At 42.9% G+C, this 132690-nt stretch overlaps 2 protein-coding genes and 2 long non-coding RNA genes across 5 annotated transcripts; 2 read left to right on the plus strand and 2 right to left on the minus strand.

Annotated features, from left to right (window-relative positions):
- Positions 1–32376: 32376 nt before the first annotated feature.
- Positions 32377–54335, minus strand: COQ2 (coenzyme Q2, polyprenyltransferase). Its single transcript, XM_088836438.1, has 7 exons — positions 54038–54335; positions 45227–45393; positions 40897–41018; positions 39181–39266; positions 37526–37659; positions 33798–33986; positions 32377–32937 (listed from the first exon to the last, which is right to left on the minus strand). The coding sequence occupies exons 1-7, from the start codon at positions 54288–54290 to the stop codon at positions 32773–32775; spliced, it is 1116 nt and encodes a 371-aa protein (XP_088692564.1). The 5' UTR covers positions 54291–54335; the 3' UTR covers positions 32377–32772.
- Positions 54336–60707: 6372 nt separating this feature from the next.
- Positions 60708–121542, minus strand: HPSE (heparanase). 2 transcript variants are annotated; one of them, XM_088836440.1, is made up of 13 exons: positions 121256–121542; positions 97693–97838; positions 94778–94903; positions 84615–84788; positions 81875–82043; positions 81372–81419; positions 80799–80892; positions 80253–80359; positions 76240–76354; positions 71423–71541; positions 69900–70046; positions 64594–64766; positions 60708–61071 (listed from the first exon to the last, which is right to left on the minus strand). In XM_088836440.1, exons 1-12 carry the CDS (start codon positions 121486–121488, stop codon positions 64607–64609), a joined length of 1638 nt encoding a protein of 545 aa, XP_088692566.1. In that variant the 5' UTR covers positions 121489–121542; the 3' UTR covers positions 60708–61071; positions 64594–64606. The 2 variants fall into 2 exon arrangements, with proteins under 2 accessions (XP_088692566.1, XP_088692565.1); XM_088836439.1 differs by lacking the exon at positions 60708–61071 and having other exon boundaries at positions 61108–64766.
- LOC148777897 (uncharacterized) lies at positions 64655–69888 on the plus strand. Its single transcript, XR_016037471.1, has 3 exons — positions 64655–64790; positions 65020–65118; positions 68856–69888. It is a non-coding gene; the product is annotated as an uncharacterized LOC148777897 (long non-coding RNA).
- LOC148777898 (uncharacterized) lies at positions 107847–114976 on the plus strand. The gene is made up of 2 exons (XR_016037470.1): positions 107847–108923; positions 114500–114976. It is a non-coding gene; the product is annotated as an uncharacterized LOC148777898 (long non-coding RNA).
- Positions 121543–132690: the final 11148 nt, after the last annotated feature.

A 132690-nucleotide genomic window follows, 5' to 3' on the forward strand; every position in this document is an offset into this window, starting at 1 on the left:
AATAAGAATTGTTAGGAACATGAAAGTTACAGGGTACTAATTCTTTCAAAATAAAAATTTCTTCCTAATAAAAATTTTTTCTAATAAAAGTTTAAATTTGAAATAATTTGGAAGAAAATGTAATCATAGATCAGAGCTACTATTAGCCAGATAATACTTTTGTGAAAATTAGAGAGAGGTCCTTTCTTCTACGGAGGGGTATGTCCCTAAGCAGGACTCAGCTTGGCACAGGAAGCAGAGCACAGGCTAAATTCAGACCCTATCCATCCAGCAGCTGGTTGCTTTCAGGAAATGAACATCCTGCCCAATAGTACAGGAGATGAGAGAGATGCTATTTCGGTGCAGAGTTTTATTAACTGCCTGACTTGGGCAAACACATCAGTCCTTAAAAGCTTGGATGTCTCATATAACACGTGAACAGGTTATTGCTGATCTGTAAGGTCCTTTTTATCTAAGAATGCCATGCTCCAGGGGCCACCAATTGTTTTCAAGTGAGAGTTTTCTCAGAAAGTAGAGGAAGGAAGTACCAAATGCTCACCACAAGAAGGCACTGGGCAGAGAAGTGGAAGTGATATGAATTCATGGGAAGAGAATGATCAAGTTATCTAGAGTTCATGATAGTCAGGGAGAGTTGGATGTGGTCAGATACATACTCTAGACTTTGGTAAGGCAGATCTAAAGTTTTTTTTGATAAATGGTAGGTCTTCCTGGATAGAGACTCCCAAAAGGAAGATGACAAACGTTTGGGAGAAGTACTTTGACATCCAATTCTAAATCTTGCAAACATGGATGATCTTGGATAGGAAGAAAAGGGAGAGTTATCTAAAGAGACAAACTTGGCAGCCTAGTAAATTCTCTATAAAAATCTGAGTTTAATTCAGATATCAAAGGACATGCACAAAAGATGGAAGAGGATTAAATTTCAAGTGTGGCCTTTTTGAAAGCCAATTTTCAGGAAGCTCAATCTTCAGAATGATATGATACTTGTGAAAATTTTCAAAGGCAATAGAAAGGAATTAAAAATCGAATTTATTGAGATACTATATACAAAAAAATCATATTATTTAATTGGACAGCTTGATGAACTTCAACAAATGTACACACCTGTCAAGATACAGAAGATTTTCAACAACCTCAGAAGTATCCTTGTGCCCTATTGCAGTCAGTCATCCCCAGCCCTGCCCTCGGTGTCTATGGATCTGATTTCTATGGATCTGATTTCTATTACAGATTCATTTTGCTGATTCTAGAATTTAATATACATAGAAGCAAACAGTCTGAAATGGTATAGGTCATCTTATTTGCAAAGCAGAAATAAAGACATAGATATAATGAACAAATACATGGATACCAAGGAGGAAAGGCGGGTGGAAGGAATTGGGAGACTGGGACTGACACATATACACTATTCATACTGAGATAAAATAGATAACTAATGAGAACGTACTGTATAGCACAGGGAATTCTACTTAATGCACTGGCGTGTTTGGAATGGAAGGAAGTCCAAAAGGGAGAGGATGTATGTATATGTATGTGTGATTCATTTTGTTGTACAGTAGAAACTAACAGTATTGTGAAGCAACTATACTCCAATAAAAAATTAATTAAAAAAAAACCAGTCTGCATGCATCCCTGTGTTTTCCTAGAATAATGTAAAAGAACTACGAGCAAAGAAAGAGTAGAGTTTGCCCCTTGAACTGAAGGATCCTGAGTAAATCAATAATGAGTGAATGTGGAATTCCTCTGGGATAGGCTAGAATGCTCTGCAATGAATGTCGACTTTTGGAACCATGTGGGCAAAGCCCATAGCCCTTAAAACTGGTGATCAATGTGTTCAACCTCATAACACATCATCAGTCTTTGGTCTCTGCTCCATAAACTTCATGATAAAGGGGAGGGAGGGAGAAGTAAGAGATTATTTATTAAAAAACAGGGTGGAACTACTAAAGCTGGCATTGGAGGGTTGGTTTGAGAGCTTTGGCTATAGACATCATAGAAGGGAGATGGCTGCCTAAGATTCACCAGACTTCAAGATCTGACTTGTTCTGTTTTCCTTATTTGTCTACACTACTTGACCAAATCAACTTCAATTGAATGTGGACATTATTTTGCTATGTGTTCTAAGAAGTTGGAAAGAAATCTTGTATTATGTCCCCTGCTCTGAGAGCAAGGACACTTAGAGTTGAGAAAACCAAGGTATAATCAGCCCTGGTGATGTTGGCTGAGGTGGCAAAGGACCTTGGACTTCGCTTAATAGACTTCAGAGATTGTCGATGTGAGATTCAGCAAAAATAACTGCTACTGTCCTGTGTGGTGGAGCAGGGACCCTCACTTTGACAGATGGCTCTGATCTCAGGACCACAGGCCTCATAAAGGATTTGCTATCAAAAAAGTCAAAATATCTTCAAGTACAAGATTCAGGATTTTCCAAATATTCTACCCAAGACATTAGCATATCACATGAGAGGACTCTCCTTGAAGGAGAAAAATAAACAGACACCAAGCAGGAATTCATAAAAGTGTCACCGCTGTTTTCTTAAGTGTTTTGAGTCTATTTTGAGATCAGGAGACATGATTTTCTTATCTCACTGTCCCCTCTGATTTGAAGCGAGTGGTTAATGTATCAATGAGGACACGATGAACCATCGTGAGTGATGTGAATATCCTGCCATCATAGGAACCCAGACCTACCTCTAGACTAAGCATTGCAAAGAGACTATAAGAGAATAATAATTAAGTCGCTCGCTCAGTCGTGTCCGACTCTTTGCAACCCCACAGACTGTAGCCCACCAGGCTCCTCCATCCATGGGATTCTCCAGGCAAGAATACTGGAGCGGGTTGCCATTTCCTTCTCCAGGGGATCTTCCCAACCCAGGGATCGAACCCAGGTCTCCCTCATTGCAGGCAGACGCTTTAACCTCTGAGCCACCAGGGAAGCCCTGAATAATAATTGGGGATCAGGACTTTCTAAGGTGTCCTTTGGTAGAAAGAATTTCTCCTCCAATAAGTACTTATATGAGTGTAAGTGTGCTTAGCATGGATGAAACTATTTTTCTGTCACTTCAATTCTTTAGCATTCAAGTCTTTCTTAGAAACAAGGTGGGGATTTTACTATCTCACTGAGGACTATCTTATTTTATGATACCACCAAGGTTTACCCCAAAGATTAGTTTGTCTGTTAATTTTGCCATTAAGACCTCTACATCAGGGGCTTCCCTGGTAGTCCAGTGATTAAGAATCTACCTCCCAACACAGGGGATGCAGATTCAACTCCTGGTTAGGGAACTCCACATGCTGGGCAAACTAAAAGCCTTTGGGCCACAACTAGAGAGCCCGTTTTCTGCAACAAAGAGCAACACCACCCCCACCAGCCCCCCAAAGACCTCTGTCTCATCTCCTTTCTTTCCAGTAAATTCCAGTAAAATGTGGAATTTTTATACAATTTGCCATCTCCCAAGCATACAAATATTTAAGAAAAGAAGCTTCCTCTTAACTCTCCTCAGAAAAAAAAAAGAAGAAGAAAATCTGGATGATGAGGCACAGTGACGGGTAAGGCATGAAATATAAATATAACTGCGTTGTCCCCAGGGAGTTTATATAACTAGAATAGTAATGCACATCGAAATAATTTATCAGGTTAAGAACTGATATACTAACCAACAGAAATAGAATATTACTCACTTCCTTTCAAATTTATAAGTACTGAACATTTTAACCAATCCCTAGATTCTATTTACCACTTGTAGGAAAGCACTGCCAATCTTACAGGAATTTATCCTAATACCAATCTTAAGTACTGGATAAAGTTGATTTGGTCATGATCAGAAGAGATTGGGATCAAGCATTTATTAAGTAAATTAGTACCTACATTACTGGAAATGACATGAATGGAAGGGTCCAATGAGATGAAGGGGCTACTGGGGCTTCCATGAAGGTCCAGTGGCTAAGACTCGGTGCTCCCAATGCAGGAGGGCCAGGTTCGATCACTGGTCGGGGAACTAGATCCCACATGCTGCGGCTAAGAGTTTGCATGCTGCAACTAGGAGATCCTGCTTGCCAAAACTAAGACGTAACAGGCAGAAAAATCAATAAATATTAAGGAAATATTTATTTTTTAAAACGAAGGGACTATTTTTAAAATGTATATGCACTTGACACAAACTGAGATTAACATATGTAACCTACGTCTCTTCCATCTTTATCCTCCCTCCACTCCCATCTTGGAGTGGGTAATCATCTAAAATCAAGCTATTTGCATACAATTGTGGGGGAGAATGTAACACTAACAGAGGCAATTCTTTTTCCTCTCGTTTTAGAAGCACAAACTCTGAAGAAGCACGATGAGATAAATCTAAAGCAAACTACTAAATCTTAGAAAATAATAGACTTTTGTCTCAGGTAGCTTGAGACAGTTGAAACAAATTATCTTATTTTTAGAGTCTACCCTTGAAATGTGTACCAAAATGTTTAAATTCATAAGAAGATCTGTTTCAAAAGAGATATATTTACAAAAACATCATTATTGACTTATTTTTAGCATATGATATTTAGCACTTTCCTAGAACTTCATATCTGTTTTCGTTTTCCTTGAGTGTTAAAGGCATTCCACAACTATTTTTTTGTAAATATTTATTTATTTGTCTGTGCTGGGACTTAGTTTCGGCACACAGGATCTTTAGTTGCAGCTTGTGGGATCTATTTCCCTGACGAGGGGTCAAACTCTGACTCCCTGCATTGGAAGCACGGAGTCTTAGCTGTTGAACCACCAGGGAAGTCCTTCCACAACTATTAAACAGTCAACTAGTTTAAGTTTAATGAATACCTGATTCAAGTTAAATATTCACTAAAATAAAAGCAATTGTAATGCTTGGTATCTGCAGAGCATATGCAGGAACTATCTCCAGACAGAGGAATGAATTAGAGAAATATTCACCAAGATATCCAGCAGACAAACTCAACGAGGTAATTTAAAACCAGCTCTCAGGAGCTGGATTCAGAGGCAAGTACCCAGGTCGGGGTGTCTTATTGTAAATGAAAATTGCAGTCTCAGAATGAAATGATTGCTGGATTCCCACCTCCCATGCTTGACTCATTTCTTTAGCTGTTACTCAGAATGAGGAAGCCAGATAAGCAAAAGGGATGAAATGTATGTAGTTTGCCAGGAGTTGGTAAACTGGGACAATGCAGGGGACAGTCTTAGTTTCAAAAGCCTCTAAACATTCTGTTTCGAGTCCATCATTGTCGTTAAGGTGAATTACTTACCTCTAGACCAAATTTCACTTTCACTTTTCACTTTCACACATTGGAGAAGGAAATGGCAACCCACTCCAGTGTTCTTGCCTGGAGAATCCCAGGGACGGGGGACCCTGGTGGGCTTCTGTCTATGGGGTCACACAGAGTCGGACACGACTAAAGTGACGCAGCAGCAGCAGCAGACCAAATTTGTATACAAAGCAGTCTGCTGTGGAACATGCTGGACAAAATGTAAGTTCAATAAGAAATTCTTTGGAGAAGAGTGGCAAATTCATTCAAAAGAAATACTTTGACTTTGCTGTTACCTGAAATTATCACATTGTTTGTATAACAAATGATATTTGTGTTATCACGATGTTTGTGTTAACACAAACAATGTTATCACAACATTGTTTTAGTTTGCATTGGGGTATAATTTTTTATTGGGGTTATGCGTGTGTGCTCAAATGTGCCCGACTCTTTGTGACCTCATGGACTGTAGTTTGTGAGGCTTCTCTGTCTATGGAATTTTCCAGGCAAGAATACTGGAGTAGGTTGCCATTTCCATCTCCAGGGATGGGGATTATACACCAATGCAAAATAAAAGTGAAAGTAAGGGAAAGTTGCTCCGTTGTGTCCGACTCTTTGCCACCCCATGGGTTGCAGTGGGTAGCCTTTCCCTTCTCCAGGGGATCTCCCCAACCCAGAGCAGTGGAGCGGTGGATGGGCAGCGCTGGGGCGGCCGTGAGGAATTACCCCACACCCAAGGGCAAAGGAGAAGCCCCGGCAAGAAGGTAGGAGGGGCGAATTCGCATTTAGAATCAAACCCCATTCCCGACAGAGATGCTCCGAGGGCTCAAACATACCTTGTGCACACCAGGACCCAGGGACCCCACAGAGACTGAGACAGAACTGTGTTTGAGCGTCTCCTGCAGAAGTACAGTCATCAGTGGACTGCCGCAGGGGTGGGGGCTCCGGGTGTGGGTATGGAGGAGGTTGCCGTTAATCCCACCATAGAGCTTCCAGAACTTACACAGGACTGGGGAAACAGACTCTTGGCAGGCACAAACAGAACCTTGTGCACACCAGGACCCAGGAGAAAGGAGCAGTGAGCCCACAAGAGACTGACCCAGGCTTGCCCATGAGTGTCCAGGAGTCTCCAGCAGAGGCGTGGGTTGGCGGTGGCCTGCTGCAGGGCTGGGGGCAGTGAGTGCAGCAGGGCATGCGTGGGATCTTGTGAAGGAGGCCGCCATTATCTTCATCACCGCCACCATAGTTTGGCCCAGGTAAATACCAGGAAGGGAACACAGCTCTACCCATCAACAGAAAATTGGATTAAGATTTACTGAGCGTGGCCCCACCCATCAGAACAAGACCCAGTTCCCCCCCCAGTCAGTCTCTCCTGTCAGGAAGCTTCCATAAGCCTCTTATTCTTCTCCATCAGACTGAAAACAACAATCACAGAAAACTAACCAATCTCATCACATGGACCACAGCCCTGTCTAACTCAGTGAAACTATGATCCACGCCCTGTAAGGCCACCCAAGACAGATGGGTCATGGTGGAGAGTTCTGACAGAATGTGGTCCACCGGAGAAGGGAATGGCAAACCACTTCAGTATTCTTGCCTTGAGAAGCCCATGAACAGTATGAAAAGACAAAAAGATAGGATACTGAAAGAGGAACTTCCCAGGTCGGTAGGTGCCCAGTATGCTGCTGGAGATCAGTGGAGAAATAACTCCAGAGAGAATTAAGGGACAGAGCCAAAGTAATGACAACACCCAGTTGTGGAGGTGACTGGTGATAGAAGCAAAGTCCGATGCTGTAAAGAACAAACTGCATAGGAACCTGGAATGTTAGGTAAATGAATCAAGGCAAATTGAAAGTGGTCAAACAGGACATGGCAAGAGGCAACATTGACATTTTAGGAATCAGCAAACTAAAATGGACTGGAATGGGTGAATTTAACTCAGATGACCATTATATCTACTACTGTGGACAGGAATCCCTTAGAAGAAATGGAGTAGCCATCATGGTCAACAAAAGAGTCTGAAATGCAGTACTTGGATGCAATCTCAAAAATGTCAGAATGATCTCTGTTTGTTTCCAAGGCAAACCATTCAATATCACAGTAATACAAGTCTATTCGCTGACTGGTAATGCTGAAGAAGCTAAAGTTGAACGGTTCTATGAAGACCTACAAGATCTTTTAGAACTAACACTGAAAAAAGATGTCCTTTTCATTATAGGGGACTGCAATGCAAAAGTAGGAAGTCAAGAAACACCTGGACTAACAGGCAAATTTGGCCTTGGAGCACGGAATGAAGCAGGGCAAAGGCTAATAGAGTTTTGCCAAGAGAACGCACTGGCCATAGCAAACACCCTCTTCCAACAACACAAGAGAAGACTCTACACATGGACATCACCAGATGGTCAACACCAAAATCAGATTGATTATATTCTTTGCAGCCAAAGATGGAGAAGCTCTAATCAGTCAGCAAAAACAAGACCTGGAGCTGACTGTGGCTCAGATCATGAACTCCTCCTTATTGCCAAATTCAGACTTAAATTGAAGAAAGTGGGGAAAACCAATAGATCATTCAGGTATGTCCTTAATCAAATCCCTTATGATTATACAGTGGAAGTGAGAAATAGATTTAAGGAATTAGAACTGATAGAATGCCTGATGAACTATGGACAGAGGTTCGTGACATTGTACAGGAGACAGGGATCAAGATCATCTCCAAGAAAAAGAAATGCAAAAAAGCAAAATGGCTGTCTGAGGAGGACTTACAAATAGCTGTGAAAAGAAAAGAAGCAAAAAGCAAAGGAGAAATGGAAAGATATACCAATTTGAACGCAGAGTTCCAAAGAATAGCAAGGAGAGATAAGAAAGCCTTCCTCAGTGATCAATGCAAAGAAATAGAGGAAAACAATAGAATGGGAAAGACTAGAGATCTCTTCAAGAAAATTAGAGATACCAAGGGAATATTTCATGCAAAGATGGGCTCAATAAAGGACAGAAATTGTATGGACCTAACAGAAGGAGAAGATATTAAGAAGAGGTGACAAGAACACACAGAACTATACAAAAAAGAACTTCATGACCCAGATAATCACAATGGTGTGATCACTCACCTAGAGCCAGACATCCTGGAATGTGAAGTCAAGTGGGCCTTAAGAAGTATCACTACAAACAAAGCTAGTGGAGGTGATGGAATTCCAGTTGAGCTATTTCAAATCCTGAAAGATGATGCTGTGAAAGTGCTGCACTGAATATGCCAGCAAATTTGGAAAACTCAGCAGTGGCCACAGGACTGGAAAAGGTCAGTTTTCATTCCAGTCCCAAAGAGAGGCAATGTCAAAGAATGCTCAAACTACCGCACAACTGCACTCATCTCACACACTAGTAATGCTCAATATTCTCCAAGCCAGGCTTCAACAGTACATGAACCATGAACTTCCAGATGTTCAAGCTGGTTTTATAAAAGGCAGAGGAACCAGAGATCAAATTGCCAACATCCGCTGGATCATCGAGAAAGCAAAAGAGTTCCAGAAAAACATCTATTTCTGGTTTATTGACTATGCCAAAGCCTTTGACTGTGTGGATCACAATAAACTGTGGAAAATTCTGAAAGAGATGGGAATACCAGTTCACCTGATCTACCTCTTGAGAAACCTGTATGCAGGTCAGGAAGCAACAGTTAGAACTGGACGTGGAACAACAGACTGGTTCCAAATAGGAAAAGGAGTACGTCAAGGCTGTATATTGTCACCTTGCTTATTTAACTTATATGCAGAGTACATCATGAGGAACGCTGGGCTGAATGAAGCACAAGCTGGAATCAAGATTGCCGGGAGAAATATCAATAACCTCAGATATGCAGATGACACCACCCTTATGGCAGAAAGTAAAGAGGAACTAAAGAGCCTCTTGATGAAAGTGAAAGAGGAGAGTGAAAAAGTTGGCTTAAAGCTCAACATTCAGAAAACTAAGATCATGGCATCTAGTCCCACCACTTCATGGCAAATAGATGGGGAAACAGTGGAAACAGTGGCTGACTTTACTTTTCTGGGCTCCAAAATCACTGCAGATGGTGATTGCAGCCATGAATTTAAGAGATACTTACTCCTTGGAAGAAAATTTATGACCAACCTAGATAGCATATTAAAAAGCAGAGACATTACTTTGCCAACAAAGATCTGTCTAGTCAAGGCTACGTTTTTTCCAGTGGTCATGTATGGATGTGAGAGTTGGACTATAAAGAAAGCTGATCGCTGAAGAATTGATGCTTTTGGACTGTGGTGTTGGGGAAGACTCTTGAGAGTCCCTTGGACTACAAGGAGATCCAACCAGTCCATCCTAAAGGAAATCAGTCCCGGATATTCATTGGAAGGACTGATGCTAAAGCTGAAACTCCAATACTTTGGCCATCTGATATGTAGAACTGACTCATTGGAAAAGACCCTGATGCTGGGAAAGATTGAAGGCGGGAGGAGAAGGGGATGACAGAGGATGAGATGGTTGGATGGCATCACTGACTCAATGGACAGGAATTTGAGTAAAGTCTCGGAGTTGTTGACGGACAGGGATGCCTGTGTGCTGCAGTCCATGGAGTCACAAAGAGTCAGACACGACTGAGTGACTGAACTGAACAAAATAAAAAGTTTAAAAAATCAAGAAATATGTTAAAAAAAGACTTCAAAAAACTACTGAGGATGATGGGTAAGACCCAAGACCAGACTTGAGCAACAGAAGATGGCTGTAAAATTATTACCCATCAGTGAGGAGAAGTTATATTACTCCTGAGAGGGAGAAAGGAGAAAGGGGCGGGGGAGAAATAGCAGGAAGAGAAAAAGAGGCAAGCAAGATGGCGCAAGGCAGGCCAGTCCTGCCCAGAATATTTGTGGATTGGGGCAGGGATGCGGTGTGTCCCGACCGGCTTAGGAAAGCCAGTTGTGCAACTCCGGCTGCGTCATCGTGTTGTTAGCTCAAAATAACCCATGGTGAAAGTGTAAAAGTGTTAGTGGTGTCTGACTCTTTGCAACCCCATGGACCCCAGAGGACCCCACCAGGCTCCTCTGTCCATGGAATTCTTCAGGCCATAATACCCATGGTAGAAGTGAGCATTTATTCCAAGGACACTGTGAGCACTGCACACCAGAGTCACCAAGCCACGCCTCCTCCGAGAGCCTATTTCACAGCACACATCTGAGTGTGGGGCAAGTGTGCAGCCATACCCTCAGGGACATTGTGGCTTTGGTTACAGACCATCACAGTAAAGCAAACACGGCCATAAAGTGAGTCACATGAATTTTTTAGTTGCCTGGTGCATATAAAAGATACGTTTACACTATACTATAGTCTGTTAAGTGTCCAATAACACTGCATCTAAAAAAAGTACTTACCTCAATTCAAAAATACTTCATTGCTTAAAAATGCTAACTATGCTGACAACCCACAAGCCTTCAACTGTTTAAAAAAAAATGTAATATCTGTGAAGTGCTATGGAGTGAGGCACAATAAAATGAGGTATTCCTGTAAAGAGATGCCAACCTAACATGTCTAAGTATTTAAAAGCTATAAATCAAGGCAACAAACTATTATATAAAATATGTTTGACAAGTATACATTTACAACGACCTGAAAGTATAGATTCAAATTTAACTTTCTGTTGGGGTTCACAGCTGAATAAAAAAACAGCTGGCTCCCTGACTGCCCCTCCCTGGCCTAAAATCAGTTCCTTTTCTAGTTCTACCCATCGCTTCGTCCCACACTGCGAAGTCCACAAAGCATGTTCCCCTTTGGCATCCATGAGGACTCTGGGCATGTATTTTAGCTAGCTGTCTGCCCTTGGGAGGACTGAATCAGGAAACAAGCTGCATAAGTCCTGAAGGGCTAGTTCAGGGCTGTTGGGGCAGGTAATTGTAATTCTGGGTTCTCAGGAGCCCTGAATATGGTACAGAAGGGAGTGGCTCTGGGCCCAGGTGAGTATGTCTTCTGGGTCCAACAGGTTCCTTGTCCTGTAGGGAGGGTGTTGTCAGAAGAGGTCAGAGTAAGGTTCCCTAAAGCACTGAGCCCAGCCCAGGAGATCTTCCTATAGGTCTAAGGATTATATTATACTGGGCATTGCACAATGACTCTCTTTATGGATCCTCCAAATTCTAAGTACATTCTAGAAGAATTATAAAATGTCTGGGTTACTAGATTTCCTCTACCCCCCGAAGCAGTGCTGAGTCCTTGGTTGACAGAGAATGAAACAGAGGCCATACATCTGGACATGATGGGCATGAGGGCTGGAATGGCCAGCTGACATTTGGCTTCTGAGTACTGAGTTGAAAAAATAGTTTCCTCTACCTGTGCTTCCGTTTCTGCTCCCTCAGGGTCTTTAGTCCACCAACCATCTTCTCCTCCACATCTTCCACCCTAATTCTCTGATGACTTTCCCATCAGTACTTCAGTTCAGTTCAGTTCAGTCCAGTTGCTCAGTCGTGTCCGACTCTCCGCGACCCCATGAATCACAGCACGCCAGGCCTCCCTGTCCATCACCAACTCCCGGAGTTCACCCAAACTCATGTCCACAGAGACATTTGCTTAAATTCCTTTGGTGTGAACTAACTACAAAATAACAACTTCTTTAGATAGAAAGTGAAAGTCACTCAGTTGTGTACAGCTCTTTACAACCCCCTAGACTATACAATCCACGAAATTCTCCAGGCCAGATGGGTAGCCTTTTCCTTCTCCAGAGCATCTTCCCAACCCAGGGATTGAACCCAGCTCTCCCACATTGCAGGTGGGTTCTTAACCAGCTAAGCCACCAGGGAAGCCCTCTTTAGATTGATCCTCCTCTATTAACTCTTTTCTTTTTTTTTAATTAAAAAAAAATCTTTTGACTGCATTGGATCTTTGAGTGGACTTTCTCTAGTTGTGGCAACTGGGAGCTTCTCTTTGTTGAGAGGTGCAAGCTTCTTGTTGCAGTGGCTTCTCTCGTTGAATAGCACAGGCTCTAGGTGAGTGGGCCTCAGTACTTGTGGCTTGCGAGCTCTGGAGCACAGGCTCAGTAGTTGGCGCATGGGCTTAGTTGCTCCGTGGCATGTGGAATCTTTCCAGACCAGGGATCGGACTTGTATTCCCTGCATTGGTAGACAGAATCTTATCCATTGTGCCACCAGGGAAGTTCCTCTATTAACTCTTGTCCTATTTCTTTCCTCAAACTCAGAGCCAAAATTTTGAAAAGTTACTGCTCTTTCTTTTTTTAAATTCTCACCTTAAATCCACTGCAGCCAGGCTCATGCTGTCACCACATCATCCATATTCAGACTTTGCTTTGCTTACCTGCTCTCTGGCATCTGAAACTATTACCTCCTCTCTCACTCCTGATGGGTTCTCCTCTCTGGCTTCCAGGAAATCAATGTTCTGGTTAATCTCTAAATACGCCACCTCCTTGCCATTTCCACTGCAGACACCTCTTCCTCCAGCCATCAAATGCCTGCTCTCTACAAGAGACTAATCCTTCTGATCTTCTCACTTCATGCCCTCCCCTAAGGTCATCTCCATATGTGGATGATTCTCAAACCTTTATCCCCAAACCAGATCTCTCTGTCTTCTGATTTCTAGGCCTAAAATATTTCACTCTGGATCCACCTGAAAATCTTGGTCACTTTCAACATATCCCAAACTGAACTCATCCTTTTTTCCCCTTCATTTAGAAAACGTTGTCGTGTCCTTCAGAAACTTGAGTTAGTCTTGGTTGTTTCCTCTCTCTCACAGAGCTCAGAATGGGCGTGTTGCAAATTGACTTAAGTCCAACTGGCTGTTAACAACTGCTAGATTCTTACTGGGAGATGTTGGAGCCCTCCAACAGTTAAAGGTAGGTGAGGACTTCACGGGGCTTCCCAGGTGGCGCGACTGGTAAAGAACCTGCCTCCCAGTGCAGGAGATGTGAGAGATTCTGGTTCAATCCCTGGGTTGGGAAGATTCCCTGGAGGAGGGCATGGCAATCCTCTCCAGTATACTTGCCTGGAGAAGCTCATGGACAGGGGAGCCTGGTATGGTCCATAGGGTCTCAAAGAGTCAGATATGACTGAGGTGATTTAGCACGCATGCATGCACCCTGTTACTGTAAGCTCAGCTCAATCCATTGGGCACTGTATTAGTTGAGGTAAGGCAGAGTTGATGCAGCAAACAGATCCAAAAGCAGTCCAGTAGTTTAAAGCAAGAGCCTGAAAGGAACATTTCAAGTCAGCTGGTGGCTTCTATTTTACACAGTTATCCAGGGACTCAGATTCCTTCTAACATGATTTTCCACAATCTCCAGGGCTTCATTGCCTGCATGGTCAAGGTTGTAGTTACCCAAATGGCAAGAAGGGAAAGAGAACATGGAGGAGGCATACTCATGGTCTTAAGGCTTAAGCTCAGAAATCTAGGTACACACTCTCTTACATTCCATCAGATAAAACATAGCCATGTGACCATACCTTTCCATCAGGTGGGCTGGAAGTATGGTGTAGCCATGTACCTAAGAATTGATTTTTTTTTTCATGGATGACCAGTGGTTCCCTTGCCTGTATAATGTGCTAAGTCACTTTAGTTGTGTTCAACTCTTAGAGACCCTATGGACAACAGCCCACCAGGTTCCTCTGTCCGTGGGATTTTCCAAGCAAGAATACAGGAGTGGGTTGCCATGCCCTCCTCCAGGGGATCTTCCTGACCCCAGGATGCAGGCAGGTTCTTTACCACTAGTGCCCCCTGGGAAGCCCTTTACCACCCCTGGCATATCGCCAAATATCTTACATGAAACGGTTAATCAAGACAAGTGCAATAATATTCTAGAGGCAAGTTCAGCTCCTCATAGTCAGAACAGGACGCAGAATCTTCAGGTCTAGACCAGAACCAGAGCCAAGGGGGCTACTCTGAAAGATATAATCTGCTGGGCTCATAAACTCTGGTACATATAAGGGCAGAATTGCCTCTGCAGTATTGACTGTTAATATATACAACTTAAACACTGCTCACTTTTCCAGTTAAAATTATTTCGATGGCTTCTTAAGCTTATTAACAATTAGCATATTCAGATAGAAATAGTTGAATTGCCTGTAATAAGCCCTCTGGATTGCGGGGACCTGATAAAGGCATTTCAAATATATTCTGGAGAGTAAATACCCAAGGAGGGGTTTTTACATGCCTAATTATATGTCTAGAGTAAAACAAACAAACACATGTACATCACATTGTCCATGCTCTTGATACATATTGCAAGCATTATACACACAATATGTAAGATTAGATGTCAGAATAGAGGTGGTAATTATCAGGTAGGGTTCAATCTGTCCAGTTATCGACATACAAATATTCCCAAAGAGATTTTGTAATTCAGGATCTTATGAAGGAAAACAAAAGGATTTAAGAATGACTGAATCCATTCTGCACATCAGAACCTCATGTCAATTTCCAGTTCCCCCTTTCCAAGAAACTGACCATAACATCTAACCTCTGTGGCCAGGGGAATGTTTCTGGGATTGCCAGCATTCCCTTTTTTGGGGTTTCATATTGCTCTCATCTCACACCATTTGGGGATGTTTGCTTAGGTCTGTATGTTTCTAGGTTTCTAGGTCTTTATGATATATGAAAATGGTTCTTCTTTTTTGCTTCAGTCCTGGCACAAAATACAGGATCACTGACACAGTCCTGATCAGTTCCTTTGCATGCGACTGTGTTACTGCCTGTGAAAGGAAAATATGACTGATGGTTAAAGCAAGGACTCTGGACTGATCATGGGGGGCTGAATCTCGGCACCACTATTAACCATCTGTGACCTTATGCTCATTACTCAGCCTCCCTCTTCCTCTGTTTCCTTCCTATGAAATGAGCTATAGGTATAAAGGACTCAGAACATCATCTGGATGCAGTTAGTACCAGACAGGTATTGGTTATTATCACTAGTTTCTCCCAACACACCCGCAGATTGTGAGCCTTTGAATCTTTTCCACGTTATTATTATTATTTATTTTAAGAAGGAAACCAGTAACAAAAGCTTTTTTACATTTAAAAAATTTTATTTTTGGAGTGTAATTGCTTTACAAGGTTGTGTTGGCCTCTGCTGTACCGCACAAGCGCATCAGCTATGTGTATACATATACTCCTTCTCGCTGAGTCTCCCTCCCACCCTCTAGGTTATGTCAGAACCCTGAGCTGAGCTCCCCATGCTGTACAGCAGCTTCCCGCTAGCTGTCCGTTTTATAAATGGTAGTGTGTATGTCAATGCTGTGTTCCCAGTTTGTCCCACCCTCTCCTTCCCCCACTGTGTCCACGTGTCCATGCTCTACATCTGCGTCTCTATTCCTGCCATGCACATGGGTTCATCAGTACCACTTTTCTAGATTCCATATACATGTGTTAATAATACACAATATTTGTTTTTCTCTTTCTGACTTACTGCACTCTGTATGATAGACCCTAGGTCCCTCCATGTCACTACAAATGACCCAATTTCATTCTTTTTTATGGATGAGTAATATTCTATTGTATTATATATATTATAGATATAAACCACATCTTCTGTATCTGTTGATGGGCATTTAGGTTGCTTCCATGTCCTGACTATTGTAAATCGTGCTGCAGTGTAAATTGGGGTACATGTGTCTTTTAATTTTTATTGGCATATAGTTGATTTACAATATTGTGTTAGCCATGGGTATCTTTTTAAATAACTTTGTTTTTTTATTTTTGGCTGCGCTGGGTCCTCATTGCTGTGCGGGCTTTTCTTTGGTGTCAGCAAGCAAAGGCTACTCCTTAGTTGTGTACAGGTCTCTCATTGCAGTGGTTTCCCTTGTCGTGGAGCTCAGGCTCTAGGGCTCTTGGACTTCAGTGGTTGTAGCACGTGGGCTCAGCAGTTGCGGCTCCTGGGCTCTAGAGCACAGGCTCAACAGTTGTGGCACAAGGGCTTAGTTTCTCTGAGGTATATGGGATCGTCCCGGAACAGGGATTGAACCCTTGTCTTCTGCATTGGCAGGCAGATTCTTTACCACTGAGTCACCAGAGAAGTCCACATGTGTCTTTTTAAATTATGGTTTTCTCAGGGTATTTACCTGGGGTTTCCTGGTGGCTCTCAGACAGTAAAGAATCTGCCTGTAATGCAGGAGATCTGGGTTTGATCCCTGGGTTGGGAAGATCCCCTGGAGAAGGGAAAGGCTATCCACTCCAGTATTCTTGCCTGGAGAATTCCAGACAGAGAAGCCTGGTGGGCTATGGTCCATGGGGTCACAAAGAGTTGGATACGACTAAGCACAGCATGGTAGTTCTATTTTTAGTTTTAACAAATTTATTTTAGGGCTTCCCTGGTAGCTCAGTGGGTAAAGAATCTGCCTGCAATGCAGGAAACCTTGGTTTGATTCCTGGGTCAGGAAGATCTTGGTTTGATTCCTGGGTCAGAAAGATCCCCTGGAGGAGGGTTAGGCTACCCACTCCAGTGTTCTTGTGCTTCCCTTATCATTTTTAACATGTCACTCCGACTATCTACCCATCAAAGAATTGCAGGACCAGGTTCAGGCAGCTGTTGGGATTGTTTTGAAATTTAAGATGCTTGAGATTGTGATTCCGGCATAGAAAACAAATTACTTTTTTTTTCTTGCCATTTATCAGCTGTCTGCCTTTTAGATATTTAACTGATTATCAGCCTTTAAAAAAAAAGAGAATTAAAATAATTTTTTTGAAAGGGAAAAAAGTCAGTAGGCAGCTGTTGAAAGAAAGTCTAAAAGAGAGTTTTCAGATCACCCGGGCATTGAATTTACGTACATACTATTTGTTCCTCTCATTTTTGTTGTTTAGTCCCTAAGCCATGTCTGACTCTTTGTGACCTCATGGACTGTAGACCGCCAGGCCCTTCTGTCCATGGGATTTCCCAGGCAAGAATACTGGAGTGAGTTGCCAATTCCTCCTCCAGGGGATCTTCCCGACCCAGGGATCGAGGCTGAGGTTCCTCTCACTAGCTTAACATCAGTAAGCTAATGTTAAGATACTGATGTTAATATCTTTACTGATGTTAAGATATTCTGCAAATTCTGAGGTCGTTATTTTTAAGTCAGTTGTCTACGACAGATTTTGTAATTTTGAGCTTCACATTAACTATTTGTCCACTGAGTTTCTAGTAAATATTTTACCATCTTCTGACTGGAATCAATACTAATGGCCAAAAGATACATAAAATTTTTTGTTGTTTGTTGTTGTTTAGTCGCTAAGTCATGTCCAACTCTTTGCAACCCCATGGACTGTAGCCCACTGCAGGCTCTTCTGTCCATAGAATTCTCCAGGCAAGAATACTGGAGGAGATTGCCCTTTTCTTCTCCAGGGAATCTTCTTGACCCAGGGATTGAACCTGCTGTATTCTGCTTTGGTAGGCAGATTCCTTACCACTGAGCCACTAGGAAAGCCCATGTAAAATTTAGAGGATAGTTTATTTTAAAAAGTTCCACATAGACTAACACACTTGATTATATCATAAAGTGGAGCCAAAACTGAGTAAGCTCAGTTCATTGCTTACCCATTGCTCAGGTAAGAGCAATTCATCTTTCTGTTTTCCTGTACTCCTAGGCAATACAGCTGCTAGAACATAGCTGGGTTACTGGGATTGGGGATTCTGGTTTGCCTGGGATTTCCACAGTTGCAGCATGGAAAGTCCCACGTCACAGGAAATACCTCAGTTCTGGTCAAGCCAGGATGTTTGCTCACCCTAGCTGGGGGGTAAGGAAGTTTTCTATGCCAGCCTAGAAAGCCCTGAGTACTAGCAGAGCAGCACCTCGAACACACAGGTGCCAAGTACTATCCTCCATCTAGAAGCTCCTAGGAGCCTCTCCTCCCAGAGAAGCAGCAGCCCCAATCACTCTCCGACAGCTGTAGGTCTGCCGCTCAGCATCTGGAATGCTGTATGCAATCCACAACACCCACAGCTCGGTGAGCTTCAGTTGGACTCACACGTCATTCAGACCAAGGCTGACTGTCTCATTACCTTGTGTCCCATATGGAGATAAAAGATAATGGCTAAGAGTAGGAGCTGGGGCTTCCCTGGTGGTCCAGTGGTTAAGCATCCACTGGCCAACCTAGGGGACATGGGTTCGATCCCTAGTCCTGGAAGATGCCGCGAGCCATGGGACATCCAAGCCCTCGAGCTGCAACGACTGAAACCCGCGTGCCTAGAGCCCAAGCTCTGCAACAAGAGAAGCATGAGAAGCCCATGCACTGCAATGAAAAGAAAAGCCCGAGGGTGCATACCGTTAGCTGCAACTGGAGAAAAGCCGGTGCAGCAACAAAGACCCAGTGCAGCCATAAATAAATAAATCTTAAAAAAAAATAGAGAGAGAGAGAGAGTAGGAGTGGAATTCAAGTCCCTGTTCTGCTCCTTACTGGGCGTGGTGGCCCAGATTTTCTTTCCCTGTGAGGCTCTGGTTAGAATGTATCATAAGGGAGATTCTTCCTTCAAAGACATTCAAAGACATAAATTTACTTAGGTCGAGAAACCCAAAGTGAAAGGCAATGACTTGCCAAGTTTTGGGCGACCAGTCCTAGAGTTTTCCCTGTGTTAGAAATCAAACCATATGGCAGACTGTCCATTCTTTTCCATCAGTTAACCACTGCCAAAGATCTCTGTGAGCCAAAGCATTCTGACTTCTGAGACATCACTGCCACCTTTTCCCGTGGGTATGCCCACACATCTTGCTTTTGATGGTTAAATGCTGTCACTTGGCCTCTGCTACCCTGGGGTGCCCTCAGCCCCATTCAAATCAACGGGGTCCCCTTGATGGTGACACCCTCTTCAGTCACACCTAGCCTATGAAAGAGAGCAAGGTCAGAGACTGTCAAGGATGTAGGTGCCTTAGTGAAGGACTGATCTTCTGGGCCTTTTCCTGGAACAGAGCTGGGAGGTGGATGTGACGATCACACATGATAAATTAGGTCCAACATCCCTGTCTCCTTAAGCTTTTGCAGCCCCTCCTCCACATTATGCCAGGAAAGCATTCTGGTAAGCGTACTCGGGTCAATACATCTGGCCTGAAAAGTGAAAGTGTTAGTTGCTCAGTCCTGTTCTACCCTTTGAGACCCCATGGACTGTAGCCCACCAGGCTCCTTTGTCTGTGGAATTCTCCAGGCAAGAATACTGGAGTGGGTTGCCATGCCCTCCTCCAGGAGATCTTCCTGACCTAGGAATCAAACCCGGGTCTCCTGCACTGCAGGCAGATTCTTTACTGTCTGAGCCACCAGGGAAGCCCATTTGGCCTGACCTAGGCTTCCGTCTATGGGGTCACACAGAGTCGGACATGACTGAAGTGACTTAGCAGCAGCAGGTACTCTTGCCTGGAAAATCCCATGGACGGAGGAGCCTGGTAGCCTGCAGTCCATGGAGTCACTAAGAGTTGGATACGACTGAGTGACTTCACTGTCACTTTTCACTTTCATGCATTGGAGAAGGAAATGGCAACCCACTCCAGTGTTCTTGCCTGGAGAATCCCAGGGACGGCGGAACCTGGTGGCTGCCGTCTATGGGGTTGCACAGAATCGGATGTGACTGAAGCCACTTAGCAGCAGCAGCAACATGGTTGTATCACATTATTCTGGTTTTAACATCTCTAAAATAAATTCCCACATGTGTTTCTCAGGTTTCTGATGAGCTATATTAGAAAATGTGGCAGTTCTATTGGCATGGAAACTATTTCTTCCTGGGTCATAATGTGTACCTGTCCTGTGGGAACATGTTGAGGTTCAACCTGACTTATGCCTCTAGTCACAAAACTGGGCTGCTGGGTCTTGAGAATGAAAGATCCCTTTCAAGACATCTTGAGTGGCCTCAGGTGGGTTTCTCACAGGTATTTAAGCAAGGGAAGGCTCGTTTGGTTGACTTAGTTTGCAAGCTGCTGTTATAGGAAAGAGAGGCTCAGAAACTAAGCTCCATCATTGTGATAATTCAGCAACTCAAACAGTTAAATTTTATGTTTATTTCTCAGTAGTGCCAGCATAAGCTTCTTTTAGGGCTGTCATGGAAGAGTTCTAGTTCTCCAAATGTGACTTTTTGGTTGAAGTTGTTATTTGGCTGTGCTGGGTCTTAGGTGTCACACACAGAATCTTCGATCTTCACTGGAGTACAAAGGATTTTTTAGTTGCAGCATTCAAACTCTTAGTTGTGGCATGTTCCCTGACCAGGGAGTGTACGTGAGCCCCCTGTGCATTGGAAGCCCAGAATCTTAGCCACTGGACCAGGGAAGTTCCTCTCCAAGTGTGGCTTGAGCTCAGAGTTAAAAGATTTGAGTTGGTCGTTTTCTTTCTGTACTCAAGTGGACTCAGAAATAATTGATCTTGCACCACATTTCTTATCGTCATCACTGACTGCTATAGCAGGTGCATCAACCACTTGGGATGCTAAGACATTTGTTACGGTTTGCACTTTAATACCATCAACCACAGGTGAGAGTTATAGTGTGTTACCTCAGCATGCCAGGAATTATTAGTTTCCTATACCCCACTGGCCTGCAATGCAGGAGACCCCAGTTCAATTCCTGGGTTGGGAAGATCTGCTGGAGAAGGGAAAGGCTACCCACTCCAGTGTTCCTGGGCTTCCCTGGTGGCTCAGCTGGTAAAGAATCTGCCTGCAATGAAGGAGATCTGGGTTCAATCCCTGGGTTGGGAAGATCTGCTGGCCAAGGGAAAGGCTGCCCACGCCAGTATTCCGGCCTGGAGAATTCCATGGACTGTATAGTCCATGGGGTCACAAAGAGTTGGACATGACTGAGCGACTTTCACCCCACTGGCAAAGAGCTCAACACTGTGCTCCAATGCCAGGACATCACCAAATTCCCAAATCCCATCTCTGCAGGCCTGCCTCTTAGGGCAGCTTCCAGCACTGATTCTGTATCAGACTGTAGCAGTGAGTGTCCTTGCGTAATATGAAAGTGAAAGATCAAGAGTTACTAACTGAAACAGAATAACTCTAAGAGGCAACGAGAACTCTGCAGAGTACCCTGGGTCTGAGGAAAGCACCTGAGGAAGAAGCAGACTTGGAACGGTCCCTGTTCTCAAGCTGGGACTCAAACCTGTGGAACCCTCACCCTAACCCTAGAGGAGTGTTGCGGCGCATGGGATGGCCTTCAGTATAAACATCAGACAAGCAGAAAATACTCTTCTGGGCAAGAGGAGGGCTGGCCAGGGAGTCATGGTCAGCAGGACTGTCAAGAGGAAACACCTCTGGGATACAAACAGGCAAGGCTGGCAAAGACTCTGGCGTCCAGGAGGACAGAGGCTGGCATGTGGGTCTGTGCGGGGATTTAGGGCACAAGAACCCATTTTCCAGCAGGTAGTTATGAGGCCTGATGTCAGGAGGGCTGCTGCTTAGCTGTGTTGGGACAGAGAGCTTACCTTTATGTGCTGCTGCTAAGTCACTTCAGTCGTGTCCGACTCTGTGTGACCCCATAGACAGCACCCCACCAGGCTCCCCCGTCCTGGGGATTCTCCAGGCAAGTTCTTACTTTTATGTGCACAGCTTGTGTATTCGTTTACTAGAACTGCCATAACTGGGTACCACAGACTGGGTGGCTTCAACAACAGATATGTATTTCCTCATAGAAAATGTGTATATCCCGATCGCATGCTACTGACAGCCAGATGTATTGAAAGCAAGAAGCAAGTAGAAACACACCTGAATCAGGAAAGCGAGCCCCTTCCTCCTGCAATGTCCCTCCAGCACCCTCTACTGGCAAAGCTTAGTATCAGGCTGACTGCCAAGGAGAAATGCTTCCAGGGTCCAGCTCCATTATCATCGAGCAGATAATGCGGGTTGAGTTTAGAGCTGAGAGGCAATAACTTGATAACTAGCATGCCAGTTCTTCATTTCTGTGAGATTTCTGATGTTCTCTCAACAAACTGTCTGCTGAGATTGACCTGTTTGCAACTAAGAACTGACACCCTTGTGTTTTTTACTTTTTGATAGTACTTGGGCATGATTGTATCTTCAAGTTATCATTTTGGGATAAATAGACCAAATTTCCCCTAGTATATTATTATTTTGATAAGTGTAAATTAAAATGATCTGAATTCATAACGGGGCATGATTATGGACTATGGAAACAAGAACAGAAGTCCAGCAATCTGGTTGCTCCTTGTACCTGCTTGATTCATCCAGTTTCAAGGTCGATACTGTCCTCTCTTCCTGGAGCAATCATCCCGCAGCTATTACACAGTTCCTCCACCACATCATTTAATCCTCTGTTCAACTACTACTTGGACTCTCCTCCCAGGCATTCTATCAAAAACAGCCTCCTTTACCCTTAACCCTCTTTCCCTTTACCATGTTTTATTTTTCTTTACAACTTAACCACTATGCCAAATTATATTATTTTAAATAGTATATTTATTTATTTACCTATGCATTCATTTGTTATTAAAATGCAAATTCTAGCGAGGGAGGGAGTCATCTTGTTAATTGACAGTGCATAGCATATAGTAGGTATTTGAGAAATATTAATTAAATGAATGACTCCAGGTGTTAGCAAACAGGTGGTTCTTCTGGAACATAAATCCATATGCAGACAGATAGAATTTTAGCTTCTAGCTTAATTAGCATAACAACAATGTGATTGCATTTTGATTGTTTTCACCTCAACTTGATAAAAATGATGCTCGTTTACTTTTTGTGTGTGTGGTATAACTAACAAGTAAAATCCACCTTTGTGTGTGTGCACATTTTTATGAGTTTTGACAAATGTATACAATGGTGTAAAATCTTTGCAATCAAGATATAGACGAGGGACTCTTCCCTGGTGACCCAGTGGTTAAGACTTCACCTTCTGATTCAGGGAGTGCAGGTTCAATCCCTGGTCAGAGAGCTAAGATCCCACATGCCTTGTGGCCAAAAAACCAAAACATAAAACAGAAGCAATATTGTAAAAAATTCAATAAAGACTTAAGAAAATGGTCCACATCAACAAAAACTTTAAAAAACGATATGGAACAGTTGCAGCATCCCTCCAAACTCCCTCATGCCTTTTTATGCTCAACCTCTCCCCTGACCTCCAGTTTCCAGCAACCACTGATCTGTTTCCTATCCCCACAGCTTCACCTTTATCAGAACATCATATAAGTGGAATCCTTACAGTACACTGCTTTTGGAGTCTGTTTTCTCTCACTGGAAAGTGAAAGTGTTAAGTCTCTCAGTCTGTCTGACTCTTTTGTGACCCCATGGACTATAGCCCACCAGGCTCCTCTGCCCATGGAATTTTCTAGGCAAGAATACTGGCGTGGGTTTTCCAGGGGATTTTCCCAACCCAGGGATCGAACCTGGGTCTCCCACGCTGCAGGCAGATGCTTTACCATCTGAGCCATTGGAAGCCCTTCTCTTACTTGGGATAATGCATTTGAGAGCCAAGCCTAGATCAGTAATTACTTTTTATTGCTGAGTAGTGTTCCATCATGAATACGTGCCACAGATGGTTTACCTTTTGCCAGTTGAAGGACATTTAGGTTTTTTCCCCCAGTTTGGAGTGATTATAAATTGAGCTACTGTAAACATTCATGTGCAGGGTTCTGTGTGAACCTTTTCCCTTTTCTCTTGGGTAAATATCTATGAATGGGAATACTGAGTCAAGTGGTAAAAGCAGAGTTAACTAGGAGAAACTGCCAAAATGTCTTCCAAAATGACAGCGCCATTTGCATGTCCATTGGCATGTGGCCACCATGAGTTATACCGCAGCATGGCACTAGGGATAAATAAGAAACTTGACCTTCCTGTTCCTTGAATTGGCTTGGTTTTTCTCTACTTCCAGGCTTTGCACTTGCTGTTCCTTTTTCCTAGAGCACATTCACACCTGTTGCTGTACTTCATGCACGTCTGACTTTGGAGGAGGGTCTACCTACACATACAATATCCGCCAGCCAGAAACAAACTGAAGACGCTCAGAAACACGAATGTAGGAATGGGGACAAATTATGAAACTCTATGCCTTTTTCTTACAATCTTCTGCATATTGTGAGATCATAATAATTTTCAACTAGTGGTTAATTAATCTGTGCTGAAAACTTTGTTTTCAGGAATTCCCGGGCAGTCCAGGGGTTAAGACTGTTCTTTCACTGCCAAGGACCTGGGTTCCATCCCTGGTCAGGGAACTAAGTTCCCACAAGCCATGTGGCCAAAAAAAAAAACCTTTCCTATTTTCAAGTGAATTTATTTAAAATATTCATTGAGAATTCATTATGTTATGTCAGAGACATAAACTCATTCTTGATGCTAAAGTGTTATAGTCGCCCTTGTCTCTCTTCAAGGAAATAACACAAATGGAAAGGAATTAGTGTTTATGAGGCATTCCTGAAACAATACTTGAACTTGGATCCCAGTAATTTTCACTGATACAGTGCAAGTATTTCTATTGCCTAAGCATAAAGGAAGTAAGAGTCATGACCATGTATTTTTGGTACAATGCTGTTTCCTAAGGAAAAATTAAATGATACTTTTAATTCTCTATTTCATTATTTTAAAATGTTATATACAATTTTTAAAGGTTACTTACCATTTACAGTTATATAACCAATATTTTGTAATAACCAACAGTAACTTTAATTTTTACAAGAAGATTCCTAGAGTTTTGAACTCTAAGTAAACAAACAGAAATCCAATTAGCATTAGCATAATTACTTTCCATTTCCTTACATTGAACTTGTACTTTATTAGTGGGTAGGATATGTCCTTTAAATTTTGTCCATAATTTCAACAAGTTCTCTATTTTCTGTTCCCCATTCTCCCAACCCTGAAAAATTGAAACCATTTAAGAAACTCAGGCTTAGGAACTGAATGTGAAAATCATTCTCTTAGAATAGAACTTTAAAATCAGCTATCTATTAACTGAGTAGTTCCTCTTTGATCATTTCAAGAAAGAGGGAGTTTGGGAGGAAAAGGAAAGCTGAAGATACCTGCAAACAATCACGATATTTAATAAACATGTTCCATGCTATAAAAAGCTTTACATACATGATTCATTCAACAAATATTTATTGAGGGCTTGCTCTGTGTTAAACACCCTTCCAGGCACTGGATATAAGTACTGGTAAAAAAAAAAAGCAGTGGCCACAGGACTGGAAAAGGTCAGTCTTCATTCCAATCCCAAAGAAAGGCAATGCCAAAGAATGCTCAAACTACCGCACAATTGCACTCATCTCACATGCTAGTAAAGTCATGCTCAAAATTCTCCAAGCCAGGCTTCAGCAATATGTGAACCGTGAACTCCCAGATGTTCAAGCAGGTTTTAGAAAAGGCAGAGGAACCAGAGATCAAATTGCCAACATCTGCTGGATCATGGAGAAAGCAAGAGAGTTCCAGAAAAACATCTATTTCTGCTTCATTGACTATGCCAAAGCCTTTGACTGTGTGGATCACAATAAACTGTGGAACATTCTGAAAGAGATGGGAATACCAGACCACCTGACCTGCCTCTTGAGAAACTTGTATGCAGGTCAGGAAGCAACAGTCAGAACTGGACATGGAACAACAGAGTGGTTCCAAATAGGAAAAGGAGTATGTCAAGGCTGTATATTGTCACCCTGCTTATTTAACTTATATGCAGAGTACATCATGAGGAACGCTGGGCTGGAAGAAGCACAAGCCGGAATCAAGATTGCTGGGGGAAATATCAATAACCTCAGATATGTAGATGATACCACCCTTATGGCAGAAAGTGAAGAGGAACTAAAAAGCCTCTTGATGAAAGTGAAAGAGGAGAGTGAAAAGGTTGGCTTGAAGCTCAACATTCAGAAAACGAAGATCCTGGCATCTGGTCCCATCACTTCATGGGAAATAGATGGGGAAACAGTGGAAACAGTGTCAGACTTTATTTTTTTGGGCTCCAAAATCACTGCGGATGCTGACTGCGGCCAGGAAATTAAAAGACGCTTGCTCCTTGGAAGGAAAGTTATGACCAGCCTAGATAGCATATTAAAAAGCAGAGACATTACTTTGCCAACCAAGGTCCGTCTAGTCAAGGCAATGGTTTTTCCCATGGTCATGTATGGATGTGAGAGTTGGACTGTGAAGAAAGCTGATCGCCAAAGAATGGATGCTTTTGAACTGTGGTGCTGGAGAAGACTCTTGAGAGTCCCTTGGCCTGCAAGGAGATCCAACCAGTCCATTCTAAAGGAGATCCACCCTGGGTGTTCATTGGAAGGACTGATGCTAAAGCTGAAACTCCAATACTTTGGCCACCTCATGCGACGAGTTGACTCACTGGAAAAGAGTCTGATGCTGGGAGGGATTGGGGGTGGGAGGAGACGGGGACAACAGAGAATGAGATGGCTGGATGGCATCACTGACTCGATGGACATGAATCTGAGTGAACTCCGGGAGTTGGTGATGGACAGGGAGGCCTGGCGTGCTGTGATTCATGGGGTTGCAAAGAGTCGGATATGACTGAGCAACTGAACTGAACTGGTAAAACAGGAAACATCCTTGCCCTCATGAAATTTAAATTCCAGATGAGGACAGACAATAAGTAAAATCAAGTTATGTATGGGGTTTCCCAGGTGGCTTAGCTATCAGGAATCCACTTGCAGAGGCAAGAGACACAGGTTCGATCCCTGGGTTGGGAAGATCCCCTGGAGAAGGGAATGACAACCCACTCCAGTATTCTTGCCTGGAGAATCCCATGGACAGAGAAGCCTGGTGGGTTACAGTCCATGGGGTCACAAAGTGTTGGACATGACTGAGTGACCAACATTTTTAGGTGGCTCAATGATAAAGAATCCACCTGCCAAGTCTGGAGATCCCTGGTCCAGGAAGACCCCCTGGAGAAGGAAATGGCAACTCACTCCAGTATTCTTGCCTGGGAAATCCCATGGATAATGGAATCTTGTGGGCTCCAGTCCATGGGGTTGCAAAATAGTCAGCCATGACTTAACAACAATAGCAACAACAACAGCAAATCAAATTACATTGTGTTTTACTATGGAGAAAAATAAAGCAAGAAAAGAGAAAAGGAAGTTTGTCTATTTTGAGTGAGTGTGTACTTTGAGAAAGGGAAGACAAAGATGGACGTTTCACCAAGACGGTGATATTCGGGCAAAGCCTGAAGGAGGTGAGGGAGCAGCATTGATCGAACCCCAGGGGAAGAATTCCAGGAACTGCAAGGAGGCCTGCAGAGCTGGAGCAGGGGAGCAGGGAGACTGGAAAGAGTCAGGAGGAAACAGGCAGCCTTATCACACAGCACTGGAAGGCCATGCTTAGGACATTGGCTTTACATTGAGATAACTCGGGCGCCCCTGCAAAGTTCTAAGAGGCACAACACGGGCTAGCTTGTGTTGTCACAGGATCACCGGTGAGAACAGAACGAGAGGGGGCAAGAGGAAAGGAGAGAGGCCAGTTAGGATGTACCAGTATATTCAGGGTATTTCACATGACACTTGTAGTATATAAGTATGTAGTTCAGAAAAAGATGGACCAGGGTGGTCGAAGTGGAGGTAAGGAAAGCTGGCCTTCTGCACCAATTTTGAAGGTGCAGCCCAGAGGCTCTTGTGATGTCTTGGATGTGGAATACGAGAGAGGAACCATGGGCAATCCCAGGGTTTGGCCAGAACAGCTGGAAGAGTGGATGCCATTACTGAGGCGGTACAGAGGGTGGGAGGTTTGAGAGGGAAGATGGACAGCTCAGTTTTGAACATGCTGAGTCGGAGAAACCTATTTGGAATTCAAGGAGTAGCGTCAAGTAAGCAGTTTAACAGTCAATTCTGTTCAAGTTCAAAGGGAAAGTTTAGGCTGCAGGTACACATTTAGGAATAATCAGTATACAGATGACATTTAAAGTCACGAGACCAGATGAGATTGTTTTCTTGTGCAATCCTTACATCAACACCATGAGGTAGGTAGTATTTTATTCATTTTAGATGTAAAGAATCGGAAGCTGGAAAGATTTAGTTCGCTCTTAGACAGTTAGTAACCATGTGGACTTAAATGTTCATTCTTATCTCAGTTTTCATCTGGCAATAAATTGATCTGTTGTTGCTTAGTCGCTAAGTCATATCCAACTCTTTTGGAACCCCATGGACTGTAGCCCACCAGGCTCCTCTGTCCCTGGGATTCTCCAGGCAAGAACACTGGAGTGGGTTGCCAATTGCCTTCTCTGGGTGATCTTCCTGACCCAGGGATTGAACCCACATCTCCTGCATTGGCAGGCGGATTCCTTAACGCTGAGCTACCAGGGAAGCCCTAGGGGTAAATTACTGTAGGTAAATTATTTCTTTAGGCCTAGTTTCCTTTCCTGCAGAATTAGAGGAGGAACAGTTTTCCGACTGGATGGTGTGAGCATCCCAAATCTCCCCAGCAGTCCAGCAGGGACGCCACCGACTGAAAACAGGAGGCTCAGAGGAAGGACTCAGGCACCTTCACAGGTCACAGGGTCAAGTCTCCGTTTTAATCTGTAGTTTATACATTGGGACTTTATGTAAGCTTCTATTTGCAGAATGCCTTTCTGTTGCCTATTTAACAAAAGTCAGATTCACTGGACTCGGTGGTCTCTACGGACACTGCTGCTGCTAAGTCGCTTCAGTTGTGTCCAGCTCCTTGCGATTCTATGGACTGTAGCCTGCCAGGCTCCTCTGTCCATGAGATTCTCCAAAGAATGCTGGAGTGAATTGCCCTGCCCTCCTCCAGGGAATTTTCCTGACCCAGGGATCGAATGTGTGTTTCTTATGTCTCCTGCATCGGCAGGCGGGTTCTTTACAATTAGCACCACCTGGGAAGCCCTTCTACCTCCCCTACCTATTCCAATAGGTCCATTTATTCATCCAACAAGCAATTAGTGGGTGCTCCTGCTGTTCTAGGCACTGTGCACTGCTTTTATGATTCTAGCTCAAGGTCGAGAAGGGAAGGAAAGCTAGGAAGTTTTCTCCCATTTTCTGATTAAAATGTCAATAGATGAGGTGGACTAACTGAATATCTATGTTTCTACTGGCTGGTTTATCCATCTACCCATTATCAATCTTCTATTTATCATCATCTCTCTCAACAAATTCAAGAAAAAGTATCCAGACAAATAGAAAGACAATACTGTTGGTGGGACTGAACTTTGAAAGTGTTGACATACTGGTTTGCTTCAGTGTTTTTCTTTTTCCAAAGGGAATGAGGGGAGAAAGGAACCAACATTCTTTGAGTTTTTATCATGTGCCAGGAAATTTATCAGTTTTGCCTCACATCCACCAAGTGAAGTTAGATTTTTTCCCCTGTGTTTAGAAGATAAGGAAACTAAAGCTCTGAGTTTATGCAATTTTTACAGAGCAAATCCTTTCGTATGGATGATCCCATATAGTGTGTTCTATATATCAGAAATATGTTAGCAACTAGTGCAATATAATGTGTTTCTAGTACCCACTTTTAAAAAACAGGTAAAATTAATTGTAATAAATTTGACTCTATTAAAAATGTGATTTCAGCTTGAAATCAGTAAATTGCTAATGAGATATTTTGCACCTTTTATACTAAGTCTTTGGAATCTGGTGTGTATTTAACACTTACAGGACATCTCAATTAAGACAAGCCAAGTGCTTGATCATCTCATGTGGCCTGTGGCTACATTGGGCAGTACAGCATATACAGCAGAGCCACCAGTTAAGCCTAGAAATAACATCTTGCTGTGTTGTTCAGTCGCTCAGTTGTCTCCAACTCTTTGCAACCCAATGGAGTGCAGCACACCAGGCTTCCCTGTCCTTCACCATCTCCTGGAGCTTGCTCAAACTCATGTCCATTGAGTTGGTGATGCCATAGGAAGAACTAAAGTTTACATTCATTTATTAGTTTAAAACATGAAATTGAGGACCAGAGCCTGTTTAATGTTATTATAAAGCCATATTATAATAACCTATTTACCCATGACATATCTATTTTTCTTTAGTCTTAATTATATTTATATATGTTTACATATTTTAATCATGTGTACACGAAAATCTGGGCTTCCCAGATGGCTTAGTTGGTAAAGAATCTGCTTGCAGTGCAGGAGACCTGGGTTCAATTCCTGGATCAGGAAGATCCCCTGAAGAAGGAAATGGCAACCCACCCTAGTATTTGTGCCTGGAGAATTCCAAGGACAGAAGAGCCTGGCAGGCTACAGTTCATGGGATTGCAAAAGTCAGATATGACTAAACAACATGAAAATCTGTATTTTTATTATGGTGCCTCACACTGAATTTTTTAATGCGTTGTTGAACACCATTCATAATTTCTAACAGTGGCAGTTAACCCTGGTTCTGGCATGTATTCAAATGTTAGCTCACTGATGTATGATAAAACACAAATATTCACTGAATGCCTACAGTGCGCTGTACTGGGGCTACTTTAGTGGATAAGACAAAGTTATCAATGGAATCTGCTTTCAGACAGATGATTCTGAAATCTACAAGATTATTTTTAGCTCCGTTTGAGAAACTGAACCACAGGAAGATCAGGTAACTGGTGTGCGTTAAAGGAGAGACTCAAACCCAGGTGAGCTGTCAGCTGGACTTGCATTCTCAGCCACTGCTCCACTGGTACCAGGAGTTCAGAGGTCAACAGAGCTCAAATAATTGTTCTATTAGTTTACGTGTTGAAGCTGCATCAAATTTAGTGACTTAAAACAACACCAATTTATGATCTTACAGTTCTGGAGGTCAGTCTCACGGCGCTCAAGTCAAGGTGCCGGCAGGGTTGGGACCCTCAGGGGCTCGAGGGGATATGCTGTTCTTGTCCTTCTTGGCCTCTAAAGGTCACCCACACTTCTTGGCTTGTGAACCTGCTATTGCGTCACTCTAACCTCTTGCTTCTGTCATCACACCTTCTACTACTGACTTGACCTTCTTGCCTCCTTCTTGGAAAGACCACTGTGATTACCCTGCAGCCGCCTGGATAAGCTGGGATAATCTCCCTGCCTCAAGATCCTCCTCAATTATATCTGCAAAGCCCCCTTACCATATAAGGTGATATATTTTCTGTCTCTGGCATTAGGACATGGACATCTTTGGAGGGTTGTGTTCCGCTTACTACTGTTATAGGCACCATATGGGTTAAAACTTGTGCTTTGAGAAAAAAAAGTCACGCCTGCGGTGGAAAAGGGGGTGCTTTCTAGTAACTGCATTTGTAAAGTATCTTTTCCGTACACTTCAGTAACTACAGCTTGGTATTAAGTTTTCTTGGGCCGCCGTAACAAAAGGGTGGTTAAAAACCACATTCACTTTCTCATGTTCTGGAGGCCAGAAGTCTGAGGTCAAGGTGTTGAAGGGCTGGTTTCTGAAGCCTCCTGCTTGGCTTGCAGACGACCATCTTCTCCCCGTGCGTTCAGTCATCTCTCTGTGTTCGTGTCTCTGTGTGTCCAGATCTCCTCTGACAGGGACACCAGTCACAGAGGTTTGGGGCTTACCCCAACAACCTCATTTTCACTTACTAACCTCTTTAAAGACTTTGTCACCAAATACGGTTATGTTCTGTGTTACTGAGGGTGGGTTACGACTTTACTGTAGGAATGTTAGGGCAAAACAATTCAGCCCTTAACAGGTTTTAACATATTCCAAACTCTATCTAATGGGGGCTTTCCGGGTGGCTCATACGGTAAAGAATTTGCCTGCAATGCAGGAGACTTGGGTTTGATCCCTGGGTCGGGAAGATTCCCCTGGAGAAGACGAGTCACAGACAAGGCCAGATCATGGTGGGCTTGCCAGGTGACTAGACTTAAGTGTGTATTCAGTGACTGGGGAGGTCCTGGAGGGTTCTGAGCAAAGCAAGGACATGATCTGATAGAGGACTTAGAAAAATGATTCTGGCTCCTATGTTGAGAATATTCTGAAGGGGGCAAGGAAAGAAATAGTTATTACACTTAACCAATATACCACTATCCTATAAATTACAACCAGCTGAGATACAGAATAAACAGAAACTAAAATAGTCCCTGGTGACTGCCTGCCCATTCTAGTCCCTATGGCTGCACACAGAGGCTTTGCAAATAAATGTCAGGGTTGAAAATAACACCAGTATGTACAGGTAGAGTAGGTAAAAAAAAATTTATTTACTTACTTAAATTCTCCTAAAATATAAAAACCAGAATGGTTCCCTGAATTATAGCTTTTGGCAGTAAGTAAAGGTCAATGCAAAGAACAGTAAGCCCCAACTTTCTGTAGCAGCTTTTATTGTTTCCCCTAAAAAGAGAGTCCACTTTCCTAGAGACATTCATTTAGATAAGACATATATGAGTTTTTATTGCTAAAGTGCTAAAAATCATATAATTCCTATAACTCTAGATGAGGATTACAATAGGAAGAAAGCATTGATTTAAATACTCCAGGTCACTGCAAATCCTAAACAGTCCCTGGTTCCTGTGACAGGAGAAGAATCTGACATGTACATACTTGAACTAAAATCTAGGTCAAAATGCTCTAAAACTTCATCCACTGGTCTGTAATTCAGTAACATACTATAAGACTTATTCAAATCTAATTACGTGGTAACAAGACCTGAAAGTGTTTTGTAAAAGTTTGTTTTAAAAATCCCAGGATAAACTTAATCTGCTAATTTTCTATTCTATTTTCTAAATTTTTCTTTGCTTCATCTGTCTCCTTTGCTTTCCACAAGTTCCCAAGGACAATCCCTAAAAAAATTATTAGTCCTATTGTTCGGTTGGAGGCGAACTTTTCCCAACAGTCCTCAGGTCTGTGGATGTCCAGGGTATAAATCTAGGAGGAAAGAGCACATGCTGTGTGAGACCTCAGAATCACAGATAAACATGTCACTATGAAGAAGATAGCGTTGTAGAATTTTAAGCAATAGGAAGCCTTTAATGCACCTGAGACTATTTCCCAACGTAGGAAACAATCGACCATATCTTTCAATGGACAGCCTCTAAGCTGTCCTAAAAACCAGCACTGGACAGGTGGAGGAGCACTTGGAGATGCAACACATGCTATTTTTGGTTCTATTTAGAAAGTTCTTCCTTACACTGACTGATCTAAAGTCTGCTTCCCCCAGCTCCTACCCTCAGTTTTAGCTTTACTCTTCGGAGCAATGTTTCTCAGCAGAAGAGCAAGCTACATTTGGGCAGCACAGCTCTCCATCTAGAGATATTTAACGTGCCTGGCCCTCACTCTGTTTACATCTTAGCATTTTGTGTCTTACCTTGCCTTGGTCTCAATGCCAGTGGGACCCAAACACACGAGTGATTAGTTTGCTAACCATCAATAGATGCCCACACTTAAAAAACATGGTTGCGGTGATCAGTTTGCTTTCAGAGTAATTCAACTCAAGTCACAACCCTAAGACATTGCTCAAATTTTTCTAGACATGCATCAGAAATAATTCCAAGAAAATCAGAAGGAAAAAAATATCTAGGTTTAGGTTTATACTGTTTCTCTAAAATAATACAGCTAGCTTTTTTATATGGCATACTGGGGCAGGGAAGGGACAGTTGAATCGGTATAAACCAAGCAATTGTTTTAGGAAGTGTCTTGCTTGGTAAAACACAGAGGGCATTTTGTTTAAATGATTTTTATAATTTATGCCAAGGAAAAAAGAGGAAAAGGAGAGAAAAGGACCAAACCTGGTGAGCCAGATGGGCTCCTACAGCAGCCAGGGCAGTGTAGTAGGGCGCAGTCTGACCACTGTTCACTCCCACCAGGCTCAGTGCCCCCAGCATGGCCACACTGAAGCCACTGAGCCACTTCTTGGTGTCTTCACGGAACCGCAGTGCCGTGGACTTAAGCCCAATCAAAGCATCATCCTTCTTATCCTAACATTGGAAAGCAGTAAGAAATTGATTTTACTGAGATTTAATTCACATACCACAAAGTTCACCAGTTTGAAGTATGTAATTCAGTGCGTGTGTGCATGCTTAGTCACTTCAATCATATCTGACTCTTGGGAACCCTATGGACTATAGCCCACCTGGCTCCCCTGTCCACGGGACTCTCCAGGAAAGAGGAATGAAGTGGGTTGCCATGCCCTCCCCCAGGGCATCTTCCTGACCCAGGGATTGAACCCGCATCTCCTGCATTGGCAGGTGGGTTCTTTACCATTAGGGCCAGCTGAGAAGCCTTGTGCAAGCATCACTGACATCTAATTCCAGTAGAAATGGACTCCCGAGTGGTCCAGCGGTAAAGAACTTGCCTTCCAGTGTAGGGGATATGGGTTCAGTCCCTGGTTGGAGAACTAAGGTCCCACATGCTGCTGGGCAACGAAGACCGTGTGCTGCAATGAGCGAGCCCGTGTGCCAGAACAAAGACCCAGCACAGTGGAAAAACAAAACACAAAAACCACGCAGACACACCATGAGCTGTGAAAAACGGCCGCAACTCAGAAACGCAGCTGATCCAAGACGAATGTGCAGGCCAAATCGAAGTTAAATGTTGCTGCTAAAATGATCTTCCAGGTCTATTTCTATGCATCACTGTACTTCTACAATCCTATACTAACTTTTACTAAATTAGAAATCAAACTCAAGTCTAATTCTTCACATAGCTCTTCTTTACTTCAGAGTTCTCAAACCTCGATGATTTCCTATATATTTCAATCTTGCTAAAATCAAACATGTAGAAAAATGATCATTTGCTACCTAACCACATCCATTCATATTTCACTTCCAGCTCAGTTTATTCCTTGCTTCTCCCATCAAACCCTTCCTGTTTAAGTAGAGCTACGTCTTGATACACTCACACGTGGCACACTGGTCTCCTCTAGCAACTTGATTTGTAAGCATTTCTGTTTACTGTTGTAATCACGGTCATGTAACATTAGAGACTGCACGCAAAGTGGGCATGGAGGGAATGTACCTCAACATAATAAAGGTCATATAAGACAAATCCACAGCAAACATACTCAATGGTGAAAATCTGAAAGCTGTCCTTCCAGGATCAGAAACCAGATGAGGATACCCATTCCTGCCACTTTTATTCAACATAGTACTGGAATTCCTCGCTACAGCAGTTGAGCAAGAAAGAAAAGACACCCAAATTGGAAAGGAAGAAGTAAAACAATCACTATTTGCAGATGACATGGTTTCATATATAGAAAACCCTAAAGATGCTGCCAAAAAACTATTAGAAATTATAAATGTGTACAGTAAAGCTGCAGGGGACCAATATACAAAAATTTGCTGTGTTTCTATACACTGAGCTTGCAGAAAGAGAAATTAAGAAAATAATCTCATTTACAGTCACAACAACAAAATACCTAGGAATAAATTTAGCCATGGAGGTAAAAGACCTGTACTCTGGAGATATTGTTAAAAGAAACGAAGACACAAACAAAAAGCCAAAGCAATCTTGAGAAAAAAAGAACAAAGCTGGAGGTATCATATATTCTGATTTCAAATTATACTACAAAGCTATCATAGTCAAAATCGCATACTATTGGCAGAAAAACAACATATATAGATCACTGGAAACAGAACTGAGAGCCCAGAAATAAGTTCACCTGTACATGGACAATTAATTTACAACAAAGGAGCAAAGAACATAAAATGGAAAAAACTTTCTTTAATAAATGGTGTTGGGAAAACTAGATAGCCACGTGCAAAAGGAATGAAACTAGACCACTGTCTTATGTCATACATAAAAATTAACTCAAAATGGATTAAAGATTTGAATGTAAGACCTAAAACTCATAGAAGAAAACACAGGCAGTACACTCCTGACTGATGTCAGTCTTAGTAATATCTTTCTGGATATATCTTCTCAGGTAAGCAAAACAAAAGCAGAAACGAATAAGACTACATCAAACTAAAAAGCTTCTGCACAGCAAAGGAAACCATCAACAAAGTGAAAAGACAAACTACCAAATGGGAGAAGATATTTGCAAATCATATGTCCAGTAAGGTGTTAATATTCAAATATATAAAGAACTCAACAACAACAAAAAAACCCTAGTCAGTAAATGGGCAAACGGTCTGAACAGACATTGCCCTGAAGAGTTTTTCTAAAGAACACATACAGATGGCCAACAGGCATATGAGAAGATGTTCAGCATCATTAATCAACAGGGAAATGCAAGCCAAAACCACGAAGAGATATCACCTCATGCTTGTTAGAATGGCTATCAGAAAGACATGAAATAACAAGTGTTGACAAGGTGAGGGAGAAAGAGGAGCCCTTGGGCACTGCTGGTGGGAATATAAACAGGTGCAGTCACTGTGGAAAAACAGTATGGGGATGTCTCAAAAGTTAAGAACAGAACTACTGTATGATCCAACTATTCCACTTCTGGGTATCTACTAAAGAAAACAAAAACACTAATTCAAGAAGATGCATATGTACCCCAATGTTTATCACAGCATTATATACAAGCTAAGATATGGAAGCAACCTAAGTGCCCATCAACAGATGAATTGACAAAGATGTGTTATATACATACAATGGAATACTATTTAGCCATAAAAAATCTTGCCATTTGCAACAACATAGATGTATCTTGAGGGTATTATGCTAGATAAAATATTGTATTAAAAAGTCAGACAGAAAAAGACAAATACCATACAATTTCACTCACATGTGGAATATTAAAAAAAATAAATGAACAAACAAAACTAAACACATAGATAGATACAGAGAACAGATTAGTGGTTACCAGAGGGGAAGGGGCTATGGGCAGGGCAAAATGGATAAAGGGAGTCAAAAGTATGGAGATGGGTGGAAACTAAACTTTTGGTGGTCATGTATGGATGTGAGAGTTGGACTGTGAAGAAAGCTGATCGCCGAAGAATTGATATTTTTGAACTGTGGTGCTGGAGAAGACTCTTGAGAGTCCCTTGTACCACAAGGAGATCCAACCAGTCCATTCTAAGGGAGATCGATCCTGGGTGTTCATTGGAGGGACTGATGCTGAAGCTGGAACTGCAATACTTTGGCCACCTCATGCGACGAGTTGACTCACTGTTAAAGACTCTGATGCTGGGAAAGGTTGGGGGCGGGAGAGGAAGGGGACGACTGAGAATGAGATGGCTGGATGGCATCACCGACTCTGTGGACATGAGTTTGAGTGAGCTCTGGGAGTTGGTGATGGACAGGGAGGCCTGGCGTTCTGTGATTCATGGGGTCGCGGAGAGTCAGACACGACTGAGCGACTGAACTGAACTGAACTGAACCCTGAAGTGTATACAGAAGTCAAAATACAATGCTGTACAAATGACAGACATAACGTTATAAACCAATTACCTCAATTTTTAAAAAAAGCCTAAAGAAAAAACATTTCCTTTTAATTTGCTTCTTAAAGTTCTTAAAAGAAAAACAAAAACCAACAGTTAAACCAAAGTTACAAAAAAGGATATTTCTTTACCTGATGGGCATAGATAGTATCGTATATCAGAGTCCACATAATTCCAGAAAAATAAAGAGGAAGGCAAACAGATGGATCACAGGAGCCCTTGATAGCAGACCATCCAAGCAATGCTCCCCAGTTAAATGTCAACCCTACAATTAGTGAAACAGAAAGAGAAGAAAAGTCTAAATGTACTTTAAAACTCCACAGGGAAGGAAGGGGGCATCTGCATGTATCAAGTGCTTCCACGTATTAGGCTCTGTGTGCGCTGTTTTCTCACATTTCTTTCTTAAATCCTCCCAAGGGTCTATGGTAGTTATTAGCAACACTTTACAAAACAGGAAAACAGAACCAGAAAGGTTAATTAAAAATTACACTGCTAACGGAGAGAATAATATCCCACGATAAATAGGGGGTTTCGTGGGAAGAACATGTGTCCTACCTAGTATGACGCCTGGCACAACCAATAAATAGTAGATGCCTTAGGGTTTGCACTCGGACCTGTCTGAATCAAACTCCTGTGTCCTTTCCTTATTGCTGTATTTCCCCCTCAAGTTACAAAGAGTACAGACAGAAACAATGATTCCTTACACTCTCTCTAAGGACTATAAACAAACATCCATATGGGGACAACTCCTAAATATCTCTGTGTCAGCCTAATCACTTCTCTCAGCTTCAGATCAGATACTGAACTACCTGCTAGATATCTCCAACCTGCAAGTCCCTCAGGCACGCTGACACACATGCTCTGTGAGACCACAGAGGCACTTCATCAGCTGAGGAAGAGGGATTCTAAGTGGAAACAGGTTAACGTAGGAGGAAAAAAAAAGGATATCTGAGAAAAGACGTCTGGGACTCATTGAGTCTGAGGTACCCGAGGGACTTGCTCCTTCAAGACGGTGAATGTGTTTCAGTCATTTTTATTTTTCTAGCACTTGGTATGATTCCTGACACAGAGTAAAAGTTAGGGTTTCAATAAGTACTTAAAGTAAATATACTAGCTTTCTTAATACTCTTCAAGATTATTCTAGGAACAGAATAAAAAATCTAGGAAGTTATTTTTGTAATACATTTTGACTTACGTACGTATCTTCCTCTTTCTACCAACAAATATTTGTTGATAACTATGATGCGCCAAGTGCCATGTTAGATGCGGCACCATCCACATATAAAGAATACTGTATCTTCTAGGCATTTACAGTTTACTAACAGGGAAACAGGGCAGGCTCTCAGTATCCTCCTGTCGAACTGCTGTTGAAATGAGTAAGTGCCACATGACAGTGCTATGAGAGAGACTGGCTAAGTCTAAGGAAGGCTTCACAGAGAGAGAGGAAGCTCTCACAAACCGTGACCCTTGTTCTCAGGACACTGCATCTTCAGGACGGGTAGGCTCGAGGCAGCTAATTTTTTTCTTCATGACATACCCAGATTTTTAAGAACATTTCAGGAAATAATGATGATGACGTTAGTAAACATCCAAGATTTTTTTAGCCAACAAAAGCAGCTCATTGCCCTCTTTTATAATATGAAAATCTATTCCTGGTTTGGAAAATTTCATGACTGACCCGACATTTTATCTCTGTCGCATTATACACACATGTGTACGACATTATATATAAAAGCATAGCTTGAGGATATTAAAGGAGACACTTATGTAGTTATTTCAAGCTCACCCAAGGCTAACTGAGGCCAGTATGTAATTCGTTTCATTAGCGGGTATGTGATGACAAGAAGTAGGGATGATGCTCCAAGAGCTATACTGAAATCAAGAAAAAAAATATTAAAAAGATTAGTGTTGCCACCTCTTAAAAATCACTAAAAGATAACAATAGTAATACTAATTAGGAAATGATTTATCTTAAATTACACCTTTTTATTTGGTAAAATTTTCTTCCTAGACCTTGATTCCTGAACTTTAATTACTATAAAGGATGATTAGAAAACACTAGAAGTGCTATACATAGGGAGCCCAGCTCAGTGCTCTGTGATGACCTAGAGGGGTGCAATGAGGGATGGGGGGTGAGAGGGAGGTTCGAGAGAGGGTATCTATGGCTGATTCATAGATACCCATAGAGAGGGTATCTATGTACTTATGGCTGATTCACATTTATGGCAGAAACTAACACAACATTGTAACGCAATTATCCTCCAATCAAAAATAACTTACAAGAAAATACCTTCAGTGTTATAAACAACCAAACAAAATAAGAATAGCTAACACATATATTCGGAGAAGGAAATGGCACCCCACTCCAGTACTCTTGCCTGAAAATCCCATGGACAGAGGAGCCTGGTAGGCTACAGTCCATGGGGTCACAAAGAGTTGGACACGACTAAGAGACTTCACTACTCTAACTGCTCTACATATGTTAAGTCGTAATAATCTTCACTACAACCCTAAGAGATGGGCAGTTTTTTCCTACTTGGTTGACTGTTTTTTTTTTTTTGGCAGAGGGAAAAACTAAAGCACAAAGAGAAAGTAATTTGCCATGTGTCGTAACAGCTAGTCAGCAGCAGGGCTGGACTCAGGCCTAAGGCATCTGGCCCCAGTACCCAACACGATATTCCCCATATGCTACTGCCTGTCTAAATTTCACTTTAAAACATCAAGACAGCAGGTAAACTGAGAAGTCCTAACAAAGAATGGGAGTCCAAATACCCCTCCCTGTATGCACGACAAGGCATTATTTCTCTGGAAGATAAGGTCACAAAGCACCTAGGAGAGGAGGAGGACATCAGATGTTCTCAGGATGCTCACAGCTCACCTGGCATCACCCCTCCAGGAATAACCTTTCAAAGTGTTATCACTCGACTGATAAGATATGCTGTAAGTCTAGTCTCCAAATGCTTAGCTGAGCTCCTCCTCTTTTCTGTCTTACTGAAGCACTATGTAGTAAGCAGCCATCTGACACACAAAAGTTTAATTCTGTCTCTGTTTAAGAGGTTCACAAATGAGTCCTTTTTTCTTCTGTCGCTGATTAGGAATATGACTCTGGGAAAGACCTTTTCTGCAAAGTGAGTACAATCATTCCTGCCTCTCTTGCCCCTACCACTTCAGAGACACTACACGGATAGGAAAAATCATACACACACTCCCATGCATGCACCTAGAAAACCTAGGAAAGTGCCTTGAGCCCTTCAGGGAACACACAGTGTAAGTCCTGGAGGTGGTGCAGGATAAATGAAATTGCTGATCTCATCATTCCTTTGGCCGAAAGCACTCCTGACTTTATACAATATGCGGTGATTTACTTAGATTGTTAACTTTACAGATGCTTGATTAGGTAATAAACAACTTTGTGATTCAGGTATTTCAATTCTATCTTATATCTACTTCTGTACCAAACGAGAGATTTTATGCACGATTATGAAAAACACATTTACTGTACCTGTAGTAATTCAGACACAGAAGAACGCCCAGGGCCAAGGTCAGCTGTCCCCCAAGAAAAACAAAGGACTGAAAAGTTGAAATGTCTCCAGCAGCTATGGGGCGACTTGCTGTTCTTGTAACCTTAACACAGGAAACAGATCCCTTAGTGTCGAGAAACAGCTCAATTATTTACTTAAACACTGAGTTAAGAGACTGGCCCATGACACCCACTAAGACAGATACATGAATAAGAAGTGAACACTGGAAGTAGTGCCAAGAATCAAAGTTCCTATTTAAAACTCTGAAAAGAACTAAAAAGTCCCACCATTCATTCCTCTTTCTGTCACCCATCCCCATCTACAAACAAAACAAAGCCACTTCCCGATCTAACTATTTAGCTAACCAGCTTACCAAGTATATGCGCCATTTCCACAGAGTAACGAGGGACAAAAATAACGGGACTGTCAGGAAAGAAAACTGCAGAGCATGTCAGATAAGGATGCTATCATGTGAGTATGGGAAGCACTGCAATCAGATGTCAGATATGAAGAAAGAAGACAGATTATCTGAGTCTGAAAGTGGGAATGGGACTTCCATGGTGGTCCAGAGGCTAAGACTTCAAATTTCCAATGCAGGGAGCCAGGGTTTGAAACCCTGTGATTATTCTAAACTCAACCACAAACAAACAGCATAACCAAAATTTTCAGCACTGCTGGAAGTTGAGAACTCAGGATCTGGTACCAGAGAGCCTAGCATTTGAATCCAATTCCATCATTTATTGGCTCTGTGAATTCTGGCAAATTACTTGACCTCCCTCAGGTTTAGGTTACTTACTTACTAAACGAAAAAAAGAGAGGGAGAGGTAATAATAGCACCTACCTCACAGTGCAATGTCTGATGCCATAAATATTAACTATAATTAATATAACGTATTTCTGCATGACTTATATCAAGGGTTTAGCAAACTACGGCCTGTGAGCCAAATTCAGCCTTCTGTTTTTATATGGCACTATGAGCTAATAATGGCTTTTACTTTTTTAGTGATTGAAAGTAAATCAGAGAAAGAGTATTGTGCCACATGCAAGTAGGCTGAAATCCAAATTTCAGTGTCCACAGATAAAATTTCATTGAATCAGTGACACGCCCATGTTCTTACATACTGTGTGTCTGCTTCATGCTGCGACAGAATGCAGTAGTTACAACAAGACTACACAGCCCACAAAGCCAAAATATTCACTCTCTGGTCCTTTATAGAAACACTGCGCTGACCAGATGTAGAGCATGCCTCGCTGTGCAATGAAACAGTTCGTCAGAAACTGTCACGTTTCATCTTGGTTAGTGCCAGAACTGAATATTTTATCCGTGATTTGGTTCTTGTAGTTTAAAGTGGAAGTAATATTTATGTTCTTATATTTGACTTAGGATATTATGCCTATTCCTGCCAGTATTTGAGTGTTACAGTAGGCTACTTAATCTAAGAGTTATATACACATCGCACTGTTGAATCCTTATAACGACTGTTTTTAGCCACTTGAAGTTCTTGCCATGTCTAAGTTTTGGGAAACTGAGACAGAGAGGCTCAGTAACTTCCCAAGGTCACAGACATGAAGGTGGCAGTCCAGTCAGTCCAGTCCCACCAAGCACGGTACTAATCACAAGATTACACTGCCCCTTCAGTATGAGGGAAACTGCCCCTGGCTAAACCTGAGAGCTGAAAATAAAGCACCCATCAAAAGACTAAAAATGATGTAACATGATAATCAAAAAACACATTCTATGTGCTTTTTATGAAACTAGAATGCTCACAGCTGACAAAACCAAATCATTGACACCTGTGCACTGAGATTTTTGGACATAATGTTTATCACATGACTAGCAGACTACACTGGAGAAGGCAATGGCACCCCACTCCAGTACTCTTGCCTGGAGAATCCCATGGATGGGGGAGCCTGGTGGGCTGCAGTCCATGGGGTCGCTAAGAGTCGGACACGACTGAGCGACTTCACTTTCACTTTTCACTTTCATGCACTGGAGAAGAAAATGGCAGCCCACTCCAGTGTTCTTGCCTGGAGAATCCCAGGGATCGGGGAGCCTGGTGGGCTGCCATCTATGGGGTTGCACAGAGTCGGACATGACTGAAACTACTTAGCAGCAGCAGCAGACTACATACCTTATCAACAAAACACATTTAGCCCATATAACCTGATAGCAATTCACTTATCATTTAATGTATCAGCAATTTACTTAGTCATCTACTATATTAACCAAGTGGAGAAGGAAATGGCAACCCACTGCAGTATTCTTGACTGGAGAACTCCATGGACAGAGGAGCCTGGCGAGCTACAGTCTATAGGGTCGCAAAGGATCAGATACGACTGAGTGACTAACACATACACACATATTAAGCAAAACCTTCAGCCATAAACATATACTTAAGGATATACAGCCTTTAAGAAACTGTAAGGTAAGCATTACAATTTGACCAAGCTTTTTATCCCACTCCCTCAAAGAGATGCTCATAACATTTTAAAATTCATGTTAGCAAAACCACAGCTATAAAACACTCACTTAAGTGCTCTGCTGTATGTCAACACAGACTCTGGATTCTTCTAATCAGTGAAAAATGGCATGGGGGAGATGTACGATATCTAATCAGTTCCCTTTTATCTAGGGAGAAAAAAAATCATTTAAGAGAAAACTAAAATGGCTCCATTTTGTTAATTTTAGAAGTAGAAAAAGTTGGTTGGTTTGATTATGTTATTTTAAATTAAATTTTTAATTAAATTTTTGGAAATAATCTGTGGATTAATATGCAATTTAAAAAAAATCTCTGTATTTTAAGAAATATAGAAACCCTGTGTATCCATTATCCAGTTTCCTCCAAGGGGAACATTCTACAAAACTTTACAATATCACTATCAGGAAACTGACACCAAGTTGCTCTAAATGTGTTCAATAATTATTCTGAAGGGATATACACTAGAAGCCTCGTTCATATGGTTATAGAATGAAAAATCGACCAGGATGTGCAAACCCCAAATCAAGAAAATATGCATCGCTTGGCACGGATCAAGGCATCCCAACTGGGTCAGCGAGACACAGAAATGCCTTTACTGTGAGTCACGTGACTCTCTGCCACTGTCCTACCCTCCAGCCACACACACAAACCCACAGTTGCAGCCATCAAGCATCACAGACTTTAGCTCACAGCCATGCCTCTGGATCTGCTATTCCCTCTGCCTAGGGTGACCTTCACCTTCCAGCCCAGCCTTTATTTTTGGAATCTTATTCTGTCATAGTTTAAAGGTCACCTTACCCTACCTGAAAAAGTTCTCTCTAACCCCGTCCATGATGCTAAGGTGTAGAAGGTGGTCTTCAGTAAGTTTCTTAATGGACACCATCTCTTGATAGCTAATAGTACTAAACTGAAGTCAGCAATGTTATCTTTCATCCACACAATCCCAGAATCTGTCACTGTGTCTCATTCACAGTAGGTGTTTGATAAATGTTGTTGTATTAAAAAATATACTAATGTGAACTAAATATCATTATAGGTGTGCTTTACTTAAGAAAAACTCAGACTTACAGGAAAGGCAAACCCTAGAAGATTATTCACTTTATGTGTTATATGATTATTTACTTTACATAATTCATCCTGGATTTCTTACAAATTGAATATTTACTTGATTATTTACTCAAGCATTTAATGAGCTTGTACTTGTTATAGTATGGCAGTTGGAATAAAAGGCAAACAAAACGGACCTTTCCCTTGGGAAAATAAATATAATGTATCAAGTTTTAAATGAAGTTTTCTCTCGGGGCTTGGGGAAGGTGGATAAGGAAGACTGGCATTTTCTATCCTTTCTATTTTTTGTACTGAGTGTTTCAGAGTAAGCATGTATTGTTTTTTCTAAGGAGAAAAAAAAGATGAAATTATATTCTGCAAATGCTAGTAGGGCTGCCTTGGTTCATTTAAATTAAGGTTTGATTTACACAGGAATAGCTTTGGTCCCAAAAGTTCTCAAAGGAAAGGCTGACAGTTCTTCCAGACACCTACGGGTTCAGGATGGAATTTTCACTTTCACTTCCAATATCCTTACTCTGGCCTTTCAAGTTTGCATTCATGTTGTAAAAAGGAAGTGCACACGGCCCCCACAGCTGCTCCTGGGTTAAGAAAGGCAGCTCTCTGCACTTTACAACACCAGCTATTAAGAGGATAACCGGCACTTGTTATTTCAGCGAGGACACCAAGTGATCCTGCCTCTTTACGTGGCATTCAAAAGGCAGGCCACGGTCTTACTCTGCAGAACCGAGAAGGGCCCCTCTGTGCCTTTCTGGGATGAATCTACCTTTTTATCATAGTCCTGGTCCCACATGTCGTTAATAGTACAGCCGGCTCCCCGCATCAGAACAGCTCCAGTGCCAAACAGAGACAACATGTACCAGTCTGGGAGACACCCTGGGTCCGCTGCCAGGCCGATGCTCCACGTGCATGGCAGATACAGCAGCCAGGTTCCTGAGCGAAAAGAGAGACAACAAGGTACAGATTCAGGTTAGTCAGCTGCTTTCACTTGCTTGAATGTGGCATCCAAAAGAAGTGAGGAACACAAAGTCAAAACCACATGACAAAAATGGGAAAATAAACTTGAAACTCATGTCAGAGTGACATATTCTCCCTAATATGTAGGGTTCCCAGAAACTGGAGAGACATCAACAGCCCAACTGAAAAATACGGGACAAAAAACATAATGGAAAATGCAAATGGCTTTTATACCAATGAAAAGATACTCAACCTGATAAACACACATCAACATTACATTGAGATAATATTTTTCACCTATCAGGTTGACAAAAACCAAAGTCTGACATACTCCGGGGATCTGGATACTCATGTATTCTGATGAGGTTACCAATGATCTTATGGAGGACAAGCTGAGAATTTTTACTATATATGTGTGTGTGTACATGTATATATAGGCACAGGCATCCACACATTAAACAAATATATACATTTGAATGCATGTTCATAAACTATGCCAGGAAGGACACATTAGAAACTGATACTAACAGTTGCTTTCAGGGAAGAGAACTGGTACGGAAAAAGGAGTCAAAGAACTTGGTTTTCACTTTACATACACCCTTGTACCTTTTGAATCATGTCTTATGCATTATTATATGCATGTATTACCTGCTCAAAAAAGTGAATAAAACTTTATTTATTGTTGTTAATACAATAATAATAAAATGACTTGGGGAGAGAGGGATTAACCTACTTTTTTTTTTTTTTTATAAATTATTTTGCTAGAACACTACATGCACAAATGTGAGCAGTTCTGGTACTCAGCTCTTAAACTAGATGAAATTAAGCTAAAGTCAAGGAGACTATAGGGATGGAGATTTCACACATGAACTTTAGTAGATATCCTATTTTCAAAAGAACAGATATCCTATTTTCAAAAGAAAATCTTTCAATGACTGTTTGTATATAGTGCCTATTAGATAAGTTTGTGAAGAGAAACTCAAAAGCCTCTTGATGAAAGTGAAAGAAGAGAGTGAAAAGGTTGGCTTGAAGCTCAACATTTAGAAAACAAAGATCATGGCATCTGGTCCCATCACTTCATGGGAAATAGATGGGGAAACAGTGGAAAGAGTGTCAGACTTTATTTTTTTGGGCTCCAAAATCACTGTGGATCTGATTGCAGCCATGAAATTAAAAGACGCTTACTCCTTGGTAGGAAAGTTATGACCAACCTAGATAGTATATTAAAAAGCAGAGACATTACTTTGCCAACCAAGGTCCGTCTAGTCAAGGCTACGGTTTTTCCAGTGGTCATGTATGGATGTGAGAGTTGGACTGTGAAGAAGGCTGATCGCCGAAGAATGGATGTTTTTGAACTGTGGTGCTGGAGAAGACTCTTGAGAGTCCCTTGGACTGCAAGGAGATCCAATCAGTCCATCCTAAAGGAGGTCAATCCTGGGTGTCCACTGGAGGGACTGATGCTAAAGCTGAAACTGCAATACTTTGGCCACCTCATACGAAGAGTTGACTCACTGGAAAAGACTCTGATGCTGGGAAGGACTGTGGGTGGGAGAGAAGGGGATGACAGAGAATGAGATGGCTGGTTGGCATCACCGACTCGATGGACATGAGTTTGAGTGAACTCCAGGAGTTGGTGATGGACAGGGAGGCCTGGCGTGCTGTGATTCATGGGGTCACAAAGAGTCGGACACGACTGAGCGACTGAACTGAACTCAACTGAAGCTTTCCTTTCCTACTGAGAAATATAAGAGTACAACAACCCCCCCCCCCAAATCCCTCAAATCTGTCCCTCTGGCATGAGGATTAATTTAGGCTGATTACCTTTAAGAAACAGAAGATTGAGGAAGTTTTCTTGTTATAGAATAGTGCTATCATCAGATAACTGCAAAAAATATGGGCTAGGTGTGATGTGGGAAACTTGGTAGGACCTGGAGACCAGAGATAATTGTTTATTAAACATTTGCTTTTCTATCTCCAGTGAATTATCTTCCTCCCCACCCCTTTGAGGTTCCAAATCACTACCTGCAATATCCTGCCATGTCTTTAGCTAAAGATGGTATTTAAGATGAGGATATTTTGACCATTTTGGTGAGTTGCTCACTCTTCTTGGGTCTCTCTCCAGCATTCATACAATTAAACTTTTGTTTGATTATCTCCTATTAATCTGTCTCATGTCAACTTAATTCTTAGAAGGGTGGAGGATAAGTTCTTCCTCCTCAAAAAGTGAAATAGGCCATGTGGCTAAAGAAATCAGATACTGCACGAAAATGGTCAGATGACAAAGTCATTAGGATAATGTTTAAGCTTCATTAAATTTAAGCTTTATTCATCTGCAAATATTTATAAAGCGCATGCTTTGTACCGGAGATGTTCCCGGAATTGAGAATACAATGGTGACTAAGACAGAGATGGTTTCTGCCTACAGCTTGTAAATCAAAAGGGAGAAACCCAGTTAAGCAAACAATAAAATAGACCAATTCAACAAGAGGGCAAGTACAGGATCCTACAAAGGCATAAAACAGTGCCACCCAAGTTAACTGGGGATGGAGCAGGGAAAAATCAGGTAAGCCTTTCCAAAAGGGGTTTAAACACACACTGCAGAAAAGGCAAGGCAAGGAGAGGCTAAAACACCGGAAGGACCAGCCTAGGGCTGAATTTAGCTTGTCTTGGACAGACTCACACTCAGTGTGGCCCATCTCAAACAGTAACAACAGTAACGTTCCGTAAATGTTGGTGCAGTGTCAGGCAGTGCTCTTGATGCTCTCTCTATGCAAACTCATTTAATCGTCAAAGGCACCCTTATAAAGTAGGCACTATTATTACTCCCACTTACAGATGAGGGAACAGACGCACGGAGAGGTTAAGTAATACACAGTGGGTTTCAGCACTTCCCTTTTCCTGCACCTACCAGTAGAGTTCAGAGGGACGGGAGTGGCTAGCTGAACCTGTTCTGATAGAAAAGAAAGGCCACTACTTCACAGGCATTTTCCTGATGCAATAAGAACTGACGGTTTCACTTAAAAAAGAATTCTAAAGACAAAGATGCGTAACCACCTATAGCATTTCATGTTGGTGTCAAGATTTCCTTGGCCGTAAGTCTGTGTTGTAGGTTCCGCATGCACTGATGGGAAGCTGTAGGGTACTCCCACAGAGGAGGAAGGTTTCTGTAATGAAGGTTCTAGTGTCTGCTCCTAGCAAGTGATATCAGACACTCAAGTATATTAAATTTGAACGCTCAGTCTTTCTTATCTACAAAAGAGGGGTAAGAATACCTACCTCTTAGAGTTGTTACGACAATGCTAATGACAGTGATAATGAAAAACAATTACAAATTCAGTGTGTACTTGCGACAGGTGCTGTCATGTAATACTTTTGATTCTCACAATAAACATATGCAGGAGGCTATTATACTTACTTAACAAACACAGACACTGAAGCATTGAGAAAGTAACTTGCCCAAGGCCACACAGACAAACCTAGCCAAACCTGAAAGTGAAAGAGTTAGTCGCTCAGTCGTGTCTGACTCTCTGTGACTCCATGGACAGTAGCCCACCAAGCCTCTCTGTCCATGGAATTCTCCAGGCAAGAATATTAGAGTGGGTTGCCATTCCCTTCTCCAGGAGAATCTATCTGACCCAGGGACTGAACCCAGGTCTCCTGCGCTACAAGCAGATTCCTTACCTTCTGAGCCCCTAGGCAGCATATTAAAAAGCAGAGACAACACTTTGCTGACATAGGTCCGTAGAGTCAAAGCTATGGTTTTCCCAGTAGTCATTTACAGGTGTGAGAGTTGGACCATAAGGAAGGCTGAGCACTGAAGAACTGAAGCTTTCAAACTGTGGTGCTGGAGAAGACTCTTGAGAGTCTCCTGGATTGCAAGGATATCAAACCAGTTAATCCTAAAGGAAATCAACCTTGAATATTCATTGGAAGGACTGATGCTGAAGCTGAAGCTCCAATGCTTTGGTCACCTGATGTGAAGAGCCCAATCACTGGAAAAGATTCTGATGCTGGGAAAGATTAAAGGCAAAGGGAGAAGGGGGCGGCAGAGGATGAGACGGTTAGATAGCATCAGGAACTCAATGGACATGAATTTGAGAAAACTCTGGCAGACAGTGAAGGACAGGGAGTCTGGTGACCTGCAGCCCACGGGGTCATAAATAGTCCAACACAACTGAGTGACTGAACAACAACACAGACGAAACACGGCAGAATTCAACGTGGCTGGAATTCAAATGTAGACAGTCTGCCTCCAGACTATCACTCTGGATATCTAGAGCTCTGCACACCATGCATTATTTGTTTTCCCTTTTGCTCTGCTGACACTTAGCAACATGCTTTTGTCTTCCCTATGACACTTCAGCGACTGATTATCAACATGGTATTTTCACTCTGCTCTCTCCCATGAAGAAAGATAGTGAGGATACAGATAGGTTTTAGAAAGATACAGTCATTACAGAAAAAGTAAAAACTCTCTGCACAACAATGTGAATGTACTTAGTCCCATTGAACTCTACAGTTAAATATGATTAAAATAGTATGATTTATGTCATGTGACTTTTACCACAATAAAATTAAAAAAAGAAAAAGTAAAAACCCTCTGGGAAATTACAAATAAATTAAGCAAGCATTCTGAAAGGTGATGAGTGGACCAGAGAGCGTGTATAAACTGTCTAGGGCTTCCCTGGTGGTTCAGAGGTTAACGCATCTGCCTCCAGTGCGGGAGACCCGGGTTCGATCCCTGGGTCAGGAAGATCCCCTGGAGAAGGAAATGGTAACCCACTCCAGTATTCTTGCCTGGAGAATCCCATGGATGGAGAAGCCTGGTAGGCTACAGTCCCCAGGGTCGCAAAGAGTCGGACACGACTGAGCGACTGAACATAACAGAACAGAAGATTCATGTACTAATAGTATCTTCAAGACAACACCAACAGCCATAAATGCAGTAAAACCAATTATACCACCAATTTAATGGAAAGAGCGCCACCTGCTGAAACTTTCTGAAATAATGCAGTCTGTGACATGGTTGTAGGAAGTTGCAATCCTTTCTGAAAAACAGTGAAATCCACTTTTTAACAAGAGCAAACTTCAGTAAATTAAAACATCACACATAGGGGCTTCCCTGGTGACTCAATGGTAAAGAACCCACCTACTAACACAGGAGACATGGGTTCGATCCCTAATCCAGGAAGACCCCACATGCCACAGAGCAACTAAGCCCGTGCGCCCCAACTACTGATCCTGTGCTCCAGAGCCCGAGAACCCCCACTACTGAGCCCATGAGCCGCAACTACTTTAGTCCATGGGCCTAGAGCCTATGCTCTGCAACAAGAGAAGCCAGCACAATGAGAAGCCCACGCACCGCAACTAGAGAGAGGAGCCCCTGCTCGCTGCAACTAGAGAAAAACCATGCAGCAACCAAGACCCAGCACGGTCAAAAATAAATAAATAAAACTATAAAGCCATATACATAATACCCACAAAAGAAGAATTTAAGTAAAGAAAAATCAAATCTGGACTTCTACTACTGTCAATTTATTATTCCTGGCATACAGCAGGGGCTCAAAAAAATGCTTGCTGAATGAATTCTAATAGGACTAAGAGTGCCCAGGCTGGGCTAGTGGTAAAAACCTGCCTGCCAATGCAGGAGACATAAGAGACCTGGGTTCGACTCCTGAGTCGGGAAGATCCCCTGCAGAGGGGCATGGCAACCCACTCCAGTATTCTTGCCTGAAGAACCCCATGGACAGAGGAGCCTGGCGGGCAACGGTCTACAGGTTTGAAAAAAGTCAAGACATGACTGAAGCGACTTAGCACACAGCACAGTACTGAGACTGTTAATAGGCTGTCTGAAAAGTCCTACAGTCATCTTATTTAGAACCAAAGCAAGCACGAAGGTATCCTCCTAACATAGTTAACACTACTTACCCCGTCTTTTCCAATTCCAATTTCTCAAGCAATGTGCATTTCTTGTATCAAGCACTGTTCTAAGGACTTGACACTTATTAACAAATTCTCATGAAAACTTTACAAAGTCAGTATTCTTAGTATCCTCATTTTACAGATGAGACATGAAGGCCCAGAGGGGTAAAGTAACTTACCAGAGGTAGTAGGTCTCTCAAGTGAGCAGAGTGAAGATTCAAAGAAGTCTGGCTCTAGAGTTTTACTCATATATAAAGTCTTTACAGACTCTAATTATGTGGTCCAGCCTCTAAAGGAGAAGCCAGAGATTTATGGAAATGGGACTTAGAGCAGTTGCTGATATTAGATGCCCATAAACCTACACTACGGCTCTGTGACAGAGATCCCAACAACAGAATAACAACGATTAGGCTTCAGGTTAGAATTAGGCTTAAAGTTTTATGCCTATCAACTTGAATCTGGCCCCAAAATGCCATGGGTCATGATAACAGGACTGTGCCTATCATTTAATTGACTTTTATACTTTAACTTCTGATTGTTATAAATTCTTAGTGCTCTGATCTCAAATTGGTAGTGCAGAAATCTAGAATACCAAAAACAAGGCCTAAATTGGGGGTCTTAGTTGAGCAAAGGTGGAGGGACTACATCTAAACATTTGAATGTATTTGCCATCCACTGCAATGGTACATGCCGTCAGCCAGATTACCTGGAGTTCAGCCTCCACCCCACCCTCCCCTCTGTCCATTCTTATTCCGTTCAGCTCTTACCCAGCCTTGATGCCCACTATTTTCTGTGCTCAACTGGGGTTCCAGATGAGCTTATATCCTTAGTGTACCAACATTCTACCCTTAAGTCTTTGCAAAAATAATTCTCCCACCAGTGAGGAACTCTTTCCTCCTCTGCAAAATCTACCTGTCCTTTGCGGCAGGGGTCCCCAGTCTCTGGGATCTAATGCCTAATGACCTGAGGTGAAGCTGATGTCATAATAATAGAAATAAAGTGCACAATAAGTGTGATGCACTTGAAAACTGAAGCGAAAGTGAAAGTTAATCAGTTGTGTCTACCTCTTTGCGACCCCACGGACTAAACAGTCCACGGAATTCTCCAGGCCAGAATACTGGAGTTGGTAGCCCTTCCCTTCTCCAGAGGATCTTCCCAATCCAGGGATCAAACCCAGATCCCCACATTGCAGCTGGATTCTTTACCAGCTGAGCCACCAGGGAAGTCCAAAACGCACTTTGACTCATCCCCAAACCATGCCACTCCCCCCAACCCCCAACATTGGGAAAAAGTGTCTTTCTCGAAACCAGTCCTTGATGGCAAAAATGTTGGGGACCACTGCTTTGAGGTACACTTTCTTCTCAACTTTTTCCAGCAATGAAGATTCACAATAATTACTCTTTTCCTGCTGTACTTACTATCTGTATCATTTATATTTGATCCCATACTTTCCCAACTCACCCAATACTTTATATTTTTTTTTAACCAGATTGGGAGTTTTTTGAAAGGACAAAGTTGCCACAGCTCTTTCTATCCCTAAGGCTAGGCGATGCAGTAGGACTTCAATCTTTCAATATTACTGCCAGGCTCTTCTAGACACTATAAATAAAAGTCCCATATAAGTGGAGTTTATGATGTATTGGAGGGGATTCCCTGGTAGCTCAGATGGTAAAAGCGTCTTCCAACTCCGGGAGTTGGTGATGGACAGGGAGGCCTGGCGTGCTGTGATTCATGGGGTCGCAAAGAGTCGGACAGGACTGAGCGACTGAACTGAACAATGCGGAGACCCGGGTTCGATTCCTGGGTCGGGAATATCCCCTGGAGAAGGAAATGGCAACCCACTCCAGTACTCCTGCCTGGAAAATCCCATGGACCGAGGAGCCTGGTAGGCTACAGTCCATGGGGTCACAAAGAGTCGGACACGACTGAGCGACTTCACTTCACCCTGTATTGGAAAAGTGTATCAACCAATAAATGCACTGGAGAAGGAAATGGCAACCCACTCCCGTGTTCTTGCCTGGAGAATCCCAGGGACGGGGAAGCCTGGTGGGCTTCCGTCTATGGGGTCACACAGAGTCGGACACGACTGAAGTGACTTAGCAGCAGCAGCAGCAGCGGCGAAGGTTATGAAGAAAAATGAGAGATAAAGAGATAGAGACTGCAGTGAAAGGTGAATACGTTACACAGAAAAGTCAAGGAAATCCTCCCTTAGGAGGCGACCATGAGCTGGTAAGTAGTACTCGAGTGCAATGCCTGCAGCATTCGAATGAATTATATCTTGTGCTACAAACAGTGCCAGGGCAAAGAGCTAAGAAACTCGGCATCATCCGGTCTGACTCTCCAAAGAGCCTCGGTTTCCTCTGCATTTGCTTTGGGGTCCTTGCAGCATTATGGGAAAGATGCAACATAATGAATGTGGAAGTGCTTGCACACTGTAAATCTGCGCAAATGCAGGGATGCGGGCACGGAATTTCCGCTCGATTCACAACTTACAAACACGGTCTGTAGAATGAGCGGAGTTTCTGCGCCGCTCAGGTGCTCAGGATTCAGGGAGGGGTGACAGCCGGCCGGGCACTTCGGAGATCGCCCTGTTCGGGTTTCTCGAGAGTAACGAACACCTGGAGGCCAAGCCGCGGCTTTCGGGCTTCATTTCCAGGACGCCCGCAGCCCCCGGACCGCCGCGCCCGACCGCACTCACCTATGGGCTTGTCCAACCGCATGAGGCGCAGGTAGGGCTGCAGAGGGCGGGGCGCCGAGTTCACCACCGCGGCTGCCGACAGGCTCAGCGGACGCCCGCCCGGCCCGCGCCCGGCCGAGGGCTGCCAGCCCGCCGCGTGGAGCCCGCTGGCCGCCTGCACCAGGGCCAGGGAGCGGCCGCGCGCGCCCCACAGCCACGCCTGCGCCCCAGCCCGTAGGCCCCGCGCGAGGCCCGCGCCGCCGGCGCCCAGCATGGCGCTCGGCAGACGCTGGACCCGCAAGGGCCTGACGTCATCCCGAGCGTCGGGTCAGCCGGAGGGTGCGCGGTGACGTCAGCGGGATGACCGTCCGCGCCGGTCCGGCCCCCCGGCCCAGTGGCCCGATCCTCTCGAGTAACGTGAAATGGCAAGTGTCGCGTCACCTAGCGCTGTGAAGGAGTTCCTCAGGGAAAGGAATTCCTGGTATCAAAATACGTAGCGGCTGTTATAGGGAAAAGTCAAATAAAATAAAAACCACCTGAGAAAAACCTACTGAAGCCCAATACTGATTTGCAGTACAAACTGTTTCCTTTTTAAAGCTAAAAGGTTACCAAACGGCCTAAAGCCCAGAATGTAAACTAAAGCCATATTCAGGGTTAAGGGACGTTCATTGCGCAAATGAAAACCTTAAATTTGATAGTCAATTCAGAGTCCGTATAACCCAGAGGCAGCGAGTGTGTGGGGTCCTGTGAGCTTGCAGCTGGAACATCTGGTCTGAGCACTTCATTCTAGTCAACTCCTGGGTGGCGCTGTGTGCCAGGCCCCTTGACAGGCACTTTACATGTATTATCCCATTAAATCATTACTGTGTGACCGTGGGCAAGTCTTGCGTTTGAATCTTAGTGTTCTAGGGGATTAGGTTCGGAGAAGGCAATGGTAACCCACTCCAGTGTTCTTGCCTGGAGAATCCCATGGGCGAAGGAGCCTGGTAGGCTGCAGTCCATGGGGTCGCGAAGAGTCGGAAACAACTGAGCGACTTCACTTTCACTTTTCACTTTCATGCATTGGAGAAGGAAATGGCAACCCACTCCAGTGTTCTTGCCTGGAGGATCCCAGGGACGGGGGAGCCTGGTGGGCTGCCGTTTGTGGGGTTGCACAGAGTCGGACTCGACTGAAGCGACTTAGCAGCAGCAGCAGCAGCAGCAGGGAATTAGGTTAGTCTTTAAGTGCCTATCTTTAAAACCCTGATCAGTAATTCAGTGATATCTTGAGTCTCCAGTGGTGGTGGCCAAGGAAGTAGTCCTTAATAAATTTAGGAAACTAGTTCACAACTAGTTCAGTAACTCCCGAAGCTTGCTCAAACTCCTGTCCATCCAATCGGTGATGCCATCCAACCGTCTCATCCTCTGTCTTCCCCTTTTCCTTCTTGCATTATGGGAAAGAAGAAACATAATGAATGTGGAAGGGCTTCCATACTGAACACTCTGTTCAGTTGTAGACAGCGGGATCCAGGCACTGGGAAATTTTATTCTATATTTGTAAAGGAAAAAACACACATTCTCCTGTACCTGTTTATTCTCAACTACAGCACTGTATGACTTGTGACACCAGATGTGTGGATTTTCCACACATCACACACTTCTGCAACACCCAAGTGTCCTGAAAATTTACTCAATTCTGGCGCTATCTAGCTGGAGTTTGCATCAGCTCCCACAGGCTGAGTCCTATAAGATTGTTGATAGTCCCCTTTCAGTGAAAGTGGCTCAGTTGTGTCTGACTCTTTGGGACCCCATGGACTGTAGCCCACCAGGTTCCTCTGTCCATGAAATTCTCTAGGCAAGAATACTGGGGTGGGTTGCCATTTCCTTCTCCAGGGGATATTCCTAACCCAGGTATGGAACACAGGTCTCCTTCAGTGCAGGTGGATTCTTGACCTTCTGAGCCACCAGCGAAGCCCGTCAAAAGTCCAGATTGTTACGTGTGCTTCTGACCTATCCTTGTTGGGGAGGAAAAAAGTTTTCCTCTGCCTCTCTAGGTTCTTTTGACTAGTCTCAGACTTAATTGTCATGAGACAGATTAATAAGAAAAAGTAAAAAAAAAAGAAAAAAAGAAAAAGTAAAATTTAACTACATTTGTAGGAGGAATCCTAACATAAGAGCCCCCAGAGACAGGTAAAATGAGGTATTGGATTTTCATATAAATTTTAGGAGCATCTTGTCAATTTCTATGTTAACTGGAACTTTGAAGAGATTGTATTAACTCTATAGCTCAATTTGGGAAGTACTGTCATCTTAACAATGTTAAATATTCCAATCCATGAATGTGGAATATCTTTTTGTTTATTTAGGTCTTTTAATACTAAAGTAAAAAAAAAAAATAAAAAAAAAAAATAAAAAAAACAAAGAGAAAGATATTTCACAGAGAGAACGAGAAGAGCAAATGTTTGGTAAACAAATATTTGCTGGGCCATATAGAAATAATAGGACACAGAATTTTATTTTTTTATCAAATGTTTTTTAAATGAAGTTTTATTTATATTTATTTTATTTTGGTCATGCTGCATGGCTTGTGGAATCTTAGTTCCCTGGCCAGGGATTGAACCTGTAGCCCCTGCAGTGGAAGCTGAAGTCCTAACTCCTTGACTGCCAGGGAATTCCCCAGACAAAGAATTTTAACAGATTTGCTAGGTTCCTCCCTGTCTACCAAACCTAGCTCACACTGTACTGTACTTATCTATGGTGATAGCTCCCTTCCTAGAACACATCCTCTTTCTCCAGTTTGTAGGCAATTGGAGAGGGAAGGAGGTAAAAGCTCTCAGTGATCCATCTGTTTTTTTTTTAAAAACAACCAGTCTACAGTAATCCTCACGCCAAAGAGACATATTTCGGGGTGATAAATTTTGCTCCCAGGTGGCACAGTGGTAAAAGAATCCACCTGCCAATGCAGGAGACTCAAGAGACTCAGGTTTGATCCCTGGGTCAGGAAGATCCCCTGGAGTGGGAAATGGCAACCCATTCCAGTCTCCTTGCCTGGAAAATCCCACGGACAGAGGAGCCAGGTGGGTTGCAGTCCATGGGGTCACAAAGAGTCAGACGTGACTGAGGATGCATGCATTTGCCATTGTCAGGAGCCCACCGGGCTCCTCTGTCCATGGGATTCTCCAGGCAAGAATACTGGAGTGGGTAGCCATTCTCTTCTCCAGAGGATCTTCCCGACCCAGGGGTCGAACCCGGGTCTTCTGCATTGCAGGCAGACGCTTTAACCTCTGAGCCACCAGGGAAGCCCTTAGACACTCTTCAGTTCAGTTCAGTTCAGTCGCTCAGTCGTGTCCGACTCTCCGCGACCCCATGAATCACAGCACGCCAGGCCTCCCTGTCCATCACCAACTCCTGGAGTTCACTCAAACTCATGTCCATCGAGTCGGTGATGCCATCCAGCCATCTCATTCTCTGTCGTCCCCTTCTCCTCCTTCCCCCAATCCCTCCCAGCATCAGAGTCTTTTCCAATGAGTCAACTCGTCGCATGAGGTGGCCAAAGTATTGGAGTTTCAGCTTTAGCATCAGTCCTTCCAATGAACACCCAGGATTGATCTCCTTTAGAATGGACTGGTTACCACTCAGTAAATTCTAAGGGTTTCAGGAACTTTATGCCAAGAACTGGGGGCAAAGATCAAATCTTTTTCTTATATGACAATATTATATAAATATTCATAAATATGTGTTCCATATATAAATGTTATATATACATGAATATGTATATAGAAGTCAGAGGAGGACTTAAAGGTATAGCCATTCTAGTCCTAATAGAAACTTAACCTGCATAAACTTCTTCCTTCCTTACAGAAACAGACAAATAGTCAAGTGTTTGCAATCAGGTCACTAGACTCAGGACATTTTCTGTGAAAATAAAAGACATGCTCCAAGGATGGGAGAGCAGTAGCATGCTGAAGCGTACTTGTTCCAGCTGGCTTTGCCACTTACTATTTCAGAAGCTGGAAACAGATGAGCTCACTGTTAAGGACACATAACTGGAGGGCAGTTATAAATAGTAACCTAGAGACTGCCATTCATTTGCAGCCAAAACAAATAGACTGAGACAGATAAGCACTTCAGGTAAAGGTTCATATGCCTGCCTCTGGGGATGAGGCACATTATAAAGTGGCTGCCTTTGCTGGTCTAGTCATCCAAGGTGGACTTTTCCTACCTATCCTCCCCCAGTCACAAACATTACAATATTTTGCCAGTTGGGATCTGCTACAGAGGGGCAGGCATTCGTGCAACCCTGATTCAGTGGAGGACAGTAGTGAGCTTCTGAGGATGCACTGACCCTAGGATAAGGGTACTCTTTGGGGATGTGGGTCTTCACAGGGTGTCTGGGGGACAGATATGATGTTTAGGCCAAGAGTCAGCATTGCCAGAGAGTATCTCCTGATCACACAACCATCCTCCTCCATGTGTTCTGTTAAATTAATTAAACAAGGAGGTTATTAGACGGATGCGATTCTGTGCTGTGGTGGTCTAAATGCAGACGTGCATGCCTGCTCAGTCACTTTAGTTGGTAACTACCTCAGGGTTAGGCGATCAAAATACTGAGGATAACCAGTCACAAATAGCCAAATAAGTTTCAAGTGATAGCCAGATAATTCCTTTTTCCTGTTTCCACACTTTCTTTGTATGTCTTTCCCTTGGCTCCTCTCCGAAGAGTTCCTAACCGCTCTCAGTTTGTCCTTAAAACCATTTTATGTGAAACAGATGTTCTTTGTGAAAATTATAATTGACAAGAAAGTGAGTATGAAATGATAGCTGCTAAGAAACATGAGAATAATAAGAGAAAAATTATGAAAGGCGCCCATGTTTCTCAGTGGTCCTGGTGGAACTGAATTCGCACTACCTACTGCAGCATATTCAACAGCAAACCTCAATACTGGCTTTTCCTTTTCCTCCATCTCACTCTCCCTGATCTCTTATACCTGATTCCTGAGATCCCAAATAAACTACTGGACCCCAAGTCCTTATCTCAGACTTTGCTTTAGATGACCCCAACATCTGCTACCTAGGCATAGGAAGGGGTTGAACCCAACACACTAGTGGTTCCATATCCTGTTTCTAGATTCTCTAATCAAATGCTAATTGTTACCATACTTGGTATGGAGGCCCTGAACTGATAATTCTGTTAACTCTGGCTAGGATAGTAAATTTGTAACTTTGGCATGAGAAAATGACATTTTTGTACAAATTGTGTTCATATAGGTTTTGTGATTAATGTTGTTTTTAAGGTGTTTAAATGATTAGGGAACTTGATCTACTAAATTTTTGTGTGATTTTTTTTTTAGATGTTTAAGAATTTTTTAAAATTGTGTTTAAAAATTTTTTAAGGTGTGTTTATAAATATTACATTAAATATGCTAGATAGTATATTAAAAAGCACAGACATTACTTTGCCAACCAAGGTCCATCTAGTCAAGGCTATGGTTTTTCCCGTGGTCATGTATGGATGTGAGAGTTGGACTGTAAAGAAAGCTGAGCGCCGAAGAATTGATGCTTTTGAACTGTGGTGCTGGAGAAGACTCTTGAGAGTTCCCTGGACTGCAAGGAGATCCAACCAGTCCATTCTAAAGGAGATCAATCCTGGTTGTTCATTGGAAGGACTGACACTAAAGCTGAAACTCCAATATTTTGGCCACCTCATGCGACGAGTTGACTCACTGGAAAAGACTCTGATGCTGGGAAAGATTGGGGGCGGGAGGAGAAGGGGACAACAGAGAATGAGATGGCTGGATGGCATCACCGACTCGATGGACATGAGTTTGCGTAAACTCCGGGAGTTGGTGATGGACAGGGAGGCCTGGCGTGCTGTGATTCATGGGGTTGCAAAGAGTCGGACATGACTGAGCGACTGAACTGAACTGACACCTCCTTTTGACAATTTGACAAATACTTATTATTTGTAACTTTCAATAATCAGGTTCCTTTGTCTTCATTGACAAAGTTGCTTTTCATCTTGGGAAAAGCACTTATCAACAATGCCAAATGCAGCTAAACTGCTATAGAAGCAAAGAAATAGAACTAAAGCTACTCAGATGAGAGGGGAGACATTGAAACTGCTGTTTGAATTGGGTCTTTTCTCTTTTTTTAATATTTAAAAAACATCTGGCTGCACCAGATGTTAGCTGCAGCATGGGGGATCTTCCATCTTTGCTATGAAGTGCAGGATCTTTGGGGCTTCCCAGGTGGCACTAGTGGTAAAGAACCTGCCTGCAAATGCAGAAGACACAAAAGACTCAGGTTCAATCCCTGGGTGGGGAATATCCCCTGGAGGATGGAATGGCAACCCACTCCAGTATTCTTTCCTGGGAAATCCATGGACAGAGGAGCCTGGTGGGTTATAGTCCACAGGGTCGCACAGAGTTGGACACGAACGACTCTGAAGCAACTTAGCACGCACGTGGGATCTTTAGTTGCAGCATGTGGGATCTAGTTCCCTGACCAGGGATCGAACCTGGGCCCTCTGCATTGGGAGCTTGGAGTCTTAGCCACTTGACCACCAGGGAAGACCTCGGGTCTTAATGAACATAAAATGTGCTAAATAGAGAGGACGATTGGAAGAATCCAGATGGACAGCAGAAGTAGCAGCACTAAAGGTACAGAAGCAAAAGGTGAAAGAGGCTGTTTGTCCAGATTGTTCAACCAGTGTGTGGGTGGGAGAACAGAATTCACAGGGTAAGTAACAAGAATTGAGGCCGAGGAAAACAGCAGGTGCCAGGTTATGGAAGGATCTATATGCTAAGGGAATGGAGAGCCATTTTAATTTTTAAGCACATTTTAAGCCAATTAAAATTTTAAGAATTTTAAGCAAAGTCAAGGAGACCAATTAGGAGATTGTTACAATACCCGTGAAAAATTGGGCCCTGAATTTATTAAGTGGCAGAGGCGACAGGGAGAAGAAAAATAGACTGGATTGAACTTTGATAATGATCCGATCTCCATGACGAGGGAGGAAATTATGTTTGTGCCTGATGGTCTCTTTTCTTCAAGGTCGACTCTTGGTGTAAGGAAGGCTGAAAGGACAAACAACGGTCAGGGTGTAAACAAAGTGATGAAGGAAACAAGGGATCTGTAGGCTTACACTTTATTAAAAGAATAATCATTGTAATATTAGGTTACAAAAATTACTTTATTTCAAATGTGAAAATGTAAAAACCACTGTCATATAAAATTTAAGGATATTAAAACATCCAAAATTTAGGTACCAGCTTTAGCTCCTTATAAATGTACTTAAATGAGACAATATTCATAATATTCAGGCATAAATATAAAGATAATTATATTTCTTAGAATTAAGACACAGGAGAAAATAATACATTCTGTTGCTGATAAAAGCAGGGAACTGTAGTGGTCAGTGTCATAGACTTCTCAACACCCTCTCCACGCCAGAAGATTATTAGGAGACAATTGGAGGAATCTCACTGATGTTGGCAGTTGGGGACAATGGCTATGCAACCCCCTTCTGGCCAATATGACACAAGGAGACAGGAAGAGAGGTTTGCTGAGAGGACCACTGAAAAGTTCAAAAGTCTAAGAAGATAGAAAAAATGGCTCATCTTTCTTTGGCTACTGCCAGGTCTGAATGGGCCCATGGAATAGCTACAGACATCGTGCCGCCAGCTTGAGAATGAAGCTGGTGACAGAGCAGAGAGATAAAAGCACCCTGTTTCTTTGGTGACATTTTCAGCAGTGGAGCTCACCCAACGTGAACTTCTCATTATGTGGGATTATGAATGTTTGGTGGGTCAAGCCACTGGAATCAGGGTTTTCTGTTCAGTTCAGTTCAGTTCAGTCGCTCAGTCGTGTCCGACTCTCTGCGACCCCATGAATCACAGCACGCCAGGCCTCCCTGTCCATCACCAACTCCTGGAGTTCACTCAAACTCATGTCCACAGAGTCGGTGATGCCATCCAGCCATCTCATTCTCGGTCGTCCCCTTCTCCTCCCGCCCCCAACCTTACCCAGCATCAGAGTCTTTTCCAGTGAGTCAACTCGTCGCATGAGGTGGCCAAAGTATTGCAGTTTCAGCTTTAGCATCAGTCCTTCCAATGAACACCCAGGATCAATCTCCCTTAGAATGGACTGGTTGGATCTCCTTGCAGTACAAGGGACTCTCAAGAGTCTTCTCCAGCACCACAGTTCAAAAGCATCAATTCTTTGGCGATCAGCTTTCTTCACAGTCCAACTCTCACATCCATACATGACCACAGGAAAGACCATAGCCTTGACTAGATGGACCTTTGTTGGCAAAGTAATGTCTCTGCTTTTTAATATATTATCAAGGTTGGTCATAACTTTCCTTCCAAGGAGTAAGCGTCTTTTAATTTCATGGCTGCAATCAGCATCTGCAGTGATTTTGGAGCCCCAAAAAATAAAGTCTGACACTGTTTCCACTGTTTTTCCATCTATTTCCCATGAAGTGATGGGACCAGATGCTATGATCTTTGTTTTCTGAATGTTGAGCTTCAAGCCAACCTTTTCACTCTCCTCTTTTACTTTCATCAAGAGGCTTTTTCGTTCCTCTTCACTTTCTGCCATAAGGGTAGTGTCATCTGCATATCTGAGATTATTGATATTTCTCCCAGCAATCTTGATTCCAGCTTGTGCTTCTTCCAGCCCAGCGTTCCTCATGATGTACTCTGCATATAAGTTAAATAAGCAGGGTGACAATATACAGCCTTGATGTACTCCTTTTCCTATTTGGAACCAGTCGGTTGTTCCATGTACAGTTCTGACTATTGCTTCCTGACCTGCATACAGGTTTCTCAAGAGGCAGGTCAGGTGGTCTGGTATTCCCATCTCTTTCAGAATTTTCCACAGTTTATTGTGATCCACACAGTCAAAGGCTTTTAGTCAATGAAGCAGAAATAGATGTTTTTCTGGAACTCTCTTGCTTTCTCCATGATCCAGCGGATGTTGGCAATTTGATCTCTGGTGCCTCTGCCTTTTCTAAAACCTGCTTGAACATCTGGGAGTTCACGGTTCACATATTGCTGAAGCCTGGCTTGGAGAATTTTGAGCATGACTTTACTAGCGTGTGAGATGAGTGCAATTGTGCGGTAGTTTGAGCATTCTTTGGCATTGCCTTTCTTTGGGATTGGAATGAAGACTGACCTTTTCCACTGCTGAGTTTTCCAAATTTGCTGGCATATTGAGTGTAGCACTTTCACAGCATCATCTTTCAAGATTTGAAATAGCTCAACTGGAATTCCATCACCTCCACTAGCTTTGTTCGTAGTGATGCTTTCTAAGGCCCACTTGACCTCACATTCCAAGATGTCTGGCTCTAGGTCAGTGATCATGTTATCGTGACTATCTTGCTTGTGAAGATCTTTTTTGTACAGTTCTTCTGTGTATTCTTGCCACCTCTTCTTAATATCTTCTGCTTCTGTTAGGTCCCTACCATTTCTGTCCTTTATCGAGCCCATCTTTCCATGAAATGTTCCCTTGGAATCTCTAATTTTCTTGAAGAGATCTCTTGTTTTTCCTATTCTGTTGTTTTCCTCTATTTCTTTGCATTGCACTGAGGAAGGCTTTCTTATCTCTCCTTGCTATTCTTTGGAACTCTGCATTCAGATGCTTATATCTTTCCTTTTCTCCTTTGCTTTTCGCTTCTCTTCTGTTACTTGCAGCCAACTAAAACAATTTAAGGTAAATTAAATGTAAACATGGGGCTTCTCTGGTGGCTTAGACAGTAGAGAATCTACCTGCATTGACGGAGACCTGGGTTCGATCCCTGGGTCGGGAAGATCCTCTGGAGAAGGGAATGGCTACCCACTCCAGTGTTCTTGCTTGGAGAATTCCATGGACAGAGGAGCCTGGTGGGCTACAGTCCGTGGGGTTGCAAAGAGTTGGACAGGACTGAGAGACCAACAGAGGTAAACATGAACAGATGGTTGTAATGTATGGAGTTAAATTTTCTCCTCCTGGTAAATCAATTTCATATGCAGTCATTTTTTATTTCATTTGAAGTGTATATAATCCCTTCCCTCTATCACATCTAGCCATCTGTTTTCTCACATGGTATTACTGACAAAGACAAACAGAACAGAGGGAAAATAAGCAGCAACTGAACTCAGCTCTCTGTTAAGATGCAAAGAGATTGTCTCTCTTTCATAGACGATTTGGAGCTTGTGATAGTAAACTTTTTCTATAGCAGCCCATAGAGATAGCATATGAGGGAAGAATCTGACAGTTTTCTAGTAACTGTTTCATTTTAAATAAAAATAACTAAATACTTTCTTGAAACTAATAATATATCCTTCACATACTTGCCTCCTGGTTGTATTATATTAGGTACATTTTTGATAACCTTAAAATACTATGTGCAAAAATATAAGCATGGTGTTTGGCATTGGCTTATTATTAGCAGGGATCTACTTAGAACAAAATTCTGTGCTAAATTTCATACTGAGAGTCTCCCATGGACTCGAAATCTCCCACCCGTTGGGTCTGTAATACATCTGCTTGCCTATAGTTTGAATTTTGCTTTCCTCTTATCAATACACTCAAAAATTCAATCTCCAGGCTAGTACATGTCTTTGATTTTCAGATACAAGCAGCAACTTCGGCATTTCTTATCACAAAAAATCCATATGAGAAAGGTGGAAGGCCCAGTGAACTTCCTGGGTGGAGAGGTTTTTCTGTCAAAGGTGGCAGGGTTTGTTCATCCACCATCTTCAGAATTTGGTCATTGAGCTGGACAGACCTGCAAGGGGAAAGATGTGTCCAGGTGAGCCAAGCTGTACATCTTCCATCTGCTCTATAAAAGCCCTGAGAACTTTTTAAGGCCCCAATTTTTTTCTGTGGCAGTTTATATTCTGTAACTTGTATTTGAACACCATGTCAGTTAAGTATTTGGCCGAGATGACCTTTAAGCTACACTGGTAGAGTTGAACAGTTGTGACAGAAACCATATGGTCTGCAAAGCCCCCAAATATTTACCCTCTGGCCCCTTACAGAAAATGAAACAGACACAATCCATACTAGGCAAGATGATGGAGGTGTAAAAAGGATGAAGATGACGTACTTCTGGATTTGTGGCATTTTGGGGGGCAATGGTAAGTAATTGTAAGCATTTATATATGAAGCAAATATATAGGATGGAATATGAGTTGCATGAATTTGTCATACAAAATGACTGTCAATTTCCCACTTGTAACTATGTCCATAAACCGTCTTACTCCCCTTCTCTCAGGAGGTATGTATTCATTTTCTTAAGCTGTTAAGCTACTTTGGTAGAATATATATTGCTGTGGTGAAGAAAAATGATTTTCTTTAGTTAAACCATGGGTTTAAAAAAATAATTATTATTTTTTTTGCATCTCACTATTACAATTTAAATTAAAAACTGAGTCAAAAATAGAAAAAAATCAAGGATAAGTGTTATGTATATTTATTATTATTGAAATCAAATTAATATATTCTTGGGCTTCCCTGGTGGCTCAGATGGTAAAGAATCCACCTGCAATGTGGGAGACTGCAATCCAGGGATGCAATGTTCCATCCCTGGGTTGGGAAGATCCCCTGGGGGAGGGCGTGGCAGTCCACTCCAGTGCTCTTGCCTGGAGAATCCCCATGCACAGTGGGGCCTGGTGGGCTACAATCTATGAGATCGCAAAAAGTCGGACATGACTGAAGCAACTAAACATAGCAATATATTCTCATGGCAACAAATCTTATATAAGTAAGTGCTTAGGAAGAAAAGCTTTAGTCTACTTTTAGTTTTATTAATACTTACTTCCATAATTCTAAATGATATTTTTATCTCTTTTATCTTTTTCTTAAATGATTTTTATATTATGAAATTTTTATAAAGAAAAAGTTTTTTATTGTTGAAAATTTAGATTAATGCCAGGGTTTATGTCATAAATGTAATACATATATGTAGAACATTTATAACAGTGCTTTGTACATAGTAAGCATGTAAAAGTATTATCTATCATCATCCTTATATTCAGATAAATAAATATAACAGAAGCAACCTATCTCATAACCATTTTTAAGATTTTGATGTACATTTCTTCATCTCTTTTTTGTGTATATATGAACATACATATTTTCATATGGACAAAAATGAGCATACAGTATATAGTCTCTTAAAACTTGATTCTTTTCCCCTTAACATATCCTAAATTTGCTCATATCATTAAACATTCATCCACTGCATCATTTTAATGACTGCACAAGATTCCATTTTATGAGCATATTAGTTTATTTACTGAATTGTCCAGTGTTATAGACACTTGTTTGTTTCCAGTTTAGCATTGTTATAAAGTTTTCATTTTTAAAGAGCTCTCACACTCTATCCTTACTAAGTATCAGTGAGCAGAGAAATTAGTTTCCATTAATCCTTGCTTAAATGCCCAGTTGTGGACTCTGTACTGAAAGATGTAATAAGATAACCATAATTGTGCTGAAGGCTAACAAGCCTTCATTGCAGTTACACTCAGCTCACATGCACCCGAGCTTTGCCTCAGCACCTATATCATAGCACTTCCTGCAAGGGGTGGAGGAGGAAACGCCATGACCACCATCAGGAAACCACAAACAAAAATAGCTCTTGACAACATCTCTAAATGGTGATAGTTAGAGCTCTTCTGCAAGAGATTGAGGATTGTGACAAGGGTGCACAAAAAAGTTTCAGAAAGTCTTTGGGAGAGGTCACAGTGTTTAAAGCTAAGTCTGATCACTAAATTAGTGCTGCTCTGGGTTAAGATGGTAAAACATGGGCGAGATAACATCTAGTCTACCCATCTACACTGTTTAATCCGCTATGAATATAGCTAAAGGATGTTACCTGTATACTGAGTGTAAGCTTAAAGCATGTGGAATATTTCCTCATTGGGCTGGCCAATAAGGGTAGGGTTTTATTTGAAGGTAGTATCTTATTTCCTATTTCTAAGTTAGTAATATGGTGACAAGAAATAGAAGACATGCTTGTCAAGTTTCAGACGAAATAGAGTTGGAAGGAATTAGCAAGCAACAGATTTGGTAGAATTGGAGAAGGTGGGCAAAATTCATCTGAGATAACTATAAAATACTGCTTTTATGTTAACGTATATTCAGTCCAAATATTTATTAAATACTTATGATACAGGACCTTCTATGGGCACTATACAAATTATTTAAGTGAAAACTAACTTTTTAAAGGTGATCATTATTTAACCCCCTGGGGTCATTACCATGAGCGTGTGTGCAAGCTGTGCATTCATTAAACGTATCTGGGATACTCTTGCAACATTTTAAAGAGAGAAAAATATAAGTAGCATATAGTCATCAAAAAGAACTTAGGATGATACAACAATGTCCACAATTTCACCAGTTTTCCAAGTATAAAGCATGAAATATATGATCAGAATGCAACAGGGTCTGGTAAAAAAGCAAAGAGAAGAATCACTGAAAAATCTGGGCATATTGAGCCCGGAGAGAAAACAGTCCAGTTGTCCTTCAAATATTTGAGAGTTATTCTGGAGAAAACAGAGCATTCTGTGTTGTTTCAGATTAAGAGTAGCAAACTCAAATGCCCTTGGGGTCAAGGAAGTGACATTTAACAGCAGTAGGACAGGCCTATGACAGCAGGGTCACACAGGGACTAAGGGGAACAGACAGCTGGATGAGTTGTCTAAAGTGAATAATCCCAGTTCAGCTCCATTGAATTGGGAAAACACCCCAGAATTGCCAGAGCACCTATTTTCAAAGGAAAGCTAGAAATCCAGATATTTTAATACTTGTCAATTTTTACAACATTGACACCTAATTGGAAATAAAAATTAACACAGAGTGTATGCTACTCTTCCCTACCAGAAAGAGAAAAAAATAATCCTCTAAACCTACTTGTCCACAGGCATGAAGTGCAGGTTCCATCCTTTGCTCCAGAGAATAGAACTAAGAGCAGCAGATGAAAGGCACAGAGGTTTACCTTCTCCTTGCCACAGAGAGCAGATACCAGCAGAGGCTGTGAGATCCAACAGAGAGGAAACAAACAGGGCTGAACGGCCTTAGATACCCATCTAAGGCTAGACTAAAATGATCTCTAAGACTTAGCTTTTTGCTCTGCAAAAAGGATCTTAGTTCACCAACCAGGGATCGATCCTGTGACACCTGCATTGGGAGCACAGAGTCTCAACCACTGGACCATCAGCGAAGTCCCTCTTAAGATACAACTAACTCTACAACTATTATTCAGTTACTTCAGAGAAGTTTTTCCCTTCTCGGCCTCAGACACAAATACGCTAAGAACTTTAAAAAGTGTCAAAATCCCCAAAGAGAGAAGTATCTGCTATTCAAATATACATTATTTAAAACGGGGGAAAAAAGTATGGGAGAAAACAGTAGGAAAATGAGTAAGTAAACCATGGTATTTTATAAAAAGTGCAGCCCATTAAAATGTCTACAAAGACTATAAATGGAAAGATACTTGGGAAAACTTGTGGGTTCTCCTTCAATTTCTCCTATTAGAAGTTGTATGATTACAGTTATAAATAGTAGAATAAAGGACAGGAAAAAAGTCATGGAATGGTGAAAGTGAAGTCGCTCAGTCGTGTCCGACTCTTTGCGACCCTGTGGACTGTAGCCTACCAGGCTTCTCCGTCCATGGGATTCTCCAGGCAAGAATACTGGAGCAGGTTACCACTTCCTTCTCCAGGGGATCTTCCCAACCCAGGGATCGAACCCGGGTCTACTGCATTGGAGGCAGACGCTTTAACTTCTGAGCCACCAGGGAAGCCCCAGTATTAATAATGTTTGTCTATGGGGATAAGACTTTGGAGAAAGCATGTTTATGGCACTTTTTCAGGTTCTGATGCTGTCACTGAAAACATCACTCAAAGAGCATTTGCAGAGATGGGAGATCCTCTAGAGGAGGAACTGGAAACCCACTCCAGTACTCTTGCCGAGATAATCCCATGGACAGAGGAGCTTGGCGGGCCAGAGCACATGGAGTGGCAGAGTCGGACACAACTGAGCAACTGAGCGCACACACATGGTGTGAGAATAACCGTGAAGAAAAGGGCTCCTTCCAACACACACTGGACAGAAATCTTACAATATTTGTTGTGCCTAACTCATTCTTGGGTATTCTGGTTTTATAAAAATATTTATTTATTTGGCTGCACCTTATTTGCACATGCAGGATCTTCAGTCTTTGTTATGGCATGCAAACTCTTAGTTGCAGCATATGGGATCTAGTTGCCTGACTGGGAATTAAAACACAGGCGCCCTGCATTGGGAGCATGGAGTGCTAACCATGGGACCACCGGGGAAGTCCCTTGGATATTCTGTTGAATATAGGCTTTTTAAGACATACTCAATCATGGGCTTTTAAATGTAAAATGTTTAAGAACCAACTTTAAATATGTCACCTAAAAGGCACATTTCTGACCACTCTTTTTCTTCACTCTAACCAATAAAAAACTATTCTGATGCTGTAAGAGAATCACATCCATGACACATGATATTTTATACCAACTCCTATGCCTTTATATAGCAATTACATACAGACATTTTTGCTTTAGTGACTGTATTACCAAGGATTACTTTTTTGGAGCAAATAATCTAAATGCATTGAGTGGATCCTGATATACATCAAGTTGTTTTGAAATGAAAACATTTCTGTAAGATAACTGCCATTTGTCTTCCCATCCTTCTGCTTTGATTCTCCAGATGAGTGACACCTGTATTAGTGTGTATTCACGTATAACTTCCTGAATATTAAGAATTGTTAGAACTTGAAAATAGTTGATTTTTTTCTTTTGCTCCCTGTCAACACACAGTATTCTGACAAATACCAATAAAATTCACTTTGGGTGAAAGTTTGAAATGAACCAAGAGAATTACTCACTTGGAAAGTAAGCCATCAGGCCCTGAAGGTTTTATGAGGTATTTATCCACTTGCTTGTTGAAGAAGTGATGTGGTAACTGCAAGTGCTTGGTGACGTTATGGAGGTTTAAGGCATAGAGAGTTAAATCTCCTTCTTTATACCTTGGGCTAAAAGCAAATACATGAACTCAATAACAGTGTTTATTTAATTTAAGAAATTAAGTAGTTGGTTACAATATAATCACAGATAATACTAAGTATATTTAGTATTTATAGTGATGCTGCACCCTCTTTGTATCTTCCAGTTATGATAAAATCAGACTGCAGATGTGGTCCTGTTTTGAAAACGTGATAAAAGACATAACCATTTTCTGGGCTTCAGCACTTTGTGATCTTTGCTGCTTTGCCAGACTGACTTGTGAGGACGTCAGTCAGTTCATACATGTTCAAACTGAGGAAAGTTAAGTGGTAAAAGGGAAATTTTGTGGGTTCATATGAATTCATATTATAAACCATATAAACCAAGACTTTTTCTAACCTTATGAAAAGACCAACATAAATAAGAACGTTAAATCTACTGATATTTTACAGAATTTATCCCCTAAACCATCCTAATGGGGCCACTCACCAGAAATAGAGTTCCTACTCAGTGAAATAGGAAACCGTGGATAGCCTTTGTAGCTAAAATTAATATTTTAGTGTTATTCTATCAGGAAAGACAAACTGAAACTAAGAAGAGAAAAATCTCAAACTTAGGAATGTTTTTTGCTACCTAAGGCCAGAGTCAGTTCAGTTCAGTCACTCAGTCGTATCTGACTCTTTGCGACCCCATGAATCACAGCACGCCAGGCCTCCCTGTCCATCACCAACTCCAGGAGTTCACTCAAACTCATGCCCATCGAGTTGGTGATGCCATGCATCCATCTCATTCTCTGTCGTCCCCTTCTCCTCCCGCCCCCAATCCCTCCCAGCATCAGAGTCTTTTCCAGTGTGTCAACTCGTCGCATGAGGTGGCCAAAGTATTGGAGTTTCTATAAAAATCTCGATGGCCTCTCAATTCCAGAAACTGTGTTAAAACTTCTGAAAACATGATAGTTGTTATCAGTCACCTTTTAATTTTTCTTCTCTATTAAATTACTCAGATATGATTCAAAATGATAAGGATAGTCACATAATTATTCGCTCATATGAATTCATATTTATATTCATCCATAGTCATTCAATTGATTAATCATGCATATGAACTCTGTTTTATGTGCTTGCATTTGTACTATTCTTTATTTAAATTCAGGATATATTTTTATTATGTATATGTTAATCAAATCATTGTAAAATCTTTGCTGGACTGTAAATGCCTACATTTAAACTTTTTTTTTTTAAGCTAGACTCTGGCACCATATCACTATGAGAATGAAAAGAAATAAAGAACAATGACACACCTTAGATCCACTGTATAGACAGAAGACAGCAGGGTGTTAGGGTAGAAAATTGTGTGCTAACTTATTAAAACTTGTTGATTGGTAAAGGGTGTGTTATACACTTACTGGTTGACGTTTGTGCAATGAAGATATACTCGAAGTTTGCTTCTGTCTGGACCTTTCACACTTGCCATTAACACATTGTTGCCCACCAGTTTCTTGAACAGAAGAGAGAGCCAATAATCCTAGTTGGAGTGATTGGAGAGGGGAGGGACAAAATAGATCTTTACTTACTTTTTAACAAAAACAGTGTCAAGCAAATAGCTATCCTACAGACAGTGTGACTGTTATCCTAAAGGTATTCAAAAAGGATTCATCTTTGGGTCTGTGTTGCCACCATGAATCTGAGGGCAGTATCTTGTCTGCTGTTGTTCATCATCAGAGGACTATATTTCCATGATTCGGAGGGCTATGTCTGCTACGAGATAGATCTCAAGGATATAACTGATTGCTCAGAGGCAATTTAAATATTCTGTGTTGTCTATCATCCAAGAATTCAAAACTCAAAGCAAAAATTTTAGATACACACACACTCACATACACATATACACATACAGAGCCAAGTTTGAAAGATAAAAACTTCTATCTGTTGAGCAGACTAAAACAACTGCCTCTGAAGCCTTGGTAAAATGCAGAATGTGGAAAACATTATAGAACAAGTTACCTGGTTTGTTTAATTAATAAATTCCAAGGGAAAAAAAAAAGAGAGGGAGGGAGAAGTTAAAGATTAACAGGCTTAAGAGATATAATAAATGCTTAAAAAAGAGACATAATATATGCAATATATGGACCTTGTTTGGATTCTGATGTGAATAAACCAACTGTTAAAGACAGTTGAGACAGTAAGGAAAATGTGAAACAATGACTAAATAGTTAATGATATTGAGAAGTTACTGTCAATATTTTAAAGTGTGATAATTATATTGTGTTATGTTTTTCCAAAGGAGAAACATACTGAAATACTTACAGATAAAGTGATATACCTGAGGTTTGCTTAGGAAGTAATCCAGTAAGTGGGAGGTGAGGGATAGGTAGGATTATGGATTAAACAAGATTAGGGCTTCATATATTTTTCCCTCTACTTTGAAATTTTTCATAATAAGAAAGTTATTTTTTAATTCACTAGATATTTATATGTCAACCCTTCCTCCCAGGTCTCCCACATTGCAAGCGGATTCTTTACCAGCTGAGCCACAGGGAAGCCCTTGAACTGATATAAAGCAGACTTAATAGGAAAAATAGCTTTGTTTCTCTGCTTAAGATTTTACACTGGAGACTTAAGATTTTAAAGAGAAGAATCAATTAAATGCTTTCAAAAGAGACATAACTTTAGCACAGTTCTGTGAGGGGGGTGGGTGGGTGGCTAGAAAACAAACAGGTTCAGAGCCAGGATTTGTATAGGATTCTTTAGAATAACAACGAGACAGTGTGACCTCCAGCAAATCCCACAAGCATCCCTTAATTTAAACGTCCCCGTGTGAAAAATGAAAAAGCAAATCCACCCTGAATATTCATTGGAAGGACTGATGCCAAAGCTGAAACCTCAGTACTTTGGCCACCTGTTACAAAGAGCCGACTCATTAGAAAAGACCCTGATGGTGGGAAAGATTGAGGGCAGGAGGAGAAGGGGACGACAGAGGATGAGATGGTTGGATGGCATCACTGACTCAATGGACATGAGTTTGAGCAAACTCCAGGAGATAGTGAGGGATAGGGAGGCCTGGCGTGCTGCAGTTCACGGGGTCACAAAGAACAGGAGACAGCCTAGTGACTGAACAACAACAACATTTGAAAAATGGGGAGTCCAGCCTGGCACCTTGTGATGACCTAGAGGGGTGGGGTGGGGGGAGAAAGGGAGGCTCAAAAGAGAGTGGATATATATATATACACACACATATAAAATTACAATTTATTTACATTGTTGTACAACAGAAGCTAGCACATTATAAAGAAATTATCCTCCAATTAAACAATTAATAAATAGAAAAATGAATCTAAGACACCTGTGTTGCCACCTTCCAGGACTGTTATGCAAATTGAATAAGAAAATCAGTTCAGTTCAGTTCAGTCGCTCAGTCGTGTCCGACTCTCCGCGACCCCATGAATCACAGCACGCCAGGCCTCCCTGTCCATCACCAACTCCCGGAGTTCACTCAAACTCATGTCCACAGAGTCGGTGATGCCATCCAGCCATCTCATTCTCGGTCGTCCCCTTCTCCTCCCGCCCCCAACCTTTCCTAGCATCAGAGTCTTTTCCAGTGAGTCAACTCGTCGCATGAGGTGGCCAAAGTATTGCAGTTTCAGCTTTAGCATCAGTCCCTCCAATGAACATCCAGGATTGATCTCCTTTAGAATGGACTGGTTGGATCTCCTTGCAGTATAAGGGACTCTCAAGAGTCTTCTCCAACACCACAGTTCAAAAGCATCGATTCTTCGGCGATCAGCCTTCTTCACAGTCCAACTCTCACATCCATACATGACCACGGGAAAAACCATTGCCTTGACTAGACGGACCTTGGTTGGCAAAGTAATGTCTCTGCTTTTTAATATACTATCAAGGTTGGTCATAACTTTCCTTCCAAGGAGCAAGCGTCTTTTAATTTCATGGCTGCAATCAGCATCTGCAGTGATTTTGGAGCCCAAAAAAACAAAGTCTGACACTGTTTCCACTGTTTTTCCATCTATTTCCCATGAAGTGATGGGACCAGATGCCATGATCTTTGTTTTCTGAATGTTGAGCTTCAAGCCAACCTTTTCACTCTCCTCTTTCACTTTCATCAAGAGGCTTTTGAGTTCCTCTTCACTTTCTGCCATAAGGGTAGTGTCATCTGCATATCTGAGGTTATTGATATTTCTCCCAGCAATCTTGACTCCAGGTTGTGCTTCTTCCAGCCCAGCGTTCCTCATGATGTACTCTGCATATAAGTTAAATAAGCAAGGTGACAATATACAACCTTGACGTACACCTTTTCCTATTTGGAACCAGTCTGTTGTTCCATGTCCAGTTCTAACTGTTGCTTCCTGACCTGCATACAGGTTTCTCAAGAGGCAGGTCAGGTGGTCTGGGATTCCCATCTCTTTCAGAATGTTCTACAGTTTATTGTGATTGACACAGTCAAAGGCTTTGGCATAGTCAATGAAGCAGAAACAGATGTTTTTCTGAAACTCTCTTGCTTTCTCCATGATCCAGCGGATGTTGGCAATTTGATCTCTGGTGCCTCTGCCTTTTCTAAAACCTGCTTGAACATCTGGGAGTTCACGGTTTACATACTGCTGAAGCCTGGCTTGGAGAATTTTGAGCATGACTTTACTAGCGTGTGAGATGAGTGCAATTGTCCGGTAGTTTGAGCATTCTTTGGAATAAGAAAATAGACATGTACAATAGGTTTAAGGCTGATTCCCTAAGATCCTGTAGATGTCAATGCTACGATTTACTCTTTCAAGTTTTTCTAGCTGACTTGTAAACCTTGAGGAAGAAATGTATTTAGCATATATACAAAGAATTCTTAAGTGAAAAGTTTGTGTTTGAAGCTTTAGATAACATTATAAATAGCTGCCACTATTTATAAAGAGTGACAGGGTAAGGTAGCTAATTTCTAGATATTGTACTTAGAGCACACTGTGAAGAAATTATTTACTTCTCTTCCTTGTTCAAGGTCCATTTAAGAAACGGCCAGTAGTAGATTTTGGATATTTGTTCAATGAAATGATCACACTTGGTTTAACTCATTTTATAAATGACCTGGGGAGGAGATTCCATTTTGTACAAAGACATTTTGCTAAAAATTTTATTATGAACAGTGTGCTGCATGAGCTTGGACCACTACAGATTAAAAGCAATGTTAGGGGGATATCTACAAACCACAAAAGCCTAGCTTATATTTTGGCATGTGTTTTTTGCAGGCTTTCTTAGCTTTCCTACAGTGTTCAAATAATTCCCGTAGGCATTATTCTTAGAAAATAGATATTCTTAAATGCTATTTTAGACTACAAAAATCAAGGTCATACTTCTCAGAGCTATATCTATGCTATTCATATATATATGAAAGGTTACAGTTCCTGATTTAGCACCAGATGTAGTTGTAGATCGGAGAAGGCAATGGCACCCCACTCCAGTACTCTTGCCTGGAAAATCCCATGGATGGAGGAGGCTGGTAGGCTGCAGTCCATGGGGTCGCGAAGAGTCGGAAACAACTGAGCGACTTTGCTTTCATTTTTCACTTTCATGCATTGGAGAAGGAAATGGCAACCCACTCCAGCGTTCTTGCCTGGAGAATCCCAGGGACGGGGGAGCCTGGTGGGCTGCCGTCTATGGGGTCGCACAGAGTCAGACACGACTGAAGCGACTTAGCAGCAGCAGCAGTAGTTGGAGATAGGGTGGAAATGAGACTTTATTCATAAATATCTTGAAGATTATTAACAAAATAGCCAATCTTAGGGTGATATTTTTGAACAAATACATGGTACTAGCTTATCTTAAAAGTTAAATAAATGATGATTTCAAGACATAAAAACGTTTTGAAACTTTGGATACTAATGGCAATTTCAACTTTGATTTACTTTGCAGAATAGTTGATTCAAGTTGTTATCATGTAAAATTGAAGTCATGAAATTTCAAACTACCCCTCTTTTTAAAAAAATCTCATGCCATGCCCCAAATGACTCATGTTGAAATCATTATTTCTGGGTCTCAATTTCTTGAGACACAAAAATGTTACAATAGGTTTCTTCTAAGATTTCTTCCCGTCCACCTTTCCATGGTTTGGCTGCCTACTAAGAGCACTGAATTTAATGAGAGAACTGAGTCCTCATATAAGGTTAAAACAAGGGATCTCAGTAGACTGTAATCGACTCACAGTAATAGGAAAATAACGGTCACTTACAGGCAAAGGCTCAAAATTTTCATCCACCAGGTGGTAGTTCCCGGCTCCAAACAACACTTGCCTCATCACCACTTCGATGCCCATTCTGGCTGACAGGCCCAATTTATCCAGCCACCTGGAACAGAGTGAGGCCAAACCTTCTTCAGATTTGGAAAGCGAAATAACTCAATTTTACCTCTACCCTATTCTGATTTATTCCTCTGTGTGGGGAGAGTTGACAGGAAAACAGAAAAGTGGTATTAGTCATGAATAAGACATTCAGATGAAATAGAGACTATCCTTTTCTTCATGCGCTCTCACACTTCTGCATGATAACAAATTCTTGAAGACTTATTAATATGCCATAGGAGTCCCTATCAGGGTAGGACAATGTCTACAAAGCCATAGATGCCCACAACGATAGACAATTAGACAATATGGACAATTGTTCTCCATCCTGTCAGATCCATGCCCACCCACCTCCCACCCACCACCTCTCCACCTCCATCCCCATGTGAGGATAGAAGTAAAGGTTGCTGGTGGTCAGTGAAATGTAAAATAATAAGCTTCTGTGGACACCTGTTTCCTCCATCTTTTTTTATTTTTTTAATGTGGACCATTTTTAAAGTTGTTATTGAATTTGTTATAGTATTGCTTCTGTTTTATGTTTTGGTTTTTCTTTTAAAAAATTTATTTTATTTATTTTAATTGGAGGCTAATTACTTTACAATATTGTAGTGGTTTTTGCCATACATTGACATGAATCAGCCATGAGTGTACATGTGTTCCCCATCCTGAACACCCCTCCCTGTTCCTCCCCACCCCATCCCTCTGGGTCATCCCAGTGTACCAGCCCTGAGCACCTGTCTCATGCATTGAACCTGGACTGGTGATTGGTTTCTGATCTAGAGACATGCGGTCCCTAACCAGTTGATTGAACCTGTACCCCCTGCATTGGAAGGCAAAGTCCTAACCACAGGACCATCAGGGAACTCCCCTCCATTTTTATTTAGTGGCAAAACACCTCCACTCTTTTCTCTATTCCTCATGCCCCTACATAAGGATAAAGATGTGTGCTTTATTCGGGCTTCTAAGAATGAGGGAGAAGCTCTATACAGTCAGCAACAACAAGACCGGGAGCTGACTGTGGCTCAGATCATGAACTTATAGATGTGTGCTTTATTTGGGCTTCTAAGAATGAGGGAGAAGCTCTATACAGTCAGCAACAACAAGACCGGGAGCTGACTGTGGCTCAGATCATGAACTTATAGATGTGTGCTTTATTCGGGCTTCTAAGAATGAGGGAGAAGCTCTATACAGTCAGCAACAACAAGACCGGGAGCTGACTGTGGCTCAGATCATGAACTTATTGCCAAATTCAGACTTAATTGAAGAAAGTGCAGAAAACCACTAGACCATTCAGGTATGGCCTAAATCAAATCCCTTATGACTATACAGTGGAAGTGAGAAATAGATTTAAGGGACTAGATCTAATAGACAGAGTGCCTGATGAACTATAGGCAGAGGTTCATGACATTGTACAGGAGACAGGGATCAAGATCATTCCCAAGAAAAATGCAAAAAAGAAAAATGGCTGTCTGAGGAGGCCTTACAAATAGCTGTGAAAAGAAGAGAAGTGAAAAGCAAAGGAGAAAAGGAAAGATATAAGCATCTGAATGCAGAGTTCCAAAGAATAGCAAGGAGAGATAAGAAAGCCTTCCTCAGCGATCAATGCAAAGAAATAGAGGAAAACAATAGAATGGGAAAGACTAGAGATCTCTTTTAAAAAATTAGAGATACAAAGGGAATATTTCATGCAAAGATAGGCTTGATAGAGGACAGAAATGGTATGGACCTAACAGAAGCAGAAGATATTAAGAAGAGGTGGAAAGAATACACAGAAGAACCGTACAAAAAAGATCTTCACAACCCAGATAATCATGATGCTGTGATTGCTCACCTAGAGCCAGACATCCTGGAATGTGAAGTCAAGTGGGCCTTAGGAAGCATCACTAAGAACAAAGCTAGTGGAGGTGATGGAATTGCAGTAGAGCTATTTCAAATCCTGAAAGATGATGCTGTGAAGGTGCTGCACTCAATATGCCAGCAAATTTGGAAAACTCAGCAGTGGCCACAGGACTGGAAAAGGTCAGTTTTCAGTCCAATCCCAAAGAAAGGAAATGCCAAAGAATGTTCAAACTACCGCACAATTGTACTCATCTCACACGCTAGTAAAGTAATGCTCAAAATTCTACAAGCCAGGCTTCAGCAATATGTGAACTGCGAACTTCTAGATGTTCAAGCTGGTTTTATAAAAGGCAGAGGAACCAGAGATCAAATTGCCAACATCCGCTGGATCATGGAAAAAGCAAGAGAGTTCCAGAAAAAACATCTATTTCTGCTTCATTGACTATGCCAAAGCCTTTGACTGTGTGGATCACAATAAACTGTGGAACATTCTGAAAGAGATGGGAATACCAGACCACCTGACCTGCCTCTTGAGAAACCTGTATGCAGGTCAGGAAGCAACAGTTAGGACTGGACATGGAACAACAGACTGGTTCCAAATAGGGAAAGGAGTACGTCAAGGCTGTATATTGTCCCCCTGCTTATTTAACTTATATGCAGAGTACATCATGAGGAACGCTGGGCTGGAAGAAGCACACACTGGAATCAAGATTGCCAGGAGAAATATCAATAACCTCAGATATGCAGATGACACCACCCTTATGGCAGAAAGTGAAGAAGAACTAAAAAGCCTCTTGATGAAAGTGAAAGAGGAGGGTGAAAAAATTGGCTTGAAGCTCAACATTCAGAAAACTAAGATCATGGCATCTGGTCCCATCACTTCATGGGAAATAGATGGGGAAACAGTGTCAGACTTTATTTTGGGGGGCTCCAAAATCACTGTGGATGCTGATTGTAGCCATGAAATTAAAAGACACTTACTCCTTGGAAGGAAGGTTATGACCAACCTAGATAGCATATTAAAAAGCAGAGATATTACTTTGCCAACCAAGGTCTGTCTAGTCAAGGCTATGGTTTTTCCAGTGGTCACATGGATGTGAGAGTTGGACTGTGAAGAAAGCTGATCGCCGAAGAATTGATGCTTTTGAACTGTGGTGTTGGAGAAGACTCTTGAGAGTCCCTTGGACTGCAAGGAGATCCAACCAGTCCATTCTAAAGGAGATCGACCCTGGTTGTTCATTGGAAGGACTGATGCTAAAGCTGAAACTCCAATACTTTTTTTCCCACCTCATGCAAAGAGTTGACTCATTGGAAAAGACCCTGGGAGGGATTGGGGGCAAGAGGAGAAGGGGATGACAGAGGATGAGATGGCTGGATGGCATCACTGACTCAATGGACATGAGTTTGAGTGAACTCCGGGAGTTGGTGATAGACAGGAAGGCCTGCCCTGCTGCAATTCATGGGTTTGCAAAGAGTCGGACACAAGTGAGCGACTGAACTGAACTGAAGAATGAGGGTAGGAGAGGAAAGAGAATAACGCTCAGGGAGGATACAGAACATTAGATTAAGAGCATTAACCGAGTTATAGAATGTAAATAAACAACTTGGTTTTCAAGCAATCAAGTTTGTGGAGGTTGGACAAGGCGGTGATTTAGTAAATCTTTAAAGTCATTGGCAGCACCTCGGGTGTGACCTCATACTTCCAGGCTGTAAATGGTCTTGAGAATCTATGACTAGGGCTATAGGTACTCAGTATCCTTCTCAGGGTCAAGGCTCTTGATACACTCTTTTACCATGTACTTCTTTAGAGAAAGGAATGCTTCACATAGTTATGGGCCATAATTAAGGAACAAAACTTCTAAAGCAGTTCATTCATACAATGATTAACCTGGGGCATGCATTAAAGATATCCAACTAATTTAGTAAATCATTTTATTGCAAAATCTGGCATGAATTTTGGAGTTCAGCCATAGAAACTCTCCTTGATTTTTGGCCGATGAGTTATTTCAGCTGAATAGAACAGGAGAGTACTATCTGGTCCCTGAGACAAGTGCAGGTTCACTCACATAAAGCCAGCGGCAAAGGTGTTGGACAGCAAGGGCGCTCCACCCCCAAATGCTGAACTGGTCTCTCCTAACCAAACCTTCTTGTGGGGTCTGGTCTCCTCAACAATCTATGGAACAGAAAAGTCTCCTTTGTAATTGCAAGTGAGAGGACCAAATATGATGCTAAAGATTACTTCACATTCAAAACCTTGCATTCCCAAGACCCATCATCCAATACAGTTACAAAATATGTTCACAGTCATTTAGGTTTTGGGCAATTAACTTTTATTGGAATACCAGGTGTGGAAGGAATGCAAATAACCCCATTCTTACAGACTGTGAGAGTTTATTCTACCGAACGGCTGTGGGAAGTATTTTTAATTTCTAATCAGTATACCTGGGTAAGACCCAATGCTGAGAGGAGGGAACTGAAGGTAAATAAGACCTAGTGCCTGTTGTCTAATACTGGAACAACATGTAAATTTATACGCCCACAGAATTTAGGACTAGCTAGACTACAGAGTACTTTGGTTTTACATTCAAAAGAGAGGAAAAAAAGACTCTTACCTGGAAAGTTTTTTGCACAGATGAAATAAAAGTGTCCAGTATATCAGGGTTTAGGAAATCTTCTTTGGTAGCATTTCGCCCATTCACATAGTAGCTGAATTATTCAGAAAATATTCAGGAAGAAATAACAAACTTTACTTTCTGCTTTTACGTTAACTAGCAACCTCTGTCCTCCTTTCTACTTCATCCCACCCCTGTGCTATTAAAAAAATAAAAAAAGGCAGAGGTTCTACTAAGGAGAGAATAAGATGGTAGGAGACCAGTTACTCTGTCTTGAGAAAACATAGTCACAAGTGTAGGTATTGTGGGTTATCCATTCTTTGGCAAGTATATTCATTTTGGCCACTTATCTGTTTCATGACTTAAATGAAAGTGTGCTTTGATCTTGTAGAAACCACCACGTTACTTAAAATTAGTTAAAATTTTTGCTTTATTAATATTAAAATCCTAGTACAATGCTGCTTTAGACACTATAAAGTCAATTAGCACTTAATGAAAACATTGTTTTGAAAACTAGGTCATAAGTAAAGCTATCTGTACTTTCTTAGTATTAACAGTAGGAGACATACTTACTGATGCCATGTAACTGAATCAATCACTTCTCCCCCAGTCTTTAGGAAACTAGAAAAAAAAATCTATTATATTATCACTTAATCCTTATATGGATAATATATGCACACAATATATGCACATGAGTTATTTTCCCTAGAAATGGGCTGGTTACTACTTTAGGATAAAGCAACACAGACTTCCTAATTCTAATACAAATTTTTAATCACAGGTGCCATTTGCCCCAAAATCTTTGATATTCTGAGCCAGTCAGTGTTTGCTCTTTTGGTAAACCATCTAGTCAGGCAACAAATTGGCTTACTGATTTATTGACTGTACCATGCGGCGTGTGGAACTTCCCTGACCAGGGACCAAACCCAGACCCCCCTGAAATGGAAGCACAGAATCTTAACCACTGGACCACCAGGGAAGTCCAAAGATTATTTAATAAGAGGTGGCTTATTGAGGATCCTCCACTGAAGAAAAATATTTTTAAGAAAAGTGGTTCTGCTTCCTCTAGCTCTTACCTCTCCAGCATCTCAACAGTCTTTCTTCTAGGCTGGCCAATATCAGGACCATAGAGTTTTGCATTTTTATAAGCATATTTTCCTAGAAGTTTATGCAACTCAATAAAATCTTCTCCTAACTGCCTTCCATCGATGAAAATACCAGCCTTCCTCTGGAAACCGTTAGGTTCTGAAAGAGCAATTCTCAAAATAAATACTCACCTAGAATTTTTTTTATATTTAGAAGCAAACATAAAATTTTTCACATTACAAAAGCTTAGAATCTAAAGTCAAGAAAGGTAAAGTATCTACTTACAAAGAAGATATGACAAGAAAACAAAAATTTAAGTTATATAACTGAAGTATGAGGGGGTAATAAAACAGTTCGAAATTAATGATGGGTATATTAAACCAATGGATATTCAGGAAATAGTCTGTATCCAGTATTTAATAGCCTAATTTACTTTTAAAAAGATTGTGCAAGGAGAAGGCATTTAAAAACCCATTTCTACAATGTAATTAAAAGTCTTATTGAGCTTATATTGTTTATCTGTGAAATGCCATACGCCTGTGTCATCTTCACTAATTAGAATTTTTTGAAGCTCCGTATTGCCTCTATAATGTCAAAAGTTATCTTAATAGCAGATAAAAATTAAGATAAATTCTTTTTAAAAAAGCTTTATTGAGAATTATAAGGGCAAATTATATAAGAAGTGAATCTGGAAGTAACAAAACCGAAGAGATGGGAAGGCACGGAAAATGTCTAATCTACTTCCTGAATTACTCTTCTCCTTTACCCTGGAAACCAGACCTTCTATTTGCAAAATGGAGCCCAAGGAAGAGGGACACATGATGACATCACTGTTTTATCTTGCCCTGAAGAGCAGAAGGACTTGGGGATGGGTAGGGTAGAAACGTTCCTGGAGACAGAGGAGCCTGGTGGGCTACACTCCATGGGGTCGCTACTAGTCAGACACAACTGAGTGACTTCACTTTCACTTTTCACTTTCACACATTGGAGAAGGAAATGGCAACCCACTCCGGTGTTCTTGCCTGGAGAATCCCAGGGACAGGGGAGCCTGGTGGACTCACACAGAGTCGGACACGACTGAAGTGACTTAGCAGCAGCAGCAGCAGGGTAGAAACGCTGGGAGGGAGGGATGCAGAGAGACAGGTACGGATGACTCATGGTTCACATCATAGCTGCAGGAAACCTGGTCAGCAGCATTTAGCTAAGATTTGGTTGCCTCTGTCCTTCCATTTCGCTTCAGTGCTTCACCTTATCAGTTATCCTTAGCCACCGAGCCCCAAAATCTGTGGCTAGACTTTATCATAACACATGCCACTATAGATATGTATTACTTCTTTGCTTGCTTTCTGGTAGGTCTGGCTTCTTACCTCCAGAACAGAAGTCTCAAGAGAGCAATGACCTCGTTCTAGAGCCAGACTGCCTAGGTTCAAATCCTAACTCCTCTAAGATTTCTCTAACTCATAGTTGCCTAGCATTATAAGTAAAGAATCTGCCTACAACGTAGGAGACAGGAGACATGGGTTCAATCCCCGGGTTGGGAAGATCCCCTTGAGGCGGAAATGGCAACCCACTCCAGTATTCTTGCCTAGAGAATCCCATGGACAGAGGAGCCTGGTGGGCTACAATCTATGGGGTCACAAAGAGTTGGATATGATTGAGCAACTAAGCACAGATGTATGCACACAGCTATACATTTAGCTAACATTTTTTGTGCCTCTTTGGTCATCTGTGAAATGAAGGTCAAAACTGTATTCACCATCTCACTTTCCATTTTATGTTCAGTTCCATTACCTGATGTATAGACAAAGCACTGTAAATGCCTCAATGAATGTGGCTAATTAGCACTTTGAAAGTGAAGTGTTAGTCGCTCAGTTGTGTCTGACTGTTTGCAACCCCATGGATTGTACCCGCCAAGCTCCTCTGTCCATGGAATTCTCCAGGCAAGTATATTAGAGTGAGTTACCATTTCCTTCTCCAGAGGATCTTCCCCACCCAGATATTGAACCTGGGCCTCCTGAATTGCAGGCAGAATTCTTTACCATCTTAGGCACCAGAGAAGACCTACTTTAATTAGAATTTATAAGTTCCTTGCAAAAAAAGAATGAAGAAGGAGACACTCAAGAGCTTGACCCAGAGGGAACTCTGTCCTGGAACTTCTAGCTTGAACCTATTATGAATGTCAGGATGGGGTTGCCAAGATTAAATGACAAGCAAACAGAGGAAGGCATGGAAAGGTAGAAGCAAACTGCTTGAGTCCAACCTGCCAAGCGACCTGCCAAGTGACCCCAACGATCTCAAAGGAATCAGGGAGCTGCACGTGCGTGCTAAGTCTCTTCAATTTTGTCCGACTCTTTGTGACCCCATGGACTGTAGCCTGCCAGGCTGCTGTCCATGGGATTCTCCAGGCAAGAATACTGGAGTGGGTTGTCATTTCCTCCTCCAGCGGATATTCCCGACCCAGGGCTTGAACCTCATCTCTTACAGTCTCCTGCACTGGCAGGTAAGGGAGCTGTGGAAGCGCTCAAATGTAAACTGGGATGAGCAATAATATCTGGGCTACATCAGGAGTTTTCTGCCACAATTCCAAACTTACACCATTGAGCACTTATACAGATATTCCAAGACAAAAGGCATATTTACTATTATTAGAAAGGTCATAAATAAGAATAAATAATGCTAAAGGGGAATCTCCTTATTATTGAAATGTTTCTGGAGGTGGGAGGCACTTACCATTGCCTAGTTCCCAAGAAATGTTATAATTCTTGGAAGAGCAGTAGTCCAGGAGTAACTGAGCGTTGGAACTGTCCCAGTGCATATCTGCAGTTCGTAGTAATGCATTTAGACCAAAGATCAAGTTCAGTCCTGAGCAACTGGCAAAAGTGTACAACATATCCACGGAGTGTTCTAAAAGAAAAATGTTGCCATTTCATGGTTAGGTCAGCACTTGAATGTCAAAGTGATGAAGGCTTCCAGATTTGCTCCTCATAATGAATTACTATTTCTGTAGTTAAATGGAAGGAATTCTAGTCCTAATGAGTGCTTATAATTATGAATAGGAGTCCAAAAAAATTGGACTAAAAAAAAGCCAATATGACTTTGTTTGCTTTAGCTGCTGAATCAAGTCCATGGAAGGTACCAGAGGCTTTGGTCTGACACACGGGTTTTGCTCAAGTGACCTCAGGTGAACTGGGGAAACTCAGGGCTCAGCATGCACAGGCCAGACTTTTCATTAGTCAACACAAACCCCACTCTTCATAACCTAAAAATCTCCACTCACAAACTCAGTCACAAAATAACTTGGTAATTTTGATTAGCTTTATAAAATGTTGTTTGAAAAAATCATGTATATAATTATTAATCCAAAATATTAACAAATGGAATTTTACATTTAAAAAACTGGCTTAGGGCTCTAGGGACGTGGTTTCAAACTCAGTGCCAAGGTAGTGTTTTGTTGTTGTTCAGTCACTAAGTCGTGTCTGACTCTGTGACCCCATGCAGTGCAGCGTGCCAGGCTCCTCTGTCCTCCACTCTCCCCTGGAGTTTGAACAGATTCATGTCCATTGAGTCCGTGATGCTCTCTAACCACCTCAGCCTCTGTTGTCCCCATTTCCTTTGGCCTTAAGGCACCCTGAGGAGTGAATTCACTGGGACAGTTTAGAAGATAAATATACAGGACATTTGACATCAGTTAAATTTGAACTTCAGATAAATAATGAATAGTTTTTGGTATATGTCAAATACAACATTTGAGAAAAACCTGCAGTAAGAAATGATTGTTTATTTGAAATTAAAATTTAACCAGGCAACTCGACTTACAAGGGTACTGTAGGATCTTTTAAATTTGCAAGGGAACACATCAACATCTGTTGGACATGATGAAAACTATTACTATTAGGTTGTTCGGACCTAACAGTTTAATTGAAAACTCTTAGGCATTTCTTTCGGGCTAGATGTGCTGTGAAAAAAAAATTACAGAGTCACTAAGGGATTATTAAAGCTTTGGAACTTTTGAACTCAGTTTTTTAACCATTAGCTAGCCTATAACCTCTTTCTGAGAGTGGCAACAGTGTATTTATTTTATTTACTTATTTATCTTTATTTTTGGCTGTGCTGGGTCGTTGCTGCTGCGCGGGCTGTTCTCCCGCTGAGGACAGTGGTGGCTCCCCTCCAGCTGTGGTACACTGGCTTCTCACTGCGGAACCTTCTCTTGTGGAGCTCGGGCTGTAGAGCTGACTCAGCAGTTGGTGCATGTGGACTTAATTGCTCCGTGGCATGTGGAATTTTCCCAGACCAGGGATTGAATTCCGTGTCTCCCACCTTCGCAGGCAGATTCTTTATCATTAATCCACCAGGGAAGCCTGGCAACAATTTTTGAGTGTCATCTTTAAATCAGTTAGTATCTGTAAAAATCTGGTGATCTTAATGTATATTTAGAGTTATCTATTAAACAGAAATTCACTCCTTTAGCTCATTTTCCTTTTTTTAAATTTCTATCTTTTCTGGCCATGTCCTGTGGGTTCCCTGACTAGGGATTGAACCTATACTCCTATATTGGGAGCTTGGACTCTTAACCATTTGACTACCAGGGAAGTCCCTCCCCTACTTTTAAAAAAATCTGTATCTGGCAAATCTACCCCCTTTCTCCTTAAAAGCGGTTTTGTCTTGATTTTATTTCTGAGTCTTCAGCCTGAACTACTTGGGTTACCATAGCAGTGAAACCATAGATTTAATACTGCCCATAATAGCTGAGGAGCAGTAATGACACTAGCAAGCTATTTTTGGTGTTTTTGATATTTGCTGTGTCACCCACTTCCACAAAACTACTGCCTATCATCAAGGACTTACAGACATCAGGGGCTGAAAAGTTCTCTGAATCGTGTAGCTTCTTCCTGGGCTCTTAGGGCTGCAGTGGAGGACCGCGTGGGCCTTTATGGTCTTTATGGAGTCCTCCCCAAGTGTGGCAACATCTATGAGCTTCTTAGATATTTATTCCTGCAGTGAGTTGGTGCCCATCCTCGTTTTTCTATGCGGAAACTGACACCCAAAGAAATAAAGAGCTTTGCCCAATATCACAGAGCTATTTGGTGGCAGTGCCACATTACTAGAGCCTGTTATAAAGGGCCTCTGACTGTCATGGTCACAGCTGTATTTTACACATGACAACCTCATGCGGCGAGTTGACTCACTGGAAAAGACTCTGATGCTGGGAGGGATTGGGGGCAGGAGGAGAAGGGGACGACAGAGAATGAGATGGTTGGATGGCATCACTGACTCGATGGACGTGAGTTTGAGTGAACTTTGGGAGTTGGTGATGGACAGGGAGGCCTGGCGTGCTGTGATTCATGGGGTCGCGGAGAGTCGGACACGACTGAACTGACTGAACTGAACTGATAGCAAATCAAGTTGAGAACGTGTCCTCAATCAAGAATCACATATCTGAGTTTGGGCCTTACCCTCCCACTTACAGACTGAATCATCAGCGATGACCCTTCAACCTGCATGAGCCTCAGGTACTGATCTACACACCTGGAACTAGTACCATCATCCATCTACCTCACAGAACCAAGCTGAAACAGCACATGGGAAAACCCTTTGTAAACCATAGAAAAACTCTTATAGATGTAAAGCACTGTTATTGCCTAGAACCACAGCAAAGCTTACAGCATTTTCAAGAAACCTAGAATGTTTACATTTTTGAGTATTTACTCAGTTCATACCTTACTCTTCCTCTGTCTCCTCATTTTTCCAAATATACTTTAAGTAGCTTCAAATTCTATAGCAGACTGATGCTAAAGCTGAAACTGCAATACTTTGGCCACCTCATGCGACGAGCTGACTCATTGGAAAAGACTCTGATGCTGGGAAAGGTTGGGGGTGGGAGGAGAAGGGGACGACCGAGAATGAGATGGCTGGATGGCATCACCGACTCTCTGGACATGAGTTTGAGTGAACTCCAGGAGTTGGTGATAGATAGGGAGGCCTGGCGTGCTGTGATTCATGGGATCGCGGAGAGTCGGACATGACTGAGCGACTGAACTGAACTGAACATCTCCTAGGATGAGGGCTGTATCTTACAGAGTTCAAATCCACTCTTGACGAATAAAACTGCAGGACTTCTCTGGTGGTCCATTGGTTAAGAATCTGCCTGCCAATGCAGGAGACACAGGTTTGATCCCTGGTCAGGCAAGATCCCACACGCCGAGGTGCAACCAAGCCCATGTACCGTAACTATTGAGTCTGTGCTCTAGAGCCTGTGAGCCTAGACTAGCGAGCCCCTGCACCACAAGTGCTGGAGCCCTCGTACCGAGAGACTGTGCTCCCCACAAGAGAAACCTCTGCAATGAAAGGCCCTCGCACTGCAACTAGAGAAAGCTCTAGTAGAGTGACAAAGACACACAGCAGCCAAAAATCATTAAATAAAAAAAAACACCAAGTGGCAGGATGGGGGTGGGAGGGTTGTGGGGGATGGGGTGAATTAGGAGATTGAAATTGACATATAGACACTATTGATACTTTGTATAACATAGATAACTAATGAGAAAATACTGTATAGCTCAGGGAACTGGACTCAGGGCTCTACGGTACAGTTACCTACATGGGAAGGAAATCCAAAAAAGAAGGCATATATGTATATGCATAGCTGATTCACTGTGCTGTACAGCAGAAACTAATACATGGCAAAGCAACTACACTTCAATAAAAATTAATTTTAAAAATAAAATAAAACTCACCCAACCTACTCCCTCCTCAAAATAAGAATAAGAAAACTCATAGTTAATTATCCAATTCCCAGTCATTATCCAGTCTCTTATCTCTCACTGTCTGAGAGGGTAGAAAACTCCCCGGAACCAAGATAATCTAAATGAACCATTAAACATAGGCACTGACTATTGTACCATTTCCATTTATGTAAGTGTGTCCAGCATCCAGTCTGGGAGTGGAACAATGAGGAAGGAAGATGGAGAAGAAAGAAAACAATTAGCTCATTAAATATGACTATGTTAATAAAGGAATCCTCCTTTCTGGAGTCACACCCACAATTACACCTGTAACACTGCTTCCTTTTCCTGCCCAGACAGGTTTACAATGTGAATTTATATTCTCATGACAAACGTTGTTGTCATCTCCTACTTAAGTGAAACACAGCATCTGATGTGTCCTGTAGTTAGAAAACTTACCTAGAGCTTCTAGGACACCTGTTCCAAAGGGATAGGCCATTAACCAAGCAAAGAACACAACAGACTTTTGCTGCCTCTTCCATCATATGATTCACTCTCAGTTACTCAGAAATTACCAGCCTTGGCCATGGATGCAGAACCAAGTGTGGCAACATCTATGAGCTTCTTAGATACTTATTCCTGCAATGAGTTGGTGCCCAGACCAAACGCAGTAAATTTTCTATCTATGTGTTTCTAAGACATGCAGATTAAAACAGAAAATTTCAACTCCGAAGTCAAAATATTTCCAAACACAATTAACTATCTGTAGTATTTGTCATACACTGTAGCATTGCCAACAGGGTGGCTGGGATTATACTGACCCAGAAACACAGTTACTGAAAGAAGGACTTTCCCCTGGTGTAGAAACTAGGAAGGCCCAAGTTCCAGAGGCAGGGAAAAGATGTTGAAAACCTATCATTTTGGTTCTAAAAAGATCGTGCGAGGCAGCAAACATTTTTAAAGAAAAATTTAAGGTAAATTGGAATACGTTTAAGATGACCAAGAAAAAATGTGTGACTCTATATGCCTAATACCATGGCATCTTCTCATGCTGCTGCTGCTGCTGCTAAGTCACTCCAGTCGTGTCCGACTCTGTGCGACCCCATAGATGGCAGCCCACCAGGCTCCCCCATCCCTGGGATTCTCCAGGCAAGAACACTGGAGTGGGTTGCCGTTTCCTTCTCCAATGTGTGAAAGTGAAAAGTGAAAGTGAAGTCACTTAGTCGTGTCCGACCCTTAGCGACCCCATGGACTGCAGCCTACTAGGCTCCTCCATCCATGGGATTTTCCAGACAAGAGTACTGGAGTGGCTTGCCATTGCCTTCTCCGGGCATCTTCTCCTAGCAGACCTATATCAGATGATTTATTACAAATGAGACCTTACTGCTGTGGGCCTCTTGGACTTCTGTCATTCCTTTAATGGGATCTGAGAAGGCCCTGTTATGCCAAATTTTGTTCAACCGTGGATCATATTATTTTTTTAATCTTTTTTTTAATTTAATATATTTTATCTTTTGGCCACACCATGTGGCATGTGGGATCTTACTTTCCCAACTAGGGATCAAACCAATACTAGCTCCATCGGAAATACAGAATCTTAACTTCAGGACTGCCAGGGAAGTCCCATAGATCATATCAGTAAAGGATTAGAGTATTTCCCCCACAGTCCTCTGCTTCAAAAGGCAAAAAATAATTTAGAGGACTACATTTTCTATTAGCATATAACCTATTTTCTGATTTCTTCTATGTTACTTTCCTCCTGTACCTTATACATGAAAAATATTTTTAAAAATTCATTGGATACACAGGAATTCAGATAGTTTATAGTAAAATATTACAAAGAAATAACTTAGTGTCAAATATACTCTTAGAAATGTTGAGTAGCCCAGTTTAACTTCAGTTCGGTTCAGTTCAGTCGCTCAGTCATTTCCAACTCTTTGTGACCCCATGAACCGCAGCACGCCCGGCCTCCCTGTCCATCACCAACTCCCGGAGTCCACACAAACGCATGTCCATCGAGTCAGTGATGCAATCCAACCATCTCATCCTCTGTTGTCCCCTTCTTCTCAGGCCCTCAATCTTTCCCAGCATCAGGGTCTTTTCCAATGAGTCAGCTCTTCGCATGAGGTGGCCAAAGTATTGGAGTTTCAGCTTTAGCATCAGTCCTTCCAATGAACACCCAGGACTGATTTCCTTTAGAATGAACTGGTTGGATTTCCTTGCAGTCCAAGGGTCTCTCAAGAGTCTTCTCCAGCACCACAGTTCAAATGCAGCAATTCTTTGGCGATCAGCTTTCTTCACAGTCCAACTCTCACATTCATACAAGACCACTGGAAAAACCATAGCCTTGACTAGATGGACCTTTGTTGGCAAAGTAATGTCTCTGCTTTTTAATATACTATCAAGGTTGGTCATAACTTTCCTACCAAGGAGTAAGCGTCTTTTAATTTCATGGCTGCAATCAGCATCTGCAGTGATTTTGGAGCCCAGAAAAGTAAAGTCAGCCACTGTTTCCACTGTTTCCCCATCCATTTGCCATGAAGTGATGGGACCAGATGCCATGATCTTAGTTTTCTGAATGTTGAGCTTTAAGCCAACTTTTTCACTCTCCTCTCTCACTTTCATCAAGAGGCTCTTTAGTTCCTCTTCACTTTCTGCCATAAGGGTGGTGTCATCTGCATATCTGAGGTTATTGATATTTCTCCCGGCAATCTTGATTCCAGTGTGTGCTTCATTCAGCCCAGCGTTTCTCATGATGTACTCTGCATATAAGTTAAATAAGCAGGGGGACAATATACAGCCTTGACGTACTCCTTTTCCTATTTGGAACCAGTCTGTTGTTCCATGTCCAGTCCTAACTGTTGCTTCCTGACCTGCATACAGGTTTCTCAAGAGGCAGGTCAGGTGGTCTGGTATGCCCATCTCTTTCAGAATTTTCCACAGTTTATTGTGATCCACACAGTCAAAGGCTTTGGCATAGTCAATAAAGCATAAATAGACGTTTTTCTGGAACTCTCTCGCTTTCTTGATGATCCAGCAGATGTTGGCAATTTGATCTCTGGTGCCTCTGCCTTTTCTAAAACCAGCTTGAACATCTGAAAGTTCACAGTTCATGTATTGGTGAAGCCTGGTTTGTAGAATTATAAGCATTACTTAACTAGCGTGTGAGATGAGTGCAATTGTGCGGTACTTCGAGCATTCTTTGGCGTAGACTTTCTTTGGGACTGGACTGAAAACTGACCTTTGCTAGTCCTGTGGTCACTGCTGAGTTTTCCAAATTTGCTGGCATATTGAGTGCAGCACCTTCACAGCATTATCTTTCAGGATTTGAAATAGCTCAACTGGAATTCCATCATCTCCACTAGCTTTGTTCGTAGTGATGCTTCCTAAGGCCCACTTGACTTCACATTCCAGGATGTCTGGCTCTAGGTGAGTGATCAACACCATTGTGATTATCTGGGTTGTGAAGATCCTTTTTGTACAGTTCTTCTGTGTATTCTTGCCACCTCTTCTTAATATCTTCTGCTTCTGTTAGGTCCATACCATTTCTGTCCTTTATTGAGCCCATCTTTGCATGAAATGTTCCCTTGGTATCTCTAATTTTCTTGAAGAGATCTCTAGTCTTTCCCATTCTGTTGTTTTCCTCTATTTCTTTGCATTGATCACTGAGGAAGGCTTTCTTATCTTTCCTTGCTATTCTTTGGAACTCTGCATTCAAATGGGTATATCTTTCCTTTTCTCCTTTGCTTTTCGCTTCTCTTCTTTTCACAGCTATTTGTAAGGCCTCCTCAGACAGCCATTTTGCTTTTTTGCATTTCTTTTTCTTGGGGGTGGTCTTGATTCCTGTCTCCTGTACAATGTCATGAAACTCCATCCATAGTTCATCAGGCACTGTCTATCAGATCTAGTCCCTTAAATCTATTTCTCACTTCCACTGTATAGTCATAACGGATTTGATTTAGGCCATACCTGAATGGTCTAGTGGTTTTCTGCACTTTCCTCAATTTAAGTCTGAATTTGGCATAAAGGAGTTCATGATCTGAGCCACAGTCAGCTACTGGTCTTGTTTTTGCTAACCGTATAGAGCTTCTCCATCTTTGGCTGCAAAGAATATAATCAATCTGATTTCGGTGTCGACCATCTGGTGATGTCCATGTGTAGAGTCTTCTCAAGATCATTTATTTTTCAGAAGTCAAAAGAAGGTAGTTGTAGAGTATCTACACAGGACATTTTCTTAACTGAGATCTGGGGCATCATTCCTTCAGTTCAGTTCAGTTCAGTTCAGTCGCTCAGTCATGTCTGACTGTTTGTGACCCCATGAATCACAGCACGCCAGGCCTCCCTGTCCATCACCAACTCCCGGAGTTCACTCGAACTCATGTCCATCGAGTCAGTGATGCCATCCAGCCATCTCATTCTCTGTCGTCCCCATCTCCTCCCACCCTCAACCTAGATAGCATATTAAAAAGCAGAGACATTACTTTGCCAACCAAGGTCCGTCTAGTCAAGGCTATGGTTTTTCCCGTGGTCATGTATGGATGTGAGAGTTGGACTGTGAAGAAAGCTGATCGCCGAAGAATTGATGCTTTTGAACTGTGGTGCTGGAGAAGACTCTTGAGAGTCCCTTGGACTGCAAGGAGATCCAACCAGTCCATTCTAAAGGAGATCAATCCTGGGTGTTCATTGGAAGGACTGATGCTAAAGCTGAAACTCCAATACTTTGGCCACCTCATGCGATGAGTTGACTCACTGGGGCATCATTCCTTAGTTGGGCATAAAGCATCAACTTTCAGATAAAAATATATTTTACAGTTAGATAAGAATTGCTTGTTTGTTTTGGAGACCTGTTTAACAACATCAGGTGGCGAAGTGGTAAAGAATCTGCCTGCCAGTGTAGGAGATTCCAGAGACATGTGTTTGATTCCTGGGTTGGGAAGATGCCCTGGTTTAGGAATGACAACCTGCTCCAGTATTCTTACCTGGAGAATTCCACGGATGGAGGAGCCTGGCAGGCTACAGTCCATGCGGTTGCAAAGAGTCAGACACGACTGAGCACATAGCACACCCACACACACACGTGACAACATCATCCTATTTAAACACTGGACAACTGTTTCCACGAATGGAAATAAACTCCTGGTTAGCTTAGCTAGTTCTGTGTTTTCAAAGCCATGCAGGAAAGAAAATAAGAAAGCTGCCCTGCCAGTGATACACAGTTCATCAGAGGGGCTGCTTCTGAGAGGGGAAACAGAAAGGACAATGAGGTGTGAATGATTTCACATTTTACTCTTCACACTTTTGTATTTTACTTTTTCTCAAGGAACGTATTCATGTCTTCCTTGACTTCCTAATTCAGTTAAGGTCATTAGCTTGTGAATGGATGATTCTTTTTTTAAATTATTGCTTTACAATATTGTGTTAGTTTCCGCTGTACAGCAAAGTGAATCAGCTATACGTATCCATATACTCCCTCTTTCTTGAATTTCCTTCCCATTTAGGTCACTACAGAGCACTGCGTAGAGTTCCCTGAGCTATACAGTAGGTTCTCATTAGTTATCTATTTAGAAAAACAGTATGCATGTATGCATGTGTGCTAAATTGCTTCAGTTGTGACCAACTCTTTGCGACCCTATGGTCTACTGCCCACCAGGATCCTCTGTCCAAAGGATTCTCCAGGCAAGAACCCTGGAGTGGGTTGCCATGCTCTCCTCCAGGGGATCTTCCCGACCCAGGGATCGAACCTGAGTCTCTTATGTCTTGCATTGGCAGAAATGTTCTTTACCACTAGCACCACCTGGGAAGCCTAGAAAAATGGTATAGATGATCTCATTTGCAAAGCTGAAATCGAGGTACAGATGTAGAGAACAAATATATGGAGAGCAAGAGGGGAAAGCTGGGGGGGGGGTGGGATGAACTGAGAGATTGGGATTGATATATATACAAACTATCAATACTACGGATAAAATAGAATGAATGACTCCCTGGCTAGTAGGCAAAGTCAGGTGAAGAAAACAGAAACTTGGGGTTCAAGATTGTTCACTAACTCTTGTTAACATTTGAGGATTATGCAGCTTTCCATGACTGCTATACGGGCTTCTTAAATTTTAGTCCAAATTCAAGCCATCCAAACATTTCGGGGGCTGAGACACCACCAGGGTACCTTTCATTTCTTACTTGAGTAGGTACTGTTTTTGAACTTTTTCCGATACTGTTCTCTGAGCACCACTTGCTCCTGGAAGGGCCATTCCAACCTCAGCTTCTTCTCCACATCAGAAGGGATGGATCCGGATTTGCAAATATCTGCAAATGGAATGAATAATTCAGAGAATCTACTTTTACAATGATAAAGTTGAAATCCCATATGCTTATTTACCTAGCTATATATGTGAACTAAAGCAGGATAAGCTGAGTTTCTGGTTTTGCGGTCTAAGATCAGAGAAAGATGTATTCTGTTATATATGTCAAATTTGCTGCTTGACCAATCACCACACACAAAAAAAAAAACAGCCAAAGGGCATGTTTCCTAAGAAACACCGCACACATACTGGACACAGATACCCTGCACATAACTTCAAGTTATTTATCAATTCAGGAGGCTCCTCCGAAACTTGAAATTACTAGAAAACCCCCTTGGAAGACAAAACATTGTTTAGTTCTCTTAAAGTTCACTTTCAAAATACATAGCAATTTGCTTTGCATGGACTATATCTGCTTTATGGCAATCTCCTCTTGCCAAAATGGTAGGACAGGGAATGCTGACTTATATTCCTTCATATCTGGTATCATCAAAGCTCCCGAGACCACAGCGTGTGTACTTGGACAAATTCACCCCATCCTGTCCGGCAGGACAGTACTTGTCATACTTCTTTATCACAAGCTCGGGCTGCCAGGACTGGCTGGCCCCCTGTGACTTCCTTTCTCAGAAGCTTCACATACTGGCTTCCTGACAGCGGGTGCCTCATCCATCCTGTGTTCATAAAGAGGATGTTTCAGAAAGTGTTGGTCGCTCAGTCAGGTCTGACACTGTGACCCCATGGACTGTAGTCCACCAGGCTCCTCGGTCCAAGGAATTCTCCAGGGAAAAATACTGGAGTGGGTTGTTGTTCAGTCACTAAGTCGTGTCCAACTCTTAGAGACCCCATGGACTGCAGCATGCCAGACTTCCCTATCCTTCACCATCTCCCGGAGCTTGCTCAAACTCATGTCCATTGAGTCAGTGATGCCATCCAACCATTTCACCCTCTGTTGTCCCCTTCTCCTCCTCCCTTTAATCTATATCCCTACCATAGTTTGGCCTCAGGCTGAACTACAGGGAAGGAACACAGCCCCACCCATTGGCAGAAAATTGGATTCAAGATTTATTGAGCATGGCCCGGCCCATCAGAACAAGACCCAGTTTTCCCCACAGTCAGTCCTTCCCATCAAGAAACTTCCACAAGACTTTTATCCTCATCCATCAGAGGGCAGACAGAATGAAAACTACTGGAGTGGGTAGCCATTCCCTTTTCGCGGGGATCTTCCTGACTCAGGGATTAAACCTGGGTCTCCTGCATTGCAGGCAGATTCTTTACAGTCTGAGCCACCAGGGAAGTCCCTCATAAAGGATGTTTCAGAAGCACATGGATAATCCCAGTGATCCTCTCTCCCCCACCAGGATGAAGAAAACTGATGAATGAAGGGCAGTCTCCTATGTAAACTTCTGAGAACTTCAAAACGCATATGACTGACTGGGGAGAAAAGGCCAGGTCTAAACATATTCCAATGTGTTATTCCAGGAAAACCCTCCTGCTTTTGTTGATTTTTTCTAATTACTATTCTATCAACTTTGGCCCAGTTATTGATTAACTGTTCTAAACACTTCCTAACTACAAAAAAATGCAATATATAAAACAGCAAACTACTGTTCATTAATATATGCTGCTGCTAAGTCACTTCAGTCGTGTCCGACTCTGTGCGACCCCATAGACGGCAGCCCACCAGGCTCCCCCGTCCCTGGGATTCTCCAGGCAAGAACACTGGAGTGGGTTGCCATTTCCTTCTCCAATGTGTGAAAGTGAAAAGTGAAAGTGAAGTCGCTCAGTCATGTCTGCCTCCTAGCGACCCCATGGACTGCAGCCTGCCAGGCTCCTCCGCCCATGGGATTTTCTAGGCAAGAGTACTGGAGTGGCTTGCCATTGCCTTCTCTGGTTCATTAATATAGACATAACACATTATTGTAATTCAGATGTATATGGTATTTTCAATAATTGTTAAGATACTAATTTAACTTCCATTTGATGTCTGTATAGCACTTATGAAAGACACAGGGCAAATCCTCATGGTGCCTTAGCTTGTTTCTCAGATGAAGCCCACAGACTCCTAATATTTAGAATCACAAGGAGGAGCTTGTTCAACTTGTAATCTAAGGTTGGCGCCCAGGAAATATTCAAATATTCAGACTCCCCCTGGGTGACTGTGTATAGTCAATAAAGTCTGAGAACCACTGCCCAACAAATCAAGCCTTAAAATACATTCTTAGAGGCAGAGCATATCTCCACATCCCCTTATTACACCTTTCATCCACATTTTCCAGAATAAATGAGTTTCAATCAGTGCTGTCTCTTCAGCAGGGAATACTCTCTGTTTTGGTGCATTTCTTCCCACAGGTTCTTCTAGGCAGCTCTGCCCTTTAGCTATAATCTTTTTTCTGTATACAGCACAATTAACTCTCTTAAGGGCTTCCCTGGTGGCTCAGATGGTAAAGAATTCTCCCACAACGCTGGAGACCTGGGTTTGATCCCTGGGTGGGGAAGATCTCCTGGAGGGCTACAGTCAACAGGGTAGCAAAGAGTCAAACAAGACTGAGCGAGTAACACTAACTCTCAAAGCCGTGTCCAGCACCTTCCCCATGCCCCAGGTCTCACATTCCTGAGAACATCAAGGGGAGGAAGCCTGCCCACTGTTTCCCCCTTTTGTGTAGGCACCCCCACAGTTCCACCGGGAACCCTTCATCTCTTATCAGTTGGTGATGTGACAAACAGCTCTTCTCAGAATGCTCGTGACCGACTCAAGCGAATTCAAATAAATGGGTAATCTTTAAAAATTTTCACCCTGGTTGACTTGAGATAGCCAGTAACTTCTCTCTTCAAAGGCTGGTTCCTTCTCGGGGTCAAAAATGAGAAAGTCTGCCTTGTTGCCACCAAATCTTAGGTATGCAGGAGACAAACCTCTGGCCAAGGTACGAAGCTTTGAAGAACTGTTATGAAGACAAGCAAGAAATTAAAATTATTTTTTTTTCCGAGACAATGACGTCTACACATTGACTCCCTTCTCTCTTGGTAGACCCATTTTCTGACATCTAGCTGTAAGGGTGCTGGAGAGAGGTCATATCACAAATGGGGCATCATCTCACTTGGAATCTTCCAAATTGCAAGGCTGTTCTTACAGGCATCTGAAGGCAACTGGGAGTGCTGACTCAGCCAAGAGCTTATATTTTGACCTGACTAGCAGGATAGTGTTTAGTGCGTTCAGAGAATTCATAATCTTTGGTGACTGATGGAGGAAAAGAGGTAAGAGAGTGGAAACTACAGGAAAGATGACTCTGTGTTTCTTTGAAAAATATATTGTCTTCAAAAATTTATGTTCCCAGAGAAGTTCATAAATGACTTACGAATCCTTCTCCTCTCCCTCACCAACCTCCACCTCCACCCCAAGGAAAACCATCCTTTTCAATTTAAGTCAAATGACTTAGAATGGTGTAAGATTCTAATTCCTATCCATCAAGAACACTTCCAATTCAAGCAATTCTAAATGCATACGTCATCAAGCCAAAAATGCTCCTGTTAGGTGCTCAGAATGGTACAGAATGTTATAGAACCGAATTCAAATGATTTATAATCCATTCTCTCAGAAAGATGAAGATGTCATGAATACTTAGTGAACAAAACTAAGAAAACAGAAGATGCAGGTAAGAGGAACAAGCTGCCATGTATTTCTGAAGCCTCATATATGGGATCCTGGCCACCATGCTCTCTGGAAAGCTCTTAAAACACTGACTGATGCTGTGTGTTCTCATAATGGCCCAGTTAATTAGTTTACATGTGGGTTTGTTTCAGATTGGAAAATCAGGCCACAGAACTATCTAATTGCCAATATTTCTTGACATCCTGTTCCCCCTTCCTACAGTTTAGTTTCATTTGGGTTCGTAGCAAAGAGGAAATGACTTTCTTCCGAATCCTTACTTGGTCCGAGCTAAATTTCCATTTGTTTTCAAGAGGTTCTGAGGATTTCCTGGCAGATGTCACTGTTCCCCAAGTTCTCTGGTGCTGTCGGGGATTTCAATCAATTCCACATTGATAACATCCCTGAATGAATCTCACTGTGTGCTTCATCTTCTTGTGCCAGGACCCACCGTAGGTTCAGGGACCCTCAAAAACACTTCAAGTTCTTGTAAGATGCTCAAGGTGTGGCTTGAGCCTAGAGACAGGGGGAAGGGAGGTGCTGGGAGAGGACAGACTGGAGAGGCAGGCAGGACCATCTCATGGATGGCTGGTGAGCTGCCATGTCCTGGAAGGAGTTCCACTTTATAAGATGGTGGCCATAGGAGGATTTAAAGCAATGGAGTGACTGCACCAGACTTTTGTTTTGGAAAAGAATACCAGGCTGCCATGTAAATCACTGAGTAGAGGGACCAAGACTGTGGTCATGTTAATAGTGAAAGAAAGTGATGGGCTGAGGCCAGGTAACAACAGTGGGGATGGAGAGAGGTGGACAAATTCAAGACGCAAGTGGAGATAGAAATACTAGTGTGCACGCATGCTCAGTCATGTCTGACTCTGTGACCCCACAGGCTGGAGTCTGCCAGGCTCCTCTGTCCACGGAATTTTCCCAGCAAGAATACTGGAGTGGGTTGCCATTTCCTCCTCCAGGGGATCTTCCCCACCCAGGAATTGAAACTGCACCTCATGCATTGGCAGGCAGATTCTTTACCACTGAGCTACCTGGGAAACCCAGAAATACTAGCTTGAGTATGTAATGGAATGTTGGAGAAGAATCCAAGATTACTCCTGGCAAGCATCTTGGAAGATGGTAATATCATTTGATGAGATGAAAAATAAGTAGGCGTTAGACTGGAGACAGGGATGAAGGCAGGCATGGGGCTCCATGTGGGAAGATGCCAGTGGTGCACCAATAACCATTTCCATCAGGCCCCTGGCCACGTGTGTCTGGAGCTCAGAAGATACACAAAGGGGAAGTGTACAGTGGTGAGTTCTCAGTCTAGAAGTCAGTCAGTGCTTAGTGTCAACCACCAGTGTGGTTCCCCTTTTGTTGCTGTTCAGTCACTCAGTCATGTCTGACTCTGCAACACACCAGGCTTCCTTGTCCCTCACTATCTCCTGGAGTTTGCTCAAACTCATGTCCATTGAGATGCCATCCAACTATCTCATCCTCTGTTTTCCCCTTCTCCTCCTGCCATCAATCTTTCCCAGAATAGGGGTCTTTTCTAATGAGTCCGCTCTTCTCATCAGGTGGCCAAAGTCTTAAGCAATTGAGACAGGAGAGCAACTGAAATGGTGCTCTCTGGGAAATAAAGGGAACATGAGTGCAGGCAGGAGCTGCAGGAGCTCAAGGCAGGTGTCTGTGTACCGCCTGCTTCTGAACTCGGATCACCAGAGCCTGGCTCCCGGAAGGGGTGGCTGCACCCCCTCAGGTCACTCTCGACCACATTACTCTGACTTTGTTTTCTTCCGAGCATCCACCAGTCCCTGAAATTAGCTCGCTATTGCATTTCTATGCAGGTCAGGAAGCAACAGTTAGAACTGGACATGGAACAACAGATTGGTTCCAAATAGGAAAAGGAGTACGTCAAGGTTGTATATTGTCCCTCTGCTTATTTAACTTATATGCAGAGTACATCATGAGGAACGCTAGGCTGGAGGAAGCACAAGGTGGAATCAAGATTGCTGGGAGAAATATCAATAACCTCAGTTATGCAGATGACACCACCCTTATGGCAGAAAGTGAAGAGGAACTAAAAAGCCTCTTGAGGAAAGTGAAAGAGGAGAGTGAAAAGGTTGGCTTGAAGCTCAATATTCAGAAAACAAAGATCATGGCATCTGGTCCCATCACTTCATGGGAAATAGATGGAGAAACAGTGGAAACAGTGTCAGACTTTATTTTTTGGGGCTCCAAAATCACTGCGGATGCTGATTGCAGCCAGGAAATTAAAAGACGCTTACTCCTTGGAAGGAAAGTTATGACCAACCTAGATAGCATATTAAAAAGCAGAGACATTGCTTTGCCAACTAAGGTCTGTTTAGTCAAGGCTATGGTTTTTCCCGTGGTCATGTATGGATGTGAGAGTTGGACTGCGAAGAAGGCTGATCGCCGAAGAATGGATGCTTTTGAACTGTGGTGCTGGAGAAGACTCTTGAGAGTCCCTTGGACTGCAAGGAGATCCAACCAGTCCATTCTAAAGGAGATCAGTCCTGGGTGTTCATTGGAAGGACTGATGCTAAAGCTGAAACTCCAATACTTTGGCCACCTCATGTGACGAGTTGACTCACTGGAAAAGACTGATGCTGGGAGGGATTGGGGGCAGGAGGAGAAGGGGAGGACAGAGAATGAGATGGCTGGATGGCATCACCGACTCAATGGACATGAGTTTGAGTGAACTCCGGGAGTTGGTGATGGACAGGGAGGCCTGGCGTGCTGTGATTCATGGGGTCGCAAAGAGTCAGACATGACTGAGCGACTGAACTGAACTGAACTGATTGTGTTTCCTTGGTTTACTATCTATCCCCACTCCCACCTTGAGCTAAAGTCTGTGAAAGAAGGGACTCTGTCTGGATCATCAGAATCTCCTCAGCACCCAGATGAGAACCTAGACAAGTACCTGGCACACAGCTGGTGCTTAATAAAGTTCATATTCTTGCCTGGGGAATCCCATGGACAGAGGAGCCTGGTGGGCTACAGTCCATAGGGTCTCAATGAGTCGGACACAACTGAAGTGACTCAGCAAGCACACCCAAGTTCATGAACAATTGAGTCCAGCTTGACAATAGGGCATGAGGGGTCAGACATAGACCGTTTCCTGAACAAAATTAAAGCCCAATTCTATGCCTTCTGCCAAGTAAATGAAATCACATGTTTCAGAGTATTGTATCAAGGACCTTTTTGTCTGTCTCCTTTGCAATGGAATCTTTTCTTGTTTGGAGAAACAATATTGATGTTCTCTGACAAAAGCCAGATTTAAAACACCTGCAAGCTTGTCCTAAAAACAAAACCAAACAAAGGTACAGTATTTCTATCAGACATGGAAAAAAGAAAGGAGGAAAATAATTCACCACCACCACCCAATGACATGGAAATAACCAAGAACACACGAAAGCTGTGGCAGGTATTGCGTTTCTGAAACAGTTCGTTAGTGGAAAGAAACGTCTGCAGATATTTTTATTTTACTGTATGTGTAAAAATAAGTTGCTTATCTCTGACACAAAAGCGGAGGTATGTGGGAGCCACCCTGCACTGGCTGGTACCAGCTTGTGAGAGCCAACTTTTATGTTTTGAGAACCAGTGTTTAACCGTTGGCAGTTTGAAATCAGCCGTGGCGGGGGTGTTTAAACTACAGAAATCAGAAAAAAACCATAAATCAGTCTCCTCTCCTCTCAGAGATCCAGTTTTGAAACACTGCTTGACACACTACTGCCTGAACAGCAAGTGATGGGAGTGAGGTGAAACCACTCAGGAGATGATATGAAGTAAAAGAAGGCCTCGGGGTTTCCCTGGTGGCCCAGCGGCTAAGACTCCATGCTCCCAATGCAGGGCGCCCGGGTTCGACCCTGAAGAGTTTGCATGCAGCAACTAAAGATCCTGCATGCTGCAACTAAGACCCAGCAAAGCCAAATAAATAAATAAATATAATAAAAAGCCAGAAGCCTGGGGAACAGCCCCACTGAGACAAGCCGGAGAAAGAGGTGGTGAGGAGCCTTAGAGCAGTGGGGGAAACCGCCAGACATGGCAGGGACACCGATCTGAGGGGATGAGAAAATATTTCAGTTGTCACTCTTGCCAAATGCTTCTGGGAGACTGAATTGGTTTGCTAGGGCTGTAGTCCCAAAGCACCGCAAACTGGGTGGCTTGAACAATGAAAATGTGTTGTCTTATAGCTCTGGAGGCTAGAAGTTTGAAATCAAGATGTTGGCAAGGGCACGCTCCTCCTGCAGGTGCTGGGGGAGAATCTAATGCAGGCCTTTCTCCCAGCTTCTGGAAGCTTCTCAGAGCAGTACAGCTCCAAGTACACACAGTGTACTCCGTGTGTGCATGTCTGTCTCCAAATTCCCCCTTTTTATAAGGTCATCAGTCATATTGAATGGGGACCCGCGCCATTCCCATATGACCAATTCTTAACTAATTATGTCTGTGTGTGTGCATGCTCAATTGCTTCGTTTGTGTCTGACTCTTAGCGACCCTACTAGCCTCCTCTGTCCACGGAAATACTGGAGTGGGTTGCCATTTCCTTCTCCTGGGGATCTCCCCAACCCAGGGATCAAACCTGCATCTCCTGCATTGGCAGGCAGATTCTTTACTTCTGAGCCACCAGGGAAGCCCCATGGTTAAAAGAGTATGCTTTATATGACTTTTACTACCAAAAAAAAAAAAAACTTGAAAAAGTAAGGTCACTGATGATGTTTGAGAGATTGGATTTTTGACTCGATGATGGGGTCATCCTGCAGGTAGAACACGGAAAGCACTAGCAGTAGAAAGGCTGCAAACAGAAGAAAGAGAGCAGTGACTGCAGAGGTGCTTGAGAAGGGAAAGACTTGATTTTCTATGCTAAGAAGGATCCAATAATAAGGGAGAGGTAAAAGACACAGGAGAGAGAAGAGATGAGTGCTAGAGCAAAGTCCTCCCCTCCTTGGGGAGGCAGGAGTGGACTGAAGCAACAGTAGAGCTAGAAGAACTGGCTTGAGAAGAGAGAAAGGAAGAAAGCTAGACACACCCATGCTATACCTGTTCCTGTCTGAAAGTGAAAGTCGCTCAGTCGTGTCCGATTCTTTGTGACCCCCATGGACTATGCAGTCCATGGAATTCTCCAGGCCAGAATACTGGAGTGGGTAGCCTTTCTCTTCTCCAGGGGATCTTCCCAACCCAGGGATCGAACCCAGGTCACCTGAATTGCAGGTGGATTCTCTACCAGCTGAACCACAAGGGAAGTCCAAGAATACTGGAGTGGGTAGCCTATCCCTTCTCCAGCAGATCTTCCCGACCCAGGAATCAAACCGGGGGTCTCCTGAATTGCAGGTGGATTCTTTACCAACTGAGCTATGGGAAGCCCAAGTTCCTGTCTAGTGATTTCATTTTCTCTGGGAATGAGAAATGTGGTCATAGGTTAAGAGTGATGAGTTGGAGGTGGGATCAGAGATTCGAAGGAAGTGGAGAATGAGACAGGCAGGGAAACAGAGCATGAAGGAGTAGCATTAAAGACCAAGTTAGTCTGGGGGCTTCCCTGGTTGGTTCAGTGGTAAAGAATCCACCTGCCAATGCAGGAGACACATGTTTGATTCCTAATTGGGAAAGATTTCACATGCCACAGAACAACTAAGCCACAACTATTAAGCCTGTGCTCTAGAGCCTGGGAGCTACAACTACTGAAGCCCATGCGCCCTAGAGCCTGTTCTCTGCACCAAGAGAAACCACCACAATGAAAAGCCTTCACACCACAACTAGAGAAAAATCAGTGCAGCAAGGAAGACCCAGCACAGCCATAAATAAATAAATTAAATTATAAAAAAACCTCAGCCACTTACTTAAAATTGTTTTTAAAAAAGAGCAATTAAATCTGGAGGCCAGGAATTTCCAATGCAGCATCAATCCATGTGGCTGGGAGATTCCCCTTTGCCCCTAAGAGTGTAATAGCCCAGCTACACAGGGTGTCCATTGAGACAGGAAGCAGAGGCAAATACCTGAAAGTGGTTTATTAATACACATTCATGATTAGATAATATTCATGATTAGATAATATTTTTCATTTCCAGACTTTATGACCACCTTTTAGATTTCCAAGAGGGAAAATATAGCTAGACTAAGCTAGGTTTGGGTTTTAGCAAGAAGAAAAATGAGACAGGAGTTTGGGGGTGTTATCATAAGAATGACTCATGGAATAAACCAAGAGGCTTAAATCAGATATGGAAGGAATATAAAAAGAAAGAGGCTATTCAAAGGTACTTAAAAAATAGTTGTACTGGGATCCACAGACGCAAAAAAACCTAACAGAGTGAGGAGTATAGTCCAAGAATAGAAGTTTTAAGAGATCAGATGTTGAAATGTTCTTAGCGATGGAAAGAGTCAAGCCACGGACATGGCATCAGGTGGCTGAAATGAAGCGGTGTGTCCTAGGAAACTGGCTCCCAACTCCCAGAAAACTGCCCTGTTTTTTTTTTTTTTTTTGCATTTAACAATTGCCATGATGTAAATATTCCCTTGGAAGGACTTATGCTAAAGCTGAAACTCCAATACTTTGGCCACCTCATGCGACGACTTGACTCACTGGAAAAGACTCTGATGCTGGGAGGGATTAGGGGTGGGAGGAGACGGGGACGACAGAGAATGAGATGGCTGGATGGCATCACCGACTCGATGGACATGAGTTTGGGTGAACTCCGGGAGTTGGTGATGGACAGGGAGGCCTGGCATGCTGTGGTTCATGGGGTCGCAGAGAGTTGGACACGACTAAGCGACTGAACTGAACTGAATTGAACTGAAATATTCCCTTCAGGGCTGATTTCAAGATAATGGTACTGATGTCACCAGATGTGGAGTTGGGAAGAAATGAACACATTTCACAAGCCAGTGGAAGCTGGTTCCAGTAAAACACTGAGTGAAGATTATTAGAAAATGCTGATGTGAAGAAACTGAAAGATAGTATTCAAGTGGACTTGAAGTCACCAAGGAAGGTGGTGCGGCGTGGGAGTGCAGAGGAAACTGAGATCAGTGCTGATCATCAGTAAGGAGGAGTAAGTAAGAAGGGAGTAGACACAGTGGCAAGGAGCAGACGAGGAGAGCCAGACATGGAGACAGTGAACCTCACACGGATCCGGACAGTCCTCTCCAACAGGTAGCAATTGTCCAAACTGAATGTTTTAGACATTTTGCGTAGATTATTTCACTTCATCCCCAAACAACCCAAAGAGGTAGGTGTCTTTATTACCCTCATTTTACAAACAAGGAACCTGAACAAAACGAGGCTAGGTCATCTGCCCAAGGTAACAGCCACTGGGGATTTGAACCACAGCAACTGGAATTCAAACCAGTGGGCAATGATCTAGAAGCTGCCCTGGGTAATGGGAAGGGGCTGCAGTGTTGGACAAGGCACAGCTTCTACTCTGGAGGGCTTCTCAGAGGAGAACTGGCATCTATTTCTCCACTTGGGTCTTCAGAGAAGGGCTCAGTTTGACCTAAGACAAAGAAGAGGCAGGAATTTTCTCCAAGGAGGATGGAGCAGGGCTACCAAGCAAAGGGCTCCAGGCTGCACAGTGAATGGTTTGGGAGGAAAGGGAATAGTGAGCGCTATTCAACCAGAGGGGAGTCTCAGGGGTCAAAACATATGAGCCTATGGCTTGTGACTGTCCTCAGTTGTTTTGTTGGCTGTGGTTCTTTCTTTCAGCAACAGGCACACGGAGTGAAGTGTTAGTCGCTCAGTCATGTCTGACTCTTGGCAACTCCATGGACTGGAACCCGCCAGGCTCCTCTGTCCATGGAATTCTCCAGGCAAGAATAATAGAGTGAGTTGCCATTCCCTTCTCCAGGGGATCTCCCCAACCCAGGGATAGAACCCAAGTTTCCTGCATTGCAGCAGATTCTTTACTGTCTGAGCCACAAGGGAAGCAAACATCAGTTATCCAAACATGCATTTGGCATTGTTGATAAGTGCTCTTCCCAAGATGAAAAGCAATTTTGTCAGTGAAGACAAAGGAACCTGATTATTGAAAGTTACAAATAATAAGTATTTGTCAAATTGGCAAAAGGAGGTGTCAGTTCAGTTCAGTTCAGTCGCTCAGTCGTGTCTGACTCTTTGTGACCCCATGAATCACAGCACACCAGGCCTCCCTGTCCATCACCAACTCCCGGAGTTCACTCAAACTCATGTCCATCGAGTCGGTGATGCCATCCAGCCATCTCATTCTCTGTCGTCCCTGTCTCCTCCCACCCCCAATCCCTCCCAGCATCAGACTCTTTTCCAGTGAGTCAACTCTTCGCATGAGGTGGCCAAAGTATTGGAGTTTCAGCTTTAGCATCAGTCCTTCCAATGAACACCCAGGATTGAGCTCCTTTAGAATGGACTGGTTGGATCTCCTTGCAGTACAAGAGACTCTCAAGAGTCTTCTCCAGCACCACAGTTCAAAAGCATCAATTCTTCGGTGATCAGCTTTCTTCACAGTCCAACTCTCACATCCATACATGACCACGGGAAAAACCATAGCCTTGACTAGACGGACCTTTGTTGGCAAAGTAATGTCTCTGCTTTTTAATATGCTATCTAGGTTGATCATAACTTTCCTTCCAAGGAGTAAGCGTCTTTTAATTTCCTGGCTGCAATCAGCATCTGCAGTGATTTTGGAGCCCCCCAAAATAAAGTCTGACACTGTTTCCACTGTTTCCTTTGCTGAAATAAAATAAGCAAACCATTTTTCTTTTTTTGGTCATGCCATGAAGCATGTGGGATCTAGTTCCCTGATCAGTAATGGAACCTGGGCCGCCTGCATTGGGAGCTCGGAGTCTTAACCACTGGAACCAAAGTTCAAATCCTTTTGAAAGCAAACACAGCTGCATTTTTACTGCACAGGAACTCTGTGGCACCACTGCTTTTTTCTCTCTAGCAATCCTGATTTCTATAACTGGCTCAGCACTCTAATTTTTATCTTGAATTAGTGAACTGTGCTTGATATGTGTCTTGACTGAAATGTGGCTGCACTGCCAAGATGGTAACCACATGCGGTAACCCTTGAAATGTGGCTAGTCTGAACTGAGACATGCTGTGAATATAAAATATACACCAGATTTCTTTGAAGGCTTGGTTCGAAAATCAGTGTAAAGTATCTCATTAATATTTTGTATTGATTGTATGTTGAATGATAATAAGTTGGATACTTTTGTATTAAGCAAAATACAATATTAAAATTAGTTCTTCCTGTTTCTTTTTACCTTTCTTAAGTATGGCTACTAGAAAACTTTATATTATGTGGCTTGCACATGAGGCCCACGTTCTATTTCCACTGAGTTGTGATCTCTGTCCTCCCATCTTTGAGAACCAGATCGTCAGGCTGAGGAAGATTTTGCCTGGGTTGTTGATGAGTTTCCTCCGGGAAGGGGACAAACTGAAAAGATGCTCCTTTCTGATTCTAGATTGTTCTTTCACTGGCAATGAAGTTCTATGTACTCCATGTTCTTTAACTGCAAGTGTGGGAAACAAACCAACCCCAAAACACATCTCTTTGCCATTATGGGAAACCATCTGACTGAATTTGCTGAGGTCTCTTTTAAAGTACCGTCGAGGTATGGACCTTGAGTTTCCTCATCTCAATTCCTTCCATCAGTTGTCTCAGTTTGTTTCCAGACAATCTTTTTCTCCCATCCCTCCTCTGCTGACTTTAAAAAAATATAAAGTGCTTTACTTTCTTTTTGTGTCCTCGTGTCTGTGCAATTAGCATCTGGTTTCAAATTCTGCTCCTTCATCTCATAGCTGGCTGACCATGGGCAAGCTGTTGAATCTCCCTAAGATCCAACCTCTTCATTTTAAAAATAGGGATAGTAACAGTCTTGACCTTAGAGTTTTGTAGCAAGGACTAAATGAACTAATACCCAGGAGATGATTAGAACGGGGACTGGCCTGTGACAATGGCGCAGTGTCAGCTATTTTTATAATCCTTTCCGTCTTAGTATTTCAGCTTTTATCTGCTCAGCTCTTCACCCAAGCAGTTAACTTTTGAGGAAATGAAATACAAAAATGCCCATGTGACTTTCTGCTCCTGTGACAGATAAGCCCTGGGTTGTCTTCTGACATGGAAGCTAAATATTTTGTCTTCTGAGATGACAAGGTCACTTCGGGCACTGTGCCGACTGTTCTGGGGAGATGGACCCTCCAGAAGCTCTAACTCAGAAACTCTGTCCTAGGTGAGAAGGGGAGAGAGCTTATGCCTCCTGAGTTGGAGTCTTTAAGGTCTCAGACGAGAACTGCATGGATATTCCTACAGATGCCTCTGGGAGTAGACGTGGAAGATGAGCAGGAGCTCATCTGGGAGCCAACCCTGGAGCCCTTGTGAACAACAATACTCTGTGTTTTGTAAGCAAACAGTTTTTTTTTTTTTTAATAGTAATGATTGTATTTTTTATTGATATATAATTGTCTCTTTTCAGAATGCAATAAGAAACTTGAAATAACATAATATTGGACTAAAGAGAAAGATTACCATTGAAAATATCAATAGATTAAAAGAGAGAGAGGAAGAGAAGTGGCAGAAAACATACACAAATTTTCAGACATAGGAGAAATTAGAAAATAAAACTATAGGAATAAAGCCATAATACTATATAAAGAAAACTAGAATTTTGATATCAGTATCCTACATACTCATGACTCATATTCCTAAGGTTGGAGAACTGATATACTTTCATTATAATTTTGAGCATATAGGTAAAACTAAGTAATTTGAAATTCAGGAATTGGCTCATTCGAAATCAGAATACCTGAAGTTTTTCTCATTGTAGCAACAAAACTTTGAAAGCTGGAACCTACTGTTATATAATTTTATTTAAAATGTTAATATATGTCCTTGCTTTAAAAAATACATACCATAGTGTCTCATTTTATATTGGACTTGTTTGTAAAGTAAAACGTTACAAGGCAAAATTAAGATGTTCAGCCTTATTCTTGAGAGTCCATTAAGTTGAAAACAAAGTACAGGGTGCATGGCTAAATATATATTTCTGTTGGAGAGTGGTTTACTATCTCTTCACAATGTCAAGCCATAAGTTTCGAGTGGCTTCTAGGTATACTTAAGGTTCATATTATACAAAGCACCTTATATTTAAAGTTGATGTTATACAAAAAACAAAATGCACATCATGAGAAACTGACTCTGCAAGAGACACAAGAGACAGGATATATGAACTGATTGAAGGAATGGCCAATTTATCTTTTTCACCTAACTTTTCGTTATAAGCTCATTTAGTAGAATATCAGACAGTATCAGTTCAGTTCATTTCAGTCTCTCAGTCGTGTCTGACTCCTTACAACCCCATGGACTGCAGCACGCTAGGCTTCCCTGCCCATCACCAACTCTGGATCTTACTCAAACACATTCTTTGAGTCGGTGATGTCATCCAGCCATCTGATCCTATGTTGTCCCCTTATCCTCCTGCCGTCAATCTTTCCCAGCATCAGGGTCTTTTCCAATGAGTCAACACTGCATCAGGTGGCCAAAGTATTGGAGCTTCAGCTTCAGCATCAGTCCTTCCAATGAATATTCAGGACTGATTTCTTTAGGATTGACTGGTTTGATCTCCTCGCAGTCCAACGGACTCTCAAGAGTCTCCTCCAACACCACAGTTCTAAAGCATCAGTTCTTCGGTGCTCAGGTTTTTTTATAGTCCAACTCTCAGATCCATACATGACTACTGGAAAACCTTAGATTGGACTAGATGGACCTTTGTTGTCAAAGTCATGTCTCTGCTTTTTAGTATGCCATCTAGGTTGGTCATAACTTTCCTTCCAAGGAAGTGTCTTTTAATTTCATGGCTGCAGTCACCATCTGCAGTGATTTTGGAGCCCAAAGAAATAAAGTCTCTTACTGTTTCCACTGTTTCCCCATCTACTGGAAAAGGTCAGTTTTCATTCCAATCCCAAAGAAAGGCAATGCCATAGAATGTTCAAACTACCGCACCATTGCACTCATCTCACATGCTAGCAAAGTAATGCCCCGAATTCTCCAAGTCAGGCTTCAACAGTACATGAACCATGAACTTCCAGATATTCAAGCTGAATTTAGAAAGGGCAGAGGAATCAGAAATCAAATTGCCAACATCCGTTGGATTATCGAAAAAGCAAGAGAGTTTCAGAAAATCATCCACTTCTGCTTTATTGACTACGCCAAAGCTGTTGACTGTGTGGATCACAACAAACTGTGGAAAATTCTTAAAGAGGTTGGAATACCTGACCACCTTACCTGCCTCATGAGAAATCTGTATGCATGTCAAGAAACAGCAGTTAAAATTGGACATGGAACAACAGACTGGTTCCAAATCGGGAAAGGAGTATGTCAAAGCTGTAATTGTCACCCTGCTTATTTAACTTATATGCAGAGTACATCATGAAAAATGCTGGGCTGGATGAAACACATGCCGGAATCAAGATTGCTGGGAGAAATATCAATAACTTCAGATATGCAGATGGCACCACCTTTATAGCAGAAAGCGAAGAAGAACTAAAGAGCCTCTTGATGAAAGTGAAAGAATAAAGTGAAAAAGTTGGCTTAAAACTCAACATTCAGAAAACAAAGATCAGACAGTATAGCCTACATTATTTAAAGTGTGAAGTGAAGTGAAGTCGCTCAGTTGTGTCCGACTATTTGCGACCCCACGGACTGTAGCCTACAAGGCTCCTCTGCCCGTGGAATTTTCCAGGCAAGAGTACTGGAGTGGGTTGCATTTCCTTCTCCAGGGGATCTTCCCAACCCAGGGATTGAACCTGGGTCTCCACCTCCCAGAATATTGGAAATAAAAGCAAAAATAAACAAATGGGACCTAATTAAAATCAAAAGCTTCTGCACAGCAAAGGAAACTATAAGTAAGGTGAAAAGACAGCCTTCAGAATGGGAGAAAATAATAGCAAATGAAGCAACTGATAAAGGATTAATCTCCAAAATATATAAGCAGCTCCTACAGCTCAATTCCAGAAAAATAAATGACCCAATCAAAAAATGGGCCAAAGAACTAAACAGACATTTCTCCAAAGACATAACGATGGCTGACAAACACATGAAAAAATGCTCTACATCCCTCATAATCAGAGAAATGCAAATCAAAACCACAGTGAGATACCATTTCACACCAGTCAGAATGGCTGCTATCCAAAAGTCTACATGCAATAAATGCTGGAGAGGATGTGGAGAGAAAGGAACCCTCTTACACTGTTGGTGGGAATGCAAACTAGTACAGCCACTATGGAGAACAGTGTGGAGATTCCTCAAAAAACTGGAAATAGAACTGCCATATGATCCAGCAATCGCACTCCTGGGCACACACACCGAGGAAACCAGAATTGAAAGAGACACATGTACTCCAATGTTCATCGCAGCACTGTTTATAATAGCCAGGACATGGAAGCAACCTAGATGTCCATCTGCAGACGAATGGATAAGAAAGCTTTGGTACATATACACAATGGAGTATTTCTCAGCCATTAAAAAGAATGCATTTGAATCAGTTCTAATGAGGCGGATGAAGCTGGAGCCTATTATACAGAGTGAAGTAAGCCAGAAAGAAAAACACCAACACAGTATACTAACGCATATATATGGAATTTAGAAAGATGGAAATATAACCCTGTATACGAGACAGCAAAAGAGGCACAGATGTATCGAACAGTCTTTGGGACTCTGTGGGAGAGGGTGAGGGTGGGATGATTTGAGAGAATGGCATTGAAACACGTATGTTGTCATATGTGAAACGAATCAGCAGTTCAGGGTCAATGCATGTTACAGGATGCTCGGGGCTGGTGTGTGGGGATGACCCAGAGGGAGGATAAAGGGAGAAGGGAGGTGGGAGGGGGGTTCAGGAGGGGGAACTCATGTACACCCGGGGCGGATTCATGTCAATGTATGGCAAAACCAACCAATATAATATTGTAAAATAATTAGCCTCCAATAAAAAATAAATTAATTTAAAAAAAAAAAGAAGAAAAAGAAAAAGGTAAACTTTTGGGGCTTCCCTGGTGGCTCAGATAGTAAAGTGTCGGCCTGCAAACAGTTTTATTAATTGCATGCTATACTGTTTTGGTTTTCATTATTCTCCAGCCTTTAACAAAAAGGTGGAGATCAGTGGAGGAAGAAAGAGTGCTATGAGAAATTAATAGATGCATTTAAGAAGAGGAGAGGGTATCCCACTCACTAAATCACAGGATGGAAGTTGTGTGTGTGTGCTTGGGACTGGGACTGGGGCAGGGGCGTGGGGGGGGAGGGCATTTCTTGTGAGTTAGTTAGCTTGATTGCCGGGTGATCAGACCTGAACCCCAAAAGTCATACTTCAGGGGTTTTTTTGGACTTGTTTCCCCAGGAAGGGATCCTCAAATGCTCTTCTTTGGGGAGGGGAGGGGTAGGGTATATGCTGGCCACTATGCAGAAAAGGACTTAAGTTCTCACATTTCAGAAAATGGTTACTTCGTCTTTCTGTTTGCAGTAACGCACCTCTCATTCTCTCTTCCCCTATCACATCCTCCCATCCCCACTCCTCACATCCCTTCTAGGCCTGGAGTCCTCACATATGGAGCCCTGTAGCCCAGTGTTTCTCCAGACTAATCTTTCTCTCAACCAGCACAAGGGGCTGCCCAGTATTAGCTCACTATGGGTAAGGGGAAGGGTGCAGTCGGAACTCCTTCCCACCAGGAAATTCTTGATAGAGGTTAATGACCATGGAAAGAAATCCACAGAGAACTGATGAATGGTGAGCAAATACTCACCAATTTCTAGAAAGCAATTAACAAAAAAGCAATTAAACAAAAGAAGCAATTAAATTTTGAGCACTATCAAACATTATGCTAAGTACTTATTTATTATCTCATCAAATGCTCATCACAATCCTACAAGAAGGTTTGAGAAGTTCCACTCTAAAGTTGAAGTTGCCAAGCAACCTGTAAAAACCAAACCACCGGGTTTTTGACAGAGTTGGGAACCAAGGCTCATCTCAGCATCAGTCGTGCGACCATTAGGCTATGTACTTTTATTTGCATAGTGCTGCTGCTGCTGCTTAGTCACTCAGTCGTGTCTGACTCTGTGCGACCCCATGGACCGTACGTAGCCTTCCAGGCTCCTCTGTCCATGGAATTACCCAGGCAAGAATACTGGAGTGGGTAGCTATTCCCTTCCTTAGGGATCTTGCCGACCCAGGGATCAACCAGATCTCCTGCATTGCAGACAGATTCTTTACCTCTGAGCCCTATTTGCATAATAAATAACTAGAATTAGTAATGACAGCAGAAGGCCAGCCTGTAGGTGTTTGGTAATGGCAGGACTCCCAGTTGTTTTGAGTTGGGTGAGAGGTGTGGCATTCTCTGGAGGCTCTCCTGACCCAGAAGAATGGCCTAGATGGCCTGGGTCTGGCAGTGCCCTATCTCAGGATCAGCCTACACTCACTGGCAGGGGCCAGGGAACCTGCCTACACCAGGCTCAGTCTTCCTCAAAGGAGAAAAACATTCCAGCTGATAAAGCAATGCCACATTTTGCAGCCTCATCTGGGAGAGAGAGTTTTTTGTTAAGGCTCTGTAAGTCTCTGTGATAATCTCCCAGGTATCACTGATGTAACATTACAATTTTTTAAATGACTGTATTATGGGAAATTTCTGTACCTACGGTACGATTTTGCTGTGAACCTAAAACTACCCTTTAAAAGTTTTATTGGGACTTTCTTGGTGATCCAGTGGCTGAGACAATGGAAGAGGCACACTCCCTCACAATGTAAGGGGCTGGTGTTCTATCCTTGGTCTGGGAGCTGGGCCCCCACACGCGGCAACTAAAAATCCTGTGTGCTTATGCAGCCAAACAAATAAACATTAAAAAAATTAAAGTTTTATTATAGGATAATAAGCTTATTCTCCTTGATGACCTTTTCCACCTCCTCCTTCTTTCTTTAACCTTCCTACTGAAGGAGGAAGCAGACAGAACAGGCTCCATCTTGAAAGCAGGACTCCATCTTGGGCCGGACTGTGGACTTTGAGCTATGTGCCCAGTATCTACGGAAACGACATACCAACTGGAAAACCAGGCCCCCTGGATGGAAGAGCCCCAGTGCTCGTACCTAGACTCTCTGTTGCCTAAAAGAATACCCTAATTATCTGTGTAACCGAATAGAATCATACATACTATTATGCTTATTGGGGTATGACAACAGGCCTATTGATAATTGTCCACTGTTAACTACCTAGGCTTAAGACATATGAATCACGGGTTACCTTTGACTGTATCTTTCTTTTCCTTTGTTCAGACTAATTTCAGGGGATTTGGGGAGGTGGGTTTGGACACATACAGTTAGGGTATATAAGGCTTTCAGAAAAACTGGTCAGGGTCCTTGGCTAAGAGGAGACTCTGCCTTGGGCCTGCCAGTGTAATAAACTGCATTCCAGTATCTGCATTGTCCTTCTGAGTGAGTTTGTTTCCCAGAACACGTGGCTACAACATTTGGTGCATGAGCCGGGAAACTCCTCACTTTGAGGAGACAGCTCCCATTTGGGACTACTCCGAGGCCTCACGGCTTGAATCTTCTAGAGCGGGGAAGGAGCCTCACCCTTCTGGAAGGATTCTGCTTCTCAATGCCCGGACCTTTCATGTTAGCAGGTAGTGGACCGCAGAGGGGGAACTGAGCACTCAGGTGAGGAGGAGCCCACCCGGTAGGGTGGAAGGGGAGGCCTGATCACCCCCTGGGAGGGACTAGAAGGGGCACAGACACACAGGAGCCTGGAATAGGCAGGTGGCAACGATTGCTTGGTACACAGGTTGACGAGCGTGTTAGGGCTTAGAAAGGAAATTTGTGAAGGTCATTTAGGAGGTGGTGTCCACGCTGTCTTGGGGAAAATTAATTACCAAGCAATTGCCAGGGGATTTTTAGGAGAAGAAACTTGGTTTTCATGTGCTCATATTCTGCCCTCCCCAAGGAGGTGTCCCATCTGCTATGAAAGTCTTGACCCCCTCGGAATCGTCAGGCTAGAGGGAGGGGGATACATAAGTGAGTACGAATTGGCTTTTCCAGAGATGGCCTGGGAAGTGGGATATTTAACCTATCTGTATTTTCATCTGCACCTGATCAAGTCCACCAAGACACAATGGCCTTTAAAAGTTAAGGGAGAAACAGTCTTGGATCACGTGGTGTTCTGGTTTGGCTGTGCTGACCGGCAGGTGAAGATACGCTGATCCCCCTTCTCCCTCTGGGATCTAGCAGGTAAGGCTCTTCTCATCCCAATTAAGAAGGAGGCAGAATGGCAACTTAAGTGTCATTGAGTGGAAATATCAGAAGTACATAGGGTACTGAGAACTTCATAGACAGAATGAAAAGGAAAAGTAAAAGAAGGTCCGAGAAGGTAAACAAGATGGGGGGAAGTGAATCTAAGGCAACTGTATTGGAGTGCATGGTTAAAAATTTAAAGACGGGATTTGGAGGAGACTGTGGGGTGAAGATGAAGCCTAACCACCTCCACATACTCTGTGAGGTTGAATGGCCCCCTATGGGAGTAGGATGGCCACCAGAGAACACCATGAACTTAAAAATAGCGGAAGCAGTCTATACAGTAGTCACAGGAGAGCCAGGACACCTGGATCAATATCCATATATTGACTCATGGCTAGGGTTAGCTCAAGACCCTCCTACCTGGACAAGATTTTGTATCCAGAAGGGAAAGGGAAAAATATTAATGGCACAAAAATTGACTGTTGATAAAAAAGGAAATTCTACAGGATTTGGACGGGGATGACCTGACCCCTCCCCCATACTGAATAATGACACGCCTGCCTCCCAGTGCTCCACCAGGACTGGAGGCCGCCTTATTGCTCAATCCAGGGCCAGGTGAAGTTCCTGCAGCAGCCACTGCTCTTCCACCAGCTCTCCCGGAGCTCGTAGAGCCGCCATTTCGGCAGGCTCCAATCCCAGCAATGGAGACCTCTGGTCAACGCCCCCAGGATTCCACCTCAGCCAGACCTCCTAGGTTGGATCCACCTCTCCCGGTGAGTACTGATGGGAAGGGGGAAGAAAACACAGGAATTAGACAGAGGCTGCATTCCGCCAAGGAATGGGGGAAAGAACCCCAGTACAGATGCCCTTCAGGGAGCTTCAACAGACTCCAGTTCAGAACACATGGGGCACTACCATCTGCCCCCTGTAGCCTATTATTACCAGCCATTTTCCTCTACGGATATATTAAACTGGCAGAGACACGCTCCACCGTACTCGGGGGGGCCACAAGCCATGATGAGGCTAATGGAGACTGTTTTTCGAACCCACCGCCCTACATAGGATGACATAATTCAACTACTAGTCTCCCTTTTCAGCACTGAGGAAAGACTCAGGATCCTAACTGAGGCCAGAAAATGGTTAAGAGAAACGGCAACTGAGGGTACTGCAAACCCGCAGTGGTGGGCAGAACTAGCCACCCCCGATAAGAGGCCCCGCTGGGACTGCAACACAGAAAAAGGGCGGGGCCACCTGGAGAGATATCGGGTGACTGTTTTACAAGGTCTCAAGAGGGGGGCCCCGAAGAGCTATGAGTATCGCAAAACCCTCCGCAGTGATTCAAAGGGAAAGCAAATCACCCTCTGAGTTCTGCGAAAGACTGTGCGAGGCCTGTAGACTTTATACGCCAACAGACCCAGCCAGAGGCTGCTGGGTCTCAGATGGTGATAAATGCAGCCTTTGTGCCTCTAGCCTACCCTGAAAATGTCAGATGGGGGGACGCCGGATGACTCATGAATCTTCATACATCCCTGAATGCCCAGTACCTTTGTTAGGAAGAGACTTGCTGTCTAAATTGGGGACACAAGTGACCTTTCCCCCCACGAAAGACCCCCTGTTTGAGTGGGCTCAACCATCTATTTACGCTTCTTCTCAGTAACCCCTCAAGATGAATGGAGGTTGCACGATCTCCCGGAAGGGAAACTGGACAGGCTAAACAGTCGAGAGAGAAAGTTAACTCCACAATTCCCTGAGGTCTGGGTGGAAGACAACCCACCCCAGGCTTGCAAAATAAGTCCCACTGGTAATAGAACTCAAACACGGGACAATTATCTCAGCACCCGTCTTGGGCCTGCCAGACCTTGCTAAGCCGTTTACTCTTTATGGGACTGAAAAGGACAAGGTGGCTGTGGGAGTGTTGTCCCAGACTATGGGGACACGGGACAGACCAGTGGCTTATCTCTAATCAGATGGACAGTGTTGCCACTGGGTGGCTGGGATGCTTACGGGCAGTTGCTGCAGTCGCCTTACTGGTCTGGGAGGCAACCAAACTGACTTTGGGCCAAGATTTGTTCGTACAAGTCCCGCATGAGATCAACACTCTCCTACGAGGGGACCCCCATAAATGGCTGTCAACATCCCGGATTACTCAATACCAGGGACTGTTATGTGAGAAATCCCATGTTACTACTGAGCCTTATCAGGCCCTGAATCTGGCCACTCTCTTTCTTGTGGGAGAAGGTGAGCCCTCACATGATTGCAAGGAAATATGCCAGCAGACCTGACTCGAGAGACCAGCCAATGCCAGACCCAGATTGGGTCCTGTAACCAACGGCACCAGCCTGGTGAAACAGGGAGAATGACTGTCGGGATATGCAGTAGTCAAGGGAGAAACCATCGCTGAGGCAGCTCTCTGCCATCACACTGGTCCGCTCAACAGGCCGAACTATATGCTCTAATCCAGGCCCTCCAGCTGCCAAAAGGTAAGAAGACAAACATTTACAGACTCCAGGTATGCTTTTGCCACACTACAGGGCTCTGTATAAGGAGAGAGGCTTTTGACAGCTAGTGAAAAAGATATTAAAAATAAGGAAGAAATTAAGACCCAATTAGATGCTGCCTGGGAACCAGAAAGGGTTGCAGTCATACACTACTGAGGACATCAAAAAGAGGATACCCTCCGGGCTCAGGGGACAGACTGGCAGATAAGACCACTAAACAAGCAGCCGAGGGCTTGGGGGTGACAAGTGAAGCCCCTATTAAAGCTCTCATATTGGCGGAGTTACCTGAGCTAATGCTAGACTCTCCAAAATACACTGAAGCCCAAAACCAACTAGCCAAAGCAGAAGGGGCCATCAAGACTGAAAAGAGATGGTGGGAATTGCCAAGTGGCAAATTATTGGTACCGAAGGAGCTGGCACCCACTCTGGTAAACACACCTAGCGACCCATCTAGGCTATGATAAACTGGAAGAGCTAATCTGAAAATATTTCTTGGTTCCCTGCCTCTCTTCCCTATGCAGGACAAAATCTCAGAACTACACTGCCTGCTCACAGGTCAATGTTGCCTCTCGGCAAAGACAGACACCTCCAGGAATTCAGGTAAAAGGCACGCTGCCCTTTGAACACCTGGAAGTGGACTTCACTGAAATGAAACCTCACTGACACTACCATTACCTGCTGGTCATAATATGTACGTTCTCGGAATGGGTAGAAGCTTTTCCTACCCGGACTGAAACAGCATCAAAAGTAGCCTGGTGCCTGCTTAGGGAGATAGTTCCCAGATTTGGATTTCCTACCAGCATTGGATCAGACAATGGCCCAGCTTTTGTAGCTGATTTAGTATAACAAGTAAGCAAAACTTTAAATATCAAGTGGAAATTACATACAACATATAGGCCCCAGAGTTCTGAGATGATGGAAGGAACCAACCGGACACTTAAAGAGACACTGCCCAAGTGGATCTTAGAGACTGGCTGTTCCTGGGTGGACTTGTTTCTGATGGCTCTGCTCAGACTCAGGATGACCCCACAGTCCCATGGCTTTTCTCTGTACAAAATTGTGTATCGGAGGCCCCCTCCCATAATAAAACAGGTGTCAACAAATTTGCCTCAGGTAAGGGGAGATGAGATTTCACAGCAGATGGAACAACTGGGTAAGGTAATAAATCAGGTAACAAAGTTTGTACAAGAAGGGGTGCCATTCCCCCTTGGGGAACAGATTCACGAATTTGTGCCCGGGGATCAGGTGTGGTCAAAGACTGAAAACATGACTCCTTGGCCCTGCATTAGTGTTAGTCACTTAGTCGTGCCCAACTCTTTGCGACCCCATGGACTGCAGCCCACCAGGCTCCTCTGTCCATGAGATTTTCCAGGCAAAGGATACTGGAGTGGGGATTTTCTCCAGGGGATTTTCCCAACCCAGGGATCGAACCCGGGTCTCCTGCACTGCAGGCAGATTCTTTACCAACTGAGCTATGAGGGAAGGTCCATATACTGTTGTTCTAACCAGCCCTACTGCAGTTAAAGTTGCAGGTGTCACTCCCTGGATCCACCACCTGAGGGTGAAGATAGCATACCACGCAGACCTGGAGGACGCCGAGTGGACTGACCAAGATCATCTTAAAGAAGAAAAAGAGATGAAGCGCTACAATCAGCTGCTGCTACAAGGACTTGCTGGTATCATCTTGAGACTAACCATAGTTTCAGTACAAAAGGGACCTGTGCTATAATTAAAGTTGAATGTTGTGAATATATTCCTGATTTTTCTGGCTATATATCAGCCACCCTAGATGACATGAAAGGTCAGGTAAAAGTTATGTCTGATGATAATCTTCATTTTTGGACTTCGGTCCTATCTTGGGTGAAGGGCGATTAGTGCAAAACTATATTTACCATTGTTATAGTTTCCTTGATAGTTCTGCTTTGTGGACCCTTTATTTTACAATGTATTAAGAACTTTGTAACTTTGATGTCATTCTCCCAAATTAGAGGTCGGAGAGTCAGGGTGCAATATATCTCTATGACTGATGGTCATACTATGTGTTAAGAGCATCAAGATGGGGGAATGAAGGAGGAAACAGACAGAACAGGCTCCATCTTGAAAGCAGGACTCCATCTTGGGCTGGACTGTGGACTTTGAGCTCTATGCCCAGTATCTACGGAAACGACATACCAACTTGAAAACCAGGCCCCCTGGATGGAAGAGCCCCAGTGCTCGTACCTAGACTCTCTGTTGCCTAAAAGAATATCCTAATTATCTGTGTAACCAAATAGAATCATAAATTCTATTATGCTTATTGGGGTATGACCACAGGCTTATTGATAATTGTCCAATGTTAACGACTTAGGGTTAAGGCATATGAATCACAGGTTAACTTTGTATTTTTCTTTTCCTTTGTTCAGACTAATTTCAGGGAATTTGGGGAAGTGGGTTTGGACAGGTACACTTAGGGTATACAAGGTTTTCAGAAAACCTGGTCAGGGTCCTTGGCTAGGAGGAGACTCTGCCTTGGGCCCGCCGGTGTAATAAACTGCACTCCACTATCTACTTTGTCCTTCTGAGTGAGTTTGTGTCTCAGAACGCGTGGCTACAACACTACCAGCGTGTAAGAGACTGGAGGCTGGCACAGCCTTCCTTGTCCTACACTGGGCGGCAAATTCAGGCGCTCAAAGCCCTCCAGGTGCGCTTGGCCGGTCCCCTCCTGCCGAGTTTCTGGGGCAGATGGAAAGTTTCTTTTCTCAGTTTCTCCGTAATATCTAGCGGTCAGTTGGCGCTCAGGCACCACTTGAATGAATGAAGGCGGGAGAGGGCGGTTCGGGGAACCCCGCAGCGGGGGTGGGCTGGGGAGAGACAGAGAGAAAGGAGAGAGAGACGGCGGGTGAGAAGGTCCCGGGGTAAAGAGAGGAGGCGTGGCCGGCGGGAGAGCAGGAGCGAGGACGCCAGGGACCCGCAGGCCGGCACTTACCCCAGGAAGGTGAAGAAGCGCGGGTCCGTGGCCAGGTTGGCGTCGATGGTGAAGGACAGGAACGCGGGACTCACCACGTGCAGCGGCCGCTCGGTGGAGAACGCGAGCTCCGCGGCGTCGCCGGCCGGCGCGACTGAGGCCGGGGTGCCCGGGGCGCAGGGGCCCAGCGGCGCCAGGAGCAGCAGCAGCAGCAGCAGCGTCGGCCGCGGCCCCGGCCTCCCGCACGCGCGCATCGCCCGCTCACCTGGCCGCCCCTGCCGCCGCCGCGCGCAGCCGGCGCCCGGCACTTAAGCACTTCCTCCCGCCGGGGGCGCGGCGTCCCTGCCGCGGTGCTCCCGTCTCCCTCCTCCCCTCACCCCTCCCACCGCGCCGCCTCCCGGCTCGCTCCCGCTTCCCGGTGCGCTTTCCCCCACCGGGGCAGTGTCACGTCCACTTACGAAACCACCCACACCCGTTCGAAGGGTGCGGACCTGGCCAGGAGCCAAGCGTCCGGGAGGCCCGGAGAGGGAGCGCCCCGGGAGGAGCGCTGGGCACCCCGGCCCTGGCTCCCTGAAGCATGAAGTCAGTTAGCGAAAAGGTCAGCGGTTCCTCCTTCCAGGTCCTCCCCGTGGCGCCCACCGGGTCTTCTGACTTCAACGAAAGCCTCCAGTGAGCATACATCGCTTCGCTCTCCTCTGGCTTTTGGAACACTTGCCTGTCACTCCGTGTCCCACTCTTTGGGCCCCATAACCTGGGGCCTGCCAGGAATCTCTGTCCTCTGTCCATGGGATTCTCCAGGCAAGAATAACTGAAGTGGGTTCCCATTCCCTTCTCCAGGGGATTTTCGCGACGCAGGGATCAAACCGGGGTCTCCTGAATTGTAGCCGGATTCTTTACCAGCTGAGCCACTGAAAGTGAAAGTTGCTGAGTCGTGTCTTTGCGTTCTGAGTGGCTCTTTGTGACCCCATGGACTATACAGTCCATGGAATTCTCCAGACCAGAATACTGGAATGGGTAGACTTTCCCTTCTCCAGGGGATCTTCACAACCCAGGGATGGAACCGAGGTCTCCCGCTTGCAGGCGGATTCTTTACCATCTGAGCCACGATGGAAGCACTAGAATGCTCTAGTTTGTAGCCTATCCCTTCTCCTGCGAATCTTCCCCAACGCCTGAATCCAACGGGGGTCTCCTGCATTGCAGGCTGATTCTTTACCAAATGAGCTATGAGTGAAGTCCTTCAGTTCAGTTCAGTTCAGTCGCTCAGTCATGTCCGACTCTTTGCGACCCCATGAATCATAGAATGCCAGGCCTCCCTGTCCATCACCAACTCCAGGAGTTCACTCAAACTCATCTCCAGAGCTTGCCAAAATCTGATTAACTGTGTGTTCTCCGGCCGGAGTGCTGTTTCCCAGTCATCTTACTTTTGCCTGAAAAAAATCTGACCTCGGCATTAGCTAACCTATGCCTGGGAATAGATCAAAACTCCAAACATTTCTTATCAATTTCTCATGAAAACAGTATTTAGCAGAGCACTGAAGTATTCCGTGCGCCAACATCTGATACTCAGGACATAAAGCCATACAACATGTGATTATATTCTTTGCAACCAAAGATGGAGAAGCTCTATACAGTCAACAAAAACAAGACCTGGAGCTGACTGTGGCGCAGGTCATGAACTCCTTATTGCCAAATTCAGACTTAAATTGAAGAAAGTAGGGAAACCACTAGACCATTCAGATATGACTTAAATCAAATCCCTAACCATTATACAGTGGAAGTGAGAAATAGATTTAAGGGACTAGATCTGATAGAGAACCTGATGAACTATGGATGGAGGTTCGTGACATTGTACAGGAGGCAGGGACCAAGACCATCCCTATGGAAAAGAAATGTAAAAAAGCAAAATGGCTGTCTGAGGAGGCCTTACAAATAGCTGTGAAAAGAAGAGAAGCGAAAAGCAAAAGAGAATAGGAAAGATATACCCATTTGAATGCAGAGTTCCAAAGAATAGCAAGGAGAGACAAGAAAGCCTTCCTCAGCGATCAATGCAAAGAAATAGAGGAAAACAATAGAATGGGAAAGACTAGAGATCTCTTCAAGAAAATTAGAGATATCAAGGGAACATTTCATGCAAAGATGGGCTTAATAAAGGACAGAAATGGTATGGACCTAACAGAAGCAGAAGATATTAAGGAGAGGTGGCAAGAATACACAGAAGAACTGTACAAAAAATACCTTCATGACCCAGATAGTCACGATGGTGTGATCACTCACCTAGAGCCACTCATCCAGGAATGTGAGTCAAGTGGGCCTTAGGAAGTATCACTACGAATAAATCTAGTGAAGGTGATGGAATTCCAGTTAAGCTATTTCAAATCCTAAAAGATGGTGCTGTGAAAGTGCTGCACTCAGTATGCCAGCAAATGTGGAAAGTTCAGCAGTGGCCACAAGACTGGAAAAGTTTTCATTCCAATCCCAAAGAAAGGCAATGCCAAAGAATGCTCAAACTACTGCACAATTGCACTCATGTCACAGCTAGCAAAGTAATGCTCAAAATTCTCCAAGCCAGGCTTCAACAATACATGAACTGTGAAATTCCAGATGTTCAAGCTGGATTTAGAAAAGGCAGAGGAACCAGAGATCAAATTGCCAACGTCCGCTGGATCATCGAAAAAACAGAGAGTTCCAGAAAAATGTCTATTTATGCTTTATTGACTATGCCAAAGCCTTTGACTGTGTGGATCACAATAAACTGTGGAAAATTCTGAAAGAGATGGGCATACCAGACTACCTGACCTGCCTCTTGAGAAACCTGTATGCAGGTCAGGAAGAAACAGGTAGAACTGGACATGGAACAACAGACTGGTTCCAAATAGGAAAAGGAGTGCGTCAAGGCTGTGTATTGTCACCATGCTTATTTAACTTATATGCAGAGTACATCATGAGAAACTCTGGGCTGGAGGAAGCACCAGCTGGAATCAAGATTGCTGGGAGAAATATTAATAACCTCAGATATGCACATGACACCATCCTTATGGCAGAAAGTGAAGGGGAACTAAGAGCCTCTTGATGAAAGTGAGAGAGGAGAGTGAAAAAGTTGGCTTAAAGCTCAACATTCAGAAAACTAAGATCATGGCATCTGGTCCCATCACTTCATGGCAAATAGATGGGGAAACAGTGGAAACAGTGGCTGACTTTACTTTTCTGGGCTCCAAAATCACTGCAGGTGATTACTGCAGCCATGAAATTAAAAGACGCTTACTCCTTGGAAGGAAAGTTATGACCAACCTAGAAAGCATATTAAAAAGCAGAGATATTACTTTGCCAACAAAGATCTGTCTAGTCAAAGCTATGGTTTTTCCAGTGGTCATGTATGGATGTGAGAGTTGGACTATAAAGAAAGCTGATCGCCGAAGAATTGATGCTTTTGGACTGTGGTATTGGAGAAGACTCTTGAGTGTCCCTTGAACTGCTCAGAGATCCAACCAGTCTATCCTAAAGGAAATCAGTCCTGAATATTCACTGGAAGGACTGATGCTGAAGCTGAAACTCCATTATTTTGGCCACCTGATGCAAAGAGCTGACTCATTGGAAAAGACCCTGATGCTGGGAAAGATTGAAGGGAGAAGAAGGGGATGACAGAGGATGACAGAGGTTGGATGGCCTCACCAACTCAATGGACATGAGTTTGAGCTAATTTTGGGAGTTGGTGATGGACAGGGAGGCCTGGTGTTTTGCAGTCCATGGGGGTCGCAAAGAGTCGGACTCGACTGAGTGACTGAACTAAACTGAACTGAGAGCCTTATAAATAAAGAGTAGCGACTGTCCCTTGAATGTGGATCCTTTGCCAAGTTTCCTCCTGATGCATTTATCTTTAGCTGTTGGCCAAATTTTTCTTCAGTTTCCCTTTGATCCCTACACTGATAATTCATTATTGAATGAGGAAACAGAACAGGCTCTATCTTGAAAGCAGGACTCTATCTTGGGCCGGACTGTGGACTTTGATATAGCCCAGTATCTAAGGAAACAACATACCAACTAGAAAACCAGGCTCCCAGAACCCATCTCCTAAAAGAGTACCCTAATTATCTGTGTAACTGAATAGAATCATACATTCTATTATGCTTCTTGGTGTATGACCATAGTCCTATTGATAATTGTCCACTGTTAACTACCTAGGCTTAAGATATATGAATCACGGGTGAACTTTGATTACATCTTTCTTTTCCTTTGTTCAGACTAGTTTCAGGGAATTTGGAGAAGTGGGTTTGGTCATATACACTTAGGGTATATAAGGTTTTCACAAAAACTGGTCGGGGTCCTTGGCTAAGAGGAGACTCTACGTTGGGCTGGCTGGTGTAATAAATTGCACTCTACTATCTGCATTGTCCTTCTGAGTGAGTTTGTTTCCTGGAACGAGTGGCTACAACATTATAACAATCACCATGTGCTTGCGTGGGTGCCTGCTCAGTTGTTGGACTTTTTGTGGCTCCATGGACTGGTCTTCTCAGGCAGCACAATGGTAAAGAATCTGCCTGCAATGCAGGAGTCTTGGGTTTGATCCCTGGGTTGGGAAGATTCCTTGGAGGAGGAAATGGCAACCCAATCCAGTGTATATGCCTGGAAAATCCCATGGACAGAGGAGCCTGTCTGGCTATAGTCCATGGGGTTGCAAAGAGCTGGAGGTGACTGAGCACACCTGGGAAGCCCAGCCATGCACTTGGGATTGACTGTGCCTGGTACCACGAGAGATGCTTTACCTGTCTTTTCACTTACTCCCACAACACTGGTAAGCGGGTATTATCCTCATTTTACATGTGAGCACCCAAGCTCTGAGACATTGACGTTTCCAAGTGTCAGAATCCTGATGGGAAAGCAGTTATAGAACCCAGAGGAAACAGCAGCCTGTCTCAGCTGAAATGTTAACTTCCTCAAAGACTCTGCCTGAATCTCCAGGCAGCTGAATTCCTCCCTGACACACTCTCGCAGCATCCTGAACTTGATAGAACTTAAACCACATCTGTTAGTATTGCTTCCCTGTTGGCCTCACCTGCTGGATTATAAACTCCAGAGATGGGGTTTGTCTTGCCTACTGCATTCATGGAAGCTCAAGTCACCCTGACATCAATCAACATTGAGTAAGCAAATGACATCAAAATCCTTAGAATTTTCTGCTTAGATTGTGTCTCCAATAAAGCAATAAGTACAAATGGATTATTCTGAAATTTATATGTAATTTTCACAGATCTGTCTATCCTTCAGCAATTTAGAAGGTGTTTTTTTTTTTTCATCCACACCATGGAGCTTGCAAGATCTTAGATCCCCAACAGTAGATGAAACCCGGGCCCCAGTAGCAAAAGTTCTAAGTCCTATCCACTGGGCCTCCAAATTCTCATTAAAAATTAAATGTATAGTTAATTGAGGAAGGTTACAGTTTGGATATTTTACATATATATTTATCCATTAATCAGTAATTTTACAATCTAAATCAGGTTTATATCCTTCAGCAATCCATAAGAAAAAAATTCCTGCATAAGCACCAAGTTCCCAGGAGATCATATGGCCACAGACATGGAGGTGGAAAAGGAGATGTCTGGGCTCTTTTTCTGCCTCTGTCATGACATTGCTTCTACAACCACCCCACCCCACCCGTGCCCTTGTTGTCATGGGGCAAAAGTCACACCGGTTTCTCTGGAATATTTGGGCGATTTGAAAAATTGATCATTGCAAGTTTCCTAAAGAGTAAGTCCTCATGACATCTTGAGATGTGGGTCACGGTAGTCCACATGCGAGTTACCAATATGGAAACTGGGAAAACATAAATGAGGAAGTGAAGAAAACTGACTTGCATAAACGGTGGTTGAGATCCGATGAGTTCCTGGGTCCTGGTCTCAGTTGGTTTGATCCACACCGGATAAGAATATATTAATAACATAAGAGTACACAGGCTAAAGCTGGAACTGCAATACTTTGGCCACCTCATGCGAAGAGTTGACTCACTGGAAAAAGACTCTGAAGCTGGGAAAGGTTGGGGGCGGGAGGAGAAGGGGACGACCGAGAATGAGATGGCTGGATGGCATCACTGACTCTGTGGACATGAGTTTGAGTGAACTCCAGGAGTTGGTGATGGACAGGGAGGCCTGGAGTGCTGTGATTCATGGGGTCGCGGGGAGTCGGACACGACTGAGCGACTGAACTGAACTGAACTGAGCTGAACACAGGCACGTGGGAGGGAAGCTAAAGCGTGATATCAGTAGATCTTGTCATTTCAGAGACACTTTATAATTAGACTCCTTACATTTTTATGGCAGGTTCCAGCTTATATACATCCTAGCTAGAGCCGTTTAATTGGATTGGCCAAAAAGTTGGTTTGAAGTTTTTTTTTGTTTTTTTTTTTTGCGAACCCCTGTCTTACGGAAAACCCGAAATTAACTTTTTGGTCAACCCAACACAAGCATCCTTGCCCTGCAGCTTGGGAGGGTGTGAAAATCTGGGCCAGTTTTTTAGCTTCCCAGAGCCTCAACTTCCTCATTGGGAAACCGGGTGTAATAATGCATACTTCACAATGCTTGTTTTGAGACTCAATTAACCTTATACATGTAATACAATCTAGCTCCATATGCAAGATGAGGTACGTGTTCAAGAGATGAGTACTTATTATAATGACTCATTTAATCTTCACAATAATCTCATAAAGTAGATTTGGACCCAGCTCTCTAAGTCCAGAGATTTCCCCCTATTTTCTCCCAGATTCAGTGACTCCCAAATTTTGTGATGATCATGATTTAGAAATAAAAACCTTCAAATGAACTAGGACCAGTACATGTGAATCTCAATGATTATGCAGGGGCATCATTTCTATGAGACCTTGGATTGACTTCAGTTGTGACACTGGATTTTTAGGGACTCACAGAAGGTTTACCTGGTCTACAACTGCAAACACTTGTAGGACAACAGCTGATTTCAGAGAATCATCAGAAAATAATGTTTTCACTTGTCTGTCTAGAAAAATTAAGATTTTCCTAATGCAGAAATCCCTTAGTGAGAGCAATCTCTCAGGCATTTGTGGCTCCCTTCAGATTGTGGTGCATGCGTGAGAAGTCACCTCAGTCATGTCTTTGCAACACTATGGACTGTAGCCTGCCAGGCTCCTCTGTCCATGGGATTCTCCAGGCAAGAATACCGGAGTGGGTTGCTGTGCCCTTCTCCAGGAAATCTTCCCAACACAGGAATGGAACCCATTTCTCTTTATGTCTCCTGCATTGGCAGGCAGGTTCTTTACCACTAGCATGGTACACAGCTACTATGTTGTCAGTTTTTTTTTTTTTTAATTTATTTTTTTTATTGGAGGCTAATTATTTTACAATATTATATTGGTTGTTTTTGCCATACATTGACCTGAATCCGCTCCGGGTGTACATATGTTGTCAGTTATTGCGTTAAGACTTACTGAAGTTTTTAAAATTTTTTTAATGATCCCACTGTAGTCTAAAGCAAAGAGAAACTAAAAGCAAGTATATGCCAGAGGTTGGAAAGAAGGAAGTTAACATGTACTGAGCATATGTTACTCCTCAAGGAGCTCTTACATGTTTATTAATTCATCTAGTCATTCCAAGTTGTGTGTGTATGCATGCTAAGTCGCTTGTTGTGTTCAACTCTCTGCGACCCTATAGACTAGCCCATCAGGCTCCCCTGTCTGTGGGAATCTCCAGGCAAGAATACTGGAGTGGGTTGCCATATCCTCCTCCAAGGGATCCTCCCAACCTAGGGATCAAACCTGGGTCTCTTATGTCTCCTGCATTGGCAGGTGGGTTCTTTACCACTAGCCCCATCTGGGAAGCCCCTCAAAGATTTATTGGGTGCCTAAAACGTGTCAAGCACTAGGCTGGACAATAGGAAGCAGCAAGCAGAAGGAGTCCCTGTGCTCTGCAACTGTCAGTCTCCCTGGGGAGGCAGATGGTATTAAAAATAAAAATCGCACAGAAGTGAAACTGCAAGTGTGGCCGATGCTTCAAAGATGATCATGGTGTTTTACATGCGTATGTTGAAATGTTTGAATTTGGGTGGGTGGGGGCTGTTCCAATGGAGGTAAGCTTAAGTTGAAAACTGAATGATGAGTAAACAACTTGGCAAAGTTGGGGAGTGGGAAGCATTCGAGGCCAAGGAGAGGGCTTGTGCATGGGTGAGGTTGCTGGACCGAGAGAGTGCGGGGACTGGCATTGCAGGGTCTTGCAATATCCCTGTAGCAATGGGGCTAGAGGGGGCACTGGAAGGGCTTCAAGCTTTTGGCAGGCAGAGAAGTGATGTGATATGATCAGATTTATATTTTATACAATATTTAAAACTGAAAAAAATTTTGTTCTTCATCGCTACATGGGGGCTTTCTTAAGTTGCAGCGAGTGGGGGCTCTGCTCTAGTTGCAGTGCTTGGGCTTCTTACTATGGTGGTTTCTCTTGGTGCACAGCATGGGCTCTAGGCATGCAGACTTTAGTATTTGTAGCATTGTACTTGTGGGCTCAGCATGTGGGATCTTCCCAAACCAGGGATTGAACCGATGTTCCCTGCATTGGCAGGCAGATTCTTAACCACTGACCACCAGGAGAGTCCTAGATTTATATTTTAAAAAGCAAACTGTAGATGTTCTGTTTCCACTCTTGGGTGGACGTCTATTTACACAACACAGATGTGCATCTCTTTACAGCTCTAGACTAGGTTCCTGGTTTGTTTCTATTAGCTTTATGTCTATGTATACCTGTAAATGTGTATTTCATTCTATGTCTATAGGAAAGTAGGTACTTGGAGCCAGGAAATAAGCCTAGGGGTGTCACAGAAAGCAGGAAGTATTCCTAAAATAAGGACCTATAAGTCCCAGTGGTCACACACGGTAACCAGGTAGATTATTGTGGTGTGGGCTGAGGATTTATTCAAAGGTCCCCAGAGGAAACAGACTGCTCAATTTTGGTCACCTGTCTCTGGGATGATGAAGGCCCTGGGCATGCATGCGTGCTCAGTCGCTTCAGTCATGTCCAGCTCTTTGTGATCTCATGGACTATACCCACCCCCTCCAGGTTCCTCTGTCCATGGAATTCTCTAGGCAAGAATACTGGAGTGGGTTGCCATTCCCTTCTCCAGGGGATCTTTCCTACCCAGGGATCAAACCTGGATCTCCTGCAAAGCAGGCAGATTCTTTACCATCTGAGCCACCAGGGAAACCTGAAGGGCCTGGAAGACACTGATAATTATTATACTCACTCCAAAAAAGCACAATAAAGTGAATTAAGTGGGACATTTTTCATTGTTGTTTCTGGTTCTATAAACAGTGTAAACAATGCAAACGTGGGCAAAGAAGGAAATTTCCTGCAAATGTACTGGAAATAGGGAAGTAGTTGGGGAGATAGATGTTCTGCTCCATATTACATGTAGCGTATGCTCTCTTCTGTGTTCTTGGTTTGGGTCCAATTATCAGGTAACTGCCAATGCAAGAGACATGGGTTTGATCCCTGGGTTGGGAAGATCTCCTAGAGAAGGAAATGGCTGCCCACTCTAGTATTCTTGCCTGGAAAACCCCATAGCTTCGTGGCTAAACAATAAGGTGGCTTGGGGCTCTCTTAAGAAATAAATGCTATGAAGTGGAGTGCAAATATCGCCTGCTTTGTTGACTCCAGATAAGGAATTAAGGTGGCCAGTGTAGGAAACAGGCCTTGCGGTGCAACTGATGTAGTGCTGGTGACTTAGGCCTCGTAATGGCAGTTGTTTGCATCCAGATTGTGGCCAAAGTGCATGTTGGAATGCTCAATGAGCTGGATGGTCAGAGGCTTCTATAACTTTCATTGAATAGCTATTTGGGCATGCCTGTGCAATTATTTGAATATTGCATTAGACTTTGTCATCTATTCATAAAATGAATAGAAAATGGAAAATACTATGGCTGAGAAACTTGGGTCTTGTTAACTTATTTCATTTGCAACCAGGTGGGAAATCATTAGGTGTGATGATAGAGCCAAACCTTTTTTATTTTGCATTTTAAAAAAATTGAAGTATAGTTGACTTACAATGTTGTGTTCATTACTGCTGCACAGAAAGTGGTTCAGTTATACCTACATACACATATATTCTTCTCCATTATGGTTTATCATAGGAAATTGAATACAGCTCTCTGTGCTACACAGTAGGACCTTGTTGTTTATCCATTCTATGCATTGAAAGCTTACATCTGCTCACCCCAACCTCCCACTCCAACCCTTCTTCAACCTGCTCCCCTTTGGCAGCCACCAGTCTACTCTCTGTTTCCATGGCTCTGTTTCTGTTTCACAGATAGATTGATTTGTGCCATATTTTAGATTCCACATATAAGTGATATCATATGGTATTTGTTTTTCTGACTTACTTCACTTGGTATGATAATCTCTAGTTGCATCCACGTTGCTGCAAATGGTATTGTTTGGTTCTTTTTTATGGCTGAGGAGTATTCCATTGTATATGTGTGCCATATCTTCTTTGGGGCTTCCCAGGTGGCGCTAGTGATAAAGGATCCATCTGCCAATGCAGAAGATGCAAGAGAGGAGCGTTTGATTCCTGGGTTGGGAAGGCCCCCTGGAGTAGGAAATGGCAGCCTGCTCCAGTATTCTTGCCTAGAAAATTCCATGGAAGAGGAGCTTGGTAGGCTACAGTCCATGGGGCTGCAAATTGTCAGACATGACTGAGCGACTAAACACACACACACATTTTCTTTATCCAGTCATCTGTCTATAGACATTTAGTTTATTTCCATGCTTTGGCTGTTGTAAATAGTGCTACTATGAACACAGGGGTGCAGGTATCTTTTTAAATTATAGTTTTCTCTGGGTTTTATGCCTGTGAGTGAGATTGCTAGATCATATGGCAATTCTATTTTTAGTTTTCTGAGAAAGCTTCATACTGTTTTTCACAGTGGCTGCACCTAGAGACAAATGTTTATTCTCAATCTGAAGTTTTTCAGACATATGCAGGCCAAATGTGCATTCATATTAAAGAATCTATCCAAAAATGCTAGAAATAACCTTATTCCAATCCCAATTCGAACAAATAAACTTTGTTTTAAAACACTTGTGAGGAAATTAGGGAAATACAGACCGGATATTTAATGATATTAGACAAGTTGTAAATTTTTTTTAAGTAGGACAGTGACATTGTGGCTATTTTTCAAGAATCTTTATCTTTTAAAGATGTATGCTGAAATGTTTATGGTTACAATGATATGATGTTTGCAATTTTCTTCAAAATAAACTCAGCCAGAGGAGGGTTTGGGTATGGATGAGACAAAATTGACCCTGAGTGAGCAGTTATTGAAGCTGGGTGATGGGGATGCAATTTTATTTTCTAAATATAGAAGTAACAGTATTTACCAAACCACATGTCCTCTGTAACTTGACCTTTCCATCCTCCCATAGAAAGGTGAGAATCTACGCTTCTTCCCT

The sequence above is a fragment of the Moschus berezovskii genome, chromosome 5 (assembly GCF_049115385.1).
Source record: "Moschus berezovskii isolate FMDL1 chromosome 5, NW_MosBer_1.0, whole genome shotgun sequence".
Classification (NCBI taxonomy): Eukaryota; Metazoa; Chordata; class Mammalia; order Artiodactyla; family Moschidae; genus Moschus; species Moschus berezovskii.

What these genes read in the sequence shown, in the direction of transcription:
- HPSE (XM_088836440.1), bottom strand. Translation starts at nt 121,488, where the DNA reads ATGCGCGCGTGCGGGAGGCCGGGGCCGCGGCCGACGCTGCTGCTGCTG. An exon ending in AAAATTTTGAGCCTTTGCCT is followed by an intron (nt 71,542 to 76,239) that starts GTAAGTGACCGT and finishes CACTCCAACTAG; the next exon opens with GATTATTGGCTCTCTCTTCT. An exon ending in CATTGCACAAACGTCAACCA is followed by an intron (nt 70,047 to 71,422) that starts GTAAGTGTATAA and finishes ATTTGCTTTTAG; the next exon opens with CCCAAGGTATAAAGAAGGAG.
- COQ2 (XM_088836438.1), bottom strand. Translation starts at nt 54,290, where the DNA reads ATGCTGGGCGCCGGCGGCGCGGGCCTCGCGCGGGGCCTACGGGCTGGG. An exon ending in GCGGTTGGACAAGCCCATAG is followed by an intron (nt 45,394 to 54,037) that starts GTGAGTGCGGTC and finishes CTTTTCGCTCAG; the next exon opens with GAACCTGGCTGCTGTATCTG. An exon ending in ATACTATCTATGCCCATCAG is followed by an intron (nt 33,987 to 37,525) that starts GTAAAGAAATAT and finishes TTCCAATGTTAG; the next exon opens with GATAAGAAGGATGATGCTTT.